The sequence below is a fragment of the Pipra filicauda genome, unplaced genomic scaffold (assembly GCF_003945595.2).
Source record: "Pipra filicauda isolate LSUMZ 115617 unplaced genomic scaffold, ASM394559v2 scaffold75_size2874737_pilon, whole genome shotgun sequence".
NCBI lineage: Eukaryota > Metazoa > Chordata > Aves > Passeriformes > Pipridae > Pipra > Pipra filicauda.
In genome coordinates, this window is record NW_024104931.1 from 567,805 (window position 1) to 676,521 (window position 108,717).

Genomic DNA, 108,717 nt, shown 5'->3' on the forward strand with positions numbered 1-108,717 from the left:
GCCCCACGCCGTGCGTGTTTATGAAAGCAGGGATACCTCCATCCCTCCCTCCCTTCCTAACCCCACCTCCCCAGCACGGCTGGAGGCGAAGCGGGGCCGGGGCCTACGGGGCCGGGCCGGGCCGGACCGGCCCTTCTCTGCGCAGGGGCGGCGGCGGCCCCAGCCCGCTGGCGGGCACCGGCCCCAGCCCGCCGAGCAGCGGCCCCGCCGCCACCGGTGCCGGCTTTTTGGCATCCCTGATCGCGGCTGGCCCCTGTGATTGGCTGCGCGGCTCTGACCCCGCTCGGGCTCCCGGCTGGGCGGATAAAAGGGGCCTGAGCCGGGGGCTCCCAGGCATTCCCGGAGCGGGCACCAGGGACCGCCGGCCGCAGCATGACGGGCAAAGCGGGCGCGGCGCTGGCCCCCAGCCTGCCCGGCAAGCCCAAGCCCGACGGCGCGGCCGCCGCCGCCCCGCCACCGCCTCCGCCGCCCCCCGCGGCAGGGGTCAAGCCCAGCTCCGGGCCCACCCCTCCCCGTTGCACCGGTTTCGGTATCCAGGAGATCCTGGGCTTGAACAAGGAGCCGCCGTCGCACCCTCGGGCCGCCCTGGACTCTCTGCCCGCCGGGCACCTGCTGGCGGCCCGCTCTGTGCTCAGCCCCGCCGGGGTGGGCGGCGTGGGCATGGGGCTACTGGGGGCCGGCGGCATCCCTGGCTTTTACACTCAGCCCACCTTCCTGGAGGTGCTCTCCGACCCCCAGAGCGTCCACCTGCAGCCCCTGGCCCGGGCTCCCGGGCAGCTGGACAGCAGCCAGACGGCCAGCTCAGGTAGGCACGTCCCCGGCCTCCGGGGACTCGCCGCGCCCCACCAGCGCAGCCGCCCGCATCCCGTGCCCCGCCGGGAGGCCACTTGCCCGGCGGCGGGAGGGCGATTTCGTTTCGATTCCGAGGAAGAGGAGAAGGGTGGACGGGACCGTATTTTCCCCCTTTCGGGGCTGCGGCCGCTACGTGACGGCGTGGCCGGGGGCGCCCGGTCCGGGAATGCGCGGAGCCCCGTCGGAGCGTTCCCCCGCCCCCCCAAGTCGTTGCCGGAGAATTAGGGGCCTTTCGGCATCCTTTTCCTAGACGGCAGCAGCCTCCCACAACTCTTCCTTCAGGCCCGTTCCCGAGGCCTCCTCGGGTACCCCTGGAGCGGCAGGCAGCAGCGCCCGACCCTGGCCCCGAGGGCAACCCCTGGCTTCCTCCCGGCAGCGGCCGGAGCCGTCCGACGCGGTTTCCGTCCGGGCCGTGCCCGCAGCACGGCCCGCCGAGCAGCACGGCGCCGGGGCCGGGCAGGTTAGAGCGGTGCCGCGGACAGGAGCGGGACCGGAGGGCGGCCGGAGCGCGCATCGAAATGTGGGTCCCAGTTCCGTCCCTCGGCTGCTCCTTCGGGGCAAAGGCGGCAGTGTCCTGTCCTTAACATCCCCGGGCCGTTGCATCCCTTGGAAGTCGGGGGCTACGGATAGGCACCAGCTCCTCCCGGGGTTTGTTTTTGCTGGTAGCTCCATAAACCTCAATTTCTCCGTCCCCGCTCCGGTGTTTCTGCGGCGCAGTCCGGGATCCCCGGGCTGGGGCAGGCGGCCGCGGATGCCTGGCCAGGGGCAGGGGGTTGCAGCTTCCCTGTTTTCCTACATTTTGGTTGAGCTCTCCGGGCTCTGCATTTTAGCAGCGAGACAACAGCAGCCTTAGCAAACGACACTGGGGGAGAGAAGCGAGAGCTGCAGCCTGGTCCCCGCCCGGAGCCTTCCCTGTCCGGGGTGGATCGCCCCGAGCTGCCCTCACCGGGACCGGGAGCGGCGCTGGGGCCGCGCCGCGCTGGAGGGAGCGGCCGGCGTCGTGCCCCGTCCGCGGCGCGACCGCAACGAAATCTTCGGCCAGAGCTGGAGGAGGGCGGGGAGCCGCCGGGCCCGGCTCTACCTGGGGGTCCCTGGCGGGGAGGGAGCCCCAGCCCACAGCCGCTGCCTGTCTCTCCGCAGATTCCGAGGATGTCTCCTCCAGCGACCGAAAAATGTCCAAATCTTCCCTAAACCAGAGCAAGAAACGAAAGAAGAGGCGGCACAGGTAAGCCAGGGGAGGCCACCCCACCGGCTCTCGCCGCCTCAGTCCCCAGGGAACCGGGCGCCGGCGGGGTAGACCCGCTCCGGCCTGAAGCAAAATACTCTTCCCGGCACCCGCCACCGGAGCGCCCCTGCGGCTTCTCCACCGGGTCCTTCCCTTTTTCTTTCTCCCCGTCCAAAATAAATCGGATTTGGGGACGTGCCTACAGGGAGCGGGGGGATCGACCACAGGTGTCGTTTTATTAATTTTTTTCTGGCTGCGGATCCAGGTATTCCCAGTCGCAATGCCGAACAGCACATGAGCATCTAGGCGGAATAGGGATCACCGGTGTTCGGGAAGGAAAGATCATCTACCTGTCAGAAATAATAAAACCCGTTATCGGCTCCACATACAGCAATCTTAATATTGGCTGTCAGCAAGACAGAATTCCTATCAATAATTTAAATATTTTATTACTTAGAAATAAATGTTTTGCCAATAGATTAAATAATTGGGAATCAGAGACAACCTTCAGAGAAGCTGAAGAAGGCTGGAAAATTGCTTAAGGAAACGAAGATCCTCTTTGGGATTTGGTTCCCCTCAGCATGGTCAGGGTAATAGACTTTGCCTGACTTCTCCCACAGTTAAAAAGGAGTTGGATTGTCTGCGCCTTATAAACAGAAACAAAAAATCCTGTGCTGGGTTCTGGCGTTGCTGTGGCCGGAGCGCCAGGACAAAGGAAGGCCAGGCACCATCCACTGAGGGTGATTTAGGAATAATTAAATCAATCCTACCACGATGCAGGAAAGGTGGATTAAAAGACGCCCCAGTGAAAGCTTACCAGGATACGGGTGTGGAAGGAGACCGACTGTCCCAGGAGGCGTCCTGCTATATATGCAACAGGAGGCTCGGTCTATAGGGCTCATCCCGAACTCGGAGCCCCTCCACAGGCAAATATTACCAGTTTGGGTGCTCTGGAGTAAATACGAGTTCGTCTTCTTTGTGGCCCGGACAGGGCTGAGCGAAAACACAGCCGAGTCTGGTGTGCAGGTCCCCGTCTGGATGGGGATTTGTTTTATTTTCAGTTCTATACAGAAACAGACCTGCAACATTTGTCTGTAGTTGTATATTCTGTACTAAACGGTTAAGACCCCTAGTTGGACCAAGGAAGGGCTGGGAGATGACCAATAGCCTGCATATAGCTGCAGGATAGAAACACCAAAAGGGGCAGTGGATTGCGTATTGCAAAAGGGACAGGGGCTACCCGAGGATGAGCTAAAAAGGGAAAACTTGAACTGAACGTCAGGCAAAACCCTCCTGCTGCTGAGCCTGGACGGGCTTCTGCGCTATTGTCGGAGGAAGGTGGAGGGGAATGCTTGAAATGTAAACTGGATCAAAACTGGAATAATTTTTTCTGTGGTCCCAGAGAGAGAAAATACACGAATTGATGTGGCTCTGCTGCCCCTAGAATTCACAGATTTGTCAGAATTGAAGAAAAACGGTTTGAAAAGATAACGGATTTAAGAATGAATTTAGAGAAGGGTCTAGTTGCAGGCAGGTCCCTTGCATTTGCATGCTGCTTTTGTTAGTAATATTATCGATCTGATAGAATCCTTTTCATTCTGTATAGTGGAGGATATTTCTGAGAATTTCTGTTTATGCTCTCTGGAATTGTAAGGCCCTTCTGAAATCTGGATATATTTTAGAAAAATACTATTTTCTCTTTCCTTCCAGGAGCTATATATTTCTTAGATTGATGATATTTATACATTGACTTTGCAAAAAGGCTGCAGTTCTTGGGTTGATAATTGTTTTATTTTGGTTTGGGTTTTTTTGGTTGAATTTTTGTTTTGTTTTGTTTTCTTGGTTGCTATTTGGTTTTGGGGGGTTTTTTTGGTGTTTTTTGTTTGGTTCGTGTTTTTGTTTGTTTGTTGGGTTTTTGGGGTTTTTTTGCCATCAGAGTATTGTTAGTTTATATGAAAAATTGCATTTTCTGTACTGGAGGAGTTGAAGGGTGGGAGTTTTAATCCTCGGGGAGTGGAAGTGGTCTGAGACTTCTCATCCATCTGCTGGAGAAGAGCTTTCATCTGTCTCAGCTTTCCAGCTGCTGATTTTTCAATTCGGTTGTCCCAAACTGAGAACTTGCTGTGCAATGGCAGGTTGGGCTGCTGCCCGCCCAGAGTGGTCCAGGAGGATTTCCGGAGGATAATAGCGTAATGCAAGCTGTCAGGGAGCAGCTAATGCGAATCAGGGTGGGAGCAACCAGGGGAAAGGTAGAGGAAGGGAGCTGGCCCTGGCTCTTGTGGGGAAGGAGTGGTGAAAAGCGGTGGGGAATAGAGTGGATAAAACATTCAGAGAATTCATCCATGCACTGGGACTCGAGGTGAAAGATTATTTGCTCATGGTGATTGAACAGGCTAAGAATCAGCAGCTGGGAAAGGGCTCAGCACCTCTCTAGGCAGGGTGCTGAAGGGATGCTGCTTCATCTCAATGTGACTATCAAAGGGTTAAGAAATGTCTGGATGAAAGAGGAGGAGAGGTGTGGTTTTAAGCCTGGCCAGAGGTGGGTTCAAAGTTGTAGGGGACATAAAAGATAAGGACACCAGCCAGGATCCTTGAAAGAGGCAGTGGAGTCTGAGATGTAAGAACAGCTGGCATCACTGTGGGTGCTCGCTGCTGGGGAGGGACAGTCTCTAGAGGCAGGTCCTTGAAAAGGGAAGGTGATTTGTAACTGTTAAAAGTGCTGTCTTCTGGCATTTTCAGGTTCTCCTTTCACCCTGGCACCTGACCTTTGGGCACAGAAACATAGGAGATGGGGAAAAGTTATGCATTAGCAGGTTACCCAGGTTTCACTGTCCATTTCTCTGACTCTTCATCATCTTTGCTGCTTCTTCTTATGTTTTTTGATCAAAGAGTTTTACTCCCCTCAGGACAATCTTCACATCCTACCAACTGGAGGAACTGGAAAAGGCCTTCAATGAGGCCCACTATCCTGACGTATATGCTAGAGAGATGTTGGCCATGAAAACAGAGTTGCCAGAAGACAGGATACAGGTAATCATATCTCTTGGATCCCCTTATCATGCTCCTCTCAGCCATTTTCATCCCTCCCTGAAGAAAAGATAGCATGGGAAGGCTGATATTTCTCTGAATAAACTTCCCCAGGCTGTCAATTCTCCTGCTTTCCATGGGTAGGCAGACAGATCAGCTGTTCTTGGCAGATTTGTATTTGGTGTTTGTATGTCAACATGAGCTATGCATGGTGTGTTGTACCAGTGATTTAGGGTGTGTGTAACAGAGGGAATCTTAATTCAGAGAAGGAGAACAGACATGCAAGAAAAGACCACAGAGTTTTGAGGACTTGCTATGGGAAAGAAGGTATAGGCAGGAAGAGAACCTCCTGGAGTCTGTGTCTGGGTGGGCACTGTGAGAGGGAAAGAGCTCATCTCTGCTCCTTTGGGCACAGAAGAATGCACAGGGATGGCATAGGCAGCTAGTAGTGCTGTGGGTGGACTCAGTGTGGGAATGATGGGGGAGTCCCAGAGAGGTGTTTGCACCATCATTTTCACTTGAGAAGGCAAATGCCTCCTCAAGTGAAGTTTCCCTAAAGGTTTCTGGGGATATATATATTTTTTTAAAATTTGTTATATTTTGTTAAGCTTACAGTTTTTAACATTTGGGTTTTAGTTGCATGTCAGTCCTGTTGTGCCACCGTGAGGAGGTAGAACAAGGTGGCGTGGAGTATCACCACTGTGTGGTGAATCCTCCAGTGATAAGGAGCAGTCTGAGCTGCAGGGCTGTGCCAGCACCATCCTTTGTCCTGTGTGGCAGCAATCAATGCAAGCAATCATTACAGCCAAAATGCTGGAGAAGACTTACAGCTGCTGTGTACAGTGTGGGAGGCACAATGTGCTTGGACGGACTACACATGATATTCACAAGGGTGGGCTCCAGCAGCTTTTGTTGCCTCCCTTCACTCATGACTTGCTCCTGCCAGGTTGCTACATAAGGCATAGGATTGTAATGACTGAGCCTTGAGCAGCAGGTACAGGTAATATTTCTGGGCTGGCTGAGAGTTAAACTGGCCTGGTCCTCCACACAGTGGCAGTGGCTGCCTCTGTGACTGGTGTATAGCAGTTTCTACAAGAGACATTGTCTTAAGTGCTACATTGTGTTGGGAGGGTCCTAGTTTCCCAGGTTCCTCCTTCTGTTCAGTCCCTCATGCGTGCCCAGCACCCGCTGAGCTGCTTCTTGAGCCTGTACTCTTTCTTTGCTAAAGAGATGGCCCAGGAGGCTGCTCCCTTGTGGGTTTGGAATGTAGCTCAGAGGGCACTTAGCAAGATAACACTGATGCTGGAAGCTGCTGTGGTCTAACCCTGTGCAGAGACAGGAAGATCCTCGCAAACAAAAGTGCAGCCTTTTTTCTCCTCAGTCCTGAGACCCCCTCATCAGCCTTATTTTTATGCTTAAACAAGAGTGACATCTTTATAAAAGCAAGTTGTGCTTCGTATCCCATTGATCTGGCAGGACTCCTGCTGACCTAACAGCTTGTAGATAACCTTCGTGCTGACAGTATTTCCACCAGTCTTCAGAGCTCATCATCTGAAATCCTACCTGATGCATTAGGATTTTGCTCTGAGCAACAAGCCCTGATGCTTTGCCTCTAAAGAGTGAGATGGATGAAGGGTCATTTCTCTTCTTGTGACCCTGTAGGACATCAAGTTAAGAGAGGAGAGACTTATCAGGAGTGTAGTGTTGCCTGCATCCACCATCTGATGCTGTTCTAGAAAGAGGATCCTTGGATTTCCCATAAAGGCCCTTTTCAGCCAAGAGGTTTATCTGGTGGCACAGTATATGTTGAACTCCAGAGGCACCATTTCTCTGGCCAGAACTGAGGACTTTCACTGTGTGTGAGGTGGAGGGAGATACTATGGCAGAGAGTGCAGAGCTGGACACTGCATGTACTGCTTCAGCATCTGGAGCATCCTTCCAGTGCTGAGACTCAGTGTTTTACCTGATAACAGAAGCGAAATAGAAGTTAATGTATCTTAACTGTCACTGACTTGCTGCCATGTCATTCTGCAGCTGGCTAATAAACAACTGCCTACTCTCCCTGTGTTGCAGAATTTTTAAAACTAAGAGAGCTCCTTACTCGGACCCCTCTGCCCTAAAGATCAGGTTAGACTTGGACAGCAGAAGCACCCCATGGTCTGACCATCAGGTGTAACTAGTGGCATGTATATTCCAAAAGAAAGTGCTTGTGAGTAACAGTTTTCCTCATTGTGAAAGGGGAAATAATGAGAAACAGCAAAATGTATGTGGCATCTGTTGTGCGAGAGCATGAGCACCCTGCCAGGGTGAGCATCGGAGTCATGTAGAAGTCCTGAGCACCACTGTTCTTTCCGGTAGGTCAGCAACCGATTATCCCTTACCACATATTTATGAAATTTCCTTGTCCATAGTTTCTTGTGTATGACAAGCCATGCCAAGATAATTCCCACCTTTGATCACTCTTCTTGATATTTCACCTCATATTCCTTTTCAACTTTAGCCCTTTGTGTTATAAGCCTAATTCTTTCCCCCTTGTTATAATGTTCACACTCTTTAAATAAATTTAAGCTATTTCTTCTGGCTGTCACTTTTGGTTTTCATCATTGCTTACACAAGTTGCAAAGACCTTTCCTTAAATCATCCTTCATAAATCACACACTCATCTCTTAATCATTTGGTTGTTCTTACGTGGAGCCCATCCTGCCTGTCAGTCTTCCTGGAGATAAGAGACCACATGCCTACAACTGCATGCTGGGTGTGTTCACACTGGTTTAGCTGGGTTTCTGAGCCCTTGTAGAAACAGCCTTGTATTACCACTGGTCTGCTTGCTTCCTTATTTATTTATTTCTATTTATCTAATTCAGTCACTTCAAACTTTTTTTGGACAGGTGGGGTTTTTTTGTTTGTTTTGGTTTGGTTTGGTTTTGGTGTTTTGTTTTGTTTTGGTTTGGTTTTTTGGTTTTTTTTGTTTTAATGCTCAGAATTTTCCCTTCAGTGTTCTGGATTTCATATGGCATTTTATTAACTTTGTCTGACAGCCATAATCACAGCCCTACCAGCTCTGACACTGGCAAGAGGTGGGTGCTAGAGTATGAGAACAGGGCAGCTATCCAGTGATACTTACTGAGTACTTTATCAGCCTCCTGGGATTTTGAACACATGTAAATATTTTAGTATCCTGCAGCAAGAGGTTCTGCAGCAGAACTGCCTGAGTGAAGTAAACCTTGCTTTGAATCTCTTAACATCATTTATTGCCCCTTGGAAGAGACAGCTGACAATGAATCTTATTCCCATTTTCATAATATTTATAATTCCACATAGTTGAATTCTTTTCCTTGCATGAGTTTTCAGCTGCTCAAAGGAGCTCTATATTTTTTAATTTTCTTTGTGGCTTACAGTTCCTCTCATCTTTCAACATTTCTCTCTCCCTCTTCTATATCATTAATGAAAGTGTTTTCTAAGATTGTTGTGAGCATCATATGTTGTAGACTTCCACAGCATTCCACATGGGTTCTCACTGGATCCACACCTAAGAGTGATATCTACCCCTTAATTTCATTCATGGAATTATTTCTCAGGAAGTAATAGTCAAAGAGAAAGTAAATCACCTATGAAATTTGATGTGAAAGTGAAATTCAAAGAGTGCAATTGAAAGAATGATATATAGGAACAGTTTGCAGGTAAAACCTTCAGCAGAATGCTACAAATAGCCATCAGAGGCCAAGAAAGTTATTGGTTTGAAAGAACATTGAATCCAGGAAAAAATATTCAAATCCTCCATTTAAAGAGAAGATGAACATGTGATTTTTTTTCCAAGGCAGCACTCTTTAACACTGTGTGTGTCTTCCCCCCCCATTGAACTGGCTGCTCCTGGAAGAAAAACAAGCATCTTCCCATTGGGAAAGTAAGACACTATGCACAAGTCAGACCAGATGTCACTCTGGCCATTTTGCAAGATACTAAAAAGTCCACATTAATCAATATATTTGAAAATATTCAGAAGAATTGAAGTGCCCCTATTAGAATAAACACAGACCATTCTGTAAAATCCAGATGACGTAAATAGATTCCTGTGGGGAAGTATATCTTAATAAACAGAATGAAGTATTAAAAATGGCCTCAAGTATTGTGACATCTGACTTAAACTGCTGTTTCTCGCAACAATACTCTTAAGTGTAATGAGTAGATTTTAGATAAGTTATCCCTATTGAATTTATTAATATGTAGCAGTTCTGAATTTTAAACACAGTAGTTTCAATATTAAAGTTCAGAAACAATTTGATTTGGGATTATTGAAATGTGTGTGTATGTTTTTCCTTATAATATGTCTCCTACCAATCAAACAAATTGATTAATCAGTATTTCCAAAAAATAAGATCCTGGCTGCCATTGGGGGGACACTAGAGTCACCTTTTTAGGGAACTAATCAATTGAGAAAGATAATAAAAGTGCTAAAAATTGTCAGTTCATATTGTCAAAATATTATATGGTTATTATGTGGATGATGAATTTTGGGACACATAAAATTGCTCATGTAAGCAAAAGGAATCCCAAGAAGAGTCTGGTACTGTGCATGAGAAGTGGGGATTGTCTGTGTATCCAGCAAGTTTTGTCAGGCAGCTAAAAGGTCAGTTTTGGCTAAAACCAAAACAAGGTCAACTAAATCTCTAATTGAAAATGTATTGGTTTAGCTGCTTTCAGATTAATGCATTTCAGTATCACTGTGCAGGGAGTTGAACAGGGATGGAGGAATCAGGAAGAGTAGTCATTTGGAGGGAAGCATTTGTACCAAGAGAGTATTTTTCCAGAATAAGAGCCTTACCTTGCTTTATTTTTACAAAAAGGTTTTCTGTTTAGAGGTGAACATAATTTGGAAAGGCCTGAGGAACCTGAACTGCACTGAGCGTGAGCTCAGGAGTGAACCCAAGGAGTTCCCCCAAGAAACATAATAGAAAGTGTGAAGGAAAAATTAACTTTATGCAGCTTTAGCAGCCCTGGCTTCTCCCTCTCCTGCCAGCTTTTCTTGCTTGCTGCAGTGCTGAGTTGTAGCCTGAATCCTATGGTGTAAGAATGGAATGCTGTGATTACTCCATGCAGTTGGTCACCTTTCCTGAATCTGTGCCTGGAATGCCTGACAAAGGATTTCTTAGTGATGCAGAAAGTAGTGGTGGTGTTGGATTTTCCAAGCTTATCACTGTTACTCTAAGTGAGAACTTGTCTATTCTTGGTAAAACTTTGGGTGACTCTCGTACATAGAACAGAGAAAGGCCAGCATGAGACACACTGCCAGTGCCCAGTGGGTTCCAACTGGAATCTCTATACAGCAGGTTCATGGAGACCATGTGGCTGTAAGGAGGTGAGCAGAGCAGTCAGGGTTGTTGGAGGTAGATTACCAAGGTGAAGGAGAAGCCTGAAGTGTTGCTGTTGTGTGAGGCACATTTCAAAATATATTTTTATATATCCATTATACATAAATATATGTAAAATATTATTTTCAAAGAGCCCTGCAAGCAGTTAATCATGAAATAGAGTTGACCAGCTACTGCTGGCTACGTTTGCCAATAATTCCTGAGCACTGGGGCAAGCTATGGCTGTGTGATATCAGATAAGTGTCATTAACTTCCCCTATGCTTTTAGAAATGTAGGAAGTATACAAGTGAGAGTAATAAAACTAATCAAACTTACTGGCTTAGTGAGAATATTATTATGAGTTTTTCTCATGGCGTATGGTGCATCTCTGCCTCCATGTCTTTAATTGGTATGTTAGGAGTTTGCTGCCTCTTCAATAACATGCTTGTTTAGTTGATCTAAACTCATATTCATTTCCATTTTTCAATTAAGAGTTGTTTAATTTGGCCCTTTCTGTAATGGATTGTTTTCATTACCCTTTATCTATGGCCTGTTTTCAGCCCATGTGCTAGAACTTCGTTTACAAGATAATTACCAGAGCTGCAAAGAGAGGGGCTGGGTGACAGGCAAGAGCAGGCCTTCCCAAAGGGATTCCTGTCTGAAAAGTCTTGCACTGCATGCCTTTGGACAGAGAAAGAAAATGTGGCAGGAGAAAGGAAGGAAAATGGAGGGTCAGGAGCAACTCTTCAGCTTACTGTGAAGTGGGGACTCTGCTGTTTGTTGCTAGACCATGCAGATTACCTGCCTAGGTTGTGGGATTTACTTTGCTACAGCTGAGGCTGTAGGTGAGTTCAAAAGGTCTTTTTAATGCAGATGTGGAGATACAGAGTTATTAATGTTTTCTATACTCAGGTACTGCTTTATCCCTCTGTGTTCAGTCTCTGAGTTGCTTTAGCCACTGATAGATTTTCTAAATGGGACAGAAAACAAATAAACCCAAACTTGCCTGTCCTTTACTTCTGCTCTGTCCCTTGCAAGATGTTTATGGCTGTCCCAGCATAAGGAACTGTGAAGTTGTGCTTCTCCACAGTATTGGGAGGGAAACAGCACTCTTTGCAGTGACTTTGCTTGTTCTCTCCGTGGTTTGGAGATGCCAAGAGTCAGACACTTTCAAGTGTTGGGGCACATCAGTTCCCTGAAAGAGGAAGACAGATGGACAACAGAATATGCCATAGCCCATTTCTGTGAAGTGCTTGGCAAAGGCTTTCCTTGTCATGTCCAGGAGAATTAGGAATGGCTCTGCAGGTTTGACGTCAGGCTGTGACAACTCTTCCCCGCATTCATCTCCCGTTTTCTTCACGACAGTTGTTTAAGGGTAACGCTTCTCTGAGTTTGCATAGGCATTGCAGTTCCTCAATCACTTAAACTCTTCTGGAAATGCTGCCCCAAATCCCTGTGCTGGGAACACTTCTATTCATTCCTTCATTTAATGATGAACTTTCTTTTCTCTCTTCTGATACTACTGCAGTTTTTCACAACTGTTTTTTTAAAAAATAGTGGTCAGCCCAGCAAGTTGAATAGTTAATTCCCCTCCAGTCTTAGGATGTCTGGCAGAGGGACCAGCTGATGGTTGTCTTTGTGTTTTCCTCTAATGACCCTTTATTATGAAGTTTTCCTCCTTTCCTGACTTTGAATAGAGGTTTTTCTAACAGTTCAATAACACAGGCATTTCAGACACTCAGTTAATTTACTCTCCCCTTTATTTCTTAATGGATCTATTTTTCTCTGTTTCCTTTTACCCTGATAGATCTCAACAAGTTCTTATTCTTCTCTGGTAGCACAAACCTCCTCCACCTTTTCATTGGCCTTCTTTGGGTGTTCTGTGAGCCAGGCAGTGTAGGCCCAGGCAGTGTAGGGAAGTCCAGTCCTCAACAGATATATTGCTGACTCTGATCTCTACATGCATGAGGCTGGCAGTTCCTTCTGTGGAGCAGAAAAGAGGAATGGAGTTGGATAACAAACTGTTGCTATAGTATCTTACAACAAAAGTGCTGGATGTGCCAGTGATGTCCACTCCAAGATAACGTGCTTTATGTCCATTGGTGTTTCTGATATCTGGGTCACTTCGTATCTTTGGCTTCATTGCCTTCTTTCCAACTCAGAATGCCCCATGACTGTCACTACAGGAACCCACTATTTCTTTGTTGACTGGGTCAACTTCTTGAGCTTATATGATGACCATGACTGAGATCAAGGCTTCAGTGTCTAAGTGACAACTGAGGGAGAGTCCGAGCCTGGGAGATCTTAGCTTGGGCAGACTAAGCATGGGGGGTACCTGGAAATGTACTGTGACCTCAGATATGCCGTCCTGGTGCAACCAGCACCCACAGGCTGTTGGCAGCTCTGCAGGTCACACTGCTAGCTGTGCTGTGCTGTGCTCTAGTCTGAGCTGATGGTGTTGTCTGCAAGCGTCAGTGGCACAGCAGCAGCCAGTGCCTGGAGCATCAATCTTCTGCAGCTGTAAGATGTCATGTGAAAACCCCTGGAGCTGTGAATTACCCACAGAAGGTTAAGGGTACACAGAGCTGAGGAACACGTAGAGCCAGGAGCAGACACGTGATAGGAGTAGAGCGCTGAAGGGGCACCCCGAAGATAACTGCCAGTCCTACCTCTTGACTCGTGGTCAGGGGCCAGACCACTGTTCTGCACTGCTCTTTGGCTCTGGTGGTCCTCCTCCTTCCCCAGATTTAAGAGCTCTGTGAAGGATTTTCTGAGTTTGGGTGATTAGATATCTCTCACTGCGTGAGGCAAGGAATTGCAAACATCATCTTTACTATGTACCTTCCTAAGGGAAGATTGTAAAGACTGCAACTTTCTCCTTTTAGTGGTCAGTCCAAACTGTTGCATGGAAACTGATTGCATCTTACAACATTTTATAAAACATCACATGTTTGTGTAGATATCTTCCAGCTGATGCTTCAATGTCCCAAGAGTACAGTGCATTACTGAGTGTGCACTGTACCCCTCAGGGGGACTTGTGGACTGTTCCCATGCCCACAGGGCTTTAGCTCAGAAAATACTACATGCCAGGGAGTACTGCAGACACCTTCTCTTGCTGGTGCACAGCCTCTGGTGCCAATGCTTTTTTTCTGGAGAAGGTCAGAGAGCACCTTTGCCCTTTGCTTGGTGTATACTGGTAAAGGAAAGGGCACCCTGGAGCTGCTGGGCATGCTGGGCATGCAGGGTGCAGTCCCAGAGCACAGGCAGTGCTCCACAGCCTCAGAGGAATGCTGGCATCTCATGGTCTGATTTTAGTGCCCATTGAAAGGCATTATGAAGGGGCTGTGACGTTTCTCTTCTGACTGTCCTAACTCACCTTGCTCCAACAAGAAAACCATAATTATTGTGCATCCCTGCATGGTCAGAGAGTGCATTGCATATGAACGTTTATAAAGATCTATGCTAAGGTTTCCTCTGTCTTAGAGGACCTGCAAAGCAGTGTTAATGAGGGAAAAGAAGGCAAAATGAAATAATACAGGCAGGATAGCAGCTTGGTTAATGGAGTCAGGCACTGTGATCACCCAAAGGATGGATGTGCACTATCACCCTTTGTGATGATGACAAATGCCTCCCTGGGTTTGTGTAGACTAGGATGATGAGTGCACTCTTGTCAGCTTTCCTGTGACTATCATGCACCTACGACCCTGATGCTTTTCCTGTTTTTCAATCAGCATGTTAGGAAAAGAGTAATTTGGGTGTTTATCTGCCATGTCCCAGCGGCCTCTACGGAGCTGTAGCACCAGCTAAACTACTGGTCAGCTGGAATCACAGTGTGGCCATAGTGAAGTCAATGTCTCAGAGATGCATTTTATGTGCAGATGTGATGCACAGATTGAGTGTGTGCTGAACCACTGATTTCACTGTACCGACTGTGCACATACTTTTTTTTCAATGTGGAGGATGGGAGCCCTGCAGCAAATGAAGTTCTTCACTTTTTGAAGTTTAACAAGAAGTGAAAAGACATGTCACCACATGAGGTGACAAGGCCAGGTGAAAGCCTCAGATTTGCCATAGGAACACAGTTTAATATACGTGTCCCGGTCAAGCAGGATTTTCCAGCTTTGGTTGCAACGAGTAGCAATACTCGGCCCAGGTAGTGCTTTTAAGAGCAGGATTCAGAGGAAGGCCTAATCTGCAGGACTGGTGGCATGGTAATAACGTGTACCTTTTTGCTGGATGCCATATTAAGCCTGTATTCCATGTGTGCCCTTGTTACTATTTTAGCTTAGAGGAGACCCAAGCTTCGATGAACCATCCTATCTTCGTTTAAGAGGGATGAGTGCTGTCTCACAGCTCATCTTGTATGTCTGGTTGGACTTGTTAGCCAAGTGGGTTGGACACAACTCCAGTTACTATCAAGAAGGGCTGTTGTCACACTGTGTACAGGAATTGCTCTTTCTAATGTGAGCTCAGAAAACTCTTTCCCAGTGTTTAGTAAGAGGAGGGATGATGAGTCCTGTGATAAGCCATGCAGCCCATGTACAACCTTTACTGCTCTCATTTAACTTCATGACCACTTTACACCAGCCATAGAAAGTGATGTCACCATAAACAGTGCCAATAATTTTGACATTACATTTGAAAAGACAGCAGTAAACTGTTTCCAAGCTTACTGAAGTGGTGCAGTCTCCACCAGCAGCCAGGAAGCTTTCCTGTGGTGATTGCTAAAAGGGAGGGATTCGGGGAAGCCCCAGGGCACAGTCAGACCTCACACCCTCATGGCAGTTCATTTTACAGCCCCAGTGCTCATGGGTATGGATGGGGACATGCTCCAAGGAAGATAGAGGCCGTTCTTTGCAGTGCTCACATCTTGAGATTGAACTCAGCTGGGGCCACAGGCTCTGTCTGATATGAGGGTGAGGATGGTGTTGTTTTTTCAGATGAGGTTTTCATTTTGGCTACTCTCATTGTTGAGTCTTGGGTTGGAGAGAGAGAAGGTAGAAAGGGAGAGCTGTAGTCGTCAGGAGAAACTGAGTGCTGAGGTGGCAGCAGGGCTCTGGATGTGGAGGTGAACTGGAGGTGTTGTCTGGTCTGCAGCTGGATCCACCAAAGGGCTTCAAGTGGAGAAGTGGCAGGTATGCAAAGAAGATATGCCTGTCAGTCCACGGGCAGGGGAGATGGTCTCAGCGTTGCCGTTGGGGGTCTTGGAATTTTGTCCTTTGCTTTAGATGCTGGTTTCCCGACAGCTGTGTGCAGCTGCTCCACGCAGTCTGGCAAAAGCATGTGCTGGAGTGTCTGTGTGTCTGTGTCGATGTGTCTGCAGGTGCGGACGTTCATCTGCTTGTGGCCATCTAGTGGACATTCAGCTTGTGCTGCTTTGGGCTGCGACCGGCTTGTGGTCCATAAAGCTCGTTCTTTGAAAGACCCCTGTTAAAATGCTATTTCAAAGGCAGTATGAACGATTTGGTGAAGCAAAAATTCACCGTTATCTAGCCTGGAGTTTTCCTTTAATAGATGAAGCATGCTAAGGCAGAGAAAATAACATTTTTTTATATTAGGAAGACAAAAAAATCCAATACCAATTCCCCCGTCTGTGTACCTCAGCTTGGAAAGTAGCAGCCAAGAAAATGAGTGTAACCAGTGGAAAATTTTAGGTTGAAACAATACAGAAACAATACACAATAACACCATAGATGTTTTAAAATACCCCTTTGCTAATTCAGATTCCTGGGTCATTGCCAGTTGCAGGGAGATTTCTCTCTTTAGCAGACAATGTTTCAGGTAAACAAACTAACTAATGATTAGGTAAACAAACTAACTAATATAATGAATGTGGATAACAAGGATACATTGAGTCTCATGTCCCTTTGCAAAATGAGAGATTCCTCCTCCTATAATTTGCTCTTCTGCATCATCAATAATCCGAAGAAGTGTCAATTGTCATTTGTGATTCAGAGGAGGAAACTGGCAAGGTTGTCCTTGCCAGTCTTGACTCCAAAACTCCAGCTCCAAAACTCCAGCTCCAAAACTCCAGCTCCAAAACACTTTCAACCCTGTGGTCAAGCATAGAGTGCCTCAACTTTTATTGCTTTGGTCAGTGGGCACTGGAGGTGAGAATTAGATGATGATTAAAGTTAGAAACATTCCCATTTAGAAGGCTTTGCAATATTGCAAGACAAACCTGTCCACTTTACTCTGTTATCCATTTTTTGAGGGTAAGTTTCCTGGAACAAGCTTCCTGGGTTTTCCAGAGGGTGTTTGTGTGAAAATAAAGAGCTGTAAAACTTAAGATATAGCACATTGGTCCAAAAGACACCTCTCCACATCAGATTGTAATAGCACATCTGATGTGCTTCAGTCTAAAATTAATCAGGAGGTTTCCCCACTGCCCACAAGGTATGGAAGCACAGTATTTTTACCATACCCTGAGCTGTGCAACAGAGAACCACATGAAAGCAAGTGAGAAGGAAGGTGCACGGTACACAACCATATCAATAAAGCATTTCACAAAGCTGAGCCAATCCACAGAATGGGAAGGGGCAAGAGGAAACATGGACAAACCTAAACATTGCTTGTAGCAGATCAAATTTTAAAGAGCTGGAAGAAGTAAAGCAAGAAAGGACAGTAAGCAGCTGAAGAATACCAAAACCATGAGTAAATGTAAGTGTAAGGGTGAACCCACTCCAGGAGAAGTGAGGTGCCAATAATAAATAACTGCATATTTGGAAGTTGTGGCTGATGTACCAACAGAGCTGAGAATACCTCTGAATTACTAAAACCAGTGCATAATTCAGCTCAGAATCAAGGCATGGGAAAATTCTGGTAACACATCGAGAAATTTGGAGAAAGCAACGAGATCTCCCAGAAGAAAGTCCCATTGATGGAGCCATCTGAATGAGGACAAAATCATGAGAACAGGCCACAGAGAACAATTCTGCTGATCTGAAATGGCGTGGGAGCTGCCAGTGCCATGCTGGAGCTTTTCTCTCCATGTTCCTTGGGATCGGCTTGTGGTAGAGATGCTGGGCTGGGATCTGATCCCAGCAATATTCTGTAAAGAGCACTGCTGGTTTCACTCAGCTTCATTCATGAGATGAAGATATGGCTCCTGGTATTAAAGCAAGATGGTCAGTCTTCCTGATTTCTATTCTGATAGACATTCTGGGATTTCAAACTTTCATTTTTCCTAGTCAAAACTAAGAGGAAATTTCCATCAAAAACCAAAAATTGGTTTCAGAAATCTCAGAATAATCTTACTGAAATGTTGATGTAATTTTGATATTCCCATTTGGCTTTAAAGCATAGATTTTGCATGTCTTATGCATCTGAGATTAAAATACAGCATTCATAAGAAAGCCATAAATAATTTTGATTACACTTCCACTGGCTGGACACTGTTTTTCCTATGTGATTGAATCAGCATTTTTGATTGAAAATTTTCTGCTGTCTCTAGTCAAGACTGGGCTACCAGCTGGTAAAGCTTCTGCTGCCTCCAGTGTTTAACACAGCCATGGAAAAGGGGATGCTTCAGGGCATCTGGTTTAGTAGCAGTGGGCAGGCTGAGACCTGACCAGAGAGAAGGGAAGAGGAGTGTGAGGCATGGGGAAAGATGTTTGGGACATCAAGGCAGGAGGGAAGAGAAAGGGAAAGGTAGTAAAAGCATCAGTGAATAGGCATCTGATAAAATAAGTTTGAGGGGAGTTTAAGAAGTTGCCCACTTGGTACTTGGTGGAAAAACCTGTTCGTGGGCTGAGATCCTAAGTGCGTCAGCTAGTGACAAAAACAGCTGTACAGAGGTGAGCTTTGCAAGCCACTCTGGGTGCGTGGAAGAGTGTCACTGCAGCCCCAAACCAAGCCAGATTTACAGGCACCAGACATGGGACTGTGCAGGAATTTCTCTCTGAAATCGGAGAGGAGCTCTGCTGTGATGGATCTAACTGTATTGGTTTATCCAGGGCAGAACAGGCAGGATCCCTCTCCTGTCTCAGGTGGGTTAAACTGCCCCCTCACAGCATGGAATTGTAGGGGGGTGGCTGTCCCGCTGCCTGGGTCTGGTGGGTGAAAAAGAAGTATGGAATTTTGGGCTGAGTTTGGAGTAGGAGCCTCCAGTGAAGAGCCTCCAGCTCTTCACTCTGGGCTCTGGGAGTGGGAGGAATGCCTGGAGTGAGAGACCCTGTCAGTATCCTGCTGACTACAGGGCCAAGCAACCCCGTGTTTCACACGGGTATGGAGGAGCAGGTGAAAAGAGGAAGGTGTGCATTCCTGAGGGTCTTTGCTCAGGCTCTGGAGGATTTGCAGCCATCCGTGGTTCAGAGGTTAGGTATTGGCAGTATGAAAGTGTAAATCAGACTGTTCATCATGCAGAGGAGGTGATGTGTGGTGAAGCAGCCCGGCTATAAAATCCCCTCTGACATGCACAGAGTGTCTTCTGCTGGGAGAAGCTGGGATCACAGCCCCTGGGACCACCACCCCACCCAGCTCTCTGCGGGAGCAGGCTGGCTGAGCTCCCAGGAATGGCCAAGGCTGGTTGTCACCAGTGTTAGCAAACCACCCGCCTACCCTGCAGCTCTGTCCCCACCACAGGGCTGCAGTCCCAGGCAGTTCTCTGCACAGGTAGAAGAGGTGAGCTTGCCTTACCAGCTGAGAGCAGGACATCATTCCCTGGCATCAGTGTTACTGTCCCCACGGCAGAGCTGGCGGTCTGGGACAGACCCTCAGTGCCCCCCAGTGCAGCTTGGGCTCCCTCAAGGAAATGAACGGTGGGGACAAGAGAGGGTTAAGCTGTCAGCTCTGTAATGTTAAACAGGTGTCAAAGGCACCTCCATATATCTGCAGATTGAAATCAAATTCTTTGCAGTATAAAAAGATAAATTACCCAGGCGAATCCCGCCTCATCCCACTCATCAGGCCAGCGCCAGACGGCAAGCAATTTTTTTTTTTAATGTGCTAACGACCTAATCAAGCAATCAAGTCGGAGAAGATTGCGGAGTGACCCCGAGCATCCATCTGCCAGCGAGACCCTGCCATTCATTTCCATTCTGCCATGTACTTTCTGGGAAAGGGAGGGAAAAAAAATAGAAAAGAAAAAAAAATCCTAAACAAATTAACACCCAATTTTCTGTGAGTCTAATTAGTTAAATGAGGAGGTGTTTGGGGTGTCCGCAGGGAGGGAGGGGCTGCCTCTTGGAGAGGGGCCTGGTAACTCCATGGCATTAATTAGCGCAGGTCAATGGCGTGGTTCCCTGGGGACCAGCTGCTTTAATTTCCCGTGATATTTCAGTGCCTGAGGCCCATCGATTCAAACTGAAATTAACTTATTTTTCAATCAGGCCTGGGCTGCCCCTGGGGCTGACTCTTCCTTTGCCTCCTTCTGAATAGACCTCAAGCAATTTTTCATCTAAAGCTGATGCCTCTGCTCGGTGGGAAGGGAGGGGAGCCGGGGAGGGAGGAGGGCGAGGGAGACAAGAGGAATGGAAATCAGAGAGAGAGCACTAATAGATTTCTGCCAGTATCACCCCCTCCCCGCCATTGCCGCCCGCCTCTCTGCTCGCTGGCCCCCAGGTCACAGCTCAGAGATTATTCTGCCAATTTTCTGAGAAGATGAGGGGCTTTTCAAACTGGGAATTCAGGGCAAAGCGCACAGATCAGCTTCCCCCTTCTCCTGCTTCTCCTGATCCTCCACCCCCATCCAAGCCCTCCCTTCAGGCACCACTGCCTGCAGCCCTGTGCTGCTGCTCAGACACCCAGTAAATAATAAAAAGAAAATCCCAGGCACAAGAGCCAAAAGCCACTAGAAAAAGACGCTGCAATGGCAAATTAATTACATCCTGCGGAGAGGGGTGGGACCTGCTTTCACACTTGGCCCTTGCCACTCCTGCAAGGGAGGGAGGGAGAGATACCTGGTGTCTACTGCATAGGAAAAGAGGCTGTAGTGCCTTCAGGAGGAGCATCCACACATCTGCCTTCACCATGCTGTACAAACATGTGTGTTCCCATGCGGGAAAGGGACTGACATGCCTTCTCCTTGCAAAAAAACCCATGTGCCTCTTTGTTGCTTGCTTCAGGTTTGGTTCCAGAACCGCCGGGCCAAATGGCGGAAGAGGGAGAAATGCTGGGGCAGGAGCAGTGTGATGGCTGAGTATGGGCTCTACGGTGCCATGGTGCGTCACTCCATCCCACTGCCCGAGTCCATCCTCAAGTCTGCCAAGGATGGCATCATGGAGTCCTGTGCCCCTTGGCTCCTGGGTAAGAGAGCAGCTGCCTTCATGGGTGATGGCGAGTGGGTAGAGACAAAGAGGGGGAAGCAAGGAAGAAATCAGAGTTATGTTGAAAATGGGTGAAGGGCAGCAGGGTGAGGTTCTCCCTGCCCTGCCTCGCTCAATGCCCCCTGTCCCCCAATGACCCTCGTCAATAGGATTTGACGGCTTATCCCAAATTCCTGCTGGACCTTGGACCCTGACCTGCAGAATCTGGTTGGGACAGGAATTTGCCCCCATGCTCAGGCTGATGTTAGCCTTCAATTCCCATGGCTAAAGCATCCTTCATGTTCAGCCCCAGAGCAAAGGCTCTAACCCTTGTCCAGGGCAGGAGGTCATCCCAGTCTCACTCCTCCAGCCCTGTGATGCTGTGTGGGGTATCAGGACCCCCAAATGCACTGTCCTTGCCCCAGGTCCCAGGGGGAACACTCTGCTGCCTCCTCCTGCTCTTGACACCTGGTGGAGCTCCATTTCTGTCTGGTTTCACTTGGTTTTCTGTGCAGACATGGAGGTAGCAGCTACCCTAACACACTCTTGCTCTTTGCTTCCCTCTTTCTGACCTCCCAGGCTGGTTCTGCCCCAAAACCACTGTCTGGCATCTTGACGATGGGCTGTCCTGTCCTTCTGTCTCTGTGAAACAGAGAGGCAGAGGGGCGGTTGTGTGGAGTGGGTTGATACAGAAATAGGCAATAGGGATCTCCCTCCCCATCCTCAGCGAATCTCAGGCAACTGTGCTGCTGTCTGAGACCCTCATCCCCATGCAGGGACAAGTTAGCTTTAGGTTCACAGAGAGAAATGAAGAGGAGAGTAATTATAGACCTTTGGGGGCAGCCCGGAGTCCACAGATGCCAGGCTGCCCCAGCAGGCAGCTACCTTGTCCGGGCTGTCCTCACATGGGTGCAGGAGCAAGTGGCTCCCCGTGACTGCTGTATGAAGTGAGGGTTTCTGCTTTTCCTTAATTCTGGCCTCTCTTTATCTTTGCTGTTTTCAGTTCAAGATGGCTTTCCCATGCCCAGGCGCTTTTCTAAACCCGAATACCAACAATTCTTTTTAGGGATGCACAAAAAGTCTCTGGAGGCAGCGGCTGAAGCGGGGAGGAAGACAGAGGTGGAGCGCCAGGCCCTGCCCAAGCTTGACAAAGGTGACAAGGAAGAGAGGGGTCCGGATCCCAAAACCACCATTTCTCAGGAGGAACTGAGAGAAAACAGCATTGCCGCCCTCAGGGCCAAAGCTCAGGAGCACAGCACCAAAGTCCTGGGGACCATTGCTGGGGACACCCCAGCCCCAGGCAGGAAGCCGGAGACAGGGGAGGAGATGGCAGTGGCAGAGGATGAGAGACAGACGGAGAAGTTGAACTCGTCGCAGAAGGAGGAGAAGCTGATCTAGGGGGAAGAAAGGCGGTGGAAGCCAGCCCCGACAGACACTCTGTCCTCTGGGGACCACATTCCTACTCAGACTGTCAGGCCTCCCTGGCCACCCCTGCCAGGGAGCAGGGCCCTGGTCTCTGTGTTTGGGGCTGCCTGGCAGGGGTGCCCATTGCCTGTTCCCCTTGAGCATACCCTTGCCCCTCAGTCTTCTGCCCCACCAGGCCTTCCTTACCCCCCACCCCTTCCTTTTGGGGGACACACATCATCATTGCCACCTGAGAGGACACCAAGGCTCTGGTCCCTTCAGCCTCATGACTGTCTCTGGGGCTTTTTCCTGCTGCTGCAGCCCCAAAGCCCATCTGCCATCCCGAAGCAAGCCTGTCCCCTGCTGCCGTGGCCCTCCTTGGTGCACTTCTCTCCCCAGTGCTCCCTAAGTCCCTTCCCATTGTGCCCTATTCCACCATGCCCCAGACAGATCCATTTCCTTCCCCTGGCTATCACCTCTGCCTCTGGCCCAGGCCACAGCAGGACAAGCCCATGGCAGTGTTTGCATGAAACGATGACTATCCATGCAGGGTAGTTTGCACTTTCCTCCCATCTCCCTGCCCAGCACTGGGGTCTGCTGGGAAGGGGCTGCAGCTTTAGGCCGGTTATGTTTTGCCCCTGTTTGGCAAGGAGAGGCAGGTTTAGCCCACAGGCAAAACACCCTGGTCCCACCTGGCAATTTGAGGTGACCCCAACCCATGTTGCTGGCTCCTGCAATGCTGGACAATTGGGTCTGACTCTGCCCCAAACTCCAAAGCCCTGCACCCCTGCAGAGAGGCCAGATGGTGAAATTATTTACTGAATACATTATTGCAGGTGAGACAACAACATCCACCTAATGTATTTATTGATTTAAATTTGTCCAGCTCACCCTCTGAGTGTTAAAGGGAAAGACAGCCATGCACATCCACTCTGATACACCCTGTAATGTGTACATACATGCCATATAAGCACATGCAGTCTCACAGAGCCAAACCCACTCCATGGTACCATCACTTTTCCATCCCAGTAGGGCACTATTCCCCCTCCAAAAGCTGTAGGACAGTGACTTCCAGGTGCCCCTTTCTGTCCTGCTTTCAGCTGTGAGCACCCTTTCCCCACAGTTTTTCTTCTGTCAAATGTTCAGCCCGCTCATCCAACCCCTGTTCGTCTTTGTTCCCTGGTCGTTCGACGTGTTAGATTTAGCCCATGGGGTGTAAATAATGTATATACAGTGAGAAAAGAATTCAGTATTGAGGTGTTTGAGATATGGAGCTGTAATAACTTCTAGTCATCCAGCATCTGTGATTTATGTGCCATTTTCTGTAAAGATATGAACAAGAATAAAATTAAACGGGAATACTGTGTATGAGTCTGGTCACCAGTGTTTAAGGAGGGTGAGTTCAGCCAAAGCTGAGAGGGCATTGGATCTCAGGCTGTAGCCAGAGAGGGGTGGGAGATCCAAAGCAGCATAGAAAGAGATCTGCACCTTCCTCCCCACCCAGGCATGGAGAATACAGGGCTTGGGTGCTGCTCTCCCTTTGCAGGGACAAAGTTGAAAGGGATGTGCTTGTACTCAGAGCAGAAGTTACAGCATACAGCCAGTCAGAGAACAAGTCACTTCAGCATCCAGGACAGCCCTGGTGCTTTGGGTCACCCCATATCACATGTGCCATGGTGTTAGAGAGTCAGACAGACCTTTGGGCAGGCTCAACCCCTCTGCCAGGAGCAGGCTGCAGGGCTCAGCTGGCCTGAGGAGCTGAGGCAGCAGCCAGATGCTGCAAATGCAGGGGAGCTGGTTGAAAGGGAAGGGCACCGACAGGATTTCCAGCAAGGTGAGCTCTGATTTGAGAGCAGTGGGCACCTATTCTGAGTTATCAGATAAGAAGTTGAGACTTGCCTGCCTTGTTAAGGGCTTCTGGGGATGGTCTGATGGAAAAATCTAATGTCTTAAAGGGAGGGAAAATGCAGAAGCAGAGCAGGCGTGCATAGTAAATAAGAGACTTCTGGAATGATGAGGCTGGTTGGGCTTGACTTTGTGGAGAGACTGTAAGCCCACAGGACTGCGTTTCCCCAGAGTGACAGAACCCTTGTAGGTAACCCACTGACCTTGGGGCAGCTCTGATACAAACCAGGTGTATAGCGTGCGATGAGTGTACCTGACGGCAGATAGATCCTGTTCCCCATGCTGGTGTCCAACCTATTCACCAAACATATCAGCTCCACAGATCATGAGTGGTGTCACACTATGAAGAGCAAAGAAGAAATCTACTAACCTCTCATGTCTGCTGTTGATCCCATCAGCGTGCCTTACTGAGAACAGCGCTACTTGCAGGGAAAGGCTTTTTCTGCCCCTCTCTTGTGACCCCTAGGAAGGGAGGTGAATCTGATCAATGAAATTAAGGAAGCCTCCAAACTCTGCCTTAAAAAATCTACCTATGTAGGGCCTGAAGGAAAGGGAAGCAGAAAAAAAGATGTTTGGAGGCAGGGAAGAAACTTTCCTCTGCTACAGTGGATGGCGGGAGGTCTCAGCATGAGGAGATGGGCTGCAGTGTTTCAAGCTAAACCACCACCCCCTGCTCTACCATGGCCTCATTGAGTGCTCCCAGTCCACCTGGTGGTACAGCTGGTCTGTAGTGTTTGGGAGGAGGGAGAGAGCCCAGCCCCGCTTGCCAGAGAGGAAAGCTCTGATATCTGCCCAGTGGGAAGGGATGGATTGCAATATCCCCACCCTGCAGCTGACAGCCAAGTGAGTAAAGCCTTCCCTGGCCCATCACAGATAACACAGCCTAGTTCTCTGCAGGAAATGGGCTTTAATTTTGGGAAGGGGATGGTCCTATCACTCACGACTAGCATGAAGGGGGACCTAACTCTTACAGGTAACCTGCCCCAAGCTGCCTTTGTGGCCAGCAGAGGACTGTGGGGCTGCAGCAGGGGAGATGTGGGGAGTGAGGGGAGGGGGATGAGTAGAGGGAGGTGTGAGGGAGGTGAGTGGAGATGAAACAGAGAAGTCTGGGGATGAAAAGCAGCCTTGGGAGAGCAGGAGCAGCAGCAGGCTGTTAGAGCCTGGCCCAGGCACCTTGGCTCCTGAGGGGAGGCCAGGCACAAGCTGAACCTGGCTCTTGTTCAAGAGCGGCTGTCAGGACTCAAATTAGCATGGAGGTTATTTTCAGTCAAATATTTCTACAGCCCACCCCTTTCCCCTCCCTTAAAGTGATTGAATTTCTTTTTTCCCATAGTGCTCTGGAAGAGAGGAGGAGAGGGACAAGGCAGGGGAGAAAGGCTCCCTGTGCTGGAGGGCTTCTTTGTATCCAGTTAGCCCAGGACGACGTAGCCCCAGCTTGCACAGGGGCCTGGGTTTTGCCTGGGCCAGGCAAAAGGGCTGAAAGGGCTCCAGGGCACCCATCTCCTTGGTGAGAGGCAGGTACCCTGCGGTGATGGCCAGGCTGCTGGCCAGGACCTGCTGCTCCAAAACTCTTTCTCAGGTTCCCAGATGCCCCCTTGGGTTGGTGGCTGCCCGAGCCTGGAGCCACGGGCCCCTCACTGCCTACATGCCTGAAGCCATCACCTTCTCCAGACTCAAGGACCACCAAGACTTGTACAAGGTTTCAGTGGATCAAGGGGATGCCTTCTGGGGAGCACTAGGAAGGAGCCGGCTCACCTGGATCACCCCCTTCCACTCTGTCCAGGACTGCGATCTGCACCAGGGCAGGGTCTCCTGGTTCCTGGGTGGGCAGCTGAACGTGGCAGGTAAGAAGGGAGGCAGACATGGGATCCCACCGACTGCCTGCAGGCAATTCTATGTGTGGGGCTTCAGTCCTGGGAGCATATCGGAAGAGCACACTGTTACAGGGTTGGAGAGAGGGGGATTCCAAAAGGTCTGCTTGGTCCTGCAGTGGCTGTAGTGTAAGGTTGTGGCTTATCCTGTGGTAGCACCTGGGTCTTTCTGGAGGGGCTGCAGGTGGATTGGGGTGCGCTGGCAGCCAGGCTGCTCTTCCTCAGCCTCTGTGGATCCCACATGAGGGCAGTGGCTCCATTCTGGCAACAGGCAACAGCACCAAACCCTGTGCATTCAGCAGGCAGGGTTGCACTAGGTCATCCCTGCCCAGTGAAGGCAGGATGTATCTGCAGAAAGCAAAATACAAGAGCAATGAGCCACAGTGGAAGTCCCCACCGCCATGGGAGACTCTTCTGTGGGTTGGGGCTACTGCCTTAGCGGGGCTACCAGGGGCTGGTAACACTTTGTCCTGCTCACAGTGGTGTTGGTCCCAGTGCTCAAAATAAGAGACAAACCTCTCAGAAAATCAGGTCTTGTAGTCCATTTTGAAAGGAGAGCAGGAGTTATTTGCCTTTAGGATTTGAGATCTCATTATTCCCCCTTTCATGTATGTTTCTTTCTCTCCTGGGAAACTACAAATGGTCAGGAGATAAAAGCATTTTGGTATGGAAACTGGGGCTGCTGCATCATCCCATGACTTCAGTAGCAGGTTTAAGGAAAACACAGAGCAAACAAGGCTTCTGAGGAAACTGTAGCTGCCAACAATGTGGGAAACTTTTCTTGGAAGAACAACAGCCAAAGCCTCAGCTTATGATGTCCCTGGAAAGCCAGCAGCTGTGTGCTCTGCCTTTGTCCTGGCTCTCTTCCATCTTGGACAAATGCACTCTGTAGCTTTCCTGCACAGAGTTTGTTTTGTCCTACATTTGTGATTTAGGAGCACTGCCACTCAAAAACTGCCCTAGTCCACCCAGAGGTAGCTGCAAGGCAGTGCTGGGTGGAGTGGTGGTTGAGTTAATGTTCGCTGGGCACTCTGAGGACATTGTGGATGTGACCTCCAAAGGAGCTTTAGGCAGTTTCTGCTCTGGATTGCATAAAGTTGCAGTTAAGGGGGAAGCTGATAGTGGGGATTGGTGGGTATTGAAGTGGTGATGAGTGTAATGAGGTTGGGATGGTGCTTGTGCTCTGCTGGCTAGTATCCACAAATGTTGCACAAGGTTGCTGAGAAGACCCACACACAGCCCTGACTGACCTGAAAACTGGACTGCTGGTGCTGACTTTATGAGAGGTGAGAGGTAAGATGTACTGCGTGTTTCTCTGTTGATGAGACTGGGTTTTCTATTCCAGTGAATTGCCTGGACCGTCATGTCCATGCAGCCCCAGACAAAGTGGCCTTAATCTGGGAGAAGGATGAACCAGGAGAGGAAGTACGGGTGACATACAGGTCAGTTACTACCTCTCAGCATACGAGTCCTATTGTAGCATGCATGAATATCTACAGGGCTGATCTGCTGATGTCTGTCATGTGAGGGAATGCAGCATCCCTTCACGCAGATAGATCAACAGAATGTTGGCTTGCTTGTGCTGATCTGAAACTTTAGCCTACCTCCTGATTAAATCCTCTGGGCCCTGAGGAGTCTCCAACCAGCTGGGGAGGCAGGTGTAAGATCCTTGGGGCAGCACTGCGGTGCTTGTAGGTAAAACACACAGGAAAGTCACACGTGTGCCTTCCCAGCAAGGTTCCTGGAGTCTAAACTTACAGGTAAATGGTCTGCAAGACAGGCCAGATTCACAGCTCTGTGTGTGTTGAAAAATCCCATTCTCATCTGCACATCAGCAGTGCTGCTGGATTTGGCTCTCTGGAGGACTGCCTGTCCAGCCCTGCTGGGTTGGTTTGGGGCCACCACCTTCCAGCTTAATTTGCCTGCTCTCTGAATTTCTGCTGCAGAATTCACTTAAATTCCCCTGCACAGTAAAAAAAGTCCCTCTGTCCTTTCTGGCTCCAGACCTCACACTACAAATATGACCATCCACCCCTGCCAATCTCCCTGCATGGAGAGCCCTTCCATAAAATGAGTCACTGACATCCAAGCTGTGGTTTTTGGGAGGGACGCTTCTCGGGAGAGGCATCTTTTTGTTCACTGCTTTCCTACAGCTGTTGTTCTTGCTAGTGGGCACAAGCTCTGGAGGACGTGACCTTCTCAGCTTTAGCAATGCACAGGACCCTGTTTACATGGGAGAAAATATCTAACTTCTCACATGTAGCCTCCAGCTATGCAGGGTAGTGTGTCAAGCCAGTTGTACAGGTTGGTAAGAAATGAGCAGGCTGTCATTGTGGAAGTCAGCTGCGCTGTTGTGTGCTTGCTGAGCCAGAGGAATTACCAGTGGCCATTGCTGTACAGAAACCATTTTTCTTTACTTCTTTTCTACAAATAATAACCCATGTTAGAATCTGTCTTCTGCTTTCCTTCCCACTGAATTTTACAGCCCTCCCATGGACGTCCAGAGTGAGGAGTGCAGGGATAAACTGTGTATAACTCTGAGGTCCCCTATCTTTAAGCACAGTGGTTAAACCTGCAAGAAAGTCTCTAACTGTGTAATTGCTTCTTTGGGCAGGGAACTGCTAGAGCTGACGTGTCGCCTGGGAAACACCTTGAAACGGCAAGGGGTGAAACGGGGTGACAGGGTTACAATCTACATGCCCCCGTGCCCACTGGCAGTGGCTAGCATGCTGGCCTGTGCCCGCATCGGGGCTGTGCATGCTGTGGTGTTCGCTGGGTTCAGTGCAGAGTCCCTTGCGGACAGGATCCGGGATGGTAAGAGCCAGTGGGTAAGAGTGACATGTGTTTCCCTTGGGGGACAGTGTTGAGCTTGCTGGTTCAGCAGCTGGGGGGCTCAGGATTGTGTGGACGGCAAAGGTTTTCTGAGTAAAATTCTCTGAGCTATCTGGGGGTATCCTGATATCATATATAGCCATGGAGCAGGGATTAGCAACCCAGGAAATGGCATGAGCTCACTAAATACCTTCCAGCCCATGGGATGAACTGGTTTTCTCTTTCATCCGTGGGACTGAAGGGCTGGGATACAGCATCTCCTGTGAGGAGATGCAACACGGGCAGGAATTAATGGAAAATCAAGATGCAAATCTGCTGGTTTTGCTAAATGAAGGACATGAGTAACAGGGGCTGAGAGACAGAGAGAGAGGTGCAGTGTCATGTGACTGATAGAGAAGGGCAGAGCTGCTCATGTGACTCTTCTGTCTTCTGCAGCCCAGTCAGAGATAGTGATTACAGTGAACCAGGGGCTGAGAGGTGGCAAGGTTATTGAACTAAAGAAGACAGTGGACCAGGCTGTGAAGCAGTGCCCCAGAGTGAAGCGGGTTCTAGTTTCCATGAGGACCACCAGCAAGGTTCCCATGACAGCCCTAGATGTGCCACTGGAGGAGGTGAGGCCTGCCTGGTGCTACTGCCACTTTCCCTGGGCAAAGTGCTGGGAGTAGGGACAGTGGGTGGAGAGAGGGTCTTGGCTGGCCATGACAGTTTCACTGGCATTGACACAATTTGGGGATATTGTCCCACAGCAGCAGCAGCAGCCAGAGCTGCACATGAGTTCAGGACAGTCTCAGGAGTCATCAGGATGGACTACTGGTGTCTCTTCCCACGCTACCAGCTCTGTGCTCTCAGGCAGTGCAAGTCAGGGCTCATAGCAGGGTGGACTGAGGGCTAGAAACACACCAGACATGGGCTGCTACTTTGTGAACCCAGCCTTGGACTGCCACTGCACTGTCACACATCGCTCTGCTGGCAGATCTGGCATTCTCTGTGAGTGCTACTAGCAATTTGTGTCCAAGGAAGCAGGCAGTGAGGTTGCTCGTGTGCCCATTATCTATGGCTGCCAGCATGGAGCACTGTTTCTGAACAGGTGAGCCCCTGCCGTGCATTTCTGCTGGCTCCCTGGAGCTACACAGTAGTCTCTCCGTCTCTGCTCATCGCATCTGCAAGCAATTAGTGCTGGAAAGGCTTCCCGGAAGACTTCTGTGCTGGTCAGAGCAGCAGCAGCGTAAAAATAGCTGCCTCTTACTCAGCAGGTCTGCTTCGACTGAGGAGAGTGTTTGCCAGCTCCTCAAGGCAAAAGGGAGTTCAGGCTACAGAGCAAGGGGAGTGGAGGTGCAGAGACAAGGAATGATGTTTAGGGGGAGCTGGGTGCTCAGAGGGGAAGGAGGCTTGGGCGAGAGGTGCACAAGAAGGTGTGGGGAGCAACAGGGGAGGTACACAGGCAACACAGGTGCACAAGCAACACAGGGGAGGCTGTGAGACCCTGAAAGAACTGCTGTGCTCTTTCCTGCAGGAGATGATGAAAGAGGATGCATGCTGTGAACCTGCTGTCATGGACAGTGAAGACATGTTGTTTCTTCTCTACACATCAGGCAGTACTGGCAAACCCAAGGGCTTGGTTCATTCCCAAGCTGGTTACTTGCTGTTTGCAGCTCTCACACACAAGGTAATGGATCCCAGCGACACAGTGCGTATGAGCCAGCAGCTCATAAGCAGTGCAGGGAATAGACCTGCTCCTTGTTGCATTATGAGCCCATCTTTAGCCAGTGCCAAGTCTCTGGGAAGCCCTCCTAGGGCATCGGCCCAGTAGAGCACATCTGCCTGCAGGTGGTGCTCCATGGCAGGGTCTCCCAAACACATATTCCTCTGAGCTACCTTCTTGGCTTTCTTCTTTCTTTCACTGCCCTATACTAGATGGAACCACTAGGTAGGATACTCAGTCCTGCAACGGTAATTTTATATTACTGTTGTACCTAGTTGTAGTTGGCTTCCCGTCAAACCCCACAGACTACAGAAGAAAAGCTCTCAGAAGAGAGAGAAGGAAAAAAAAAACTGAATAGCAAAAGCTATATAAAATATATATTTTACATATATTACAGATATACAATTAAGGTGCTATGTACATATGAACACAGAAACCCCAAATTGCTCCCAAAAGGGAAAGAGGGGAAGGGAAAAGGGAAAAAAGGACAAAAATGGACAAAAGTGGACGAAAACAAAACAGGTATGCACAATCGAAAAACCCAGTACTGACAAAATAAAGAACTAACAGAATCTCACCACTTCCCTTGAGAAAAGCAGGACAGCCGGACGCAGCCCAGCACTCTCCCCTCACGCATGGTACACAACAACAGTCACTGCAGGCCTCAGCTCCAGATAAGCAAGACCGAGACAAGGATCTACCGTTCCCAAACCTCACTGGAAGAAGAGAGAGTGAGGTCTCTCTGACCACCTTTATTTATACCTCAGTTTATGTAAAGGAATAGCATGGAATACTTCCTTGGTCACTTCCCTAGCTCCTTCCTGGTTACAAGCTGGTCTCCAGGAAGGCCTAGACTGAAACTATCACAACTGTGTGAGGGGGAAGAATCCATTTGCTCCTTAAAAACTGTGGCTTGCTTTTCCTAAGTGTAAGTACCCCAACTCATGTGGAAGATTGAAGGCAGTGCTTCTGGAAGGGGCACATTTAACAACATCTGTAAAAGCTGGTGAGTGCCCTCATAAAAAAGGACCTATACCTGAAGAGTGTGGGTCATCTTTGGTAGGAGGAAAGCCTTTAACCATGACACGTGCCAAAACCAAACTCTAACCAAGCTGGATAAAAGGGCAATGAGCACAGAGATGCGTGTGGACACAGGAATGGTTGCAAGGGGCATTCCTATGAAATTATATGGGGTTCTGTGTACGAGGGAGTTCCTAACTGAACAGTCCCTTAATTTTGGGTCTGGCTCTCTCTGTGCATGACTGCCTTTCCAGCAGTGCCTCAGACCATGCACGCTGTGACTAAGCAAGCTCAGGGCTGGCTGGGTCTTCTCTGTTAGTTGTGAATGCTGAAGACCATACTTCCCGGGGTGTGTGGAAGCCCTTGATTTCCCTGTGAGCTAAGCTTTGCCCAGCACAATAAGTGACCCACTTGAGACCATCAGAGTAGGTTTGTGAGAGCCAGGGCTGCCAAACCAGAATGGCAATGCAAAGGGTGAGCAGCACGTGGCCATGTTAGCTCTCAGGAGCACTGGAAATCTGGAAACAGATCCCTCAGTTTGATGGGGCAGACTGCTGCTACCATAACTCACTGCTCTGCTAAAAAAAGACAGGTGAAGCAGGGGAAGCTTCCATTATGAGCATTATGGAACACTTGGGGCCCTAGAGTCCCCAGCTGGCAGCCTGCAGCAGGGAGCTGCAGGAAGAGACAGGAAAGTCTGAAACCGCACAAGTCAGAGCAGAAAGCAAGAAGTGGTGGGCTACTGGGAGACCAGCCCCTAGGAAGTTTTCCTGGCACTAAGAAAATGAAATGAAGGAGAGTGCTTAAGGAAACTGGGTGTGTCGCTGCCAATCTGACAGCACTCAGTTCTGCCCTGCACAGGGTAGGCATCCTTCCTTCATATTCCGGCCTTGCAGCCAAGGGTCTCCCAAGGAATAAATGGGGCAGTGGGAAGAAGAGCTTGTTCTGATTTCCACCTGCCTGCAGGCACAGGACAGCACTCATCCAGCTGAGGTGGAGAGGTTCCAATTTTTGTAGGCAAGTTGGGGTTGCTCTGGGCCAAAGTATCACATGGTCCCTCTGCTTGCTGCCTCGATGCTCCTATGCTGGGCTCCTTGATGAGCTCAGTGTTTCCTGAGTGTTTACTGTCCAGGAGCCCAGAAGTGCCCAGGAGAGGTTCATGGAGTTCTCTACCACTTTACCCTTGCCTACAACTCCTCTCCTTCCATGCAGGCATGTAAGTACAGAGGGACATTCCTTAGCCAGAACGTTCTGTTTTGATGCAACAGGATATTTGGATCAGCCTTGTCTAGACATCAGCAAAAGGAAGGAAAGGCTGTAGCTCTCTCCTTTGGAAAAGTGAAAATTTGGCTGTTCTTTTTTTTTTATTAAGTGTCTATATCCTTCAACTTCATAAAGCATTTTATTTTTTTTCTGATGTTTTCAAAAACTCTGCAGGAAGAAAGAGTCCCTGCAGGGGTGGTAGGAAGATAGAAGGATGCAGTAATGTTAGGGCTGAGAGAGAGTACACTGCTCCCTGTTGTCCCCCTTGCGAGGAAGGCAGGCCCTGGCACTACCCCTCACTGCCTCTCTTCTCTTGTTTAGTACGTGTTCGACTACCAGGACAGGGACATCTTTGGCTGTGTGGCAGACATTGGCTGGATCACGGGGCATTCCTATGTGGTCTACGGCCCTCTCTGCAATGGTGGCACCACAGTCCTTTTTGAGAGCACTCCTGTCCATCCTAACCCTGGTGAGTGAGGTATCTCAGGGGAGCTGGGATATTCCACAGCACCCTGCAACACCTGCAGGCAGCCTGATGCCAGGACACATGCAGCAATGGCTCTGCTGCCTCAGGAGCAGACTGCAGGCTATGCCCAGTAGAGAGCTACCAGGGGAAGAGTCTTTTCTTCTGCTTAGGAAGCCACTGCTGCTTCTCCAGGGGCGGAGCTGTTATTCCCTGCTCCTCCCTGCAGCAGGGAGAGTAGCAGAGCTATGTGATGTGGAGGAAAAGGGCCTGCTGCTGCTGCTCCTGAATAGCTTCAGTCCTTCCTATCATGGGATTAACTTGGCTGAGGGTCCTGGCACTGCTAGAGAGCCTTTGTTCTCACCTCTTCTATCTTTATCTTGGTGTTGGGCTGGGAGGACATGCGTGGGTGCTCACTGGCCCTGTTTCCATTCCAGGCCGCTACTGGGAAACAGTAGAGAGGTTAAGAATTAACCAGTTCTATGGGGCGCCCACTGCCATCCGCCTGCTCCTGCGATACGGTGATGAATGGGTGAAGAAGTATGACCGCTCTTCTCTCAAAGTGCTTGGCTCAGGTAAGTGCAGCAGCGTGGGCTGGAGCAGCACATCCTTGCGCATCAGATTCTGCCTCTTCCCACAAATGCCAAGAACAGCAGCAACATGAGACCCCAAAGTCAGGACACTACACTATTTGGGGATGGCTCCACAAGCAGGTCATGGGAAGCTGTGTCCTGAACCTGATTTTTCTGCTCTGCTCCCTTGTCTTTCCCCTTGCAGTGGGGGAACCCATCAACAAGGAGGCCTGGGAATGGTACTTCCGTGTGGTTGGCGAGACACGATGCCCAGTAGTGGACACATGGTGGCAAACTGGTGAGATGCATATGACTCCTTGTTCCAGCTTCTGCTCTCCCAGGCTTTAGGAGCGACCTGCTGCTTTGGTGGCCAAGTGATAATGGTTGTTACTGACACTCTTGTATGAGCACTTGTATGAGCGAGGCTGTAAGGGCCCAGGAGCACCTAAACATGAAAGAGAGAAATGGCCTTTAAAGGTAACCTAGACAAACACGGGGGATTTGATGGCACATTTCAGCAGATTCCTGCTGAACTAAATGAGCACATCATCCATCTGCAAAGAGCCTTCCCCAGCTCTCTGGCAAACCCAGCCACAGCCTGTGCCATGTGCAGTGGGGCCAGGATAAAGACTGCTAGCCAAGCAGTGCTACTTGGCTTTCTTCTTGTTCCCAACTTTGATGAGCATTACGGTTTCTTTTTCTTCAGAAACAGGAGGCATCTGTATCTCACCCCGTCCTTCTAATCCCGGAGCAGAAATCCTTCCAGGCATGGCTATGAGACCCTTTTTTGGGATAAGCCCCACCCTCTTAGATGACAAGGTATATTTATAACCTGCAGTCCAGGCACTGGCTCAGCCCACTTTCCACCAGACACTTGCAGAATATATTGCTGATGGGAGTGGAGAGCTGCGAACCTGTCTTTCCTGCTCACCTCTGCTGGACAGCAACCTTCTTACTGGAAAGGGACAAACAGTGAAGCTGTCCTTCCAACTAGTGCAGAGGTTGAACTGTTTTCTAGTTTGCACTGTCCTGACAAGACAGGCTGTGCTTGGGCTCCCTGGCACATCTTTCCAAGGTGAGGTAGCTAGGCAGGAACATCCAATGTCCCTGGAGGGGCCCTGCATCCCACCATGGTAGGCAGATTGGGGCTGGGAGAGACTAAGCCTGTCCTGTTGGACTGGGGAGCAAAGGACCCTCCTCACTGCCTTCCCTGACATTTCCATCACAGGGTTGTTAAAACAGGCAATAACTAAACATTCCAAGTACCCTCAGCCATGGTTACTAAAAAGTAACTATTTTACAGGGAAATGTCCTTCTAGAAAACAACATCTCTGGAGCCCTTTGCATCTCACAAGCCTGGCCAGGTATGGCACGAACCATTTACAATGACCACAAGAGATTTCTGGAAACCTATCTGACTCCTTATCCAGGTAAGGAAAACAGGTGGCAGGGCACTGAAGACATGTTCGGTTGGGTATGATTGTGTCTGCCTGCTGGCTTTCTGAATGGAGGCAGGACTCAGGAGAGCTGGTAGGGCTGCTTTGTTCTTCCATAGACCCTCCTCAGTGCTGAGGCCCTTCATTTCCCCAGGCTTGTTACCACAGCGTTGCCCTGGGAATGGGTCTCTCTCACAAACCTTCCCCATTGGATCACACATTGTCTTAAGGAAGTGGATTTGTCTTTCTGCCCTCAATCCCCTTGAGCACAGACAGACCTCTTGGTGCATCTCTTGCAAATCCTGTCATCTTCTATCACTCACCCCAAGGCACTGAGCAAGCCTCAGAGTGTGTGTGTTTTGATGTGAAGCTAAGAGGTGAAGCAGCAAGACCACAGGCACCTGCACTGGAGCAAAGTGTTCCCAGCATGAGGTGATGAGGTAGGCTGGGCATTAGCCAGCACACTGCAGAATGAGGGAAGGAGCCTGATGATAGATCAGGCACCAAAAGAGGCAGAAGACTAACAAGGAAGGTAGGCACCTTCACCCTGAGCAGTTGAGGAAGGCACAGAGTACATGAGCCCTGGTGCCAACAGAGAGGAAAACGAGGCAAGGTGAAAATCCAGCTGGTGAGCAGCTCACATGCTCACTGCAACAAGTGACCATGGCATGGTTCCTGCAGGTTTTTTCTTCACTGGGGACGGTGCGTATCGTACCAGGAAGGGCTACTACCAGCTAACAGGACGGCTGGATGACATAATTAACATCAGTGGACACCGCCTGGGCACTGCAGAGGTGGAGGACATTGTGGTAAGAGGTATGGGTGGGAGGTAAAGCCATCCAAGGAAACAGCAAAGGCACACTGGTAGTGCTCAGGGAGGTCTCTCTTGAATCCCCAGATGGAAATACGCTGCTGCTATAGCAGCAGGGAACAGTGTTGGACCCACAGCCTGCCTGTGGGAACAGCTTCCCACCCTTTCCTCTCTCATTCTGGCTCTCTACAGCAAGGGAGAGACAAAGCCTGCTAAGGCTGATGCTCTAAGTGGGTGAATCCCAAAGCAGCAGTCAGACATGTTAAGGAGGAGCATCTTTGGGCCAGTGAAGATTCTGGGACCTGGTGGAGCAACCTATAGGCACAGAACAGGGTCTACAAGGTGCAAGCCTAAAGCAACAAGGGGCAGGGTGAAAAGACTTGTGTTTGCAGACCTACTGAGGCAAGAAGGAAAAAGAGCAGAGGCCCTTCCTTATCTCTCTGCATTACGGTGGGCTGCAGCAGCCAAGTCAGCTCAGGGCAGCTCCCAGGTGGCAGCCAGCCTGCTGAAAGCACCAAGCCAAACCCCAGCCCTGTTCTCTTCCAGAATCATCATGTGGCAGTGGCAGAGTCTGCCGTCATCGGCTACCCACATGAGATCAAGGGAGAAGGTAAGATGCTTGATTTCCTGCCCCTGAAACATCTCTCCTGGGGCTAAGGGACTGCAGTCGGAAGTGACACTGTGGCTGTGTCCACACCACACAGCACGTTAGCAGGGATCTCAGCACAGCCATCACAACTGCACAAGACCAGCTAGGCTTTGCATAAGGTGACAGCAGCAGCATCATGGTCAAAAACACTCACAGCTTTGGCTACAGAGCATCCCCAGAGGCTACCAGCAGAGAAGTTCTCTCCTGGCACTAAGTCCAGGCAGGCCCTCAGGAGCATGGTGTACACAGTGCTCAGTAACCTCAGGTCTTTCTGCCAGGAGCCTACGTGTTTGTTGTGCTGAAGAAGGACAGTGGCTACACACAGGAGACTCTTGCTGCTGAGCTACAGGAGCTCATCTCCAAGAAGATCGCTAAGTACGCAGCTCCAGATTACGTTCAGGTAACACATGCAGGCTGCTCCAGCACCCTGGCAGCTTGGCCAACCCCTTTACCTCAGCCTTAGTTCTGCTCCTCCCCATCACAGGTCACACACCGGCTGCCCAAGACACGCTCGGGTAAGATTATGCGTCGGGTGCTACGGAAAATCGTGGAGGACAAGGCCAGTGAGCTTGGGGACCTGACCACACTGGATGACCATGAAGCCGTGCAGCAGATCATAGAGGGACACAAGCACCTTGTGGAGGGGCAGAAGAGCTACTAGCTTGGCTCTGCCAGCAGCCACCTCCTCTACCTTCACTGCAAAACTAGGGAAACATCCAGAATTTCTACTAAGCAAGTGGTGGCCAGTAAGTGCTCAGAGACCACACCTCCACTGCATTCTCAGAGTGACCTCTTCACAACACAGAGACCCTCAAAACCTGCCTCCACACACATATATGAGGCAAGTGAGAGAACATGACTCATCACAGGCAGAACGGTAAGGGGAGACAAGCTATGTTTCCTACCCTAAAGGGAGAGGGCCAAAATCCCTCCTTAGGGTTCCTTGTGCCTTGCAGTAGCTGTGGAGATAGCAGCTGGGCAGGATTGCTAGTGCTGGACAGGTATATTACTCCTGCCCCTGCTGTGCTCTTCAGCCAGTCTAGTCCAGGACCATACAAGCATCTCCTCCAAAGCAAACCCCAGAAAGAAAACATCCAGCAGTCCAGTTAACAAATATTGACTCTTCTCCATAAAAATAGTTTGAAAACAGGCTCCATATTTTAATACAAAAATGTTCCTTTTACATGTAGCTATGTGTCATAAGGAGAGCAGAGACACGCCCCTTCTCTGTGCTAGCATTCTCCTCCCCTTACAATGCTCCTCCTGGGGAACACAACCCTCAATAGAGCCACAAAGTACAGAAATCTGTTCTGCAGAGCTGTGTATCAAAGACAGAGCTCCCAGAAAGGCACAGAGGGCAGAAAAGGAGGCTGCATCCTAGCCTCGCACCACTGCATCCTGGACAAAGCAGAGGTTCCTCTGGCCCTTGTTTCTACAAGGCCCATGAGGCAGCATCTTCTCTTTGGGCAGCCTAGCAGCTCACCCCTTTCCCGCATGAGAGCCAGGGAGGCAGAAGGAGGCTGGAAGAAGGATGGCATAGCTGTCTGCTCCTGACAGAACCCCACACTATGAGTTCTGACATGCTCTGTGTCCATCAGCAAAATCCAAAATTGGTCTTCCACTGTTTGAATCATATGTTGACAGCTGCTGGCTTGGCAGCTCCATGTCTGCTCTTGAGAGCTCTCCCAGATGTGCAGGTTCTGCGTCTGGCCAGACAAGGGCATGTTTTTCAGTGTCCTTCCCCAGCAGGGAGCCGCTTCATCTTCTCGCATCGAGTGAGCTCCCATCTTCCCTCCCCATGAAGTTTCAAAATCCAGCTGTGGAACTGTAATTCAATAACACAATGTTGAAGGATGTCTCTACAAGGGCATGTCCTCCCACAGTGACGTACTCCAGCCTTAGTCACTCCCCTCTGCTCGCCGGAGACCCTCTCTATCTCCTCTATCTTGCCACCACCAGGGAGGCATGGAATGCTGTCTCCCTGCCTCACCTTTTCCAGGCTGGGTCTGTGTCCCACGCTGATCAGCGTCATGCCCAGCTGAAGGCACAGACGATACAGTTCATGCTCCACCTCTTCTGTCAAGGCACTAGTGGCTTCATCTAGCACTGAAAGAAATGTCGTAAACCCCACAAATCCTCTCCCAGCCAGACATTTCCCCTAGGCAAAAGAGCAGCAACTGCCGAGAACATTTCACTTATTAACTGGAGTTCACCAAGAGCATGTAAAGAAGGCAAGGAGGAAAAGCCTAAGGACTCTGCTATTCCTCTAGCACAGCTGGTGTCAGTCAATTTGGAAAGCTGTCCTTCCCCTCAAGTCCTTGAATCCATCCAAACTGCACTGTTCTCCTCATTCCTCTCCCTCAACAGCTGCCAGCCACTGCCTCATCCCCCAGTGAGAAAGCCGAGACATGACCTTCTCAAGACAAGCCACGTGCCACAGCACTAAGATGAGCAGCAGCCAGTGCACCCTTCCAGCACACCACATATGGAGCTGCTAGGATGGCCTGCAGCACCTTCCTGACTGTTAAGGGTAAATACTACAGATCTGGAGCAGAAAAATTCAATTTGTTTTACGAAATCTCTACAGTTTTTAGTTTGCAATCCACAGGTTCCTTTTGCCCAGATAGCACCAAGCTGTGATGGAGGCTTCAGGGGAAAGAGAGGTACTTACCTGTGGCTGCCTGCTACTGACACTGGCTCTGTTCACCCACATCCACCCTGGCCCTCATGGCAAGTCCTCCAACAGCCCACCCAGCAGAGACTAAGGAATTGGCCCCATCAGCTAATCACAGATGCTTCTGTGATCTCTCAGGACTGTTTCTCCACTGGTCCTTGTCTTCTTTTGCCATGTCATGGCTAAATTTCCCATATTGCTTCCACAACCCTACAGATGTTTGTGAGCTTCAGATATGGCAGCCGCCACCACACTCCCCAGCATAAACGCTTCTTTACATAGCAACTGGTGAGCATGCCATTGGACAGGTGCCATTGGACCTGGACGAAGAACATTAATCACTAATTCCCTAAAAAGAGTACGTCTTATGTACAGTTCTTGATTTACCATCCTCCACACAAATAATGAAATGTTTTCACAACTGAATCCTCTGTGTGCTATGCTGCTAAAATAATGGCCAAGGCGAAGCATGCTCCTAGCAAACAAGGGATTTCATGAGCTGTCTCTGTACCAGCTTCTCTTTACACCAGAGGCCCTGTCTTCCCCCCCTCCCCTTTTCTTTAGTAGTCAGTCACTCACCCGCATATTTTGGCTGGAGGTAGAAGAGCCGTGCAAATGAGAGTCTCTGCATCTCCCCTGGAGACAGGATGTCATACCTGCAGCAGGGTCAAGATTCAATACCTCCCACAAGAAACAGAACTTGTTTGCTGAAAATTATATGGCTTCTGATATCAGAGACACCAACAAGCAACTGTCCCTATGTCCCTTGTGCCCCTCGCCATGCTGCTTAGAAGTGTTCCCCACTCAAAGAAATCAGCCAAATTCATGCAGATAGTGAGCTCCCTTACCAATTCCAGTCCACCTGCTCATCCAGTCCTCCAGCCCTTGCCAGCAAATCAGTCTGCAGAGAGCACAGCAGACTTGTGAACACAGTCGCCAACCCTGTCAGCCCATGGTTCTGAGCATAACCACCCCTTTCCTGCTAGTCTCGCTTTCCCCACTTGAGCTGAAGTTGCTCCTTATCCCTCCTTCTCTTCCTGTCCCATAGACAGTCCTGCCCCAGCTACAATGTCCCCACATTAAGTCCAGCACACAGTCATGCTGTGCTGCCACAAAAAAATCATCCCTTCTTCCTTCACTGGCAGCACCAGGAAAGAAGGCAGCAGCACTACCAGTGACTCACCAGCCCAGCCAGCTCCAGGAATCGCACAATTCTTTCATCATCTGCAGACCCTGGGGAGAAAGCTGCACAGCATAAGCAAGGGCAATGTGTGCTGAAGCCACAGCTGCCCAGAGGAGTTGGTGGGGCAGAAGGGAAGGATTTCCTGACATTCAGTGTAGCTGACCTGATCCCTTAATTATACCAGGTCCTGAGCTTTGGCACAGATAGCCTCGAAGACTGACCTTTCCTTAAAAATGTTAACCATGCCTGTGAGCAGTATGCCAGTAGGTAGCTGGGCTCCACAGATACACCTGACATTTGGGTCAGTCCATGGCCACAGATGGACACAGCCAGAACACAAGGATCCAGGCTTCAATTGCCAAGGTCCTGCCTACCAGTTTTGCTCTTACAGCTGAGACTGCACACTGCGGGTGGTGGAGTCAGGGAAACAGGGCTCAGGTAGTAGCCGGCAAAAGGACGCTATGTGGGATGAGAAAAACCTCAGGGTGAATCAGCTGTGGAGCAGAATATACATTTGAGCTGGTACAGTCAGCATCTATGGAACCTGAGTAGAAGGGCTGTGCATCTGCCATGGACCTCTATGAAGCTGCTGAACAGCCTCAACAGTAGCTGATGGCTGTAGCTACTCTCAGCAAGATTGTGACTCCCAAGTGTTTGAAAGCAGCAGATAACACTGCTGGACATCTCCAAGCTACGGCAGACCTCATGTGGTCTGACTTGGGAAGAGGGCAGGGAAGAAAAAAGGATCTATGTATTCTAACCTCAAGAGAATGCAAAGCCCTGGGATATCATTTGAAAAAGAGAAACAGTGAAAGATGGAGTTGAATGGAAAATGAGATGAAGACAAACATGGCTTGCCCAAAGTCAGACTGTGCCAGACAGATCAGATGTATCCCAACAGCAACATGTATCACGTCTAGCACAGCAGGTAGAGCATGGCCAGCTTGTTCTCATTGTACAGAGAGTAAATTCTTATCAAGTGAATATGTTCCCTCCCAGAAGGGAGGGTACACAGAGCTGACCTTAACATACACTAAGGTAAATCTTGTAGGGAAAAGCAGAGCAACAAAAGCAAAAGAGATGAGTGTTCTTGATGGGCCATGGCAGGGGAGAAGCTACACTGAGTACAGGACAGTGAGCCGACACCACAGGGTTGGTTAATTGCTCTAATGAATTTCCACATACCTGAAACTGGATAGATCTCCTTCAGGGGATAGATCACCTGTTTAACAGAGCAAAAGAAACCATGTTGAGGGAGCTGGACACAGTCCTTCAGGTATGCAAAGGGGGTGGCATGAACTCAGGCACAAGGGAAAGAGCAGCCACAGGCATCCTCCCTCTTGCAGGCCTATCTGCGCCATATAGGTTCACAGGGCATGACCACAGCTGGGAGCAGAGCTGAGGCCAGAGTAGAGACAGCCCCTGGGCTCACCTGCTCACGCAGGCTTCCGTCAGTGAAGAAGGGCCGCTGTGGTAGGAATACCACTCCCCGGGGGCCAAAGCAGGTCAGCATCTTGATGCTCCCTGCACAGAGACACACTCAGTCAAGCCTGCAATACCAGCAACTCCCCACTGCCCCCTGTGTAGTCCTGTCCCATGAAGTAGCCAACAAATCCCCACAAAAGTGTGTTTGCAACACAGGACAAAGCAATGAGAGCCACAGAATGTGATAGCCACAGAATGGCTCCAATCAGTGGATCAGTGACACATTCACCATCACAAGGTGGCACTGGCCTCACAAGACCACCTTCCAAACTCAGAGTAGCCTTGGTTGAGAAAGAGAAGGCTGCAGCATGTAGCAGTCCTTACCCCGCGTGCTCTCCCAGAGTCCTCCAAGGACCCTCAGGAGAGATGTCTTCCCTGTACCAGTGTTTCCCACAATCATCACACTGTTTCCTTGTGAGATCCTGAGGCTCAAGTCCTTGATGAGCAGCTTGCCAGAGGATGGCACCGAAAGCGTCACTTGGTCCAGAAGGAAAGCTGTGTCCCTTGGCGCTGGGTCCTCCCCAAAATGGCTGCTGGGCCACCACCAAGACAAAGGAGGAGAGATCTGGGGGTAAGTGACCACACTGAGATTGTCAAAAATCAGGCACCTTAGACCTCCTGTGTCTCTGTGACAGCAGCCTTGCCCCACGCACCCCAGGAACAACAAATCACAGTGAGCACTGCCTGCTCCAACCAACTGTGTGCAACAGATTCTGACAGCAGGGGCCATCTCTATCCCACAGCAGCCTCACACTCTGGCATGTAAGCTGCAAGCCAGCCAGTTGCTGAGAGGAGACTCACCCGTCCAAATCCCAGCTCGTTTTGGCTTCTGAGTAGTTACCATTTTTTTTTCTGCCAAGGCTCAGCAAGGTCTCCTGCAGTTCACCAATCCTAGACAAACAAGAGGTTGCATGAATGCTATGGACAACTCCAGCAGCCTCCTCACAATATCCAAACGTGCCCATGTTTGCACACAAGCAATTTTTTCTTATTTTTTTAGCACAGAGTCTTGGGCAGAGTCTTGTCCTGCACTTCCCTTTCTCCCAGAGATGTGCTGACAGAGAAGCTCACCTGTGTGTGTAGCCAGCTACATCGGTCACAGTGCTGGAGAGATCTATGAGCTGGCTGAAGCAGCCAATGAGGTAGATGGAAACAAAAGCATTCTGGGGAGAAATCACATGCCAGAGTAAGGGTCAGTGCTGAGCTGGGGTGCTGTCCCTTACTTCAAGACTGCAAGGAGGCAGCCAAGGAGTCCACATATTTGGCCATGTCAGCTGACTTTGCAAGATCAATGAGAGGTTGTGAAGTCACCCATGGTGGTGGGAGTGAAGCAGAAGATGACCACATTTGAAAGGAACGGGGCTTCCCTGCTCAGTGCAGCAGTTCTTGCCAGGTGGACACATGTCCTGCCAACCAGGGATGGTATTTGCAGAGTGCCTGCTGGCCAGCCCAGGGTCCAGCACACTTGCCCTAAGTCACGCAGATCCATGCCACCAGCACCGTATACGGCTCAGAGGAGGCTGTTTCAGCCAGCAGTGTTCACTTAGCTATTTTTAATTCTGCATTCTCTGTCAGAAGCCAGTTTTGAGTATCTGGTAACGAGTCAGGTCAGGAAGGCAAATGCAAGCCAGCTCGGCCTCGCTGGTGGCTGTGGTCACCACGGGCAGACCTGCAGCACTGAGCAAACCCCAATCCCCCCACACTGCTGAAAGCCAGAGACTTTCTGATCTCGCTATTTTTTAGACACTCAGGTCTGAGCTAGTAAACACTTATGTAGATGTGACCTTGACAGCTCTCACTCCCAGGTTAATCATATACCAGCTGGCTACAAGCTCCCATTTCCATGACACCATGGCTAGGGACAGTCTAACCTGAAGGTCAAGTGCTGCATAACTATCCAGCCCCAGGGCCACCAGCCCCATATGAAACCTCCATCCTCAGTGCCTGCTCACCATCCACAATGAAGTCTGGGATATAACCCTTAACTCACCTTGCTGACAAGGGCACTGAGCTCTGTTGGACTCAGGTCACTGTAGACCCCAGAAAAAATGGGAATGGCAATGACCACGTAGCTCAGGATGCTACCCAGATAGTCAAAGGTGTTGATCCCAACTGGGCAGAAACACATTGAGAGAAGATAAAAAGTTAGAGTAGGAACCTCTGTCCCAGCCAGGCTCAAATGTGGCCCATGAGCCCAGCCAGAGGAATACGCATGTTCTTGTCTCAGCCCTTTGTGATGCACCAGAGCAGAAGAACTCATTTCACAGGACAGCACAAGCACTAGGGTGAAAATTCATTTGCCAAGCAAAGAGCACTTTGGGGCAGACTCCTGAACAGAGAAACCTCCAGACATACAGCTCAGGAACCACCATGGGGCAAAAGTCACTTTGCCTGCTTGTTTCTATGCTTCAGGGGTCTGGCTGACTCACAGTAAACAGGAGGGATTGCAAAAAGGAAGCTCTGGGTTGAGATTGTTTTCCATGAAGTGTATCTCGGAGCACACAACAGGCAGAAAGACTTAAGACCCCAAATTCCCACAGACACCTCTGTTCAGGGCTCTCCCTCCCACACATTGCTCAGAAGCTCACTACGCTTCTGAGATGAGGAAGAGCTGTCTTTATAGTGGTCATTTAAAGCCAAAACCTGGACTCATTGACAATGGGAGAAGGGAGATTTTCAGAGGACAACTATGCTTAAGGGACAGGCTCTATAGGAAAGAAGTTTCCACAGCTTCCAACCACATACACCATCTTCTCCTTCCCCAAAGCTTAAGCCTTTCCCTCTTTTCCTGGCCTTTGAACACCTGCCCCCCAGAAAGCCAGATTCCTGGGTTCTCCACAGCTCTGCCTCTTTATGAGGTTTTTACACAATAGGATTCCCATTTAGCACTCCAGGAGACACCCTCTGTTCACCCTCAGGGCTTTCATGCACCAGCAAGAGGTGGGAGAGGAAAACGCAGCACCCACCCAAATGCTCTACCAGTAGAGTTCCCATGCCTGTGGGCCACCACAATGGAGCTACCACACACCCCACTTCACCCCTCAAACTCCCCACTCACTGTATAGCCACAGCTCCTTGCCTATCAGCTCTCTCTGGGTCTGCAGCAGGCTCTGCAGCCTCCGGTCCGTGCGCATGTGCTCCACTCGCCCAGCCCTGTAAAATAAGATTGCAACAGACATCCCAGGACCCATGGGCTTTAAAACGGAGGCTTGGAACAAGTCTGGCACCTTCACTTCCAAGTAACAAGCTCTTCTTCATTGAGCAGGAACTGAACAGCTAAGAGCACCTTCCTGAAGAGCATCATAAAGAAACTGGCTGAAACAAGCAGTCTTGCAAATCTCTCCCAGAGCCTGTGGATGCTGCTATTGCAAACAGGAGGAGGGTCACTGTCTGCAAGGCCCGAGTCCGGAGCAATGCACACCCCAGGTCAAACACATTTCCCAAGCAGAGCCTGGGTGGAAGACTGGGATGGAACCGCTACACAGCTAGAGCCAGAAAGGAGAGGGCAGAGGGGAGTCCAGGAGGTGATAATAAACCCACACAGCCTACATGGCCAGCAGCCCCGGGTCACCTCTTCCTATTTCCCACTTCACAGGAGTGGGTCAAAGACAAGTCCTGAGCAGTGCAGACCCCAGTGGGGGTGACCCCAGCCCCATAACTCCCCCTTTCCAGGGCTATCCCCATCGGGTCACCCACCAGCCAATTTTGCAGTGATGCTCCCATGGCCAGGCTGAGCCAGTAGCAAGGAGACATCTCAGCTCTAAACCACCACCTTCAGCAAGTGCAGCAGCTCCTTCTGCTGTTTTACAAGGCCTAGGCTGCCCTCAGGTGGCAAAATGCAGAGAGCTCCACATCTCACTCCAGAGATATAACCACAGCAGCTATTGCCCCTGACATCTAACACAGGCTTGTGCTCAGTACATACCCACACTCCCATCACAGTCCATGCAACAGAAGGGCCTGACTAGATAAGGCCAGAAGCTGCACAAAACCATCTAAATTAAGATTTTTTAAGTCTCATTTCTGAAGACTCTCAGGTCTTAGAAAAATACATTTTCTTTCTCAAAAATGCATCTTGCTAGAATTCAGTTTGGCTTTATTGTCCTACAACCCAGTTCAGGTAACTACTGAACTACTGACAGCAATCTTTGTTGTCCATGTACTCAGAGAGGACAAAACCTTGGACACAAGGAGTTAAAGGCAAGCAAGGCACCAAGGACCAGAGCTATTATTTCTGTTGCAGAGGAAGAGAGATTCCTGTATTGGTTTCCTCTTTTCCTTCCACTCACTTCACTTTTAAAGCAAGTTTGCCAAAGGCTTAGAAACAAAAAAAGTAAAAAAGTGACAGTGCTCAGCTTTTGTTTCTTCCTTTACCAAAACAGTGGTCAGGCAGGTGCAAGAGGACAAGGTTTAACAGCTAGAGAAGTTGAGCAGTCAAAACCAGCCACTCGCTTCATGTTCATCCTCTTGCAGGACTCTAAGAATGTAACCTTTAAAAAAATTCCTTTATTTTTAATTAAGATGAATACCATGAAAATGCCTGGTTTTGTGAATTTCAATTTAATTCTAGTTTCTCACAAAGTTAACCTTTCCTACTAACAGATTGTACTGAAGTAAGACACTCTATTTTCTGGTATAATTCACTTTCCATTTTCTACTTAGTAACAGAATAAAACAATTCAAAATTGTGAGGAAAAGTACTGCAGCTTAAATAAGGGTATGCAATTAGAGTATCTTCTCCATTACAAAAAATTCTAATCAACCAGTAGGAATCAACCAGTCCACAAAGAGATAACTCAGACTTGCCAGTGCAAACCAAGATTGATTTCAGTTATTTAAATCAGTTTCATACCTGTCAATATAAATCTTTATGAAAGCAGTGATTTTGAATCAAACCACTTTGGAGACAGCACTACAACACTTGAAATGCCCAGTCATTACAGCACGAAGGAGACAAATATAGATCACAGGCAGAGAAGACCAGAGAGATGACAGTTTCTACTTGCCTTAATTCCTGGAAGAAGTGCAATTTCACAACACACAGGGCAAGGGCAGACTTGTGACAAGAGAGAAGCAACAACCTCCTGCCACCCCAAAACAAGCTACAGGAAAATCACGGCTCTTTTCCTGGGTTCCCAACATTTCTGTGAACAAAGCAGCAGCTCAGCAGACTTCAGGGCATCACTAAACGAGGAGGTGCTGCTGGGCTCCCAGTTGTGTGCTCAGCTCTGGGGCAAATGGCACTGAGCAAATGCAGAGCAGCAGTACAGCACAGGGAGGGTCAGAGCACAGACTGACCAAGAGGAGCAAGCAGAGGTAAGTTGGCCAGGCAGCAGCCAGCACACCCACAGAAGAAATGCAGGTTAGCAACAGCAGGATGTTAGCAACATGTAACAAGTTCCCAGAGGAACAAGATGCGATAAGACTTCGATCAATCTTCCAGGTAAGGACCTGGCAAAACATCAGCAATTGTCTCTAAGTCAGCACCAAATCTGTATCTGGCCTCTAGGGATGTTAGAATGGAGGCAGAAGAAAAATAATTGTCTCCAGTTTTTGTGGATTATTTCTGCAAATGATGCACAGAATGCAAAGAACACATGTCAGGGCTGTATGACGCTACAGTGGAAAGGAGGGGACAGAAAGCTTTGGCTGCAGCAACAGGACCTGAGCTCCTGTGGGACACATAAATACAACAAAGATGCCCTGAACTGGGATGATCCTTATGAGGATATAAAGAAATGAACACTACTAACCTGTAGAAAGCAGCTGGTTCTGCATTGACACGAATCTGCATGTGCTTGAACCTGGATAACCAAGAAAAACATAATGATGATACACAAATGCTCAGTTAATTATGTAGCCAAAACCCCTGCTAGAGGAAACTCATCTTACATCTGTCAGAGCACTGATCTGAGGCAGTTCCTGACAGAAGCACTCAACGGGCTCAAAAAGGCACCAGAGACCAAGGCTTAGCACATGGTGACATCATTCTGGACCAGCTCAATGGTGCATTTGTTTGGTATCCTGCTCTCTGCTCACAACTTCTTAGCCCTTGGTCCTGTTTGCTGCTAGTCCAGCATCTCGACCATACAGAATCACCACAACCAACTGCCCTGATCTAGGCTCCCTCTGCCACACCAGCTTCTGCTGCTGTCCTTGAATACCCTGAGCCCCGGGGAAAGCTGCAAAGCCCCTGCCACACACCCAGCCAACCCTGCAAAGAAAAGGAGAGTAGGTGAGTTACAGAGCATATGGAAAGACTGTGATATTTTGGGAACTTAATGAAAGTGGTGGTGAAGCAAAAACCTGATTTCTGTCAGTAGATGCAGTTCGCTGAACTTGCATCTGCACCCAGTGAAGCTCCACGTTCAGTTTTCTTCAACACACCCATAGCAGAGGCATCAGCAATGACCAGGCAAACAGCCTGAAGACTGAGCTGGGAGACTGAACCAAGGGCACTGCCTGCCATGACAAAGGGCAGTGTCCATCAGTACACGGACTTTGGAGCATGATTGCACAGGTAGGTTTCTCTGAGTGGGGGGAAAGTCACAGACAAGAGAAGCAGCTGCATACATAGCACTGAATGGGGACAAAAATGTAGCTTTCACAGGAGCTGCCAAGAAACAGTGAAAACACTGCTCAGCTGCGACTCACCTGAAATCGCCCTCCAGTTTTTCCTGCTGCACAAGTTTAGACACAATTGGGCTCATCAATAGTTTGTTTGCAATCGTCCCAATGACAAAATATCCAAAGATGCTCACTGGGCCTAGCCAGCCTGTGCTACAGAGAAGGAGAAAGAGAGGTCAGCTAATAATCCAAGCAAAAGGACATTCCTGCATCATTGGTATCAAGCAATCAGAGACCTCAGTTGTGACCTCTCTTGGCTTTCACAGAGGTTTGGGAGCCAACACTGCACACCCCAGTATCCCCAAGGCAGAATTCCCATTGGAGTGCAGAGACTACTCATCTGTGTGTACAAACATCCATCTGGGGAGTTGTAACATGGGTGCCAGGCTTCAAAAAAGAGCATAGGATAGAGGCATGAAAGTATGGCCAGGATGCATCCTTACCTGTGAAAGCACTGGTGTGTGTAGTAGGCCAGTGTGAAAGGTGAGATGACGAGCTTGCTGGCCATGGAGCTGAGCTGCCTGCAGAACCTCTCCACATCCTGGCTGATGCGCTGGTCCCTGCTCAACACAAAGAGCCGTGGACACTGTTAAAGCCTAGATGCAAGAACCAGTACTAAACCCCTAAAAGGGAACAAGCCAGACTGTTTCACTATGGGAACTTAGGACAGGGTGAGGTGAATGACCCTGCCTGGGAGGGACCTGCAGCTGTGACTTCTGCTCCCCCATAGGAGACCGTTTCCATGGCCCAGCAGGACCAAACTAAGAGGGCCTCCCTGTCACCCAGGAAGAACAGCTCTTGCTGTTACTTTCACCCTGTTCCTTGTATTAATCCTTTGTTTCACTTTCAACAACATTGCTCAACTCTGTGCTAAAGGTCTCTGCATTCTTGTCCTTTACTCCTCTCCTGGAACAACCCCCAAACTACAAAACACTGCTGACTCTCCCCCAGACCTTCAGTACTGGTCCTGCATTTCAGGCATGAGAGCCATTTGCACTGGCTACGGCACAGGCCTTTGTCAACTGTTGCAAATTTGCAAACACTGCCACAAAGCCACACTTCCACAGTAGCAGGTCCTTTTGCTGCAAGGAAGAAAGTGCTTCCACTTGCCCTAGCTCCCAAGAGCAGGCAGCAGTACACCAACCCTCATTGAGAACCTCATTGGCAGCAGGCACACGGGTGACAGACCTTCAAGTCCCACCTATTGCACTACTGAGCAGGAGTTGCACTTGGGGTAACTAGAAGAATTTCAACATATTTACTCCCTTGGCACCTCATCTGCCCAGAGTATACGGACAAAGACTTCAGCCTGCTGTGCTATGCCCAAGTGGAAAGGACGTGACTGTGAATGTTGGAGATCAGAATAAAGAGCAAGGCTGGACCCCTGGTTATTCTCAGTGCAGATACAACTACAATGACTTTCATCTCAAATCTTTTGCAGCCCTGGAACAGCAGTGGATGTAGGTTTGGGGCAGCTCTCACCCTGACTGACCTTACAGTCATAATTTTTTCTTTCTCCTCAGACTGCAATTGTTCCCATAAAGTTGTAATTTAAGATGTGCTACAGACTCATGGGAGGCTATTGCTTTTTACGAGCTATTAAGCAACATGTAATGAAAACACATAAACATCAATTCAAATGCCCTGTTAGGTGCTGCAAGTGTTTGTATGTCACTTAGAATGCACTCTTCATTCCTTTGAGATGGATGACTCCACGCATCTAACACTCAGCTTGGTTTGCACTGCATAATGGGAGGTCTCTTCATCTCTCTATTTCATTCTCTCTAAGATGCAGAGAAAAAATTCTCATCAAGAAATTGCAAGCTGAAGAGAATTTTTCCAGCGACACCAAAAAGACACTAAACAATAAGACTGGATGTTGGAGCAGAAGCAAGGCGTTAATGAGAAATACTCTGCAGTAATCTCACACATTTGGTCTGCTAAGGTCAAGAGAGCTGGCTCTATTGCTGCAGAGCAGAGTGACCCAGTTATCTCCTGCATTTCACTGCACAGTGTGAACACATTCCCTGGTTAAAAATAAACTTGACCAGAATAATCATGTGGTGAGGGGCCTCTGTCCTCCACTTCCCTTCCACCTCCAAGGAAAAAGACAGGCATGCAGGCTATGGCCAATGCACTACACTTCCTGGGAAGCACTGCATGCCTTGGTGCATGGATTTTTCATCTCTCCTTACAACTCCGCTACCACTGCAAAACACCATCAGAAATGAACAGGAAAGCCTGGAATCTCAAAACACCTGTTCGTAAAACATTATCCTTTGATTTCTTGTTTTTCAGCAAGTATTTAATAATAACTTCTTTAAATTCCAGAGGGGGGGAAAAAAGCCTCTACCTTGAGATTGGCTCAGTTGGTTAGAGCATGGTGCTAATAACACCATGAGTTCGATTCCTGCATGAGCCATTCACTTAAGAGTTGAATTCAATGATCCTTGTGCGTCCCTTCTACCTCAGAATATTCTGTAATTCTGTGACTTCTCACATGATGTCTCACGTAGGATCTTTAACTCTTCAAACTGTATAACTACAACAGCAGTGCCCTGTGTGCAAGGACAGGCTGGAAGGCCAAGGTCCACATGCAGTTGTGAGGAAGGGAGGTGTTCGACCTTTGCTGCACAGCCCAGGAAGATCAGCAGCTCTGCAGTAAGCAGAACAGTGCACCAAGCAAATTGGAGAGGGACTTCGGCTGGGGTGGGCTGGGACAAGCAGGGAGGGACTGAATGCTCCTCCTCTCATATTTTGAGTCACTCCTGACATTTCCTTCCGAGGAACAGGAAAAGGGAAATGCAGCCCTCATACAGTGCAAAACAAAGCCCTTCCTGGATGTTACTCCCAAGGGTTGTCAAAACCACTAAAACCCCAACTGAACAGAACTGTGTTCAGCTGCAGACTCTGGTGGTTGAAGTTCAAACAGAACAGGGACTGTCCTAAAGCACTGGCTGTGTGAAGGCAAGAAAGGCACTGCTCTCTGACTTCAGCCAGGCCCTTTGTAACGTCACACTGAGTGCCAAGGGTTGAGTTTGCAGACAGCATGTTTTATACTAGAAGTAGGTGCCTGTTCTGATTGATATCCATATTCCTTGCAACTGAAACATCCTACCCCTAAAACCATCATGACCAGCAGTCACAGGAGTTCCCAGCAACAGGTACCACCAATGCAGAAGAGGGCATTTGTGCCTAAATGGTAAAAGCTTCTAGGGCTCAAGCCCCTAGCCAGAGACACAGAGAAGCCAGGAAAAGGTGCACAGCAGTCCAGGAGAAGCCAAGCAAGATACTGAAAAAAGCCGCAGGCAGCCTACGGATTATCGATGTCCTCACGCAGCACATGCAGGCTGTAGTAGACCTGGCCTTGGAAGTAGCAGCTGTGGAGGTATTCAGTGAGGGATTTCCTCCAGTTCACGTACATCATGTTGCAGATAAACTGGTCGAAGCTTTTTAGCTGGAATGAGGGCAAAGAGAAAGACAGGAAGAGATAAGTGAGAATAACAAGCATTTCCCAAAATGAAATAAAAACTAGCAGTTTGTACTAGTGATCCATCTCACACATATCTACCTAGCTGGACATGGGCAGACTTAGATCCTTTGTGACCAGAATCATGACGGTAGCCAAGGGCAACTTTCCCTTCCTCTCCCAAGACATGTTGAGCCTCTGGTCTTACCGTGGAGTTCACTATGATCAGAGTCACGGCAACGGCAGTCAATGTTTTGAACCCGGAGAAATCTTTGTTCCCTAGGACCTCATAGTACTGGCTGGGGATGACGCCGACCTGGTAAATAACCAGCTGCTCTGGAGGAGGGAGGCAAGCACAGGAAGGAATTGAAGGACAGCGGTGACAAGGCCAAGCAGGGGAGCACGGGGAGCAGCCGTGGGATGCCGCCCCCCCATCCCCACCACCCCGGCCCACCCAGCAAGGCGACACCGAGCAGAGTCAGAAACATGAGGGCGCTCGCGGAGGGCCACCCGGGGAAGAGCACGGCCAGCAGCCGCAGGAACCGCCGCAGGAACAGCCCGTCCAGCCGGGGGACAGCCCTGCAACGGAGGGACACGCGGGGGCCGGCAGTGAGCTCGGGGGTTCCCATTCCACTCCACCTCCCCTCCGCCGCGTCTCGCCCTGGCCGCGGAGGCGCCCCCAGCCCGGCCTGTTCGGTCCCTCCTCACCGGCCGCCGGTCCCGGCGCCCCCCGCGCTGCCGCTGCCACCCGCCATCGGACCCGCCGGACCGTCCGGGAAAGCACCGCCCCCGCGGGCGCTACATGGGAATATCCATCAGCTCTCCTCGCCCGGCATCAGCCGCGCGCTTCCGCGTGCGGCGTCACCATAGAGATCCCGCCCGCCAGCACCGCCCCTCCCGCGCGAGACCCGGCAGGAGCGCCCCCTGGCGGGGCACCGCCCTCACCACGGGCACAGCACCCCCTGGCGGCGGCGTGTGAGTTTATGCGGGGAGGGCGAAACCTGAGGCGTCCCCAGGAAAAGGGACCTGGCGGGGGATCCCGGTGCCGTGGGTGCGCTCCCGTCCCGCACCTCCACCCCATCCGCCCCCTCACACAGCCGGCCCGTGGCTGCCGGGCACGCTCCAGGGCCGAGCCACAGGCAGCAGGGCTGCAGAAACCAGGCACTACCCCTCTTCCCCTGAGGAAGGAGCTGGGCGGGCGCGACCTGCTCCCTCTGGGGATCCCAGAGGCTGAGGGACGGTTCCCCTGGGCAGCGGGTACTGTCCACCTGTCACAGGGGACACAAGAAAGGAGGACTGGCACTGGTTCTGCATGTTTGGCTTATTTTGGGGTCAGCAGTGAAGTTTCAGGTTGCTTCGAAAGGACACACAACTTGTGGTGGCCACTGCAGGGGATTTCTCAAGTGGAGACCTTGGGATAAGGCAGCGATTCCCACCGTGATGGTGAACGGCGGTGTGTGCTCCCCACTCTCCTGCATGAACTGGAGTGGGGCAGCACGAAACCCCAGGCAGAGGGTAGGGAGGGACTTCAAGAAAGCAGCAATGGGCTGCGCCAGTGAATGGACTCTCTCTGGCTTCTCAGCGATCCCAAGTTTCATACAGAAACCAACAATTATTTTTTTCCAGATTTGGGCTGACTTCTGGTTTCATAACCTGGAATTCTGGGTTGTGAAATGTTTCAAAGCAAGTAAGTTTCTGGACAAGTCTGATGATAAGGGATGAGGGATCCTATGAGTTTGCATCCCTTCCTTTTGTGTCTCACACCTACCACCCTGTTGATGCCATTTCTTCTGCAGAGCTTTTGGGATTCTGCACATACCCCTTCCTGTACACCAAGTAGCTTTGTTCTTCTCCCAGTTCCCTGCCTCCCAGCCCTCTTTCTCTTCCCTCATCCTCCTTCATCTTTGCTCTGCTTCTACCTGCTCAGTGGTCCAGATACTTCAATACACAAAATCAGAGCATATGTACGTACTCAGGGATGCAAGAAGACACATCAATCTGTTTCCTCAGTAAATGGCCCTGTCCCTAAGCAGTGTCCCTTTCTCCTTGTCCTCATCTCCTTCTCTCAGCTCTTTTACTGCATTCACAATGCTATCAGTCATACCTAAAGCTTAAGCTTCAGAGGGCAGAGATCAGCCCTCTGAAAACCTGACCTCAGCGATGACTAATTTTTATGTTAAAAGAATTGGGTTTTTTTCTCAGCTGTTGCATCAGACCTGGGCAACTGTTGCTCCCAGGCAGTCACATCCTCTCACGGTGCAGTACTGCAGCTGTGGCAATTATGTGTGTCATCTTTTCAGTACTTACCGGGACTGAACTGACTCCTTTGCTCTCTTGTCCACTTTATGACAAGGGGATATTCCTCCCCTTCCCTTCCCAACTGAAGAAATGACTTCTCAGCACCAAGGGAGCCAGAGGATCTGAGATGGCTAGAACTGCCTATCCCAAGCCCTTCCTCCTACCTGTTCCTCCTCCCTGCCCTTTGTTCTGTCCCTGTCACCCCATGACCACCACCTGATAAAGCACAAGTGAGCTCCCTTTAGTGTATCAGCTTCAGGATTTTTCCTGGGAACCCTCCTAAGTCAGCCAAGATCAAGAACAAAAGATAAGTGCCTTCTCGGTGACTCTCCATCCCCCCTTGGAGGCTATGCCCTAGACACTCTGTGCTCTCAGCACAGAAACATTTACATCTTTTACAGCACTCCAGCTCTACTTCTCACGTTTCTCCCCCAGCAAACACCATGGCCATTCCAGTGTGTGTGCCTGGGGGCAGGGCTTGGGAAAGGACTGGGGAATCACAACTTGAGCAGGGGTTTATGTTTGCACTGAAGGGCCATATCTCAGCTCCCTGACTAGCTACAGACCCTAGAGAAACCCCTCTGCATTGCTAACCTGTCACTAAAGTGCCATGAATCCAGGGAAGAGAAAGCTGGGCATGGCTTGCTAGGTCCTGGACTCCTTGAGGCAGTGTGAGTGAATTCCTTGTGGTATTTAAATCCAGCCCCATTTGCTCCTGCTTGCTAGGTGTGAAACATCCCATCCCCCATCCTCCCCTGCCTGCTGTTAGATGCATTTTTGCCCTGTCCTGGACCAGTGAGAAAAGCCAGATCCTCCTGCACCCCCAGACCCACAGCGGTACCCTCTGTGTTCCCATTTCCCTGTGGTCCCTCTCTGCCTGTTGGTCCGTAGCTGGGATGTAGGGAGAAGCCTGACAAAGCCATTTTTCGCTGTCTTTGAGGGGCAAGTGGCTCTGGGTGTTCTCTGAAGGAAGCAGCAGCTGTCTGATCACAGAAACACAGAACTGCACCCTTGACTCTGCAGCTTGCTTTCCCTCTTTCACAGGTCTTTCTTAATGCAGCTGGCTTTGTGTGATGTTGCATAATGAAGCACTGCCAGAAGATTATCCCCTTCCTGGGCTTTCCAAAACCAAATCCACCATTTCCTGCCCATGTTTCCAGTTTCTAGTCTCTTCATATGTGCCCATCCTCACTGGAGTTTGCAGCTTCTTCAGTTTGGGATCACCTCCAAGCTTTAGCCCTCTGTCAGATCATTAGTAAGGGAGAGGTAATGAAGGCTGCTACCCTCAGTTTCAGCTCTGTCTGCATTACGGTATGAAATAAACCAACTAATTTTCAGCTGGACCAGCAACCTGAATTAGTTGAGAGAGTCCCTCACACACTTCTGTGCCACCCCAAAGCGAAGGGTGGGAATGGGGAACAGAGGGAGGCAACTAGCAGAGGCCAGGCTCAGCATGGCTTAAACCTCCATGGAGCCACACCATGGGCTCCTGCTGGGATATCTTAATGATTCTGCCTTTTCCTTCTCCACACTCTGTGCCTTAATTAGCCTTTCCCCCTCCTGTGGGCCAAACTGCTCTGCTTTCTTTTCAATCCTCCTTCCTTGTGCTTTGCCTCTAACAGTGTCTTTCTACTGTACACTTCAAAGGCTTTTCTTGTTGCATCTCCCCCATGCTGGTATCGGCTGGTAACACCCCAAAGCAGGCTAGGTCTGCCATGAACTCATAGCCATTGAAACGGCTTGAGGCCCTTTGGATCTGGGTAAGAAGAAGGCATGGGGGACGAGAGGTGAAGGATTTTCATCATTTCACCTACGAGAAGAATTATTAGCAACACAGGAAAAACGAGGGGGAAAGCAGACCCCTCCTCCACCCACCCTCCCCAGTGGAGAGCCCGCTGAGGGCAGAGTGCTTTTATGTGCAAGTGGGAGGGGAGGACAGTGTTAGGGCTTCAGAGGGAAATGCTTTGATCTTGACTTTGAATCTCCTGCAGTTCCCAGCTCTCCCCCATCCCTGCCACCCATGGCCAGGACCCCAGGATATGGCCAAGACTCCTGGTCCTTGCTTGGTGCTTTGGTACCGCACTTAGTGCTTCATGTTTGATTTCCTCCTATGTGCCAGGGAGCCTCATGGGGCATCGGGAAACAAGTGCACAGTGCCAAGACCAATTTTAAACTTTCCCTCCAATCTCACAGAGTGAGAAGGAAGAGGGAGGCCAGCTGGACAGAAGCCAGAAGGCAAAACAGTCCCGAGCTGAGCAGAAGTGAATTAGAGATGCGACCTACTGTCAGGGCTCTGGTATCCCAGGGCAAGAGACAGGCAGACCTAGCTCCCCTGTGCACTCATGATGCATTAGACTGGTCAGTGCTGAACAGCATCCAGAAGATGAACTGGGAGGCAGTCACCATTAGGAGAGGGACACGGTACTCTGGGTGACTCTCAGGAGACAGCACTTAGGTTCCCTGGTCCCACAAGAAGGGCTCTTAGGTCAGAGAGAACAGCATTGAGGGCTCTGGGTGTTCTTTAAAGGATGGGAAGGAGGCAGCACTGAGGGGTGCTGGAGGAAGGGGAATGACCCTGAGCTCTTAGTCACTTCAAAGGAGGAGGGCAACAGGGTATGGGAGAGACTCAGTCTCTTGTCCAAGGTGGGATCTAATACGTAGGTCAGTTCCCCACTTCCCTTGGGAGATGAAACTCCTGGCTGGGCCTTGCCACCAAACTGTCCTAAAGTTCAGGCCACATACTTCTGCCCACTGTGCCACCCCTCTGTCCTCAGTCACGTGGCTGAAGTCACTCCTGTAAACTGCTCTCGCTCACTGAGGTTGATGCACTCCATGTCACTGCCTGCCAGTTCTTACTTCAGCATCACCAAATAGAATTTCTCCTCACAACGTCTCCTATTATAATTCAATGACTCCAGCAATATTGCTTTTGGCTGAAAACTCCTTGCAGTTTGTCACCTTCCCTCTCAGTGTGATGTGAGCAGAACTGAATAAAATCCACTGTCTGCTGGCATCCAGCACTGCCCAGGGCATGCACAGACAGAAGGATGCCTAACAGGACCTCTACACAGAGCCCAACAGTCAGTCTCTCTGATCATCACTTTAAGGGCTTCAGCACAGGCATGAGGTAGTGGGTTCAGAGGTGGTTTCAGGTCTGGGAATGAGAAGTACCAGATGATATGAACCCCAAAACAGGACTTCTGTCATTCACCTTGAACAAGTTACTACAAAAATTGGTGCGCACTCCATGTTTTCCAGTTCCCTGTTGGGTACAATCACACCAGAACCACTTGACATTCCTTTCCCCTAAGACTGGTGGGTATATTGCAGCTGTAGCAACCCTATTTCTGTTGCCAATTCAGACTGCAAGTTCTGCTCATTGCTTTCCTTGTAGAGCAATGCCAGGCACAGGAGAGAAACCCAGCCAAGACAGCACACTTAGGACCCTCATGCTCTCATTTCTGTCAGCCCCTCAGCAGTCCCAGCTCCCCTGACTTCTCAGAAGGATGACAGCACTCAGATTCAGATTCTGCAGTGCTCTGGAGGGAGAAAGATGGGAAAAATAGAAGCAAAGTCACAGCAAGGGCTTTAAGAGGATGGACATGTCAGTTTAGCCCATGTATAGATCATAAGTGGATCATAGATTAGTTTGAGTCAACCTATTCCAATTCTAGAGGTGGTTTTGGCAACTGGCTCACAGTCTGACCTGCCCCAAATGGCATTTGGCTGCCCCAGGTGTTTCAGTCATATCCCATCCTATCTGAATAGTCTCCTCTGGTCCAGCCATGGACAGCCCTGCAGTGGGTAGGGTGCTCTGACTCCCTCCACTCCTGGAGGTCCCCTAGGTGGCAGTGGAGGCAGAACTGGGGAACCTTCCTGATGGGGTGCATAACTGAGTGTTTAAATGTTGTCCCCATGTGTGGCACTGTCAAGATTGTCACATTCAGTGACAGAACCAGAGGAAGCCCTACCTTATTATACAAGAACATAGCACCAAGTCCTTGAGACACCCTTCCTCATAAGGTTCAAGTCAACAAGAAGTTTGTCTGCTGAACACAGAGGTTGCTCTTGACCTGGAAGAAGACTCCAGGCCCAAATTTGGAGCAGTAAAACCTGCCTTCCAGCAAGGCTAGAAACATGGTGGCCTGAGACCCCCTGCAGCTGAACATTTCTGCACCTTTTCTGTGTGTCTTGTCTGAGAGAAACTGGGCTGCAGCAGGCAGATTAAAGCACAACAGGTAGAAAAGCTTCTGGCAGCCAGTCTCCATGGCCTACCGTCATGCTGAAGCATCCTGCAGCAAAGCAGGAAGTACTCTGGTCCCCCACCTAACTCCTTCAAGGAACAGAAAAATGTTAACTACTTGTTTATAAGCTGGAAGGGTGTGTGTGTGCAGTCATCTGCATAACAGAACTGCCCAGGCTGTCTCTTTGTGTGTTTTCCAGCTCCTATGTTAATCACTGACCCTGCTGACTCTGGCATTTACCAGTGTCTCAATGTCCTGTGAGCACTACTTTACATTTGCAACCAAAGAAGTTAAAAGGATGAAGGATGAGAAAGGAAGCTCAGCAGCTGTGGGTATGAACACCAGCCTGCCGGGTGAGGGGCGGGGTACAGGGGCGGGGTAGAGGAGAAAGAGCTGGGACTTGATGGGTTGATAGCGAGAGTAGAGCTGGCTTTAGAGAAAAAAGATTGCTTGAGGGGGGGAAAAGCTCGCCAAGGGATGGTTTAGGTCTCTCTTCCTTGCTCTGTAGCTTCTTAGTATCCATTGAGAGTCACCTCTGTGAGCATGGAAGGCTGGAGTTCAGTATCACCTGGGGTAGTGACTCCTAACTGAGGCTGGAAGGACTGTCAAGCAGCCAGTTCACAGCTTCCAGGGAGCCAATTCCTCCTGTCAAACCCTCCTTGCCTGGCATCCCCCTGCGTTCCTGGGCTCAGATGTGAGACAAGAGAAGTGGGAAAAATGCTCTGGGGTATGTGCTTCTGAGCAGTGAAGGTATGCCTTGATTTGTGCGGCAATGCTTGCTCCTGGACTGATGTGGAAGGGAAAGCAGCAGGAGAGGGAGCTGGGCATATTTACCCTGTTTGAAACATCTGTGTTTAGTTTCTTCCTGAATTGCACAAGAGTCCCATATGTGGTGATCCCTCATGCCCTCTCATTACCAAATGCTGCAGTAGAAATGAGTGCCAAGGTGAGGTTCCCCAAGGGCGTCGCGGGAAGTCTCTGGCATCAGGAATTACTTTCTGCCCCTCACTGGGTTTGAGGGGGTTGTGCGGAGAGAAAACTACTTGCTGCCTGCAACCAGAGCTACACACACAGGAGACACACCAAGACCAGACAGCAAAGAGCCCAAGTCTTCCCTGTTGACCAAACTCTGACCTCTGTTGTTAAAACGTGCCCTGCCCTCACACGTAAGAGCAGATGGGCTCCTTAGGGTCCTATTTTGGGGTGGTGTAACTTGGGATGAGACAGGTCCTGGAGGAAGCTCTAGGGCTCTGGATGAGTGAAGAGGCTATGGGGTGGAGCTGGTGTTGGCAGTTTAGCGATGCTGGAGTGAGGTGCCTGATGGGCCTGCTGTTTGCACAGCCTCACGTGATGCCTGAGGGACAGGATGAACCCATTGTGAAAGCAGGAGTTAAGGAGGGGGACCTCGGCCCCGAGATTAGGCTGGGGAGACAGTGGGGCAGACAGAGTGGGGAAGAAGGCAGCTCCATGGAGGGCCCAGGCATGGGCAGGCAGATGCAAGGCTGTTCAGGAGGCTGCCCAGAACCGAGGACAGGGAAAAGGCTGCTGTCATTTGGGTGCCTCTCACAAATGAGAAAGTTTTGAAGAGCAATACAGCTGATCTTCATCTGCCTTAGGAGGCCAGGGGTCCCACCAGCCTGGCCTTGACGGGTAAAGGGCATCACTTGGGGAGGGGAAAGGAAAGGCTATCTCCTAGCTAGCAGAATGGAAGGACTGCAGCCTCCTCAGGAACAAGCAAGGAGTGTGGGCAGACACACATAGAATGTGCCAACCCCAGGGCTGCAGTGACACCCACACGGGACCTGCCTGCTTCCCATGGGACACGAGGGGCGCTCCCCACAGGCGCCCAGCCCCCACCCCGCGGCCCCCGTGGGCTCTGCCACCCGCCGTGGGGCTGCAATCCCGGATGGGCTGTGGGGAGGGAGGATGCTGTGCGGCGCAGGGTGCCGGGGCTCGCCGGGGCGCAGCAGGGCAGGGCGGCCTGAGGCGGCGGGCCCTTTAAGCGCGGCAGCGGCGGGACAATGGCCATTATCACTTTAGCTTTGGAAGTGACCCCCAGCCCGCTCCGCTTTCATCTGGGCCGGGGCGGCGGGGATGGCCCGCTTCCTGGCGGGGGAGGGGAGGGCAGGGGCCGGCGGGGAGGGGCGGCCCGGCCCGGCTCGGCCCGGCCCGGCGCCGCACGCGGCTGCACGCTCCCGGGGGTCACTGCGGGGCTGGCACCGGGGCGGCCGCGACTCCGCGCCGCTTCCTGCCGCCGCCCTTAAAGGTGTGGGGCGGCTCAGGGCGCGGGTGGGGCGTGACTTGACCCGCGGAGCCAGGTGAGTGCGGAGCTGTGCCGGGCGCCGTCGGGGCTGCGGTTCCGTGCCGTCCCTTCCTAACCCGGGCCCTGAGAGCTGTACCGCCGTGCCGGCACCTTCTCCCGGCAGGCGGGCGTCCTGTCCTGTCCTGCGTCTCTGCTCGGCAGCTGCCCGGGCACCGGCGGCCTCTCCCTCGCTCGGGGGCTGTGCGCCCTTTTGTCTCCCGGCGAGAGGAGCGGCCGCCCGTGCTCCCACTCAGGGTGCGGGGCTGTCCCTGTCCCGGGGCGGCCTCACGGAGCCGCCTCCGCCGCCTTCGGGAGAGGCGAGAGCGACCGCGGGTGCGCGCTCACGGGTGCCCGGGGCTGGGGGCGGCTGTCAGGCACCGCCCGCACCCCAGCGGTCAGTGCCTCTGCCCGAGGGGCGGCCGAAGCTGGGCTTGGCTGCAGCGCTTCGGCCTAGGTGAAGGTGGGTCCCAGGCTTTTCTCTCTCCCGGCGAGCGATGTTCACGGGCTTCGGTGGCCGTGTGGGTATTGGCAGACTGAGCAGGCTGCCCGAGCTGCCAGTGCTACTCACCCACTGAAACTCCCCCGGTGATATTTCAAGCCTAGATAGCTCCTGGAGACTACTGCCTCTGTGCTCCTGCTGTACGGTCAAATGAGAGCCTTTACCGATGGGGTGCCCTGAGCCCGCAGCTGGGGCTGGGAAGCGAGCCACCTAACCCAGCTGGGCTGGGAGGCATGGACACCCCTGCTCCTGCGAGGTGCCAATGCTGCCGGGCAGCCCGGGCGGCAGGAGCTGAAGTCTCCAAGATTCCTGCTGGTGGGAGCGTTTTTTGGGACTGGCTGGGGGAACTTGCACTACTGGATGCCACCAGCCCATCAGTTTAGGTGAGGGAACGTGATCTTCAAGTGTTTCCTTATCTGTTACAATGCAAAAGCAGCCAGGTTAGGTAAAACCTCTTTTATCTGCTGTGAAAAGCTCCCTGGGTTACCTCTTGGTGCTGAGGCAGTTTAGTGAGCACTTGTCTGTCGTGTTCAGCTGGCTTCCCTGGGGGTGTGCGGGGAGAAGTGTTCCCTTTGTAGCAGGTCCCCTGTGTTGAGAGCTGCCTGGGTTTGATCTGGCAACGAACCAAGCCCCCCAGCCTGTCTGACTTCTGCTTCTGATTTACCCAAGCCCTGCTCCATCATTTCAGCTGTGGGTTTTGCCTTAGGATTGCTCTGGGCAGCAGGAGCTGGCAGTGACATTGAAGCTGTGGAGTTGTCACTGAAGAAAAGGCTTAAGTCCTGTGCCCCCAGCTCTCCCTCCCTATGTCTCCCCCAAGCTGTAAGGGGGTGGGAAATGCCCCAAGGACATAAAGACCAGGGTTGTTGCTGATGCTCCCTAGCCTATGTCAGCTCCTCACCCTCTCCAGGGGAAAAAAAGCCTGTCTTGCCTTTCCTGGCTCTGCTGGTGGGACAGTGGCATGCTGTGGCTGCTGAAAGGGGAAGGAGTGGCTGCTACAGAGAGAGGCAGCTGGCCCTAAAGGGTTTGACAGGCCCCAGAGAAGGAGGACTTGGGCTTTGTCAGCCCTACAGCTCTCCTGAGGGATGCCTTTGCTTCAGCTCCTCAAGCACATATTACCACAGGCTTAGTCAAAATATTTGTAAACTTCTCTGAACTTCCAGGAGAATAACAATACACACCTGACCTGAAGTGACAACCCCATACTTCCTCAGACCAGGATTTTAGGACAGTTTATCTTCTCTGCTTCACAGCTGTGTGCATTCTCCTGTGTTTGCCTCTGATAACTGATGCCCCACAGCTGTGGGAGCAGCTGTAAGACGGTTCTGGCCTCTGACATGCAGGAGATCTTGGAGGAGTTTGGAGCAGGGGAAGTGACTGGATATGGTGACTACCTGTAGTCTGACTAAAGGCAAGGGGCAGCAGCAGCAGAGAGGCTCCTTGTGGTGAAGAGCCTGTATGTGTCCATGGGATTCTTTGGTACCTCATTTTGTTTGTGGTTTGGTCATGGGGTATGGTAGATGCTACAGCAATAATAACCATATCTGCAGCAGGGCTAAGAATTGGGAGAGGTCAGGCAGGATATCTGTTTTATTGAGCTCCTGCTTTTCCTGCCTGGCCCTGCTGTTGCCCATCTCTCCACGGAGCTGTGAGTGCATAATGATATCTGTGAAGTGTGAGAAGGTGGGCTCAGGCTGGGATGTGAATTGAGTAGGCTGCAAAGTGATGCCCTACATGTTGGGGGCAGTATGGGAATAAACCTTAGGAGAAAATGGAGGAGATTGTGATTCTTATTTGAGTGTTGTGGTCCTCTGGAGAAAACTGGCTCAAGTGGGAGGGACTGGGCACGCTGGTGGTGAAAGGATGCTGAAGAGGGCTGCACTGATGAAGCTGGACCATAGGCTAAAGAGTGCGCAGCCATCATGAAAGCCCTTGGGAGTGGTGGGGGCAGAGCCATAGAGGTGTCTAAAAGCTGGACAAAAAGGAGAAGGCAGATTTGACTCTTTGTATTGCATGAGTGGGAACTGGCATGCAGAGGGAGGGAGGACAGGACTGGGACCAGCTCAGACAGGGAGGAGGGCTCCATACAGCCTCTGAACTACCCACTCAGTGCTCACACTCTGTCTGCACTTTCGGGTTGCCTCCTGCCCTGTAGCTCATCTAGTAGAAGCCCTCCTTTTGTGACTTCTGTTTGGCTGGTAGTGTGTGTCTGCTGAGCACCAAGTGACATCTAGTGTCAGCTCAGGCAGCAGTAACTGTGGCTTCGGCTGGCTCTGTCTCTTCCTCCCATCCCAGGTTCTGTTACGGCAGTTTTCAGTGCATGCAATGGTTGCAGCTGCAGTGCTCCCCTCTGAGGGAGGGGACAAGCTCCTTGCTCCTTCTTCTGCTGAGCTTGAACAGTTTGAGCCAGGATCCTCCATATCGGCATGCAGTGTGATTCTGTCACAGGTCCCTTCCTGCAGAGGTGACAAATGTTTTCCCTTTGAGAGAAACCCTTCTCTCACGGTGCTGGTAGGGGAATGGTAAAATGGAAAGGATGGAGGTACTGGTGGGGGAGGTGGGTGTAGGAGTGATGCCAGGCACAAAGCCAGGCGTGCAGGGGTGGGAGGTGATGTGGTTTCCCACCCCAATGGATGCAGTCACTCCTTAGTTTCACTTGAGACATGTGGAGGATGTGTGCAATGTGTGCTGCCCACAGAGGTCACTGGAGAGCAAGCTGAGCTCATGTCCCGGTCCCAGGTCTGCCTGTGAGGACCCAGGCTTCCTCCTTTTGTCCTTGGGAGTGTGGGTGGAGGGGTGAGCAGTGGCCTTTCCTCTACCTTTTCCCCTATCCTGTTCTTTGGGCAGGAGCTGGACCTGGAGGCCAGGCCCCTGGCAGTCTGTACTGTACACTGTTTTCATCTCTAGTGAAGTCTTTCTTTTTGCCATCCTTCAGGATGATCCAGCGGCACCAGCTGGTGCAGTCTGTGCTGCAGGAGCTACAAGAAGCCACTGAATGCTTTGGCCTGGAGGGTCTCACCAGTGCTGCACTGGAGGCGGAACGGACCCTGTCATCTTTCTCCCTGCCTGGCTATTGTGGGAGTCAGTTCCAAGACGAGCTAGAGGTTGACCGGGTAGCCAGGAGCCTCTATCCTGAGGATGCCCCAAGTAACATGCTGCCTCTCGTTTGCAAAGGTGAGGGAAACCGCCTCTTTGAGGCTGCCAGTGTGCTGCTCTGGGGCAACCCCAGCCTCAGCCTGGAGCTGCAAGTGCGTACCGTCGTGGAGATGCTGCTGCACAAGCAATACTACTTGAATGGCATGATTGATTCCAAAGTGATGCTGCAGGCTGCCCGCTACTCCCTCTGCACTGAAGAGACCCCGGAGATGACCAGCCTTCCCATGGCTATCCTGGAGGCCATCTTCGATGCTGATATCAAAGCTACCTGTTTCCCTGGCACCTTTGCCAACATGTGGCATGTCTATGCCCTTGCCTCAGTACTGCAGTGTAACATCTACTCTATCTATCCCATGAGCAACTTGAAGATCCGTCCCTATTTCAACCGGCTCATCCGGCCCAGAAAGTGTGGCCCGCAAACCTCCACGCTCCACATCATGTGGTCGGGGCAGCAGCTCTCTCGGCAGGTCTTCAAAGCGCAGTACTTTGTGGCTGTGGTTGGCCTGGAGGAACTAGAACCCACAGCACCTTCACCAGAGCCTCCTGTCCAGCCCATGAAGACCCTTGAGCTGCTGAACAGTGACCCCCAGCTGACCTATTCTAACCTGCGTGACCGGTACAGCATTACCAAGAGCACCTTCTACCGCTGGAAGCGCCAGTCTCGTGAACACCGGCAGAAAGCGGCTGCCAGGTTTGCAGCTAAACACTTCCTTCAGTCCTGCTTTCAGGAGGGCAATATAATCCCCCTCCAGCACTTCCGACAAATGTTTCCAGAAATCTCCCGATCCACATACTATGCCTGGAAGCATGAGATGCAGAGCATGGTCAGTGGTGATGCTTCTGCTCTGTCTGAGGTTCACAGGTTGCAGGAGCTTCACAGGGATGTCCCAAAAAAGGCTGATGTGAATGAGCCAGCTAATTCACAGGCGAGCTTAAGATCCCAGAGTCCTTCCCTAGACCCCATACAAGCAGGAATCTTCATGCAGGGAGCCAAATCCTACTTAGAGAAATGCATTTCTATGAACACTCTGGTGCCTTACAGGTGCTTCAAACGCAGCTTCCCTGGCATCTCCAGGTCCACTTACTACAACTGGCGAAGAAAAGCAATCAAGGAGAACCCCAACTTCAAACACCCCCAGTCACCATTGGATAACCAGAAAACTCTACCTATAGGAAAGCCATTCCTGCAGTTGAAGCCAAACAGCGTGCCTGTTAGGAAGAGACGAAATGGAGACCGGCCAGCGCCCAGGAGTCTCCTGCAGCTCAAGCCTTCTCTGTGCTGGAGAATGCAGTTGCGAGATGTGGCCAGGAGGCAGGTCCAGCAATGGCAGCTGCCGTTCTGCAAGTACCGCTTGCGCTACCCATCTCTCTCCTCCACAGCCTACTGGTTTTGGAAGGGCAGTGGCAAGGCTATTGGGCAGCATCGCCTGCCCTGGACTAGCTCCAGCCAGCCATTGAACCGTGTGGCTTCCCTGGTGCCTCCGAGAGTGGAGCCAGGCCTCAAGCCCCAGTGCCGAGTGGAGGGAGCCACCAAGCACATAGATAAGCCAGTGCCTGCCATCCCGTGCAACACTACCATTTCGGGCTATGCCATGTCAGACAGAGCCAACAGCCGCATGTTTGTGATGGATGTGATTGCCACTGCCCAGTTCAAGGCACAGGCCAAGCTGTTCCTGCAGCAGCGCTTTGAGTCGAAGAACTTCCCAACCTACAAGGAGTTCAGTGCCCGCTTCCCACTCACAGCCCGTTCCACCTATTACATGTGGAAGCGTGCCCTGCATGATGGGCTGACGCTGGTGGATGCCTGAGTGCCAGTTGCCAGCTGGCTTGGCCACAGCTCCTCTGCTGATGTGCCCTTTGGCTTTCTGGTGGGGTGTCTGGGCTGGGGCCTCACTCTAACTTTTGTTCTGGTTTTGTGTTATTTTGTTCCTAGTCTCTGGCTTTATTTTCTGTGTGGTTCAATCAGGTATGCGAGCATTCTCACAGCGCCTATTCCCAGAGACTGGAAGAATGGAAGGAGAAGGCGCTGAGCTGCCCCAAAGGGAGAGGGGCCAGGAAGTTGTTCTCCCTCTTTTTTGCGCTCAGAGGATGAGCAAGGGAGGCAGTAGTGTGTCGGTGTCGCGAGATGCTGCTGGACCTCTTGAGATGGAGGATGTGAAGGCCTCTCTGCCCCGGGCAGTGCCTTGAATGAGTAATGTGGAGGTGCCCAGCATGTCCTCAATGAGCAGAGTAGTGCTGGCTCAGCTATGGGTGAGGAGGGGCTTGGGGAGTGCTCAGCTTTATGCAAGAAGCATCTTTGCTCTGGGTTCTTCCCAGCTAAGGAGAATAAAAGCTTCACTTGGGGTCAGTGCTGATGCCACTTGGTTTTCTGGCTCTTAATACCTGCCTTGGGTTGTTCTGATCTTTCCTAGAGGAGCAGAGGTTGGTAGCAATAACCTTTTACACAAACCTTTACTTCCTGAGCTGGCAGCTGCCATACTTTTCTAGGGTCTCTCTTCCCTGGTGCCTGGGAGAAGTCAGAGAGACTGAAACTTCTGTGCCCAGTGTCCTTGCATCCCCTGTGCTGTGCTGCAAGCAACATGGTTTTCTTCTAGCAGCAAGTCTGGGTGCATATATCTCACTTGTAAGAAACCAAAGCAATAAAGACTCTTCTACTCTTAGTCCTGTGTGGTTTCTAACTCATGCTGTGTGATTTCTAGGCAAGGCTTTCCCTTCCCTGTCTGCTTTCTAAAACTGTCTTGTGGGCAGGGAGAGACTGTGCACACCTCAGTCCCTGCTTCTGAGAAGGTCCTCTTCTGCTTCTTGAGCCCTGGGGACAATCTGCTGTTTGATGGCACTCTGAAGACCTGGTTGGAGCTGTGGTCTCCCTGGTAAGGGGCCAAGGCTTGCCTCCCAGATCAGATGCAAGGCTGGAGATGAATGAGTGGGCACAGGCCTATGTGATAGCAGGGATACAGTGGCAATGTCTGAGATGCTGGTGGTCCTGCCCTGAAGTGGTGCTGTACTGGGAGGCTGAAACCAGCTGTTTGCACCTCTGCCCTGTGAGCATCTTGGGGTGCAAAGTCTCTGCCTGACTCCAGAAAGCCTCATCCCCTTAGTGTGTGTGTTTTCCTATGGTGTCTGCCAGCATGGCTGTGTGAGACTAAACTGTAGGAGGTCTGGGGCTGGCTGCTGCCATTGAGGTTTGTGGTAACAATTGCAGTACCTGCTCTTGTTTCCTTGGAAGCTACCAGGAGTCAGAGCAACCTACAGATGTGAGGAGAGAGCTTCCTGAGGCCTGTATTTACAAGGTCAGCCCCTGAGGCTGAGTTGGCAGACCTGAGTCTTTTTTTTTTTATCCTCAGGGTCTTTGCAGAGGCATTAGGAGCTCTGGTGACCTTGTTAGAGTTGAGATGCTATAACACATGTTGTGGTGTGTCTGTTCCCCATCTGTCCTCCTCCCCCCAGTCTTGCTCACAAATAACTTGTTTTTCCTTCTTCAAGATGTCTGGAACCTCTCACTGACTGCTGCAGCCCAGTCGTGCTCCTGACATAGTCTGGGTTCGCTCCCTGTGAGCCTCCTAGGCAGAGGGGCCCTATGCTAAGAAGTGTGGCTGAATTTTCCTCTGTAGTAGCCTGCAGGAGAAAGGGGTGCTCAGGGTTGTCCTGTGGTGTTCTTGGGTTTGAGCTGTGAGGTGGGGCAGCGCAGGAGGAGCAGCATTGAGCCACCATCTGGGGCATCTCTTAAACCATTTAGTTCCTTGTCCTTAGTGATGGTGGGATCTCACCACCATCCATACATTCCAGCAATACCCTGTGTGGTCCCACAGGAGGGGTTCTGGGGCAGGGGTGCTGTGGGAAGGGAAGCACATGGGGAGCAAGGGAAGCAGGGAGCTGCCAAGCACTGCTATGTACTACTGCAGAGAGCCCTGGGCTCTGTGTGTCAGGAAGTAATTGGAGTAATTAGCTGCCAGGGAGGACTCATCTATGAACTCCTCTAAGGGAGTGATCTGGTAATTACTCCAGAAAGATTACCTGCGTCTCCAAACTGCTGGAGGCTGGAGACAGCTGCTTTCAGTGGCAGCGGTGGCTGCAGCAGCACCTTTGAAGGTGGACACAAGACCCCCAAGAGTGTTCCCTTCCTTATCTGAACCAAAGGAAGCAGCAGGGAAAGTGAGTTTTCTGCCTGTGGGTGCTGACAGAGGTTCATGTGGGTGGCACTGAAGCTGGGGCAGACTGTGTCTGGCAGCAGGGCTGGAGCATCCATTAGCATGCCATAGCACAGTGGGTGGCGGTCAGCTGCTGCTGGAGACAGCTGGGCATCAGTAGAGCCTGGGGGAAGCCTGTGTTGTGGGACCCAGTGCTCTGCAGGGTGCAAGAAAGGCTTCTCCTGCTTCCCATCACCAAACTTTCCCTTAACTGGGAGTGCTGCAAGCATCACACCTGGGCAGTTGCAGGATGAATCTCTTCTGGGTGCTGGTCTTGGGCTCCCACCCCTTGCAAGATGTTTTTTGGAAGTCCTAGTGAAGAGATTTAGGTGTGATGGATTTTCTGGCCTTAGTTGGATGCCTGGGGGAGGGGGGGGGGGAGGAGGGAGGGGCATGGTAGGAAAATAATACTCATCCCTGTGAGGGATTTTACAAGTGCCTCAAGTGCCTTTATGTTTCTCCCTCCTTATGCCTTGATGGCAGCAGGCCATGGTGGGGCACTGCCACCATGGCATCACCTAAACAGTGGGTGTTCATTATTTATTGATGTGGTTTGTGGCTGAGCAGAGCTTAAATGGGGGGGAAATTGTTGCACTTGATTTGTACATGTCATGCTGCTCTCATGTTGAGCTGGTGGTGGGAGATGAATTTGAGGCAGCCTCAGCTGCTCCACATCCAGATACTGGATGGTAAATCTCTCTCTTTGCATGTGTGCAGTGAAGTTTAGCTCAGGTGCCACCTAAACTTCCTCACACAGAGGTGCTTACAGCGCTGATCCCAGAAAAGATGAAAATTAAAAGGTGACTGAAAAGCAAAGGCTGGGGGGCTGCAAAGCACTTGGGCAGCAGCCTGCCACCTACCTGCAATTTAGGGCTCTGCTCTGCCACTAATGCACCCAATTCGTGTCCGTGGGAGGGGGTTTGCAGTTGCAGAAGGTGGCCAGTGCAGCGCAGCGGAATAGTTGATTATGCCCAAGCACTGAGCTGGTATGTGTTAGCTCAAGCATGACTTTGCCTCCAGATTTTGCACAGGCAGTTGGTTTGTTGGTCTTAAAAGCATCTCAGGGTGGCAAAAGGGTTACAGTTCTCAAGATAGCTCCTGTGCTTTGCTGGGAGCAGCGCACTTGTAGATGTATTCCCCAAATATCCCTATGCCTGGACACTGCTTGGTCAAGGACTGGGGAGGGGGCTGTGCTAGGATAGACTTTGGCACCAAAAGGGACAGATGAGCAATGGAGGGTGATGCCAACACCCTCCAGTGTGTCACCCCTCCAGTGGCATCACAGCAAGCCCCATGGCTCCCCGCTGGCCATGGGGACAGCATCTGCCTTATTCTCAGCAAGGTGTGCCCTCTTGACACCACTTGTCCTCTTGCCCCGTGGGGACAGCTCAACCCCAGCAGTGTGTTCCTGCACCTGTGGCTACTGGAGGCTGTAGAAGAGTGAGCCAGTGCCTACATCTGCAGGGAGAGGAGAGGTAATAAGCTTCCTGATTTCCCAGCAGCTGATGCCTGAGTAATGGCTCTTAATTGGCTTCTCTCTGCAAAAATCCTCTCCTGGCAGCCCCAGGAGAGATGGCATTGCCACAGGCTGTGCCTCCCCATGCTCTCTCCACTGCAGGCTGTTTTGAGGAAGCAAAGAGGAAAGGATAAGCTAACTGAAGAGATGCACTAATAAATGATTTTTAATTTTTTGGGGGCAGAAATAGAAGACGCCCTGTCTCAGATAATTAGCTATTTCCTTACTGGGTTACTGTGAAGGGAAAACACTGACTATGCCATTCAGTGAGCCAAAGGACTTACTCTGCTTTTATTTCCCAGTGTCTCTTCTCACCAGCCTCCAGAGGACAGATGGGGGGAGAACTGAGGCATTTCTGTCCCATCAGCATGGTTACAATCCCATCCCACTGACATGTGCTGCTCAGAGAGCAGGTGGTAGCTTTGCCACTGCAAGGGGCTTTGTCCTCCCAGGCAGTGAAGGTGCAGGAAGTGCAGCAGGAAGGATACCTCATGTCCAACCTTTGTGGTTTCCACATAACCCACCTTGGGGCTGACCACAAAGAGAGCAGGTGAGGAGGCTGGGAGGACAAGTGAATCTCTTTGTCTGGGGACAGGGGCCCACAGGGGTCTTGTCTCCCCCACAAACCACACCGGCTTCTTTCCCCTTCTCCTCCATTCTATCACCTCATCCCTGAGGGAAGAGGAGCAAGATCCAGTAGGGTCCCATCCCAGCATCCCTTGTTAGCACTCCCCAGGCCCCATTTGTAGCCAGTGGCCCCATTCTGGCATGCCACAGCACTTGCCAAGGGGCGAGCAGTGTGAGCAGAGCTGGGGGAAGCAGGTGGCAGCTCAGATGCGTTGGTTGCTCAGATCTGCACTGAGGTGCTGGTGGTTTTTTCCTTGGTAGCTTTCTTCTTGTCTGTATCCCAGAAGGAGGCAAGATTCAAAGGCCACCCCCACCCTTGGTACAGACTCCACCCTGTCGTTAGCTGTTTCTGAAGAGAAAGGCCTCCTGGGAAGTGCTCACCTTGACAGAAGAAGCCCAAGATGGAAGAGTGTGTTTTCCGCTGCTGGCAAAAGAAACCAAATCCCAGTGCACTTCAGACACTGCTGTTCTGAACTCCTGGCTGAGTGAGGAACATCTCCAAGACAGGGGAGGAATGGAGGGCATGTTCAACCAACCCAGGGAATGGGTCTGGCTTGGTCCCCAAGGTCTTGTCCTCACAGCAGGGAGGGCATCTGGGACACCTGGTCGTGATACTTCTTGCAACCCAAAATCCAGTGTATGAGGCAAGAGAGGGGGGTTTGGGCACAGATTTGGGGAGATGGGGAGTGAATGAGCTTTCTGGTGACTTTCTGTGTCTGTTTCTTGGTGTTACTGCCTTAGGACAATGGCTGGGAGTACTGGTGGGGAGACCGGCCCAGGACATGGTCATTTAGGGAGCAGTGGGCAGGAGAGCAATGGGACAGGGTTGCTGGGGCCAGGGTTGCAGGACCACATCTGTGCTGGGGGTGCTGGACAGCACAGGGACAGGCACCCGCAGCCAGATGGTGGGGAACTCACCCACCACTCAGTTGCAAAGAGATATCCTAATTATGAAGAACACATTATTCATGAATAGAGGAGTTATTCTAATATGTCATGGGACTCTTCAGCACCTCATGATTATTTTTTAAAAAGGATACAGGGAAGGACAGCAGGTTGTGGTGTACACTCTTGTAAGATATCACTGTTTAATTGACCCTCCTCCACCTCCTTCTCAGAGAACCCCAAATCCTCCCTCATCAGCCACCAGAAATCTCACTTCCCCATTGCCCCTTTGCACAGGCACAGATGGTCTCTGCACTCGCTGCCCTTTGCATCGCCTCCTAGAGCTGTGACCTGCCAGGCTCCCTTCTCCTTTCTGGGCTAGACGTGTTTCCAGGCCAGGACTTGAAGCTATTCCTCCTTTGCCCCTCCTACCCTCCTTTGCATTTCTGAGTATTCCCTCTGAGATCAGGACCATTACAGGGCTCTGCAGTAGGGCTGGGGGTGCCGGTTGGGAGAGGGACCCCTTTTCCGGGAGGACAGGAGGGAGGGGGTGAAGAGACACCTCTTCCACAGCCACTGGCATGGTTTAGTTTAACCTTTTTTTTAAGCTTAATGAAATTTCTGGAGCTTGTGTGTTCCTTTGCTGTGTCTTGTTGCCTTTTTGCCTCCTTCCCTTCTGCTCAGGTGGCTGCAGCAACGCTGTGAGTCTGTAATAAGTTATTCAGCAGCGATCTCCATGCTGGTCCTCAGATTTCAATTTCCACTTTTCCCTTCAGGCTGTTTCTGACTAATTTCTCCATTTGCATAATGTCCCCCTTACACATGCTCTGGCACAGCCCCTTCTCCTCTTCCCCACCCCCAAGGTCATCAGAGATTCAGGCTATTAGTGGAAAATACTTTAATTCTGTTGGCCCTTTGGCCTTGTCCTTCCCCAGGCATCTCCAATTAAAAAAAGTCAAAGAAGTAATTTGGGGGGCAGGGGCACAGGCTGCCCATGGGGAGTGGGCTGGGGGCTGCTGACCCCACCCCCACCCATGGCAGCCCTGGAGGAATCCAGTTGGAAGAATTACAAATGCACAGGTAAATGCAGTTTCTTACTGTAGATTTTGGTCTAGCAGCCCCAATGATTTTGTCTGGACCAGAATTGGTGGGAAGCCTCCACCCCTGCCCCCCAGCTGGGGGTGCTTGAAGGGGATAGACAAGGAGGGCTTTAGCTGGGACAGCAATGAGCTGGGGCTTGCAGGGCTGGTCGCCCTGGCTGCATGGGTACCCACAGACATCCCCTCTCTGAAATAGTGCTCTTGTCTTGCTTGGTTATTTGGAGGGATGGACAGCCAGGATGGCTGAGCACATGCAGGACAGGGCAATGAAAACTGTCACTCAACTGCTGGGTGAGTCTGCCCCTTATCCCTCCTCTCTAAGCCACCTCATCTCTTTTGGACACCCCAGCCCTTCCCTGCAAATTCTGTCTCTGTCCACCATCAGAAGCAAGATCTGCTTGTTCCCTCCTATGTCTGTATTCTTTTGCCCCTCTTCAAGCACATTTTATTTTATGCTTCTGCTATACACACAGTAGCCAGAACACACACATTGCTCCAGTCTCTCTCTCCCTAATTCTCGTCCCTTCCACACAGGGAAAACAGCCTACACCACCGTCCCGCTCTCAGTGTTAGTTGCTCACCGTGATCTACATTGAAATACATCTCCCTCCAAGTTGCCCAGACACTGGCTAGATTATAACTTCCTTTGGGAACAGCATAAACACCTCCAGGTTTAAGTAAGCGTGGCACTCCTGCAAAGCTCACCTCTTTGCTAGCCAGCTCCACATTCTTATAAAGAGACTTTTCTCCTGCTTTTTTTATTAGCTCTTCCATGTTATAAAACGTAATGGGAAGTTTCAGATCAGCTTCTGTACAGGTCTCTGATGCGCTTCTCTCTTTTATGGCTCAAGTACAACAGCAATTGCAGACATTAACATGCTTCTTTAGTATGAAATGTACATTTGAATGGCACCCAGCTGGAGGAACATGTTGTGCCTCTTGCAAAGCTGGCTGCAGCCTGCCCAGAAACCTTGGGAAGGGGGTGAGGGGTGCCCAGAGTGTGCCTGCAGTCCCCTGCACATGAGGGAAAGAGGCAACAGGGGAGCCATGGCCAGGGAGAGGGGGGATGGTCAAGGTGGATGCTGGTGAGGCATAGCCTCTTAATGCCTTTTTGGGGCAGCCATTGCCTGCATACCCACCTCTGAAGTACTTAACATGTCTCTGACAATATACAAGTAAGCAAAAGGAAGATGTATGTGGGGATGCTGGAGATTTCCTTGTCAGCAGAGGCTTTAGGAAGGATGGAGATATCCCTCTCCAAGGCATGGGAAGGAGTGTGTTGGGGTCACCCCCTGTGTCTTGGGCTCCCTCCATGTCTCTTCCTTCTCTGGATCTCATCCCCTTGCAAACAGCACTCCCACCTCAGACTCTGCATGTGATGTCAGCCTTTTCTTTCCATCCTTCTTTGTGTGCAGGGCCCTGACCTCGTGCCAAGAGTAGAATCCTTCAGGCCCTCACCCCTCCCAGGTCACTTCTTGAGTAGAGATTTCAATTACAAGTCTTTTTAGGGCCCAGCACTCTGAGATGGCAACTGTATGGGGGCTCAGACGTGGGATCATCATGACAGTCATTATTAACATGGAGAAAACATTGCTGTCTTTACCAGCCTGCACCAGGAACGGAAGAGATGTTGTGCAACCACCAGCCTGCCTTCCTCCTTGCTTCTGGGATGGGCCAGCAACTGGGATTTTTCCTGTGGATCAGGGATCTGATGTGTAGAGCAGAGGGATGTGTAGAGCATGCCCTTTGGTCTTGTTCATGCTCTGTCCTCCTACTTCACTGCATCTGAGGAGCCAGGTGCCACCCCGTGGTGCTGAAGTGAGAATCCTGTCCCCATCACAGGAGTCTGGAGACCCCACCAGGACTCGGGCCTCCTGGAAGAAACAGCGGTCATTCTCTGGCCTCATATCCCCTCTCCTCCCTGTGTGCCCTCTTCATGGGCCAAGCTTGGGCACCAGCAATGGCTCTCCCAGCTACAGGGCTGAGAAGGGAAGCTGTGGCCCCAGATGAGGGGTGGTGGCACCAGCCCAGCAGCAGCATGCACATCTTCCATCAGGCAAATGTGCTCCTCCTGGTCCCAGCAGCCAGACTGGTTCTCAATTCCCTGTTGTTGGATGGTGGCACACTGCAGCCTTGGAGAGAACAGGGATTTACTGTTTCTCTGAAAGGAGAAAAAACCTACATAGTGCATCCATGCCGGGGTCTGGCTGTGCAAGCAGCCTTTGCAGGCACTGGTGCTCTGTGCTCCACAGGAAAGCTCAATCCCAGGAGGGCCCCAGCCAGGGACGGCAGTGACATGCAGGTGGCAGCTATACATGGCCCCCTTTTGAGAGGTAAGCAATCAGTGCTACCACCACCCCGATGTACACTCCTGTGCCGATGGTTATGGAGAGCGCGGCAAGGAAGAGAGCTCGGCGGGAAGCTGAACTGGCCAGATGGAAATCTCCTTTGGAGACAGCCTTGCTGGTCTGGAAGGAGAAGAAATGCTTGTTGCTCACAGCTGTATCAACCTGGCCTTTTACTCACCATGCAATTGTTTCACTACTGAGTCAGTCTCCCTTCCCTGGTCACTGTCCCATGGCAACTGGGAACAGACAGCACGGTGTTTGCCAGTCGGGGAGGGCTCAGAACAGCAGTGCCACCTACACACATTTCCCTGTGGATTTTGCCTCCAAGGGAAGCGTGGGCTTCAGCTGCTTGTCTGAAAGCACCCATCTGGGCACTGAGCCAGAGCTGTGAGCGGGAGGCTGGACCCTCGTAAGAGCAGGCAAATGGTTGGTGCTTGGGGTGATTGCTGCGTGGCACTGACTAGATACCAGTATACCCTGTACAGATATGTACTGAGTACTGCCTAGTCTCAGGGAGTTGGCTCCAGACAGCGTGGTCCATTGGTATGGCTCTGCTGCCACCTGGTTTTTCGTGTGTGGGGTTTTTGGTTGAAGCCTATTTGCTATAGAAGGGCTGATGGAGCCAGCAGTGGAGACAGATGTGGGTGTTGGTTCTCTGTGATGGCAACTTCCAGCTTCTCTAAGTGCTCAGGGCACATTCTAAGTGCTCTTATTATTACCTACTACTTGTATTCAAGTTGCCACATGGAGATCACTGTGCACAGACATCAAATAAAGAGATGGTCCTTGCCTCAGTGAGTGAACAAAAGGGGTAGTTATAGCAAATGGAGCTAGATATAAATTGCCCCATGTACATCATCACATGGAGAGTGCACTGTGCTATATTGCACCACGTGGAAAAATGTGAAATCAACTGCTCCTTGGGTTCCTAATCAATTAATGCTTCCCCTGTCTCTCACCATCTCTGTGCCAGGCACTCATATAATACACTTTTCCATTTCTGTTCCTATTCTCTCGATTTAACTTCTTAATACCTCCCCCCACCTATTCTTTGTACAGAAGCATCTGTGCAAATGTGGAGTAAATCCCCTAGCTCTGCATGAATTATTCTGGGTCAACACTAAGTAAGTGAGCCAAGGCTAAGCCCTCAAGAAGGCAGCAGCTCCTCTGAGCTGGTGCAGCCAGAGGGCCACCTCCCTCTCCAGCCTCTGCCAGCCTGGCATTGGCTCCCATAGCTTAGCCAATGTGCATCAGAAACAAGTACAAGAGAGGAACTGTAGTGTGATATGGACACCAGGATCTCCTTTGTGGCCAATTTCCAGAGCAGCCTGGTTCCTATGGCATGAGCTGCCTCAATCTGGGTCATGGTGTAGAACCTCCGCTCTACTGGAGAGTGGGAGGACAGGTGGGAAAATGCCAGAGTGAGAAGCTGGGCAAAGGGCCAAGAGCAACTCCAGTTCCCTAAATAACACCCAGAAGACCCAAAGGAAAAGCCTGACCCCCAGTAACCCACACCAGAGCTGGAGGGCTTGCAACCCCGCAACAACTGTGGAGACAGCCTCAGAGTTATGGCCGTGGCACAGAGATGAGCCTTAGATCCAGAAAGGTGCCGGCCACCTCCCGGTGTGGCTTGCAGGGCCCTCCAGGTGTGACTGCTGTGGCTTGCAGGGCCCTTGCTCCAGTGCTCAGCACACACAGGCAAGCAACAAGATCTCTTACCCCTTGGGAGAAGTAGAAAGCAGCAATCCCCAGGGGCCAGAAGCAACACAGCATGGAGAAAAGGGCCAAACCCAGGTGGTCCCTGGGGGGAAGCATCAGGAAATGATCCTCGCTTTCGCTGTCGCTGGAGGAGTCGCTCTGAAAAACAAGATGAATTCAGCACATCCCCACCTCCCTGTGCCTCACTATCGGCTGCATCTCAGCCCCTCACCTCCCAGCTTCTGCTCTCTCCTGGCCCTATCACATATTTTCATATGATTCCCACCAGCAAATTCAAGAAGTAAATTTTAAAAATATTTTAGACTCTTCAGCGTGGTTTAATGAAGAACAAGGTAGCTCAGCAAATTCAAAAGTGGAATGGATTCTTGGCTCCCTGCCAGAGCAAATGCTGAGCTCACTTGCTGGGGGTCTGGGATTTCCCTGCATTAGAGAGAGTCTTAAACTGAAATATCTTCAGCTTTGGCAGAACTGACTGTTTGTCAGCTTAAACAAAGTTAAACAAAGTGCCTTATCCCCATTAGAGACTAGGAGATCAATATCCTGCTAAACTAATTTAGGAAGTGAGGGAAAGCAGTTGAATTGGAGCTTCCATTGCAGGGGCAACATGCCCTCTCCCCCCAGTAAGTACATTGCTCAGTGGCTGCAGTCAACACTCCTGCCTTTGGGCACAACTTGGCCAGCCTCAGACCACCCTAGAAGTGATTTGCCTCAGTAGGGAAGGCATGCAGAGGTGGGGACACCTCTGATGCCATCTGAAAAGGCCACATCACCAACACCAAAAGCAGCAGAGCTGTGCTGGGTCATCAGACATCAGCTCCAGTGGGCTCCGGGGACCCACTTCCACCTCTCAAGGTCCTGGACAATGTTCCTAGCCTTGGCACCATTGCTCAAGCCATGGTGGGGCACAGCACAGCAATGAGGCTGCTTTGTTAGCTCTCATTCTTCCTTTGCAGGATTCATCCTGTCTTTATATATAAGCTTTTTCTCAGCTGCTGCCATCAGGCATATGAATTTTGCTGTTATGCAAGAACTGCTGCTTCTCCTCAGCTCAAGTGCCACAGCAGCAGCAGGCTGCCCTTGTCAAAGGGTCCCCATATCCCAAGGGTTCTGCAGAGACCCACCTCCCTTTTGCTCCCAGCAGCCTGCAGGCGGGCTGCTCTTAGGGAACCTGACCTCTTTCTGAGGTCAGCACTGAGGGAAAAGGAGCAGAAATGATAGGGAGAAAGAAGAAATACTGGGTGCACAGGGAGACTGATGAGGCAGGAGATGGTAGGGTGTGGGGGGAGCTCTGGGTAAAAATGGGAGAATAAATTACCGAGAATTTGAGCCCATGTTCCGAATTACCACAGGAGTTCAGTGCCATCCCACCTGGCAAAGCTCACCTCGTACTCCTGGAGCTCATCTTCCTCCACCTCATAGGACACAGTTTGGATGCGGATGTCACTCTCTACCAGGCAGGACCCTTGCGCCTCGTGCCTTTCAGGAGCTTCGGATGGAGCCTCTTTGCTTTCTGTAAAAGTGGTTTCACAGCTTTCTGTTTTGCTGTCCTTGGCCTTGAGAGTGGTCTCATCCTTCACAAGGATGAAACTGGGGCCGTACAAGGCTTCAACAGCCAGCTGCAGGGAACTGGCATCCAGCAGCTGGTGAGTCCTGGCACTGCCAGCGTTTTGGAAGATGTAGGAATACAGTTTCCCTTGGCAGTGATGACTGGAGTAGTCCTGGCTGTGATGCTGGTGGTAAGAATAGCTGCTGCGAAGGTGTCCGTTGGCCTTGGCCAAGAGTGGGTTTTGCAGCTCACGCACACTCTCCATGCTGTTGGTGGTAGGGGGGAAGAGATCCTGCAGGAGCAGAGGCGGTAGAAGGGAAGAGGCTGTTATTACAGCAAGGCAAGGGAGCAGAAAAGCCTCTCACCCATGCAGAGCCGATGTCGAGATGAGGCTAGTGGGAACAGAAAATATTGGCAATAATGGAGAAAACAAGAGTCCTCCCCACCTCTGCACAGCTTGAATGCTATCTCAGCAAACAGAGCATCTCTTCGTCTCTCCCCTGCTGGTACTAAGATAAGGATGCAGCCCTGCAACAAGATGATCTGATTCAGGCTGGATTAAGATGAGGATTTGGTGTATCTATAATGCATCTTGGGTTGGCCACGTGCAGCCTGACAGGAAAGGACCTACTTCATCTTTTCTGATGGTTCATAATGTGTGCTGCCTAACAGACAGCACAGAAGTAGTTAAGAGACTGACAGTCACTCAAGGGGCCTCCCTGACTTCCCAAAGCAGAGGGCTGCACAGTGAATTACAGCCCTCTGGAGATTACACATACACCTAACTGACTTGCAGGTAGATGGGAGGTTCTCTAGGGCTCCTCCAAGGTTGAGCTGCAGCTGGGGCAAGAGCAGTGAGCCACCAAGGGAAGGCAGGGGGCTGCTGTGAGGACATGGAGGTGGTGTTTAGGCTTGGGTGGGAGTGTTGGATGCTCAGCCAGCCATGAGGAGGAACGAAGAGATGCGAGATTAAAGGGGAGATCCCAGGGGGCTTGGTCCACTTTGAAATGATGACATTCTAAGTAAATGATCCATCACATCAAAGCAGCTCCACCCTTGGGTACCGCAGCAGCGGTACAGCCTTGGCTCTGGGCCACCAGCTTCAGAAAATTCTGAGTCCAAACAGGATCCTCAGCTACAAATGTCAACATGGGTTTATTCCTTGGGGAAATTCACCTCCCTCTCCCTTCCTCCATTTCAGAGTGTCAAAACCTTGTGCTGCTTTTTTTTTTTACCCATGAAAATTTCTGTGATTAAATATTTCCACCCCTTTTCTTCAGAGGAGCATTTGCTATTTTGGCTTCCCAACCCACCTTGGCACAAAGAAAACGTGCAGTGAAATATCAGTGTTCCCCAGGAGAGAGAAACAATTACTTTGTGCTCTTCAGTACCCGAGCCCTGCATTTTATGGTCTCTCTCTAGCACTTTCCCGGCTCCTAGAGACCATGCCACCTTATTGCCTTGCAACCCCAAATGTTCCTGTCCTTCTTAGAGATCTCAGTCACTGAGTCCTCTGCAGGATGCTGTGTAGCAGAGGCACATTTCCTCCTGCTATAGGATTCCCCAAGGTGCACTAGGCTTTCTGATAGACAGCACATCACCTTGGCTTTAAATCTGTCCTCAAGGAGGAAATAAAAGTAAAGAAGTTGGAGTTGAAGATCCCAGAGAGTGAAAAGCTCAAGTGGTCCCTTGGCCAAACTCTGCCATGCCATGCAGGTTTGGGGGCCATACATGGTTTTAAATGGACCTGTCCATGGGCTTTGTTCTGGCAGTGGTCATCACATTTTAGAAAGCTGTAATGGAAAATGGAGCTGTTCTGCTAAAACTGTGTGTTTTGGTGAATGCCCTCCACTTCTCCCTCCCCAAAACCATTCTCTGCCTTCTGCAGTCTCCCACCTTACTAATAAAGCCTGTAATGGCTTGTGCAGCAGATGGCTGTTAAGTATTTTGAAAATATTTAAGAGAGATGCATATTTGTATCAAAGGTGGTTTTATTTCTACGCAGACCCAGAGAAGCTCAAAGCTTCATCCCCGTTTTCAGGCAAGGAAACCACAATCCTCTTCTTTGCCTACCTTAACATGCAAAGTAGGTTTCTAATAAATTATCTTTCTTTTGAATAAAACAGTAAGAAGAGATCAATCACTGAGTGTTGTTTGAGAGCAGCAGCCCAAGAAGAAGAAGAAGCCCAGCACTAGTAAGAGAAAGTTGACAGTTTTGGTACAGCATCCATGCCTCATGTCAAGAAATGCTTCTGACAGCAGGCTAGGGTAGGGAGGAATGGGATCTTGCTGCGAGCTGCTGAAGGGAGCTGGCTCGAAATGTGCTGAGAAACACCAGCATATGGACTGCAGGCAGGCTGCTGGCCACCGGGCAGTGGGTGCTGCCTGTGTGGAAGTTGCTGCGCTTCTTGCTTTGGGTCTTCTGCAGCAGGTTAGATAAAGGGGAGAGCTGTGTGGGAAAGCCACACATTCACAGCAGCTAGTGCTGGGAAACAGCGCGTGGGGGAGAAAGAAGGGAAAGGAACTGGGAGGAATTGGAAACCGAAAAGGCAGCTTGGGAGGTGCCAGAGAACCAGTGGAGGATGAGTGCACCCATGCAGCTGGACTGCTGCTGGACATGTACTCAGTTGACTTTGAGCTGGGAGATGGCTCACTGACCTGGGCTGTGGGGAAGAGGCAGGGAGGGTTTGCAGGTAGTGAACAACGCAGGGTGAACATTCCTTAGAAAAGCAATAGTGTGGGTAGGAAAAGAAACCACGGGAAAATACTGCTGAAGCATGGGGAAGTTTCTGTGAATGTGGGCTGGGCAGAGCTGAAGGCTTTGTCCCAGGGGAGGAGGGAGAGCCCAAATCTCTTTGATTCCTCAAACTGCCCTTTGAGGGCTGTCCTTAGAACAGGGCCAGGATCTCAGGCTGCTGCACAAAGCATGGACGGGGCAGGGCTACAGCTAAAGGGAAACCTTCTTCTCCAATAGGTGATGTGAAGAGTCCCAGTGTCAGAGGGATTAGAGTTCCATCCCGCTCCTTAGTCACCAAGATTAGCACATTTCATAGAGACCGTGCACCAAATGATCTGGATTCGCAGGTATAGACTAGGGCCATCAGACCCCTAGAGATAACATTAGAAAGGGAGTGGCAGAGAGGGCAAGGACCAGCCCTGCATGCACACACACAGGGAATGAAAGAGCTACACCAGCCCTGTAGTTGTCCCCAAACCCCTTTTGGGTTATTTGGATCCTACAGTGAATTTAGCTGCACAGGGACTTAATAAAGTAAGCCTAGTAATAAAGTAAGCCTGGTAATAAAGACAGCTTGTTAATAACCGAGCTTGGGGAAAGGAAAGGAATGAAGTCAGCAGATGAAAGCAAGGAAGCCATAAAAGACAAAATTGGCAAAGAGTGGCCATTCTCTGACCTCATTATCAGCAACCCTGGATAGCGTGCATATCCATCAGCCACATGGGGCTTGTCTGGGCAGGACTGGCAGCAAGTAATGGTGGTGAGATGCTGCTAAGTGCACAGGGAGGGTGCACACATACAAGCATACATGCACAACGGTAGCCCAGGGGAGGGCACACCTGGGAAGAGGCAGACTTCAGTGCCCTTGTCAAACCAAACCATTGCTGCAGCTCTACTGATGACTGACAGCTGCGGGCTCCCTACTGAATTGCCTCCCCCTCTGCATGGCTGCTCCTGTAACCAGCTGGCTGGGCAGGGACCTCCATGCTCCCCAGCCCGGTTGCAGTGGTCCCCAGCAGAGTGAGAAATGCACAGCTGTGTTGTGTACTCAGCTTCTCAAGGCGAGTACTGGGTAAAAGGAGCCAAAATAAGGCATGAAAATAAAGAGGTAGCAAATATAGCTTTATGTTTCACAGATCTCACCTCCACACCACATCCCCTGAGGCAGTTCTTAGAGGGACCCTTGGCACAGATGCCAGCTATGATAAATCCGTTAATGATGAGTTAAGTAGCTGTTCCAGGAATCAATCATCATTTAATTGCCCTGTCAGGCAAACACTCTGCCTTGCTTCCTGGGCTCATTAGCAGGTTGCGGCTGAGATGCATGTCCTCAGACTCCTGAGTGAGGTTAGCCCACCCCGACCAATGGCTTTCCCCTTCAGGATAGCACCTGGGGAAGTTGGTGCCCTCGGGGAGTGGTGCCCTCCTGCACTGCCATGCCCTGGCTGATCTGAGGGCAGGGAACAGTGTGAATGCCTGTTCCTGATACAGCTGATGTGATGCAGCATCACAGCCAGGTACAGGTGCCATATCCCTGGAACAGAGGTGGGCTTGCACCTGATGGAGTAGGAAAGCTTATGAGATATGTCAAGCACCCTTCCCAGACCTTCCTAGAAGCTCTCAGGAGGTGCTTTTAGGGCTTCTAACCAGAGGCCCAAGTCCTGCCAGGAGACAGTACCTCTGCCTCTGGACATCCAAGCTCAAGAGAAAACCAGCTTGCAAAGGCTGCTGAGAAGCAAAGGCAGAGCATCGCAAGGAGGGAAGTTGTCATTTTGGAAAGGCAATGGATGAAGGAGGATGAAGGAAAGGCATTGAAGGCTCATGGACATTGTGTCTGGCAGGGGCAGACCAAGTCCTCTCTCAGTCCCAGGAGCCCACACAGAAACATGGATACCTGACATGTCCCAGCCCTGAGCCCCACAGGGTGAAACACAGCTCAACAGGAGAAGGAATTGCTTTCATCAGCCCTGCAGACATGATTGCAGAAAGCAGTTTTGTTCTGGCAACACTCAAGCCCGTCTCTACATCGCTGCTCCTGCCTTGGGTACAGCACTGGTGTGCAGTGAGGGACTGTTCATCCCTGGGGTATAACAAAGCCTTCACCAGTCCTGGGACAGGTTGCTGTGGCAGGAGCATCAGATGAGGTGGCCGAGGGGTTGCAAAGGGCAGAGGGGTTGTGTGAATGAGGCAGCTCTCAGTGTGGGACAGGAGAGGAGGGTGGTGGGACATGACAGCCTCAATGAGGCTAGCAGAGGTGGTACACAGAGAAGCAAAAGAGCACGTTAGGTACAGCACTGGGAGGGGAAATGGTGGGTAAGAAGCACAGTGACATCTGAGCCAGGCAGAGAGCTGGACCCTGGCAACCAAGATGAAGAAGAAAAGGACTATGAAGCTGCTGGAGGGGAAAGAATTGGTGAGGACCAAGAGAGAAAGAAGAAGGTGACACAGAGCCTGTGGACATGGATTAGAGGAAGAATAGCTGACGCATTTGTGATGTAGAGCACCTGATTCACAACTTTGATGCAGCCCATTTGATAGAGCTGGAAAGGAGTGAATAAAATGCTTGTTTTGATCTCCTGACAGGTGGAAAGCCAGTGCCTCGGCAATGGGCTCCTAGCTCCAACAGAGACTAAATTGCTCTGAGGATTGGGATGTGATAGGCTGCTTTTCAAGGTTCACAAGTCAAATTGGGCAATTTCCAGGTGGAAATCGAGTCTCTATTGTCCCTGATAAAAACGTTTCTCTGCAGCAGCGTTCCGACCCAGCTGTGCTCAGAGCTAAGGCGTTGCTCCTAATGGTAAGAAACAGCAAATCCATCCCCGGGGCTAGCAGGGGAGAGCCGGGCTGCTTCTGAAGGAGCCGCGCCATGGGTTCGGAGGGCTGGGGCTCCCCCACTGCCCTGTCTCCAGCTCCAGCAAGTTGGACATGCTGCCCGTGAACATCCCATCAGCAGGGGAGCAGTGGGAACTCCATCGCCTCCATTCAAGCCTCACGCCGGGAATGCCTGCACACAAGCTGCTCCTGGCCGCCGAGTCCCCCCTCCCCGGCCGGGCCCCCGCCGCTCCCCCGCCCCGGCCGGCGCTCGCCAGGCGGCCGCCAGGTGTCCCCGGCGCTCCGCGCACCGCCGGCCCCGCACCGCCCGCACCGCCCCGGGCCGCGGCCGTCCCGGCCCGCCCGCCGCCCCCAGCACTCAGAGCGCCCCGAGGGACGGCCCTGCGGGCACAGCCTGGGCCCGGCGCCTCTGTGTCCAAACGCTGGGGGCGGCTGCGGCGCCCCAACACCGCGTGGCCGGCGTTGGCCTTTACAGTGGGAGCACAGCGCCGGCCCGGGGTCGGAGCTCGCTGGCCTGGGTGAGGCCGGGAGCCATACCCCGCTGGAATGCACCCCTCTGGGATGCACCTCGCCTTGCCCCTCAGGAAGGGGAGATCGGGGAAGGGCACATCGAGCTGTCGAGAGGGGGAGGCGGCAGCATCGATGGTAATGGAAATAAAGCACATGGTGGTGTGGGTGGCTAGGTGTATAATTAGCAGGTTTGGTCTCTCTCGGCATCCCTTTTTTAGCTGGAGACACAAACAAGTAAATAAGGTGGCTGTCAGAAGTTTCCGCAGGCTCTCCTGGGTGTGTAAGATCAAAGAGGAGGGGGGGCAGTGCAGCGGGGCTACTCCTGGGGGCTGCCCCGGAGCTGGAGAGCAGTGGGGTGGCCATGGGGTGCCCAGTTGAGGCAAAGCAGAGAGAGTGACCTGGCCAGCAGTGTTGTACTGGGGAAATGGACCAGGGCAGGATCAGGGATGGACAAGTTATGGAGGTGCCAACAGCCACACTGGGGTAGTCCTCTCAGCCTCAGGGCACTCCTGCTGGCTCTGCACCTAAACAACTTGCAGCCCTGCAGTGCTCTGAACAAGCCCCAGTGAGGGGCTTTAAAGGTGCCAAACAAAACTGATGGATAGCTCTCACCAGGGGCTTTTTCACTTTTCTGTTTGGGGACCCAGCAGGGTTGCCAGGAGGCAGTGGAGGTTGGGGTGATGACTTCTGGATGTAGAAGCTGGTGGGACTGTCACTCAGCATCTCCAGCCCTTTGAGGCATCAGCCGTGGGAGGCTGTTGGGCTCTGATTGCTCATGTCAGCCAGACAACACCAGCCTGGGGCCAGGGGAGAGTGAATTCCCCTGCCTGATACAGCATCTAAATCACTGTCCTGGAGAAGCATGAGCTCAGACTGGGTCTGGGCTTCAACCTCCTCTTCCTCAGCTCAGGACCACCCTAAGGAAGTACCCCAGGGCTGCTGTCTGGAGAGAGGGGCATTGGTACCCTCAGTGTAAAAAGCCTACTTAGAACCATCCATGCATGTAGAGCTACTGAGAGCCAAACTAACTGACACCTGGGCTGCAATGCTTCCAGCATAGAGGCAACCCCATCCCTCACCTAAGAGCAGGCTCCCTGCTTGGGGTGCCCAAAGGGACACGAAGCATCCCACTGGAGTGCTCACAGAGGTCCCTCGAGATGTGTTTATTACCAGGACATTCTCTCTGCTGCTGAAAGATGCACAGAAGCTCTTGCTGACGGATAGTAATTTTGCTCGTGGCTGATTTTCCTGTGCTAATGGTTAAAGTCCTCAATTTCACATCAGGTTTTCTCCATCACTATTTATACCCAGTATTGAACTGAACACAGTGGTTATCCTAAATGGTTCCATGCTCTTCTCCCATGAGGCATTTTCACCCATACCCTTTGCTGCAGTCCCATCATCTCCACTTCAAGGCTCTTCTTCTGCCTGTCAAGTCCTGCAGGGCATTTATGGCTGCTGCTACTGTGGGACCCTGCATCCATCCTCCCCACTGCTTCATTCCCACAGACCACTTTGAAAGCAGTGATACTCTGCTCTGGTGCAGACCTGTGCCGCGTGCTCCTCTCCAGGACCATCCCTGCTCCCCTCAGCTCTGCAGCCCAGCCTGCCCCAGGGCCGTGCCTGGGGTCTGCACTCCAGGGATGCTCTCCTTGCCATGTCCTGTCACCCAGCACAGAAGTGGTCAGGCAGATAGGACCTGGCTTTCTTCCAGGTGAGAGACCTGCACCATCTGAGACCAAAATGGGGACAGGGATGTAGCGCTTCGTTGGCAAAAGGTGTCGGGGGGGGACACAGAGATGTCCTCCCCTTCACAGCTGCAGCTTGCTGATAGAGCGGCTTAGCTGCAGCACCAAACTTCATCCTCACATCTTCTTGAAAATCCCCCTCCTGTCAATCGAAGCTGGCAATGCAAAACGTCTGTTAAGGACTGCTCATTTGTCTCTGTTTAAAACATACCCATACTCAAATGATTCATTATCACCCTGAGGGCTAGCACATGCCGGCAGCCTCCTTTCCCCACTGCCCTGTTTGTTTTATCCACGTCTGCCTGCCTTAAACTCAGGGCTATTTCCACCTTGCTTACTGCATTCTGATTTTCCAGGGGATTCACAAGGCTCCTCTGTAGTTCAGATGTTTAATTCATTTGCCAGTGATCTGCTCTCTCTTTAAAAATGAACTTATGCTGTGGAGATGACACCTTTGCAGCTTATTTTTCAAACCCTAAGTTTCCAAACACAGTGTGTATTTATCAGCAGTAAGCTGATCTCCTGGTCCAGAAAATAAGTGAATTGCTGTCTTCCCATCTGGCCAACATCTGCAGACTCAGACAAACTTCTGAGGAGTTAAATTATTACTCAGGTCAAAAGGTGCAACCCAAACCAAATGTTTAGAGCCTCTTTCATATTTGTTATTACCAAAGAATACTCAAGTGAAGATGTGCCCTTTGTGTTTGAGGAGGGGCAGTTCACACTGATTTATTCGGTTGTCAGGAATATGGTGAGAGGAAAGGCCGCAGCTGCCCTCAGCCATCCCACAACCCTTGCTCATCCTGCAGTACCAGAGCCCAGAATCATGCAGGGCTAAATTTTCTTCTATATAGTGTGGAAAGAGATGTTGCAAAACAATGTCACATCTCCTTTTCCATAACATTGTTAAGTTGCCTTGCTGAGGGGGCCTCTGAGCTACTCCAATTGCTGTATAGATGCTTTCCCTTTCTTCCTGGCCCATTTCTCTTCCCAGCCCATGTCACCACCTCCCTGGGACAGGACTCAGGCTGCTGCTTGCACCCATACAGAGTCATAGTGTGAAAGAGGCAGCTCTGCTCTGGGTGAGCTGCATTGTTGGTCTTAGCGGGCTAAGTGAGGGCAACCTGATCATGGTGTTTCCCTCCCAGCACGTCCCTGCTGTGTGGGGACAAGCCCCAGCAACACCCTCTCGCCCTCCTCTGGAGGTTCCGGAGAGATGGAAGGATTTGCAGAGAAATCTCTGCCCAGCTCAAGGCAGCACCAGTGTGGCTATTGCATGTGGCATAAAATCTCCAAGTCAGTGCACATGTGCCTTGGGCCAATCTTTCATACCAACTGTTGAGTTTCCAGTCATATAGTCTGGAGACAACTCCAGTTTTCAAAAGATACCTGAAGTGTTTCACTCCGAAAGGAAGCTGGTTTAAGTCATGCACCACGAAAACACTGGGGATCATTGTAGCCTTCCCTTCCAGGCTGAGCAAAGCATTTGGTGTGCTTTGCTGCCTTTTTCACTTGTCAGAGAAATAGCAACAGAAAGACAATTTGGAGGAAACCTATAATGAATGTTTTTTCCCCTCTCTAATGATGTGGCTTGGCCCTTCACTCAGAAAAGTCAATCATTTGCCCATCCCTAATCTTACAAATAGAGAAATACTGCCTGAAGACCTTGCCTGAAATTACTGCCCTGAAAGCAGCAGTAGAGCTGCAGCTCCTGTGAGTGTTACCTGCCAGCCCCTGGGCTCAGGTACAGGGCTTTAGAAATTAGGCAGAAAAAAGGAGGACAGGAAGAGCAGATCTTCGGGATACTTGCTGAGGTCGAAGATGCTCTGGGGAAGGTGTGAATACATCACAACACATGCAGAGGGGCTGTGAAGGAGGCAGACAAACCAAAAAGGCCAGAAGTGCCCATGCCCATGCCAGGGGCCCACAGACTGCTCTGCCACAAGCTCCTGGGCCAGGCAGGAGCTTCGAGGCTTGCTCCAGGGAGCTTGCTCCAGGGAGCTTGTAGGTGGCAGAGGGGCATTTTAATTGGCACATTTTTGCTGAGAGCTTGGTCACCTCTCTGCAAGTGATGGTGCTATCTGCAGACTGGGCTGAGGGCAGGGAGGGGTTAGGTATCATGCAAAAGCAGGGATCTGCTGTACAAATTCACCATGCTCGAACTGCAGCAAATTACTCATTCTTTAATAATGGTATTTATTACCTGTCTCTGATGGTGGTTCAGGGAGACAAAGTGAAGTGGATTCAGCTCCCCAAAGCTTTAACTCTGCCAGCCATTTTTATGACATAAGAAACTTTTGCCAGAGAAATGCAGTCACTGCATTTTGGCTTGGGTAATTCCTTCTCCTGACAGCCTACAAAGTAACCAGCAACTATCCCCCAGAGACAAAAGCTTTTTTTTTGCTTGTACGTGGCAGGCAGGCTCAGACCCCACTCCTCTGGTTATCCCTGGTATTTATATAGTGCTACTTTCCTCCTGGGAAAAAGGTTTTTACTGGTGGCAGATCCCAAGCTCATGAAAAGGGAATTTATCTTTTTCAGAAGAAAAGCAAGCAGCCCAGTAAAGTGGGTTTGGGGAGAGCAGCATGGCTTTTGTGAAACCCGCAGCAGCTTTAGAGAAGGAATTATAAACAGGCACTGGGTAGAGACAGAAAGTGCTTCTCGTTGAAACTCCTGAATGAGTGGCTTTTCCCCACAGATACAAGCTGGGAGGTCATCCGCAGGGCTACAGGGAGATGGTGCTGCTCAGGGGAGCAGCAGCACCATCAGGGGAGCAGCAGGGTCATTTCATTGGCGTAAGTCATGGCACCGGCAATAGCCCTCTCGACCAAGGTCCCTGGACTGTTTCTTTTCCCGGCTGCATCCCAGGGATGGCCGGCAGTGGGGTGGCTCCCGACAGCTCCTGAGGCTTCTCATCAGAAGGAAAACAACCCCCAAACTTCAACCGGCGGCTGAGCTGCCGCCCGGGGACAGAGTCCCGATGGCTGGCTGGATACACGGTGCCATTGCAGTTGCCCTGACATATCTGGCCTCCAAAACTTTGGCCGAAATCCTTACATTTTGCCCACCGCAGAGCCTCTGACCAGGTAATTTGTCCTGGTTTTTCCAGGTTACAGCCTTTCATCTTTACACCCCAACATATTTTCTGACCTTCTTGGGGCCAACTCGAGCTCGGCGCGGGGCTGCCTTTCCGTGGGGACGTGCTGCCATCGCACTGGAGCAGCCTGGGGCCGCTGGGGACGAGCTCCCGGACCCCCTGGGAATGCCGACCGCCCGGGCGTCAGCGGGGGTGCCCCGACACGAGCGCTGTGCGCGGGTCCTTACCTGCGTGTCGAGGAAGGGCTCACCCGCCAAGTTGGAGCACGGGCGGCAGAAGTGGAGCGGCGGCGGCTGGCATCACGGCGGCCGGCAGCGGCTCGGCGGCCCCGCCGCGGCCTGTGGCCGGGTGGGCGCCCGGCGGCCCTGTGGCGGCCCGGCCGCGGCCGGGGGTGCGGCGGGAGCGGCGGAGCCCCGGCCAGTGCCGGGGTGCGGCAGCGCGGAGGCACCGAGCGGGTGCCGGCGGCGAGCGGCGCCGCGCTCGGGCTGCGGCCGGACCGCGCTTCCCCTCCGCGCCCGCAGAGCCGCGCTCGCCCGCTGGTGCGATCGGCGGCTCGAGGGCTGGCTACCTGGAGCCGTGCCGCTGCTCCCGACGTGACTGCTTCTCCTGCTGCTTCATGTGGCACGGCAGAAACTCTCTGCTTTCTCTTATGCTCGCTGCATTTCCCAGGGCACAGCCCTTCCCACTCCCCCAGCAAGGGAAAGACCCAGTGCCAGCGAGCAGAGTTTAAAGGAAAAGGATAAAGGAGGTTTCTCGCTGCCCGAGCCGGTGCTGAGGGGTCAGGCAGCCCGACCTGGGGGCTGCACCCCAGGGACAGCCAGCTCGTTTGCTGGCTCAGACAGGTATTTTTCTGCCCTGATCCTTAAGGACGAGGGTGAAGGGTTGATTTGCCTCACGTACATCTGGGCATCGCTCCAGTGAGTGGAGTTAATCCGGATTTGCACCAGCACAGCAAGAGTCAACACCCCATTCTTCCGGTACTCGCCCCCCCCCCCCCCCCCCCCCCCCCCCCCCCCCCCCCCCTGCCAGGTTATGTCCCGGGTAACCCGTGCTGCTTCCTCACCATCCGGCCGCTCCCTCAGCCCTGCACTGATGCCCTGCTATTCCTAAACTCCCTAGGTGCCCCCCCAGCGGCTCCCCCTACCTCAGGAGCACCCAGCACCGAAACGACTGTTTGCAGATACACACGCAGCTGAAGCCTGGTCCAGCCAAGGGCGACCTGCTTAAGGGTGGGCAGAGAGCTGCCTGCCTTCACCCATCCCTGGTGCTGCTTTGCCAGGAGCAGACCATGACCACCAGACCCAGAGCCAGTCGTGTCCACCATCCATACTACCCAACAGTCACCCTTTGCAGCCCACACTGGGGCTCCCTTGGGACCACACTGTGGCTTCTCAGCGCAGTGTGCCTTTCTGAAGGTCCAGGCTTGTTTCTAACACCTCCCAGCTTCTTCCAGGTGCTGAACTGACAGCTGATGGAGTATGTACCAGGGCAGTTGGGTCTCAAGGTCCCATTCCCAGAGGAGCTGGAGGCTCTGGCTAGGGAAGGCAAGGGCAGCCTTCCTTGTGCTTCAGTTCTCAGCTGCACATCTTTCCAGTAGCAGCACAGATCCTTCTGCAGAGTTTAAGGGGCTGGATTACCTGGGCTAATGACATTACTGAAATGCCTGTGTTCATCAGATTAGCAGTGACAGGTGGCCAACTTTCCCTCCCTGAGGGCAATCTGTGTCCCACATCCCCCAACAGGCCTGGGAAGGATTTGAGCCCAGAATGCCAGCCCCAGGATGGGGGCCTCAGCAGGGAAGCTGTCTTCCAGCATATCAGCCAGACCACAGAGCTGCTGCTATGAACAGAGCGATCCTCAGGGAAAACATGTCCCTGTTGGCTAGACACAGCCAACAGAGTTTGGGGGGAGTCTAAGAAGGGAATAGTCTGCCCCCATGTCCCTAGGCAGTGGGACAGACAGGAAAGGGCTTGGGATGCAGCAAAGGAGGTTTGGCAACTCTACCCATCTGAGATCTGTCAGTCCATATCATATGCATACTTTGGAAGTGGCCTCAGCATGTGACTTGGGACAGAGGGACAGAGCAGATGACTAGTAGTGGTTCTTCCAGCTCTGATGACTCCAACTTAGCCAAAGTCCCAGTGAGTGTGAAGCAAATTCCTGACCATGCACAACTCAGGATGTTGTGTGGATGTGGGGGGGAGCTGCAGCCCTGTAAGGAAACAGAGGAGGCAGTGGGACTTGCTGTTGCATGGGTGGGAAAAAAGAGGTTTGGTGGCAACCACCTTCCCGTAGTGAAAGTCCCCATAAGGGTCCTGCTCACGTCCCTGGGAGCTCCTGGGAACGTGGTCACCACTGGCTGCTTGCTTCCCGGTCTGTTTTTTGCCTCAGTTATGAGATCCCATAAAGCCCTGTCCAGCCAACGTGTGGTAATTAAAGGCAAACAGAGAGGCCATATTCCACATGGACAGCATCTTGGAGGGGCTGTTGAGGTGAAGGGAAGCAAGACATGGGCTCAAAACCCTTCTCTCTGTGTCATGGGGGAGCCTGAAAGAAAAACTCAGTTGCTGGATGAAGCATCTTCATCCATGGCTTGCCAAGGTCCAGAGAGCTGCCTTAGGTTTACCCCAGGCCAAGGTGCCAAGCAGAAGGCAAGCAGGCAATCAGGAAGAATAGCTCACAGAGGCAGCACTGGTGACCACCAGCTGTGGTCATCTCCACCACAGCTGCCCCTGCACAGTCCTGGCCAGCTCCTGTCAGCCTGGGGCAGCTGTTCCATCCTTCGCCAGAGCCACACATATCTCTGGATTAATGTGCAGGCACTGAGATTGTCTGTCAGGGCAGGGGATTTAGCCCTCACCAACTTTTACAGATATACTGCTTAGCAGCAGAGCTGCAGCACTGTTTCTCCTGCTTTAACAATGATAAGGCAACATTAGCATCCCAAATCAAGGTCTCTCAACCTCGAGTGGCTTGGAGATAAATGTATGCATGCATAGATTGTATGCATGCATGTACATGCTAGTGCTTATCGAGGTATGGTGAAAACGAGCCTAAGCAATATGGTTTGGGGCTTTGCTTTTATAACCACAGCCATTTAGTCCAGATTAGAGACAGGCAGTGTACCTGGAAGGTGACATAAGGCAAAAGGCTGTATGATCTAGAAGAGTCAGTCAGAGATAAAACACCTCTGGGGCACTGAGGATAAGCTGCCAGTTGGAAACTTTCCTGCCCAGAAAAGGAAAAGGGACAGACTCTGAAGGGAGTGTAGCAAAATGCACAGAGCTTCCCCTTCCACTGAAACTTCTTGTTGTATTTATGCATCCACTGGGATGAATGAAATGAAAATGGATATCAAAATGGCCCTTTGCTCTCAGCTGCAAGGGAGAGTCTGGTGAGAACCCATCCAGCAGAAGGAAATGAGATCTCATTACATTAAATATTAGCTGATGTGCTATCCCACTGGACTTGTTATACCAGCCAAATGATGCCCCTCTTCAAAAAATAATTAGAAAAAATGTTCCAGAGACATAAAATACAGGAGGAAAAGGCTATACTTGTGTTTCAGGCCTGCCTGGCGTGGGAAGGCGGGGTTTTGTTTTTGATTATGTTCTCTCAAACATTAAAATCTGCCTGCCAATACGTCCTGAGCTTCACATGCTTCATTTAACTACAGACATAGCAACAGATAAATATGCCATGACAAATTTGGTAACATTACTTTATTGACAGCCAAAAAAACCCCCAGATCACCCAAGACTAAAAGCCTGAACTCCTGCCAAACAATCACAAGTGTAGAGCTGAGATAAAAAATTTCGTGCCAGAAAGGGACAGACACTACTAAAACACCCAATAACTGGAAGGCCTCTGCAAAGGTGAGGGATCAGCTGCAGAGCATTCTCAAAGAAACAGAAGCAGAGAGTGGAGACACAATGAAAGGGAAGCAAACCCCACTTGAGATGACTGGTCACTGCTGCTCAGGTGACTGCACCAGCGGGACCAGAGAACATCAGGCAGGACCTGCTTGTCAGAGGCACTTGATGCACCTTATGCTGGCAAGTGGAGTGATTTGAAGTACTTATTTATGATGACTGGAGGGAGCACTGAACAGATTAAAGTTATATTTGCAGCTATTAAAAATGATCAGATTAGTGAAATCTAGAGACAAGAGGGAAGCTTCAGAGGGATCAGCCAAACCTAATTAATTGGGCAGCATGATGGGAGAAGAAATTAAGCATGGTCAAGGAGAAGGTAAAACATATTGGAAGGAACGACTTCAATGCTTCATAATCACTAGTGATTTCTAAATTAACTGGAAGCATGAAGGCAAAAAGACTATGTGGGTGTATCTGTGGACAATAGAGCAAAAACCATCTGGTTAATGTACAGTGGTGAGGAAAAAAAACCCAACATACTGCCAGATTGCTTTCATAGAGGGATACAGAAAATAATAAAAATATTACAGCACTGTGTTGGTAATGACTCAGCTGTTATGGATAAGTTGAGGTTTTTCAATTATAAGAGAGATTCAGATGGCTTATGATGAAAAATACAGTTAAAAAGAAAAAAAAAGTCTTCTGTAAAAGTGAAGCACTAACCCCTGGAGCACAGAATGAAGTTTTTAAGTGTTTATAAGGAAATCTGGCCATTTAGGAGGCAGCAGTAAGAAAAGCATAATTTGCAGGTCCCTTACGAAACTTAGCACCCAGCATCAGATTTTGTCTGATTTGATATGATTAGCACCTGATAACACAGATTACTCCAACTTCCTGTGTAGCTAAAGCTCCTGAGAAGCCTGCATCTGCAATATATTTGAATAGCATCCTTCTGGCATTAGTGTAATTTTCTTCCTTCTTAGTAAACATCAGCTTCTGAGGAGGATGAAAACTAAAACTCTCCAGTGCAGTAAAATCCACAGGGAATCCCTTCCTATCCCTCCCTTGCTCCCCATCACCCATGGCCCCCACAGCGTCTTGTGTGGTCATGTCAAAGAGAGGCCCTTCTCCCCCTTGTCAGTGGTGCTGGAGCAGTATTCAGTTGCCGGGCACTTTTCTTTGGCACACGATGGATGGGGGAAGGAGGTACTTTTGGAAAGCTGTTCTGAGCACCTGAATTCTGCAGTAATTAGGCTTCCAATTGACATGCTGTGGGTAGACATTCAGTGTGACCTTTTCCTCAACTATGAAGTCTTGTTGGATGCCTAAAGTATGCAGCAACGTCTCCAGCTCCCCGCAGTTTAAGAAACTCCCATCCTCCTGGACAGTTGCTTACCATGACAGCACATGGAGGTCATTATGGAAAAGGGCAAGTCCTTATGAGGGCAAGAGACCTCCATGAATTCCAAATGTCACTGGCAGAGATGATGCTCCTGGACCCGAGCCAGCTGAGGTGTAGGCTGGGAGAGCAGGGGAGTAATGTGAGATGTTCGAGGATGCGAAGTGGGGCAAGGAAGAGGAGAAGGAGGTAGTGTGTACGGGTGCACACACGTCACGTAGGGGGTATGTTCAGGGAAATAGCGGACATCTGGAGGACGAGTGGAATACGAAAGGGAACCCTGTGTGCTGTCTAGCTGTTTTGCATTGCTCTGGAAAAGCAAAGCAGCTCTAAACTCAGAATAGCTGCTCCATATGCTTTGGCTGTTTTCGCCTGCAGCCAAAGCTTTGTGGTAAATCTGTCCATGAAAGATAACGGTCTCTTAAAAATGCTGAGCTGGTGGGACTACCTGTGAACACATACATGACCTCAGAATGGTCCTTCCAGCCTGATGCACTGTGATTCTGCAACTGTTGAAGGTAAAACTCTGAGTTACAAAGAAAATCAAGGGGGAAAAGCCGCAAAACCCCAAATTTGTACTCTCATGTAGCCTGTACCAAAAAAAGCTCAGTGAGATTTAGCTGTAAAAATGTAGATGTGCTTGGTACAGGGCAGAGTGTTTGAGACCTATTTGTGCACTTCTGCATCCTATTGTGTTGAATTTAGGTCATATACTGAAGACTTCACTTTGACATAACTCTTCTCGAGAACAGAAGTCTATGACATGTGCTTGACTGGCAGACCTTGCCCAGGTCCGATCAGGAGAGAAGTGAGGTCAATGGCTGATGGACATGATTCAGCCTTCGTGCTACCAGGGCTGGTTCTGTGGCTGGTACAGACTGCAACCACTAGTCCCTAGGGCCTTGGAGGGCACGAAGCAAATAGCAGGATTGAGCCATGTTTTGAGAGGACATGACAGAGAGAGAACTCCTTGTGTCCCACAGCTGGCTTTGAGCCAACAAGGTTCAATTCTGTTCTTCCACAAGGGCTGAACTGTGGTGCTTCACTTCCTTAAAGGTTCACCTACTTATGTTTTTTTTCTGTTCTCTCTCGTTTTTCAGAGTTGTCCTGCTCTGCCCAAAAAGAATCCTCATTGAGCAAGGACGTGTCCCAGCCTGTGCCTGTGGAGACACAGACAGCCACAGCATCTGGGGGTTCTCAGGCTGTCTCTGTGCTGCGGTGTGTCTGCAGAGGGTTTAAGTCCAACCCCAGCAAAGATAGCTACTACCTGAGGTGGCCGTCACCTACTTGATAGCAGGTCCCCCACTGACTAATAGCTGAATAAATCCTCTTCAGAGGCTGGCAGACTGAGCCCCTGGGGACCTCCTGAGTCAGTTCAGGAGGCAAAGTCTCTGGAAATGAAGGTGACTGAAGCCCTGGATGAAAGGCAGATAGCAAGGTTAGGAAGAACATATCAAGGCTCAGCTGTGTGAACACCACAGGGACCTTCCCAATTTGTGCTCAGTCCTTTGCTGACTCAGAGGAGGGGCAGCTGTGGGCTGCATCCCTGTCTTTGGGATCCTGCAGCCTCCTCCAGACCCTTCAGCATCCCCCTGCCCTCTCCTAAGGGCTTGTGCTCGACTTGTGGGCAGCTGGTTGCATGGGGCACCCTCCTCTTCATGGCTGGAGTGGGAAGTGGACCTTGCACAGGGCAGCCTTCCAGTGCAATCCCCCTGCACACAGACCTGCAGATCTTATGGCTTCTCTTTTTTTCCTCCTTCCTGGTACCAAACCTCTGGGAAACTGACTGTGAACACATTAAGGAAATTCAACTCAGCAAAGAGGAACAGAAGGGCTTTGCCCCCCAACTCCTTAAAAAGTATTGAAAGTCACTTGAATAAGCAAAAAAATGGCTGAACTGTCACACATGAGGCACATGAATCATCTTCAGGGAGGAAAGCGATTCTGGCGATGTCTGGGCTTGAAGTAACTGTAGTTAACATTATAATGACTCATACCACATATGCGTCACATCGTTTTTCATTAAGAACAGCATTCTGATGTCCTGTGACTAACTGGAAGCTTGAATTGTGGCCCTCAAGCCTTAGGATGGGGACTTGTCTTGCTCATAAGCTCTGTCTGAGTGTCAAAGGCATTATCAGCCTTCAAATATTAAACAATAAATAATAATAATAATAATTCTCAGATCAAACACTTCATTCAAATGACAAAATTAGATGGGCTTTGGAGCTGCCATCCCCAGGGAGTGCCATGATTTTAACAGGGAGAAAATGGATAAATTGAGGGCGGGGACCTCCAGAGAGGCCCTTCTTCTGCTCTCAGCTCATTAATGTCAAACCAGGTCTACAGCACATTTCTGATCTTCAGACAAGGTCAAAATTTCTGATTTTGTCTCTTCACAGAAAGACCTTGGGTTCCTTTTCAATAACCCTATGGCCCCCTCAGCATCCTTCCAAAAAATCTTTGGATGTGTAAATCCCTGCTAGTAAGCCACAGACATCAGCTTCTGCAGGCCAAGCCACTCGGTCAGCATCAGCTGGACCAGCTTGTGTCCCACCAAACCTCTTGGTTTGCCTGTACTTGCCAGGGACAAGAGCTAGCACTGACCCTACACCCTGAGAAACAGGGGGCTGGAGGAGTTTGGGGTGTCACAGGTGGAGGGGTAATGGTGGACAAGAGATGCAATACAAAAATGGATGAGTTGGAGGCAGAAAATGTAGGGAAGTAAGGGAATGAATTAGTGGCAACTAATTGAGGACAACCTCAATTTTTTGAGGGCAGAAGCTGCAGCTTTTGTGGGCTCAGTCCATTACACTTGGCCATGGGAGGTGACAAGGCTCTGGGATGACATCACATCTTCTGGTCAGGCCATCCCTCTGCAGCATTTAAGCCTTGCTGCTGCCCGTGAGCTCAGTCAGGCTGTTCTGGGGGCTGCTTTCAATCTGTTGGGGCAGAACTGGAGGGCAGTGAGTGCACCAAAGGCAATGCTAATGGACCATTCTCTCTTTTCCAATGACAAAATGCTCAAATTATTTTGCAAATTGATGAGTGGCAGGAGGAAATTGCCAGGAAATGGGAGGTGAAGGTGAGGAGATCCCCAGGAGCAACCTGTCATATGGGAAAATGGCAGAGACACAGCTCTGGGATAGGAGCCAAGGATGCACTGACCTGCCAGGGAAATGGTTTCAGGCTCCTACACTACAGCTCTGTTTTGGTGGCAGCATAACTCCATTTCCCAGAGAACCACCATGGGCTTTGAAACAAACTGATGTAACTTGTTGGCCACAGTTGCCTTGTTTGCATGCTGGTAGAGCTACTGTGCCCATTTAGGGATGGAATCCTTCATGGAGGATTGCACTGAGCAGTCCTAAAGTGATTGCTGGAACCTGCAGAAGGTCACAGGCTGCAGATCACAAGAGATTGTGCAAAACTCTGCATAGCTGGGAAACACCCCTTCTCCTCAGGTCTGCCCTGGGATAAGGCTCTGGAGAGATGCGTGGGAAACCCTGGTGCAGAGCAGCAGCAGATGTGCTATAGCAAGAGGGACTTCCTACGGACATCTATGGAGTCTCATGTTCTCAGGGCTCCAGGCTTGGACCTTGCTAAATCTTGTGCTATCAGCTTAAAATAACCACTATATAAATATTTATTATATTGTATTATATATAATAATTTCTATTAATGTATTATATTATATATAAATATGTTATACATAAATAATCACTCTTCATAACCAAATTGTCCTTCAGCATAATGACAATCGTTAACCTGGATGTGAGCTGAGTAGCTGAGAGATATGCTGGAGTTAAGGTATCAAACTGCAGGAAGAGAAAAAATACAATCTGGAAGATACCCATGGTGCTAAACTCACTTTACCCCCTCCTATCTGAATAATACAGACCAGCCAAACAGATTATTATCAAACTTTACAAAATATACCACCTATGGCTGAAGAAAGCAAGAGAAAATGCATCTCAAAGGGTAATATTTGTATGGAAAGTGATGAACTACCGAAAAAAGTGCTTATATTTGGAGCTTGCTCTCAATCACTGCAGCAGGACAAGGACTGTGCTCTCCCTGCTGAAGAGCAAGCACTATCATGGGTGGCACTATGCACCATCTGAAATCCATAGCAGGCCAATAATCACTCACATCAGCTACTGACATACCTTGTAGGGACTAGATTAACAGGAGGAAGAGTCTTACAAACCTTGGGAGATGAGATTGCCTGGAGATAGAGACAAAAATACAATAGCAGTGGGGTTCAGAGGGAAGCAGCAGTCCTATAAATTGCCCATTCACTTTTACCTCTCTAACCCCAGGATATCCCCCAAGCTGGACCTGTGACAAGGACTGCATCTGCAACCATTTTGGTACCACACTGACTCATGCTAGCTTCGAGGTACATTCACAAGCAGACGGGCTGTGGTAGGGAGCTTGAATCTAAGAAGTAGCCAATATACTTATCTTCTTGTGGATGTTTGGCTCTGACAGTCAACTGCGCATGAAGTCTATGCAGCTGCTTGTTTTTTATTTGGGTCCCTTCTCAGGGTTATACATTTAGCTATATCAATAACTGTCTCAACCTCAGACTAGAGATCATTTATAAACAGGGAGGTATTTAAAGTGTTGAGTGTGCCAGGCTATGACATAAATGGTTGTAGTTTCGAGGAACCGTGCTATAATCAATTGACTTAAGATATTGTTATCTGTGAGACACTTACAGATACAATCTCATAAACACATTTCTAAAAGGTGAGAATAAAATAAAAATGTTTTACAAGCCTCTCTGGCTCTCTGAAAGCCATTGATGCATTTCTAATACAGCATGTCGAACCCATCATCACAAATAGCATCATCGCTGCCCTGAAGGGCCTGCCTGCCTGCCCTTTTCCTTCACCTCCCTGCACTAGCAGGGAGACACACCTGTATGTGCAGACTTGTGGGCTCCACACCACAGCTCTGGGCCTGAGCAGGTACAGCCTGAACACCAAAATGACGATGTAGCTTCTGGATTCAGGTGTCCCAGCCAGGGCCATCTCATAGTAGCACGTCCAGGACATGTGGCTGGACGTCATTCCCTACTGCAGCATTTCTTAGCTGCCAATGGTCCCATGTTTTTAAAAACAAGCTTCTGCTCCAGACCAGTGTGGTAACTTTGCCAAATTACTCTGACTGGGGTCTTCACAACCAGGTATCACTGCCCTGCACTGCATGCCACACCAGCACACTTTCAGAGCATTATGTTCCTGCAGCATCTCTGATGGCTCTGGAAATGGGAAAAGTGAAGTACCAAAGAGCATCCTATTTGTTTTCACCAGTGCAATCTGCACAGGTTTTACCCTGATTTACTGCACTCCCTGATGACCGTGCGAGAGCAGTAAACACCCACATGGCCATTTGGTTCAATTATTGTCATTCCCTCTCCACAGGGCTTCTCCATTGTGCCTTGCAGGTTGTTTTGGAAGCAGCAGCATGCTGGCATACTGGCTGAAGCTCCATTATCATACCATCTTCTCTTCTGCTACCTGTAAAGCACTGGATTGACTGACTTGGCCTCGCTAGTCCCTAAAGCCTTCATCAATGTTTATTGTGGGTGTCCTAAAGTCCCATTCTCCATCCACACAGGAACTGCTTGCCAAACCTTGTCAAACCTCTGTCCCCACCTTAGCTGCTCCTTCAGCAGTGCTGCTATAGAGCAAGAAAGGCTGGGCTTGGAAGACACTGCACTATTGGTACTATTCTTATTTTTCACCCAGCTGCAATGTGGACTTATGTAATTACATTTTGCTAACACCCAGAGATGACAGTGACAGGCAGTATGCTGGCAGCAGGTATTGTGTGGATGTGAAAAAGGGAAATGTGGAGGGCATATCTGGGATGCTGCACATAACCACACAAAGCCAGCCTCAGCAGAAGTATCTCTGGGAGAGCTCAGAGCTAGAACGGTCAGGAGATCAGGAACAGTGATCAGAACCTAAAAGGAAAAGAGAGGAAAGATAAAGTTAGGAAGGTGAGGATGAGAAGTTTAAACCCGATTCAAGAAGAAGCCATCAGAGAGAAAGCTGTCGATGTCACATCATGGTGACAGAAGCAGGTCCCATTGGACGTGGACTGAAAGAGGCAGAGATAAAGGAGTGTGGTTGCAGGCTGCAGAGCAGGCTGCAGAGCTGTCAAAACATGACTTTGACCAGCACCTGATTAGAGCTAGGGTTATCCATGCAGTGGAGCAAGCCAGACCCTAGAAAAACCAGGCACAACAGACTGGCAAAACTTGGACATGGGCTGGGTGTGCAGGGCAAGGGATGAAGGCTGGATGAAGATGCTCACTTGGGCTTCAAGCTTAGGTCGAAGGGTGAAGAGCATCACAGGATGGATGTCACCCCACTGATATGGTAACTTTTCAGCATTCTCTTTGTCATCCCATTCTTCCCTCCTGTTCTGCACCAACCTCCTTTAATTTTCTCATTAAAGGGAGCTGGGTAATTACAACAAATTGTGGCATTTTCTCTTTAAACCTGTGGAATAGCTAGAGCCGTGAAATTGCCCTGAACTCTAATGGGTACAATTCTGGCTCAAGTGAGTTATTGACAAAATTCTCACTGACTCCTGCAGAGCCGGGATTTCACCTCAGATGGAGGCTATCTTTCAATTAAAGGTATTACTCTTAATATTCATTAAAATTCTGTCTAATCCTAGCTTTACAAGGGGCAAACCCTGAAATTCATTAAGAGTTGTATAAAAAGCCATCACAAAGGGCCAGTCAGGAAAAGTGCTTTATTTGATTGGCTAAGGAATGCCACCTTAAATTGACCTGAAATTGGCCAGGTCTGGGAATGGGAAAACTTGGTGCTGGAGTCTACTGGAAACATGACCTACCATAGTGTGAGGGGCTATGGAGCTGGTGGGGAGCCCTCCATCTCCCCATGATTTTGCTCCCATAGTTCCTTGCCTTTTCCAAGGGTCCTAGTGCTGAGGCAGAGGACGACAGGTGAAGGAGGCAGCATGGAGCTACAGCTGCTATGAAATGCCCAGTTAATGCCCTTGCTTCACTCTCTCTCCTTCCTTCAACCTCCTTCAGGTATCCATCCACCCGGACACAGGCTTACTCTTGGCTTTGGGTGCTTCCTTTGGCTGCCATGCCCAGCAGCTCAGCCCACAGCCGTGCTGTGGTCACAGGGCAGGCTGCTCCCTTTGGTCCTGCAGAGCTCACTTTTGCCATTCTAGCCTTTTTTGTGTTCATCTGCCATTCCCAGAAGCTTCTCCCAGAAAAGCCTTGGAAGACTGCAGCCATCAGTGGGGAGCAGGTGCTGCCTGTTCTGCACAGGGGGAAAAGCCAACAGTTCTGCTCAGATCGGGGTCTGATGGTGATCATCCACCCTCCTCTACTTTTAGAGGCTGGGGATGCAAAGGACACTTATGCATGTGAGGGAGATACCCCAGCTTCTTACCAGATATGGGGACTGTCACAGGTGTCCCTCCCAAGGACCTCAGTTGCACCCTGGACACTGGGATTTCGCAGCAGCTGCCTGGGGAGCTGTGCTGGTGCTCAGCTTTCCAAGACCCCTCCAGGCTGGAAGCATCCCAAAGACTGGATCCAGCTTACAGACTGCAAGTGGGCTTCAATACCTGTGTGAAAGGAGGGTATGGGTGACAGGCAAACGTGGGAGCCACCTTGGACGGCTGCTGCCCAGCCTACTCCAGCCTGCTGCCTGGCTTCAGAGAGCGTGCTAAGCAGCCATGGGCAACTCCTTCCTCTTTGGGGCACTTTGGCCTCTGCTTGCACAGCAGAAGGACACCCAAGATACCCCAAGTCATTGAGTGGCCACCATATTCTTGAAGAAAACCAGCCCTGGTTCTGTGCTTCAACCAGAGACCCTTCATTGCCCTCACAGCCTGTGCTTAACTGCACACGTGTGCAAAGCCGCACGGGGCTGCTTTGTGACTTACTGCTGGCATCAGATGGTGCTCTGGACTGCAAGACCCACACTCACCAAGCCATTGAGAGAACACCCCAGGAAGTTGCCTAAGGGTTTACAGTTTCCTGCCTGGAGGGGCAGCCCCTCCTGACAGCAAGCAGGCAGCTGGCAGGGAGAGTCAGTGCTCTCAGCCCTGTCTTTAGCTCTGGATAAAAACCTGGGGGTTGTTGAAAGGCAAAAACGTCTTGAAGACTGGAAGAGGGAGAAATTACATGGAATAAGCTGGCCAGGTGAACTCTGCAAGGACCACATCACACAGCAGGAGAATGGCTGCTTCTCCAGGCCAAGGCCTGGGATCAAGTCACAGGATTAGAGACATTTGGCCAAAAAGCTAATGAATCGCCTCAATTAGAGAGCTGTAGTGTTTTCTGGCCTTCAGATGAGAACCAAGTGCCTTGGGTCTGTCCTTTGGTCACTTTAATTTCAGTGCAGGTATCTTAGATTCTCGGCTTGTGTTTGCATATGCTGTGATTTTATATGCATTTTCATGAGGCTCATATAAATAAATAAAAAAATATTTCTTCATCAAATAACTATTAGTGCATTATTCACAGGCTACAGCTTTAGGTGATTGCTTGACCTCTCTGAGAAGCCCCTGATCTGCTACATGTTAGGCAAACAATTTTTCTCTGTCCCTTGTGTTTCTCTGCATCTGTTAATTTCTTTATTTTTATTTCTAAAAGCTGTCCCATCAGGCTGGATGACTCCTAATTCCCAGTTGTCTCTCTATCTGCATTCTGAAACCCAGATTTAACCCTACGAATGCCACTGCAGCCTGAAGCTAGAAGGCAGGCTGCCAATAGCCCCTGGTCCCTCTCCTCCCAAACATCAGCTGCCTTTCCCAGCCATGAAATATTGCTGGATGAAATACATTAAGTTCCCTTGATCGATAATCCATCTGTACTCCTGAACACCAGGGAAGCAGCCATCTTCTGCTTCTTCCAGCTAATTCCCTGAGAACCATTCTCCTGTCTCCCCTGTTGCCCTGCCAGATTCTATTTCTCTCTATTCCTCCCTTGTCCCTCCATTGCTTCCAAAGTCTGGCACTGTTGCTCCTTGTGCTGCTTTCCTTTAACTGTGCCCATAATTCTCTTACTTCTTACTCTCTACCTCTTCTTGCTTTCATTCTTCCGGCCTCTCCCCTCTGCTTTCTCCTTACTTCTATCTCTCGGCAATTTGTATACTGTCATTTACAACTGTGATGATGATGAAAGACCTGAGATGTGGAAATAACAGGCATTGGTTCCCTACCTGTCCCTTACCTCCTCCCCTCACACCCCAGGCATATTTCATTTTTCCAGATCTCCTGAAGCCAGAGCAGCAGAGATCTAGCCTACCTGGGGAGCATCCACGTCATGCCAGCAGATGCCAAAGTGATGAAGGATGGCAGAAACGGAGAGCTTCCCCAGCTAAGCTCCTTTGGGGAGCTGTGATATTATAGCTGGAGCAAGGTGAGGGCTGGCTCTCAGAGTGCTTTCCATCCAGCCATCACCAAGTGCTCTGCAGTGATAGGCAAATTGCTTTATCTCTATGACACAGACGGAGAAGCTGAAACAAATCACTGGGTTCTGTAATGAGTAAGAGGGACACAAGCAGAGTGCTTCCCCTTTATGCTTTGAAGGAAAATATCACTCAAGGGGCCTGGCCCCAGGGACCAACAATAGTTAAGCTTCACTTTCCCAGTGGGAGCAGTAACAAACTTTTCATTGCAGATCTGGATCTGCAATGTGAAATTCAGCCTAAACTTTGACACTCATCTGCCTCCAGCTTGCTGCTGAAGTAGCAGAGGACTGACTTGCTGGGAGGCCATGCTGAGGCTAGACCTTGGCCACAGCACACTGCATGCTGGAGAAGGCTGAGGGAAGCAGCCTTTTAGCAGGTAGGCCAACAGAGCAGATGGACACAGCAGTGGATATGACCATGGCATGGCAAAGGCCGTGAGAGGCAGGCATAGCCCATATAGCCTCACACAGAAACTCCTACTTTCATATTACCCAGATCCCATGGAGCAGGTACATTTATTCGAAGTTGATCCAAGCCGTTCTTGAACAAACCCAGCCCATCATTTCACCTTGGCCATGGCTACAGATGAGGCCCTGCTCCTGTTCATTTTGTTTTCCTTGCTTTAAAGGGGGGGGTTTTACTTATATCTCCTCTTCAAATGTTTTTTACTTGTCTCTCCTCTTGAAATACCTGCACCTGTTCTTACATCGCTTGCGTCATTCTTGATGATCTCAGTAAATCAAAGCAGGTAACCAACTGTTGGCTGAACATTAGCCATGCTGGAGATGCTTTTCCAATGGTATAAGCTGTTTCAATAAGATAATGAGAAATTAGTCAAGCGTTCATGAACAGATGCTCTTCCTTCTCAAGAACACAGGGCCTTCTTCATTGTTTGAACAAATCTTTCTGCTAAGCTGCTGCTAGCTGCTAAGATGCTGATTTATGTGACATGAACCATTCGTCTTCATAACAGTTTCCAAGTTGAGTGCTACCAACTGGGGTCTGCTGTCACCCATCGGCTGTTTTGGCTGAATCAGACACACTTCACAGCGAGTACCTTCAGTAGATGGAAAGAAAACTTCTTGAACTGGTCCAGGAGGCCACCACATGCTCCTCGTTTCAATGTTTCCGCACCACTCCTCCTGCAGTGCCACTGGGCACCTGGCCACCACATGTGAGATCCACAAGGTCAGTGGTTGCTATTGTGTTGGCTTTGAGGATCACATAGACCATTCCTCTGTTTTCTTTCCTCTCTGGAAAGCATGCACAGTTCTCTATGAGGACACAGTGTGACATGTGTGTGGCAGGTCATCTTCCTGGTGGGTCATCTTCATGGCAGTGGTCCAAGGGTGTGAATACCCAGTTAGGGACAGACACTTAGACCCAACATTTCTGTTCATTTCCAATAATAGAGTGATAAATTCAGTGTCTTCTCAAGAGGGTCAACTCAAAAAAGAAAGTCGATGCTGGCTCTACCATGTGCTGGATTTACCTGATTTTCACAGAGAAATAGTGGAAAACTTACAAAGTTTTCTTTTGTATATAACGAATCTCCATGAAGTAAAAAAGAAAAAAAAGAGTGTATTCAAACAACTTGCATTTCTGGAATAAGAGCAAACACTGGAGTTTGGAGGCTCAGTGGTTTCATTCATATAGATCAAAATCTCTATAAAAAATTGATAGATTGACACGGCTGCTTGTGAATCCAAAAGCAACAGCTCTTCATTTGGGGTCTGGCTGCACCCAGGCTGTCAGGACCATTATTTTATATCTGTCAGGCTCTAGCCGTTTATTAACACATTTACCCTTATCCAGCCTTTTGCTCAAAGTTTGAAACATCAAGGATGACACCACCACAGCACAGACCCATGCTGCTCGCTCCCTGGGGTCTCGTTTCTAGGCTTAGAACACCTTTGTGCTGCTGAAATCCTGGCCACTTGCAGAAAAGTAGAGAGCATCTCTCTATATATATATATATAAAAGAGTTAGTTCTCCTGAACGTATGGTCTCTCCCTAGTTTTTACAGCTTTGTATTTTTTTTTTTTTATTTGGTAGAAGCATTTAGAGTGTATGAAGCTTCTTTTCCTTCAAGGTTGCCCATCCAAAGCTCTAGTTATTCAGCCCCACTTCTCTTCCTGGGATGCCACGTTTATTCCTCGTTGTCTGAAGTAAACTCAGTGACGTACATCACGGGGCAAAGGAAACAATTATAAAGAGCAGAAATAGCCTGCACACACAGCAGGAACAGCTCTCTGTTTCAGAGCCCTTCTTATAGATCAGAGCCCATGAGATTCAAAGTCCATATAGACCATGGGAGATTGTATGGTCTCTGAATTTCCTCTGAAGCAGGCTATGGCAAGTGCAAAAAGACATGTCTGTCATGTAAAAAAAAAAATTATTTAACCCTTGCAAGCCTGGGGTGGACCAGCATAGTAGAAAGAGCGGTGTCTGAAGCTGAGGCCAGGTTAAAGTGGGGCACACTAGCCCAGAGATTTTTTACATCTGGATTCTGCAGCAGCAACAGATGACTTCATTAGGACTGGTGGAGCTCCAGGGCTGGTTGAACTAATTGTCTCTCATTCATCAGAAAATTAAGTTCTATATCCATGGGCATCTTCTCACTCAGTGATTTACCTTGTGCACTGGTGAAAGGCTTAACAGGCAAAGGGGTTCATTGAGTAGGACACAACATACTCTGAGATGTGTCTGATCAAAGCCATTGCTTTTCCAAAAGCAGAATTTCCTTGAATCCTTGGGAAACTCCCAGTTCTGTGAAACAACATTGACCGAGTTGCTCTTTACTGCACTGTTTACCCCTATCTCTGTGGTACAGGAGGCAGTGTAGGAATTTCTTCACCTGCATTCTTGTTCCAGCCTCTACCCCCAGCACAGGAGCCATCCTTTCCTGAGACCACTTCCTTGGGGTGTATATTACCTGGATCCGCTTTCCAGTGCACAGCTTGCACCAAACTCAGTGCGTTCTGATCATCCGTCACGGCAAGCGAAGAAGCAGTCCCTCCTCTGTGCTCCCATTAGACGACATTGATGTTTGTTGTCTCCCCTCTGTTTTTGCCATCAGAGATTCACACACCTCACTGCCCCAGCCCAGTAACTCATCAATGCCATGATATATTTGTGAGGCCCATCAAAGCCAGAGATTTATGGCCTTCATCAGCCACCATCTTTTGGCTGTGCCAAAAGATGTGCCTCCAACTCCAAAAACAAATCTGCAGCAGCAATGACCCAATTTCATCTCTCTCTGCCACTCAACTTAGACAAGAAGTGTGGGATTTATTATGCTGGGACTTGTGTTCCTAAGCGTGAGGATGTTGCCATTATCTGCAGTTGACAGGCCATCAAGAAAACATTGCTGTCAAAGTGACAAGCCAGCAGTTAGCATTTCCCCAAACCCCTATTTGTCTGCAAACAGAAGGAGAAGTGCAGCTCCTGCCCATGAACACAGGCTCCCTGGGACCTGGGGGGATCATCCCCTGCCCAGGACAGGATGTGGGTCCCAGCCCTGCAGCATCGCTGCTGGAGGGTGAGCCATTTTTGAGGTGGCTGCTGTGCCCTGCTGATGGCAGGAGGAAGTCCTGGCTGCCCTGACAAAGACTTTTTTGGTTGATGAGGGGTAAAGATAGTCAGTGTGGTGTGGATGTCCACCATCCACACCCAATAGGATGTCCTGCATCCTGTTTTTTGGAAGATTTGTGTGTTAGGCTTGAATAACCTCTAAGCAGAGCAGGAGAGGACTTGGCATAGAGCATCAGACTCATGGGTTTCCTAATCTGGGCATTACATGGGAATGACTACTAGCCAGAAGTCACATCCTTTTTTATTTTCTTTTTTTTTTTTCTTTTTGTTTTTAATTAAAACCAGTTCTTTCTTGTTAAACCTCATTTTTAAAATTTAGGACAACAATTCTTAGCATGACATTTCCCCTGATGATGAGGATGCTCTTACACTGTGTCCTCAATTCTTTCAGATGAGGATGCCCCTGACAGCAGCATCGAGGGGCCATCACACACGTGGCACTGCCAGGCTGGCAAACAGGAGGTCACCTGCAGTTATTTCACAAAGCAATCCACATGCATTATTTAGAGCAAAGCCCAGAGCGATGCCTCCCTTGAGTGCTCTTGAGCCGGGCTGGTTTAAAATGGAGTTGTTTGAAATGTCATGTCAGGAGGACCTTTACCAGCAACTGCTGTGTGTGAAAAAGAGACGTTTTGAAAGCATGCACATGTATTAGCTCTTTTTAGGGGCTGGAGTCTCAGGGGAGTGGGCTATTTCCATTTTCATGTCTGTTTTCCATGGGCCAAGCTAGTTCACAGCTCTTTGGTTACTTTTCAAAATGTATATGGGGCTTCTGTCTGAAATGAAGCCAGTGCATAGGATATTTCCCTTAGCATGTAAAGTGCTCTTCCACAAGGGAAACTAGCCTAAGATTTCAAGGTATCGAATCGCTCTCTTTCGTACATGGGTGTTTTTTGCTCTAATAATGTGCCACAAATTAATGGGGAAAAAAAGAAAGAAAGAAGAGTAAATGGGGC

The 108,717-nt window shown here is 50.5% G+C and overlaps 5 protein-coding genes across 15 annotated transcripts; 3 read left to right on the forward strand and 2 right to left on the reverse strand.

Annotated features, from left to right (window-relative positions):
• Positions 1–372: 372 nt before the first annotated feature.
• VSX2 (visual system homeobox 2) lies at positions 373–22,154 on the forward strand. The gene is made up of 5 exons (XM_027720215.2): positions 373–805; positions 1,993–2,077; positions 4,984–5,107; positions 20,518–20,698; positions 21,764–22,154. Exons 1-5 carry the CDS (start codon positions 373–375, stop codon positions 22,093–22,095), a joined length of 1,155 nt encoding a protein of 384 aa, XP_027576016.1. The 3' UTR covers positions 22,096–22,154.
• Positions 21,988–52,922, reverse strand: ABCD4 (ATP binding cassette subfamily D member 4). Of its 7 annotated transcripts, none has more exons than XM_027720209.2 (19): positions 52,772–52,922; positions 52,518–52,642; positions 52,272–52,399; positions 51,912–52,051; positions 49,038–49,154; positions 48,622–48,747; positions 47,721–47,771; positions 45,026–45,120; positions 43,958–44,079; positions 43,039–43,130; positions 42,769–42,858; positions 42,292–42,497; positions 41,915–42,006; positions 41,668–41,704; positions 40,483–40,544; positions 40,148–40,200; positions 39,879–39,955; positions 38,616–38,731; positions 37,732–38,450 (listed from the first exon to the last, which is right to left on the reverse strand). In XM_027720209.2, the coding sequence occupies exons 1-19, from the start codon at positions 52,816–52,818 to the stop codon at positions 38,355–38,357; spliced, it is 1,872 nt and encodes a 623-aa protein (XP_027576010.1). In that variant the 5' UTR covers positions 52,819–52,922; the 3' UTR covers positions 37,732–38,354. The 7 variants fall into 7 exon arrangements, 6 of the variants coding, with proteins under 6 accessions (XP_027576012.2, XP_027576010.1, XP_027576011.1 ...); XM_027720210.2 differs by having other exon boundaries at positions 40,483–40,532; positions 42,292–42,500; XM_027720208.2 differs by having other exon boundaries at positions 42,292–42,500.
• LOC113987460 (acetyl-coenzyme A synthetase 2-like, mitochondrial) lies at positions 25,362–40,495 on the forward strand. Of its 2 annotated transcripts, XM_039389721.1 has the most exons (15): positions 25,362–25,513; positions 25,586–25,850; positions 27,223–27,319; positions 28,492–28,691; positions 29,145–29,320; positions 30,223–30,375; positions 33,016–33,163; positions 33,595–33,732; positions 33,935–34,027; positions 34,436–34,548; positions 35,033–35,159; positions 35,847–35,974; positions 36,523–36,586; positions 36,904–37,025; positions 37,110–40,495. In XM_039389721.1, exons 2-15 carry the CDS (start codon positions 25,652–25,654, stop codon positions 37,284–37,286), a joined length of 1,935 nt encoding a protein of 644 aa, XP_039245655.1. In that variant the 5' UTR covers positions 25,362–25,513; positions 25,586–25,651; the 3' UTR covers positions 37,287–40,495. The 2 variants fall into 2 exon arrangements, with proteins under 2 accessions (XP_039245655.1, XP_027576007.1); XM_027720206.2 differs by having other exon boundaries at positions 25,362–25,850.
• On the forward strand, positions 52,727–67,219 carry VRTN (vertebrae development associated). Of its 3 annotated transcripts, XM_027720201.2 has the most exons (3): positions 52,983–53,038; positions 58,805–58,937; positions 64,339–67,219. In XM_027720201.2, the coding sequence occupies exon 3, from the start codon at positions 64,340–64,342 to the stop codon at positions 66,365–66,367; it is 2,028 nt and encodes a 675-aa protein (XP_027576002.1). In that variant the 5' UTR covers positions 52,983–53,038; positions 58,805–58,937; position 64,339; the 3' UTR covers positions 66,368–67,219. The 3 variants fall into 3 exon arrangements, with proteins under 3 accessions (XP_027576000.1, XP_027576002.1, XP_027576004.1); XM_027720199.2 differs by lacking the exon at positions 58,805–58,937 and having other exon boundaries at positions 52,727–53,038; XM_027720203.2 differs by lacking the exons at positions 52,983–53,038; positions 58,805–58,937 and adding an exon at positions 60,819–60,923.
• Positions 67,220–70,524: 3,305 nt separating this feature from the next.
• SYNDIG1L (synapse differentiation inducing 1 like) lies at positions 70,525–90,767 on the reverse strand. 2 transcript variants are annotated; one of them, XM_027720198.2, is made up of 4 exons: positions 90,556–90,767; positions 78,324–78,779; positions 76,942–77,079; positions 70,525–75,342 (listed from the first exon to the last, which is right to left on the reverse strand). In XM_027720198.2, the coding sequence occupies exons 1-4, from the start codon at positions 90,733–90,735 to the stop codon at positions 75,184–75,186; spliced, it is 933 nt and encodes a 310-aa protein (XP_027575999.2). In that variant the 5' UTR covers positions 90,736–90,767; the 3' UTR covers positions 70,525–75,183. The 2 variants fall into 2 exon arrangements, with proteins under 2 accessions (XP_027575999.2, XP_027575997.1); XM_027720196.2 differs by lacking the exon at positions 90,556–90,767 and adding an exon at positions 89,639–89,740.
• Positions 90,768–108,717: the final 17,950 nt, after the last annotated feature.

What these genes read in the sequence shown, in the direction of transcription:
- VSX2 (XM_027720215.2), top strand. Translation starts at nt 373, where the DNA reads ATGACGGGCAAAGCGGGCGCGGCGCTGGCCCCCAGCCTGCCCGGCAAG. An exon ending in CAGCCAGACGGCCAGCTCAG is followed by an intron (nt 806 to 1,992) that starts GTAGGCACGTCC and finishes GTCTCTCCGCAG; the next exon opens with ATTCCGAGGATGTCTCCTCC. An exon ending in CTGTGCCCCTTGGCTCCTGG is followed by an intron (nt 20,699 to 21,763) that starts GTAAGAGAGCAG and finishes AATTCTTTTTAG; the next exon opens with GGATGCACAAAAAGTCTCTG.
- SYNDIG1L (XM_027720198.2), bottom strand. Translation starts at nt 90,735, where the DNA reads ATGGTGGACACGACTGGCTCTGGGTCTGGTGGTCATGGTCTGCTCCTG. An exon ending in ATGAGCTCCAGGAGTACGAG is followed by an intron (nt 77,080 to 78,323) that starts GTGAGCTTTGCC and finishes CTTGTTTTTCAG; the next exon opens with AGCGACTCCTCCAGCGACAG. An exon ending in CTTTCTACTTCTCCCAAGGG is followed by an intron (nt 75,343 to 76,941) that starts GTAAGAGATCTT and finishes TTCTCCTTCCAG; the next exon opens with ACCAGCAAGGCTGTCTCCAA.
- VRTN (XM_027720199.2), top strand. Translation starts at nt 52,866, where the DNA reads ATGGGAATATCCATCAGCTCTCCTCGCCCGGCATCAGCCGCGCGCTTC. An exon ending in GCACCCCCTGGCGGCGGCGT is followed by an intron (nt 53,039 to 64,338) that starts GTGAGTTTATGC and finishes GCCATCCTTCAG; the next exon opens with GATGATCCAGCGGCACCAGC.
- ABCD4 (XM_027720208.2), bottom strand. Translation starts at nt 52,818, where the DNA reads ATGGCGGGTGGCAGCGGCAGCGCGGGGGGCGCCGGGACCGGCGGCCG. An exon ending in CAAGGAGCTGTGGCTATACA is followed by an intron (nt 44,080 to 45,025) that starts GTGAGTGGGGAG and finishes GTTTCTGCCCAG; the next exon opens with TTGGGATCAACACCTTTGAC. An exon ending in GAGCAGGTGGACTGGAATTG is followed by an intron (nt 39,956 to 40,147) that starts GTAAGGGAGCTC and finishes ACCCTGCTGCAG; the next exon opens with GTATGACATCCTGTCTCCAG.
- LOC113987460 (XM_027720206.2), top strand. Translation starts at nt 25,538, where the DNA reads ATGGCCAGGCTGCTGGCCAGGACCTGCTGCTCCAAAACTCTTTCTCAG. An exon ending in TCCTGTCCATCCTAACCCTG is followed by an intron (nt 33,164 to 33,594) that starts GTGAGTGAGGTA and finishes TTTCCATTCCAG; the next exon opens with GCCGCTACTGGGAAACAGTA. An exon ending in CAGCTCCAGATTACGTTCAG is followed by an intron (nt 37,026 to 37,109) that starts GTAACACATGCA and finishes TCCCCATCACAG; the next exon opens with GTCACACACCGGCTGCCCAA.